Source organism: Mustela nivalis, assembly GCF_964662115.1.
Source record: "Mustela nivalis genome assembly, chromosome: 13".
NCBI classification, from domain to species: domain Eukaryota; kingdom Metazoa; phylum Chordata; class Mammalia; order Carnivora; family Mustelidae; genus Mustela; species Mustela nivalis.
This window is the reverse complement of record NC_139032.1, coordinates 51,188,093-51,322,211: the sequence shown is the minus strand read 5'-3', so window position 1 is coordinate 51,322,211 and position 134,119 is coordinate 51,188,093. Positions and strand designations below refer to the sequence as shown.

The window sequence follows — 134,119 nt, the reverse complement described above, 5'->3', positions numbered from 1 at the left end:
AAACTGTCCTCTCACAGCATCCCCGAGTAGATTTCTAGGTCCTTTTATCTGGGCAGTTCAGAGAAGATGCTAGCTTTGTATCTCAGTCACCACGGAACCTAGATGGTCACAACATGCTCTATTTTAAGAACATGGCGGCTGAGGCTTTGTGAGCTCTACTGGCCCCAGGCCATATGCGGCAACGATGGAAAGCCTTGGAAATAAACAAACTCCAGGGCACCTGCCTCCTCAGGCACAGCTTCCTCTGTTTGTGCTTGATGGCCACACAAGGAAGTCTTTGCTCACACACCCTCCTGTTGGCTTGTTCTTGTGGGCCAAAGATGCTACTACCTCGCTTCCTTTTCTCAGTTATTTCTCTGTTATTCAGAAAAGCACCTCAGTTTCATCTTTCCCCCGTTATCCAGAAAGATCTATACTTATTGTTAATTGTTAAGTCCTCTCTCCTTCCCTTATCCAAAATAGATGACTCAGTTTCATTTGTAATCCAGAAATTCTGCTCATTATGGAAAAGACAATGTTGCTCCATTATCCAAAAGAGCTATGTAGTTTGATCTCATCTTCCATGTAATCCTTTCCAATGCTATCTAAAGTATTGACCCCACTGAATAAAAACTGCTAGATTTCCTGAGCCTATGATTATTACATCACTAGTCAAAAGGCTGAGCAACTTTTCTCTGAGATGTCCGAATCTTTAGCATGTAAATTCCCAGTGTAAAGTGAAGATTATTGGAGACAAAAGTGGCTAAACATGCTCAGCTCTCATTTTCTGCCCTGTGGATATTAGAACATGAAGAACTGATCAAGGAACAATACTACAAGATTCACCAGGAGATGTGGGGCCAATAGGTTAGCAGAGCTGACTGGCAACATACGGGGAAGTTGCAAAACGGGATGGCATGCCAGAATTTCCAAGGGAAGGGAGAGGCCACTTCCACGTCTGGACAGGACTCTCCCCAGTACATAACGTATTAAGGAAATACCACACACTTGGACATGCCACAGCCCTTCTCTAGAAAGCTAGCTGTGGCCATCATCAGGGCCTCTCCATCCCTTGAAGAGCTTGTTGGGGGCCAGCTGGATGAGCTCTCCACCCTTAGCAGCTTGGTCCACCTGGAAAGGTTGAAATTATCTTCTCATCCTTGCCTGACTAACTCTTTGCTACCTTCTCAGGCTCCGGAATTTCTTCCCCGACTGCTCAATTCAGATTAGGTCTCCCCTGTTCTCTCACAACACCATGCCCTATTGTTCATGGTGCTAATCACAACTGGTAATCCTACATTTGTGTCCTTATCTTTTAAATGCCTCTTCCTCCCACCTCAAGTTGACTGTAATCTTCATAAGGCAGAAGATATAAATTATTTACTGAATTCTCAGACCTGAGCATAGTGTTTGGCACATAGTAGGCCTTAAATAAATACTTCATGAGCTAATAAATTACTCACCACTCAATAATAAATTGAGTAATAAATTATAATAATAATTATAATAGTTATAATATAAATATATACTATATATTATATATTATAATAATTATAATAAATTGAGCTAACAAATTACTCATTAGTCAATAATAAATAATACTCACATCTAAAAAGGGCTTTGGAATTAGGCAAACCTAGATTTGATGTTACAGCTATAACTAACTCACTGTATGACCTGGGCCATTCACATCTCTGAACCTCAGATTCCTCTTCTTTAAAATGAGGGCAGGGGTCACCTGGGTGGCTCAGTCAGTTAAGCATCTGACTCTAGATCTCAACTCAGGTTTTGATCTCAGCGTCATGAGCTCAAGCCCTGCACTGGGCTGTGCAGGGTATGGAGCCTGCTTAAGAAAAAAAGAAAAGAAAAAAATAAAATGAGTGGAAATAATGCTTATTTAGCAAGGTAATAAATAGATAGTAACTGGCACAAGTGATATTTAATAAAGGTTCTCTACAGATTCTTTCCCCATTTACAGCCACCACTATCCCCCGGGACTGTTATATAGAGCTACTTGCAATGCAGAAATGAGGTCCCACACAGTCTAAGTGATGTGTTCAGCTGTGGGTAGCAGAGGGACTATTAGAATCCTGGTCTTTTGGTTTCCAATTTTTGCAAGTTTAATATATGACTTTTTTTTTTTTTTTTTTTTTTGCTTAGTTCATCTTTAGACTACAATATGCTGAAAAGTAGATAAAGAGGAATATAGGAAATATCATAACCATCAACAGGGTATACCCAGACCTTAAGAAAGTATGTGAAATGAAACTTTGACAGATAATGGAAAAAGCTTGATAACACTGAGGAATGTAGTCACTTCTCATTATGCTTCCAAAATAGTAATTGCTAATACCAGGACCTGTGAGCACCCCACTGCCTTGCTTGTTCCAGGGAAATGAAAGGGAGCTTCCTTATGAGTCAAGCTTACTCAGTTTAGTTTTATTTTTCTAGACATACTTACAACAGAACAAAAAGAACCAAACCAGCAATGAGCAAATAAGGCACTTGGCTAATCTTTTCTTTTCTATTCTCTGGTTTTTGCACTTAATATAGGAAAAAATATCCATAAGAAACATTAAAAATCTTTGAGACATATTAACAAAAATATCAAGGGACAATAAAAAATGTGAAGAGGTGTAGAAAGTATACAATGTTACTGTGAATTGGTTTCACATGTCTAGAGGTCAGTATCACAAATATGTAGCAAAAGCCATAGATGTATATCCTTTAGCTGGGAAAATCCACTTTTATGATATATCCCAAGTAAAGGTCAAGGATGTGCTCCAAAATGTATGTACAAGGGCATCATAGAAGCATTGTTGACAATAATCAAAACATGGACGCAATGTGAACAGCCAATAAAAATGGATGATTTATATAAATCATGATATACAATAAAATAGACAAAGTGTCAAAATGTCAGCATACTGACAGTGAAGGATATAAAGATGTATATGGCATATTGTTGACTGGGAAAAAAGTTTGATCAGTGTGAAATTTACACACACACACACACATACACACACACTCCTATATATATGACAAATGTATACCAAAATGTTAAATGCTATTATTTCTAGTTTATTAGAAAACTGACAATATTTTCTTCTTTATAACTTTCTATAATTTCAACATTTTAAAAAATAATAAGCATATCTATACAAATGAAGAAGACTGGGAGAAATCCTTGAGAGAGTTGACCCAAGGCCATAGGATGTACCTTAAAACACCCAATGACAAATATGAAGGGGAACCAAGTGAAGCTCAGCATCGAGGGGTGAGCAGATTTCCAGTGTTGGTTTCCCACAGGGTAGTCTTGGCATCATCCTGCCTTTTGTAGGGCTGTGGTTACTGAACCTCCAGTGCCATCACGTCTGGCTTCTTTAAGACTTTCATGAACTTTTTCGTGAACCTTCTGTACTTAACAGTGGCTAGGAGAAAAGGAAGGGTCTTCAACAATTAAGTCCTGGGCCTCTGCCAGGACACCACAATTAAAGTGGCAACACCCACTCTGGTCTAGAGCAGAGCTGATGGCTATAGAAAATATGGAAAAAACCCTGACCCTCCATGAGCCTCATTTACTCTAAATCTTTTTTTTTTTTTTCTTTTAGCATCTAAATGACAAGGACTATGCCTGTTGCTGTAGGAAGAGATGCAGGTATAGAAGATGTAGTTTTAGCTTTTGAACCTCACAATGACACCATTCTGGCATGACAATGATGTATCAAAACAGGAAAAGTTAAATAACAAAATCAGGCATTATGTGGCTAAATACCAAAGGGTGGTACTGGCAATAAAATTTTTAGGAGTCTGTGCTGTTGCCCCCAAGATTGCAGGGACTCTGTAATTCATTCCAGATGATCCTGTGCTATTTTCTCAATGGCTTGGGGGAACGGGTAACCAGGATGCCCCATAACCACTATGAGACTAATATGCCACAGACAGAATAGACTGGAGGTATTTTTCATGAACTGCCCCCCACCCAAAAAACCCTTCAAAAAAAGACAAAAATAATAAGAAAAAAGAGAAAAAGAAACTTTTATTCATCCTTCAAAATACAATTCATCTGTTACTTCATCTGTGAAAACTTTCAGTTGGTGGTTAATGATCTCCAATAAACCACCCCATGACTTATTGGCTTAAAACAACAAATACCTTCATAGCTCGTGGTTTTGTGGGTTGACAAACAGTTCAGGCTCACCTGGACTCCCTCATTTTTTTTTTTTTTAAGATTTTATTTGTTTATTTGACAGACATCACAAGTAGGCAGAGAGGCAGGCAAAGAGAGAGGTAAGGGAAGCAGGCTCCTCACTGAGCAGAGAGCCCGATCCCCGGGATGCTGGGCCCGATCCCAGGACCCTGGAATCATGACCTAAGCTGAAGACAGAGGCTTTAACCCACTGAGCCACCGAGGTGCCCCTGGACTCCCTCATTTGTCTGTAGTCAGGGATGCAAGTTTTCTTGAAGACATTCAACTAATTTAATGAGCCCATTAGACTGAGGTGGCCCTAGGCCAAGGTAAGTAAACCAAAATCCAAGCCTGTAAATGCCTCACGATTATGAAATCAAAACTCTCCTTAAGGACAACCAATCACAGCCAAATAGGCTTTAAGCTACAGCTAACCAATTTTCTTAATTTCCTTCCTCCTTTTCTCTATAAAAGCCTCTTTCCGAGCTGCTTCCCCATAGTCCTGTAGGTAGAGTGTTCCTAACCACTTCTGATATGGTGTTGCCTGGTTCAAATAAATTTTTGCTCAGATAAATTCTTAACTTTTTTATATGGCTCAGTTTATCTTCTTTTTTTTTTTTTTAAAGATTTTATTTATTTATTAGACAGAGAGAGATCATAAGTAGGCAGAGAGGCAAGCAGAGAGAGAGAGGAGGAAGCAGGCTCCCCGCTGCGCAGAGCCCGACGCGGGGCTTGATCCCAGGACCCTGAGATCATGACCTGAGCCGAAGGCAGCGGCCCAACCGACTGAGCCACCCAGGCGCCCCGGCTCAGTTTATCTTCTAACAAGACCTAGGCACGTCATTATTCCTGCCACATTTTATTTGCCTAACCAAGTCACCCGGCTAAGACTAGATCCAAGAGGTGGAAGCGGACTTCATCTTTTGGTATGAAGAGTTATAAAGTTATAATGCAAAGGGCAAAAAATTTTCAAAATGAAGACTTTGGGTCATTTTTTTTTAAAGTTAAGTTTTTGGGGTTCTGTGCTGTGACCCCTCTCTCATGTGATAATCTAGAACCGCTCCTTCTTCTGTGGCCTCTGACCTGGGAGCAGAGAGAAAGCCATGAAAGGATGGACCACCGCAGCATCCACACCCGCTGGAGCACCTGCTGTGAAAAAAGAAAAAAAATTTATTTGAGAAAGAGAGAACAGCAAGGGGAGGGACAGAGTGAGAGGGAGAGAAACAAACAATCTCCCTGTTGAGCAAGTTGCCTGATACAGGGCTCATTCCCAAGACCCTGAGATCATGACCTGAGCTGGTCAGACCCTTAACTGACTGAGTCACCCAGGCGCCCCTATCTTTTTCTTTTATATACATTGCTTCTGTGTTGTATCTTCTTTTACAAATATTGCTTCTGGGGGCACCTGGGTGTCTCATTTGGTTAAGCGTCTGCCTTCGGCTCAGGTCATGATGCTTGGGTCCTGGGATCAAACCCCACATGGGGCTTCCTACTTGGTGGAGAGCCTGCTTTTCTCTCTCCCACTCTGCCTGCTTGTGTTCCCTCTCTCACTATGTCTCTCTCTGTCAAATAAATAAATAAAATCTTTTTTAAAAAGTATTACTTCTGTGCCAAACATAAGGTCACAAAGATTATTTTCTGTGTTGTCTTCTCAAAGTCTTATAATTTTTTATTTCATTCACTAATCCATTTGAATTTTTGTATGAGATGTCAGATAAAAGTTCAGGTACATTTTCTTGCATGTGAAAGCTCAACCATTCTAGCACCATTTGTTGAAAAGACCACCCTTTCTCCATTGAATATGCTTCTCATCTTTGCCAAAAATCAATTGGCCACAAATGTATTGTTATATTTCTAGACTCTTCACTCTATGCCATTAATCTCTGTGTCTATTCTTTTGTGAATGCTGTACTAATCTTGGTTATTAGAGCTTTAGAGTAAATCTTAATATCAGGGAGCCTAAGTCCTCCAACTTTGTACTTCTATTTCAAAATTGTTTTAGTTATTCTAGTTTCTTTGTATCCTTCAGCTTACTTTGGATTTAATTTGCTCTTTAAATTGTAGTTTTTTAAGGTAGACACTTATATCACTAAATCGATATTTTTTTTCTTTTGATACAATCATGTTATGCTGTAAGTTTCCCTCTAAGCACAGTGTTAGCTGCACCTCCAACTTTCATAAATTGAATTTTCATTTGCATTTAGTTCAAAATATTTTCTAGTTTCTCTTATAATCCATGAGCTGTTTACTCCCCAAATATTTAGGGACTTTTATAGGTATCTTTCTTTATATGATTTATAGTTTGTGTTGTGATCAGAGAACATGCTTTGTATGATCTCAGTTCTTTTAAATTCATTTAGGTTTGTTTTATGGCCCAGAATAAGGTGTATCCTGGTGAATGTTCCACATGTACTTGAAAAGAATATGCATTCTGTTGGTGGCCAAATGTTCCAAAAATTAGTTAGTTCCAGTTGGAGTTTAGTGTTAATTAGGTCTTCTATATCCTTATTTATTTCTTTTCTACCAGTTATATCAGTTTCTGAAAGCAGAGTGTTAAAGGCTCCAACTATAATTATGGATTTGTATTTATCCTTTCAATTCTATCAATTTTGCTTCATGTATTTTTTGAAGGTTATTTGTTAGGTTTATTCATATTTGGGATTGTTACATATCTTTGTAAATTGACTTGTCTTTAATACTAATCTTTATTTCTGATATTTCCTGTTCTGAAGTCTACTTTGATATTGTGGCAATTTTTGAAATTTGTCATAGCAGATTTATTCTCTCTTCTTCATGCTTACTTATTCATTCCTCCACCCTACAAAAGTCCATATGGCCCAGGGGACTCTCCAGTGGGATGCTGAAAGCAGAGGTGTTTACCAGGTGAACCATGATAAGAACAGGAGGGAGAGAGGATAGGCATTTCAACAAATGGACCAGTAGTCTGAACCAAAATACAGGGGTGTGAGGCAATGTACCATATTAGGGGAGATGTAAATGATTGATTGAGCAAGCAGAAATAAGGGTGAGAAAGGGTTTGGTAAGAGACAAGGTGCATTGATCAAACTGGATTCTGATTTGGTCTACAATACTGAGGTCTATAACAATGTTTGGAAGTAAAAGGTTTTATTTTATTTTCTTAAGATTTTATTTATTATTTGACAGAGAGAGAAATCACAAGTAGGCAGAGAGGCAGGGGTGGTGTAAGGAAGCAGACTCCCTGCTGAGCAGAAAGCCCAATGTGGGGCTAGATCCCAGGACCCTGAGACCATGACCCGATCCAAAGGCAGAGGCTCAACCCACTGAGCCACCCAGGCGCCCCGGAAATAAAAGGTCTTCAATCAAAGAATGTCATGACCAAAACTTTATTTTAGGAAGATCACTCTGGAAACAATGGACATGTTAAATTTTTAGAGATTATAGCTAGAAAAACTCATAATAGAGGAATATTGCAATGTGGCATTTAGAGATCATTAACGTCTGAGCTAAGGCTCTACTAGCATCAGAGGTGGAGAAAATGATAGGTGTTAACGTGATATAAATATTAATTTAATGAGTGTTAGGGGTTGACATGGAGGGAAGAGACTAGGGGTAAGTCCATGATTGCTGTTTTGTGTAACGATATTTACATGATAATACTCACTGTGAAAGGATCATCAAGCTCATTTTTCGGGAAATACTGAAAATTCAGCATAAAATTCTAGGATACATAGGTTTGGGTTGGATATTGGATAGCCAACTTTGGATAGACGCTTAGCTTGCAGCTCGAGAAGAGTCTGAGCATAGCTTTGGGGATGAAGGAGGTCACTCAGATGGCATGCAAAGTGAGGGACCCCAGAGAAGCTACTACCATAAGAAGTAGATAGAGGAGGAAGAGTAGAGGAGGGAGAGAGACAGGACTCGAGAAGCAGGAAGGGGGCTTTTTAAAATTACTCTAACAGTATTTGTGACTCTGCATTATAATTCCTTGCTTCTCTTCAGGCTTGAAGTTCTTCAGAGTCAAGCACAATGGTGTAGTCATCATTGCAGCTCCATTGGCATCATGCTTCACTCACAGATATTCAGTGAAGTTTTGATAAATGAATACAGAAGGGCCCACACTTGAGAACAATTTGATCATTCAAAACAAAACAAGTACAAATGTCCTTAGAGGGTTAGTGATAAAGTTGCTATCAAATTGCCTCTGATTCATTCCAGAAATATATCATAGTATTTAAGGAGTTGCTCTGTGGAAGGGCAAGAAGTACAGAACTCCAGAATCACTAATGGGGGGATCACAGTGACCCCACTCACTACCTAATTTACCCTTGGCTAATTTAGTTCTCTGAAGCCTAGTTTCTTCACACACTAAATGAAGGAAGGGGGAGGAGGACTTCTACATTGAAATAACATGTAATTTGTGTAAATCATCCAGCAGAATGCCTGATAGTTATCATCATCATCATCAAATATAACTCATACATTTCACAGATAAAAAGCATCAACATCCACCTATGACAACCAGAGAAAAATTTGAATCAGGTTTCCACTGGACAATCTATTATGCTTTATGTAAAAAAAAAAAAAAAAAGGTGTGCCTGTCTTTCTAACACGGTAGATAGTTTGTGGGCTCCCTGAAAGCAGGAATCTTGTTCAGCAGCTATTTCTATAAAGGTTCAGAGAATCGAAACATGAAATACAGAGCCCTTAAATACTATTTAGGAGACATTGCAGTTTGGATAGCATTAGTATTTTGGAAAAACAAATACAAGCAGTTTAACTAGTTCCTACACGAGTATGAGTTCATTCAGTTCAGTGCCATTAGCACTGATGGATTAAATGTCGAGGAAGAGCTCTCTGAATTGAGGCAGTTTGCACATTAAGTTTTTTTGTTTGTTTGTTTTGCATATAAGATTTATAGTTCCACAGGTATGTGTCCATAGATGAAATTGAAGCTATCTTGGCCTGGCCAGTCAGGAATATAGGCATCTCACTGTAAAATAAATCAACAGTAATTCTTTGACTTTTAAAACTGCCTGCAAAATATTTAGAAACTCAGACCCAAATTTCTCCCTTTTGATTTTTTTAGGCTAAAACAGTAGGGAGTCATGAGGTGCTCTCTTATACAAGGCTTTGACCACATGGAAGGCCCCCTGCCCTTTGTGACTCATTGCTACTCATCAGCTCTGTATTGTGAACTCTTGGTGTGGCCTGCAGTGCCTACAGGAGCGGAGCCATCCTGCCAACCTCTCCAGCTTTATCAGGAGCTGCCTTCCCCTTGCCCTCTGCACTTAGGCACAATGGTCTCCTCACTATTCCTGGAACATTCTAAACACATAGCCTCATAAACCATTCCCCTCCTTGGGGCCTTTGTGGTAAGTCATCCCATTATCTCGAAAACTCTTTCAGTTCATCATTTCAGTCAAGGGGGGAAGAGATGGAGAAAGAGAACAAATTAACTCAGAAAGAATGTTAGATTGTGTATCATCTCTTCAGCCACACCCAACCTCTGAGATAGTAATCACAGTCGTTCTTATGAGATACAAAACAAACAAAAAAACAATTGTAATGAGGAATTTGACAAAACAACTCAAAATAGAAACCAATTTTTTTTTTTTTTTAAGTAAGAAGGTTTTGTTTTGTTTTTATTTTCCTCCTGTATTTGGCAAAATACTCTTTAAGGCAGGAACATGGAGTCCCTTTGTGCTACAGATTTTTCTAAAAAAGATTTTATTTATTTTCGTGAGAAAGAGAACAAGAGAACACAAGTGCATGAGCTGGCTTGGGGAGGGCAAGGGGAGAAGCAGACTCCCTGCTGAGGAGGGAGCCCAATGTGGGCCTTGATTCCAGGACCTGGGAATCATGACCTACAGTGAAGGCATCCACTTAAGAGACTAAGCACCCAAGGGCCCACATGCTACAAATTGTTTTAAAACGGGAAAGCCCATATTTAATTGACTTCCAAAACCGGCATTCCAGAATCCCACATTGTTGTTAATTGATTATAATCATCTGTACTTTAATTTGGATTAAAGCTCAAAAAAATCCATCAGCAGGAAGAATTTAATCAATTATATATCTTCAATTTAAAATGTAGACAGATATTAGTAATACCTACAGACCCAAGCACAATGTTTAAACACATAGATATACAATTTATGCTATGGCAGATTTTTTTTTAAAAGATTTTATTTAGAGAGAGAGAGAGAGAGTACGTGCACAAGCAGGCAGAGTGGCAGTCAAAGGCAGGGAGAGAAGAAGGCTCCCCACTGAGCAAGGAACCGGATGTGGGACTTGATTCCAGGACCCTGAGATCATGACCTGAGCTGAAGGCAGTGGCTTAACCAACTGAGCCACCCAGCTGTCCCTGCTATGGCAGATTTAACCAACCTGGGCTGCCTCTAACTTGAATAAGCAAAGGTCTTCCCCAGTAAAATATAGCATATTGTTAAGAGAACAGGACTCAGAATCAGAAAAGCAAATATAAATGCCTAAGTCCACTATTTTCCTAGCATGTTACAGTAGATATGAAAACTGCAGCTTCCTTCTCTATACCAGCGGTTCGAAAGTTCTTGCCTCCCAGAAAAATTATGTGGGGTAATGTATGAAAAATGCTTAGCACAGTGCCTGGGATACACTATGTACAAAGTATTACTATTAGCATCATTAAAAGTTTAAAAAGGAAGTTGATAGCCATCATTTGTATGATGTTTTAAAGTTTAATGTATCTCAGTGATTAATTTAAAAGATGAGAAAAATTGGGGCACCTGGGTGGCTCAGGGGTTTAAAAGATGAGAAAAATTAATACAAGTTGTTTCTATTCATATAATTTATATATTTTTAAATGATCACAAAAGAGCCATGACAAAGAATTCAAGTATGTTTGTGTTTGCCTTTATTCCCAAAAGTAGTATTTTATTCTAAAATGGCTTATGCCTCTTTCAGAAAAGAGGCATAAGCCACCTTATGTCTCTTTTAGAAAAAAGAAAAGTTCAACTTTATTCTCTTTATTTTATAAACAAAAACTGCAACATACAAGTAGAATTGAAAATAAACTTCCAGTTTAGAGATGGTGAATTAATCATATGCATGGCTACTCTTCCCTTTAAAAATCATTAAAATAAAGCAAGTGAATTGTTTAAGGATAGAAAGCCAACCAAAGAAAATGGGAAAGACAGAAACCACAAAACTTTAGAAGCTGAAAAACTGATGGGTCAGAGTTACCTGATATAGCAGTCCCCAAAATGTTACTGCTAAGTGATTGGTAGAGAAAGCAACATACTCTATAGAACCCCTAAAAGATGATAAATTCGCAACCACTTATACTTCTGGAAGCGGAGACAAAGTGGAAATAAAATTAAGAGTAGCTGGAAGTATGTTTTAAAACCATTTAGAATGAGATACCACTTCATGTACACTAGAGTGGTGTAATAAAAAAGTCAGATAATGACAAGTGTTGTCTAGGATGTGGAGAATTGGAACACTCAGACATTGTTAGTGGTAATGTAAATGGTTGAGCCACTTTGGAAAACATACCAACAGTTCCTCAAAAAGTTAAAAAAGAGTTACCAGCAATTCCATTCCTAGGTATATACTCAGGAGAAGTAAAAACATGTCTGTTGAGAAACTTGTACACAATTGTTTATAGAAGTATTATTTATAAGAGCCAAAAAGTAGAAACAACTCCAAACCATTAACTGATAAGTGAATAAATAAAATATGGTATATCCACATGATGAGCTATTGTTTGGCAGAAATAAAAGTGAATCCATTTATATGAAATGTCCCAACTAGGCAAATCTATAGACACATAAAGTAGATTAGTATTGCTTAGGGCTAAGGTTGGGGGGCAGTGGAGGATGTGAGGTATAGTGGGCAGGACTTAGGGCCTTTTGGTGAGGTGGTGAGAATGTTCTAAAATCAATGTGCTGTGAGTTGCATAACTTTGTGAATATATTAAAAAATGTTGAGTTATGTACTTTAAAGAGTTAATTGTATGGTTTATGGATTGTATCTCAATAAAACTATTCCAATACAAATGCAACAGTTAGACCCTCCAGGCATTTTCTTGTACAGTAGAGCAACCATAGTTTTTCTACCACATAGAAGACTAGTACAGTGGATGGGAGTCCGTTTTGCTGAAGGAGGTATAAAAGAGAGGTTCTTTAGACCATACAGTTATAGGCAATAGGAATAGGCTAAAGTTCTGAACTGAATTTAAACCTTGGGCTTTCTCCCCACTTTTACTTGCAGAAAGTTGGCAAAAAGGATCAGCAGATCTCTAGGAAATCTGACCATTCCTATGACTATGTCTGAAGATGTTGATATTTCTCCAACAGATATGTCAGTAAGACACCTCCAACAAAACCAATCCATTAGTTTTGCTACAGGAAAATTCGTACTCAACATACTGACCTCATGCTCAGAGCTTCCAGTTAGCTTTTTGGTCCCCTGTTCTTAAACAAACAGCCAAGAGAGCCAGGTATCTGAGGAAAGCCTGGTTTTACCAGAGGCCTACAGAAACAGTCAGAAGAAAAGCAACTGGAGGAAATAGACAAGCAAGAATAGGATGCTATTTTTAATATATTCAGATATATGCATACAATGGAATACTATTTGGTGATAAAAACAGCTAAATGCATATTGCTAAATTTAAAAAGCCAGTATAAAAAAGCTAGATGTTGTATGATTCCTATAATGTTCTGGAAAAGGCAAAACTATGAAGTAAAAAAATCAATGGTTTCTAGGAATTGGAGGTAGTGTTGATTGGATGGAGTACAGTGAATTTTTAGAAGCAGTGAAAGTATTCTGTATCGTACTGTAATGGTAGATATATGGCATTGTGCATTTGTCACACTCATGGAACTTTACTGCACAAAGAGTGAAACTTAATGCACTCGAATTTTTTTAAAAATTATTTAAGAAGCCAAAGATGTAGTACAGAACATAACAAAAGAATCTATCTATATTACAAATGTTTGTAGCAACCCTTCAAGCATGAGGAAAAGAGAAGGAATCACCTTTCCCCAGTATTCTAAACGTATGGTCATGGAATTCTATTAATGTTAGCAAAGTTAAAAATTTTTTTAAGTGACAGACATCTCCAAGTAGAAATACTCTAATAAAAAAGATAGTGTTACAATGCTGCTTGTGACAAAAAAAGAAAACTGCTTTCTGGATAGGATATCATTTATTCTTGAGAATTAATTTTTTTTTTAAATTTTCAGAAAATACCTGTTTACAAAAGAAGAAGAAACAGACATTTATGCCATAACTCAGGCCAGGCCCTGTCATTAACATCGTTTTAAATCTTCCACAACCTTGAAAGATAGGAATTTTCATTTCCATTTTACAAAGAAACATAAAGTCCTAGAGCACAGAGTATGTGGTACATTTTTGATGAGCATTTAAAGAAAGTAAATAAGAGAATTAATAATTTAAGTACCTCATGCATGCAAAATGGTATATTACATATTGCTAAGGGTGGAAATGCAAAATGAGCCTAAGTCCTGTTTAATTAGAAAGTTCAGTTACTGTTCAGTTTTTACTGAAATTTTTAGAAGGGTGTTTCTGAAATGGATGCTTCAGTTAGAGAATGTGAGTTGAGTTGGGCTTTGAAGTGTGGCTAGGGTACATATAAATGGGCAGGAGGAGGGCATCTCAGGTGGAAGCAGCTAGAGGCAGTTACTCGGGCTGGCAAGAACATGGTTGTATAGAGTCAAGTGGATTGAAATAGTCTCCTGGGAGCCTCCAACTGTAATTTTTCGAACTGCAATATATATGAATTCTGCAGTCTATACCTAATTTCATGGCTCTCTTAAAGTTAATATTTTATTTAATTTTCTTTAGTATGATATGGAAATATGGAAACATCATCAGATAAATCATCAAGTCAAAGAATGTAAGAACAAGGAGACTTTGATGCAGATGAGTTGTTAAAATTTTCCAGGAGAGCATACATGTAAGTGGCAGAGTTGAGAGTATGAACAGACACATCTGGTTTTTGAGTCTATAATCTTTCTACGTAATTGGTTTGATTCCTCATTTACAAACAAGGAACCGAAGTTTAGAAAAGTTCTATTATGTAGTATTTAATAAAAAGTAAATTCAGTTGGGGTTTCCTTTTGTGATTTCTCTAAAAATGCATATAAAATAACAGAATAAAAAAATATAAATCAAACACAGCCCAGAGGCTCGATCATATAGACAAGAATCGACAGCAGAAAAAAGGCCAGGGAGAAAGATGACTCTTTCTGGTTTATGTCGAATTTGAGTTGCTGCTAGATAACTTTGGGATTTTCAGGGCACCCTTCTTAAAAAATTCTCCAAATTATGAGAAGAACCACTTGGAGTTTCAGCAGATCTTGTACAAGTGTATTTGTTTATTCTAATTCCAAAGGTTTCTTTTTTTCTTCCAGTTATGAGACTAAGTTGTGAATCACCCCTTTGACAGTTAGGTATTAGGTGTGTGCATTTCTTTGGCTTGATAGTTTAAATTGCCCTCTAATCATTACTCTCTTTGAAGATTTAGACTTAAAAGAAGAGATACAGTACTTTTTAGTCACTCCCACACTGGGAGATATGCCTGGTCTGTACCTTCACCCGCTTCTCTTCAGTTCATTGAAAGCCTGATAAAGACCAGGCCTAGAGCTTGTCCAAACCTACAGTTGATGAAGAAAAACAATTCCAATGTTACTGTAGAAAAACATTATATATCCTGCTCCTTTTCCTAGGAATTAAGGAAAATTCTCTTTTTTTGGAACATATTATCCACATAATTTGAATTAAAGTTGTATTTTTTAAAAATAATAGTTTTTTATCTTTTAAGAAGATGACAAATTTCTCAGTTAAAAAATATCCATATCCATATTCATACATATATACATACATGTATTTTCCAGAACGTTCTCATCTAAAGCACAATGTGATGCAAGAAGCATCCTTGTGATGCAAGAAGCAAGAAATGTTTCATTTTCAAACACTAAGGAAGTATTCCCATTACCTAAGTTTCTCAATATTTTCTTCTTTAATAAAACATATTTGCAGAAGGGCTTGATTTATTCTTGAAATAATGTAAAATCTTGTATCAACTTTGTTTTTTTTTAGGATATTATTTATTTATTTGATAGAGCATGACACAGCAAGAGAGAGAACACAAGCAGGGGGAGTGGGAGAGGGACAAGCAGGGTTTCCGCTGAGCCGGGAGCCCAAAGTGGGGCTCGATCCCAGAACCCTGGGATCATGACCTGAGCCAAAGGCAGACACCTAACTACTGAGCCACCAAGGGGTCCCTCAACTTTGTTTCAAATGTCATTTTCATGTTGTCTTTTTTAATTAATTCACTTGGCCATTAATTAATCAGGCTCTTCTCCTGTTGGTCTGTAGTAGAAAGATCTTTTTACGTTTTTGTTTGTTTACCATTTTGAACAGTTTCCTTTTAGCCAATTTTCATCTATCATATTTTTAAAATTAGTGTGAAAATTAAATATGCCAATCTTTCTTATTATACATCTACCATGTATAAAACTTGTATTTCTTAACAGAAATTACTAATGAAGAAACATTTAGAATGCATACTATCCTCTATTAGTATTCTTTCTATTAATAGTAATGGACTGATAACTTTGCTTTATGAAGTTTCTTTCATTCCAACTTGTAAAGCATACATTTTATGCTGCTCCCTACAAAGATGCACTATAAACTTAGTGAAATGGGCAATTAGCTCTGCTAAGACTTCACTTGCACTTGCTGAAGGACTTGATAATATATTTGTACTTTCTTTCCCAAGGCAGCCTTTGTTCTTATAACTCTCTCCCCTTTCTCCACTCCTTACTACAGAAAATCAATGAAAAATGTTTAAGTGGTAAAAATCAGTATGCTGAACACCACAGAACATGTAGCCAAAATAAGAAGCCAATGAACTTGCAAGAAAAAGTATGTAACAGCCACATGATTGTATATTACCAGGATGTTCAGACATCCTGTTTTAGAACAGCACACTTAATGGAGGGGAAAGTCACCTATTGATGAAAGTAAACTTGGAAAGATTTCTATTTTAGTATCCTTTCTTTTTTAAAGTCTCCTGCCTCCTGCCCCTATCTCCTACTCAACTCTACTTCCCAATTACAGTAATTAAAAAGGAGGACATATCCCAATGGAATGCATCTTTGTTTTAAACTTCCTTACCAGAAGTTTATTGTTCTTTTTTTTTTTTTTTTAAAGGTTTCACATTTATTGCTACATAACCGTTGTGTAGAAGTCGCATTTTTGGTAAAAGTGACATAAGCCGTTTTTACATTTCTTGCTTCTAGTGGATAAGATTTATCAATATCTATTAAAATTTAAAATGCACATTCCTTTCAACCTACAGATCCCACTCCTGGGACTCTTTCCCAAAGAAAAAAATACACGGGTAGATAAAGACATATAAGGATGTTTATTGTAGCATAATTTGTAGTGCCAAAAAATGAAAACAAAATGAATGCTCAATACTTGGGAGAAATACTAGATAGATATTGTTAATCTTTTTTTAAAAAGATTTTATTTATTTATTTGACAGACAGAAATCACAAGTGGGCAGAGAGGCAGGCGGGGTGGGGGGGGGCAGGATCCCCGCCAAGCCGAGAGCCCGATATGGGGCTCGATCCCATATCATGGGATCATGACCTGAGCTGAAGGCAGAGGCTTTCACCCACTGAGCCACACAGGAGCCCCTAGATATTGTTATTTCTAAATTATGGATTATTGTGCTATTAAAGTATGAGTTCATGTTATACTCAAATGAATTAACGGTATTTCCTCTGGGTATTACTGGGTGATACACTTGAGAATATGGTACCATTTTTTTAAAGTTAAAGATCAAAATAACCGTGTATTTTCTTAAGTAAAAAATATGAATAGGTCTGCATAGATTTATATAAATCAAGAGAAAAAATGGATGGATACATATTAGGCTGTTAACATGGGCTATCACAGAAATGGGGTATAAAAGACCTGAAGTGGGGGAAGAGAGATGATATTTTTAAAAAGTCACTACTAAAGATGTGTTCATATTTATGTATTATCTAAAATTTTATACATATATATTAATAAATGAACATTTTTATAAATAAAAGGCTTAGGCAGTAATATTTGAAATTTGCACAGATCTGTAATAATTCATCGATGGAGACCAGAAGTAAAGATAGGAATAAATCACCTGAGGCAACTGGTTCTCATAATGAAAAAATATTCCTTAGGACATTGTAACCTTAATGTAATTTTAAAATGCCATTAAAACTTAAAATCTCTCTATTTCCATTATAGAATATTTGGGAATATATAGTAACTTCCATTTGATGATATTAACTGCTACAATTTCTTGAACATTTTTGGTGGCAGGCATTGTGCAGTTACTTTACCTTATTAGTTCACCTCATCTATATGCTATGAGGGAGACATTATATTCTTTATTTTGTGGTTGCTAAAACTGAGAATTAGAAAAGGCAGGTAGGTAGTGAGGGTTACCCAGCTAGCAAGTGGCAGGCAGGATTAAAACTTGTATTTGCATGGCTCCAGAATTCATTCTCTTAACTTGTATTCTATATTAGTTCCCCATTGTTCTGAAACCAGATTTCCTCTGTATTGTAACCCTTTCTTCTCTTGAAAAGGGTTTCTTTGATATGTGGTATACCTAGAAAGAAAAGACCATAAAGAAAAATTCTATGATGAGTGTTGGATAGTTTGGATGGTTTTGTCAACTATCCAAAAAAAAATTTTGGACTATCCAACACTAAGCATAAGTTTCTCAATACAGGATTTTATGGCAAGGATAAAAATAATCACTAATTTATTTAAAAGTATCTGTTGAGTACCTACCAGGTACCTATGCACTAAGCATTATTCCAGGCTTTTTGAGAATGAATGGGTCCACATTCTATTATATACAGATGTATACTACCAATAGCACAGGATTTATAGTAGGGTCGTTTTATGTTTGTTAACAAAAACACAAGTGCCTACTAACATTTCTTAAGGCACTGCTGGAAACTATAGTAAAAAAGACAGACCAAGTCTCTTCTGTTATGGAGCTCAGTTTCTAGGCTGGAGGGTGGAGGCAACCTTAATCAAACACTTAAGAACATACCAGGAAGAGATAGAAATATAACTGCAAAAAAGAGAAAGTTAATAGAGGGGGATAGGGCAATCTAGCCAGAAGTTCCCCAAGATCATGATCTCCAAGATCACAAAGAATTGACTTGCAAAGTATTTAGCAGTGAGAAATCACTGGAGATTTTAAGCTGGGGAAGATTATGATCTAATTTGCATTTTAAAAATATCACTTTGATTAAAGTGAAAGATAAGGTATATATAAAATATAAATTATTAGGATCCAAATCAGTAATAGGCAACAGATATAAACAGGTAATGCACAAAAGAAAAATTAATGTCCAATAGTTAGAACAAAAGATAATTGAGCTCACTAGTAATCACAGAAATACCATTAAGACAACAATTTAAAAAAAATTCAAGTTTAAGGGACACCTGGGTGGCTCAGTGGGTTAAAGCCTCTGCCTTCGGTTCAGGTCATGATCTCGGGCTCCTGGGATCGAACCCCCGCATTGGGCTCTGTGTTCATCAGGGAGCCTGCTTCCTCCTCTCTCTCTGCCTGCCTCTCTGCCAACTTGTGATCTCTGTCAAATAAATAAAATCTTAAAAAAAAAAAATCAATAGAGATAGCTTTCAACAAAGCAATGTTTAATGGGAAAAAGAAGGTCCACAATAATATTTTCATGTAAAATTTTTAAGAATACAGAATACTATTCTTTTGTTTATAACTATTTACATGGAATAAAAATGTAAAAACAGCCTGAAAGGATAAACACCAAATTTAAGGGGATGATTAGTTCTGGGCTATGGAAATGACAAAAGGAATGAAAAAGACATCACCTTTCTTATAATATCTATTTCTATTATATTTCAAATGCCATTCATATCTGTAATGACAACATATTAACTTGTTAATTCTGGTGAGTATACTGACAACTATTGTAAAATTCTTTGTATTTACTCAACTTCTTATATTTTTCAATAAAATAAAAAGTATTACCATGGCTGCTCTTAAAGAATGGATTGTAGAGAGGCAAGAGATCAGTTAAGGTCCAAGAAAAAAATGCAATGGTGGCTTCAACTAGGATTATAATAAAATGGGAAAAAGTAGATTAATCAGGTGATGTTTTAGAAGCTGCTGTTGAGTCAAATATAAGGTGTAAGAGAAAGAATGAAGGCTGTCTCTTAAATCTGTTTTTGCATGTAAACTTACTACCTGCTCAGAGTTTTATCTTATAGGGCAAAAACACAGATAGTATGAAACTTCCTGTGCAGTTCCATTAAATGTCACTTACAGTCAGCTGGAACAATTACTGGTTAATGATGTCAGGCATAAAGGTAAGAATACTGTATTTCTACATCTTGTTAGGAGGTGCTCTACTCCCAGGTAACACAAAGGCAGAACATTAACAGAGCTTAGTTGGTGTCCACCATATTTCTAGTTAACCAAGCTTCTTGATTTTGATTTCCTTGACTTCAGTCTTTTCTTGTTTTGATTCAGACTTCCCTAGTTGCCCATGGCCATGACTGGATTTCTTTAACTTTCTACTTACCAGTCTTACAGCGCAGTAGCAATACCTGGCTTAGGGGACGCTTTTGAATTTCACCCCCTACCCTACATTACTATTCTGCAAATAAAAGGTGTGCTTTCTATCCAACAGAGGTTTAAGACGAGTTTCCTAATCAAACTTTCAGTGAAATTACCATCCCTAAAACAGTCTTATATAAAGATTCTGGAGCCAACTTGAGACTCAGCAGTCCTGGGTTATTCTGTGATGTTGGCCAGAACATGGCATTAAGGCTAGAGGTGGATTATCAGGACAGAGGCTATTATATTCATTTATGTCTTCTTTAGAAAGTGATTATCCCATAAAATGTGAGAACATTGGTATGGAACAGATGGGATGCCAGGTCTTGAGGAACTCCTGGAGGCTTTACTTGAATGCCTCAAGAAAAACATCTTTTTTTTTTTTTTTTTAAGATTTTTTATTTATTCATTTGACAGAGATCACAAGTACGCAGAGAGGCAGGCAGAGAGAGGAGGAAGCAGGAGCCCGATGCAGGGCTCGATCCCAGGATCCTGGGATCATGACCTGAGCTGAAAGCAGAGGCTTTAACCCACTGAGCCACCCAGGCACCCCCTCAAGAAAAACGTCTTAAGTAGTAAAGAATTCATGAACTCAGCAGCTGGGTTTACAAAGAGACACTTTGTTTACTTTTTCAAAATCAGCCAGTATTTTCATTTACAAAGAAAATTTATCATCATATGAAACAGCACTGTTTGGTTATTGTCTGTCTCCTGCATTAGAATGCAGGCTCCATCTGGGCAGGAATTTTACGGGTCTTGGTCACTTTTTTATTCAATATATATTAGCTGAATGAATTTGATAAATGGAAATAGGCAGCCTTACTTGCTGGTATGGTTGCCTTTATATGTATGGGTAGAATTTGCTTTCACCATGATGGACTTCATACATTAGTAGTTCCTGTTATTGTCAGTGAAATTATGATAAATAAATGCAAGGACAGAAACTATAGTTGATAAAAATTCATTGCAGATGGTTGAGGCTTATGTTGTATATATTGCTACTGTAATAAATTACCACAAACTTGGTGGCCTAAAGAAACACAAATTTATTATCCTTACAGTTTTGTAAATCACAAGTCTGAGATCTGTAGCTAAAATGTTTCTAAAGACTCTAGGGGAGATTGTTTCCTTTCTTTTCCCAGCTTTTAGAAGCTGCTACATTTCATGGCTTATAGCCCTTCTTCCATCTTCAAATTATATCATTCTAAATTTTGATTCTATTCCTCAAAATTTTATCTCCGCGGCTTTGACCCTCTTGCTTTTTAAAGGGATGTTTGTGATTACGTCGGGCACAGCCAGCTAATCCAAAATAATCTTCCCATCTCAAGATCCTTAATTTAATCACATTTAATCGCCATTTAAGGCACAGATTCACAGATTGTGGGATTTAGGATGTGAACATCTTTGGGAGGCAATATTCTGTGCACCACAGTTATTCAGAAATCTTACTTGCGTTGAAATTTTCACTCTTTGCTCATTCATTATTTGTTGCTTCAATGTAAAAAAACCTGAAAAATTTAGAGGCACACGACAGTTTTACCTCAGTCAATAAACCTGGAAACTAACTTCTCTTTCAAGCAAGAAGTCCTGGTTATTTTTTCTAACAGATGGGAACGGGGGCAAATACTACTTTTCTTGTCTTTCTTTGAAAAGATTGTAGACTAACAACAAGACTAACCTCACCTCATTCCCATTCCTCACCTTTCAAACACTAAAATCTGCTTTTCAGTTACATTAAAAAACGTGACGAGCTTCATAGTAGCAAACTTGGTAGGGCAGGCTCTTAGCCCAAGGATGTTATCTTTATTCTAAACATTTTTATAGCTTCTTTTTTGGAATTGTCTTTAGAGACAGTATACCAGACACACAGGAAAACACAGCTCGTTATTTTAAGGTCACAAGGTACTTTGCCTACTCTGTCTTCTTCCCTTCCCCATTGTTTTAATCCACTTGCCTTCATCCCCACTCCTTCCTCTGCAGATACTAGTGCCAGAGATCTGTGAGGTTGAGAGGAAGGCCTGGGGAGAGGGAGTGTGGCTCAAAATGAGGCAGAGAGAGTTTCATGCAGAGCTCAAGAGTAGCAGAATGTAATTTAAGTTTATTTGTGTGACCCAGCCTACTTTAAACATTTAAACATTGTTACATAACAATATTTGATAATTCACTAAGCGTCAAAATTCAGGTTAAAGTAAATCCCTATTGAGAACTGTTTGTAGCTACATCTAAACTTCTATTAGTTCCCAATATAAGTTTTATTTTATTATATTTTTAAGTAAGCCCCAAACCCAGCATGGGGCCCAATGTGGGGTTTGTACTCAGGATCCGAGATCAAGACCAGAATTGAGATCAAGAGGTCGATGCTCAACCAACAGAACGACCCAGGCACCCCGCAATGTAGTATTATTTTAAATAAAAGGGTATACTTATTAGTCAAATAGACTTATCAATATGTTATCTTTGACAATGGACATGGGGGCATAGGAGGAGAGACTAGAAAAACAATCCTGCATTGATTTTTTTCCAAAGGAGGTCTCAGTTTAGAGGCTTTCTTAGAGCAGCACTGTAATTCAAAGCTTTCCAAATCATGCAATTAAAGTTTACTATTTAATACAGAAATAAATGAAGAAAATATTACTGATAATGGCATCATATAAATGGATATAAAATACTATAGCTATATATAACTAGCATATGTTATATATAAATAATATACTATTATATATAACTAATTCATATATTATATAGCTATACAATGTTTCTTAGTATTGGAGTTATTAAATGTAAGCACAATTCACAAATCCTCTGATATTTTCAGTTCCTGAAATTAAGAAGATCTGGCCAGTCTGATTCTTTCAGAGGTCCATTCAGAAGAAAGTATCTAAAATATCCCTAACTACCACATATATTTTTTTTCTTTATTGGGCCAATTAAAATTACTTTTCAAAGAAAATAGGTTTGTAAAAGTAACAAGACTAATCAAAAAGAATACAGAAAGTCCTACTTTAGATTATAATCTCACATAGGAAAATTTTTTTTTCTCTCCTTATGAAACAATTTTACTTTATTTAACAAAACTGCCATTTGGCTTCCTCCTAAGGCTCATCCCCTTGCTATAATCAGAATAAAAATTTCTAAATTCTAAATCTATGCTGTCCAATTGGTAGTCACTATTGATATTTTGCTATTGAGAACTTGAAATGTGGCCAGTCCAAACTGAGCAATTAAGTGTAAAATATACTATAAAAATGCAAAGATTTAGAACAGAAAAAGAAGCATAAAATATCTCAATAACTTGTTTTAATTACACATTAATATGGTATTTTGAATATATTGAGTTAAATAAAATATATTAAAATGAATTTCAACTGTTTCTTTTTCCATTTTTTAATGTGGGTACTAGAAAATTAAAATTCTGGGTCACATTTGTACTTCATACTGTATTTCTATTGGACATCCTGTTCTAAATCTGCAGGACAGTATTTCCTCCTACAAAATTAGAAAGCTTCATACCTGAATAGACATGTGTGAATGATTTATAGTGTGTGTGTCTATATATATATATATGTGTCTATATATATATGTATCTATATATATGTATATGTATATGTAGTTTCCTATATGTATGTTATATGTAGCTTCCTAACTCTTCTTAGTGTTACTATTTATTTGAGAGAGAGAGTACACAAGCAAGCATGAGTGAGGGGAGGGACAGAGGTAGGTAGAGAGAGAGAGAGAGAGGGAGACAAGCAGACTCCTCGATGAGCAGGGAGCCCGACACAGGGTTTTGACCCCAAGACCCCAAGATGATGACCTGACCTATATTTGTATAGTCAAATACATGTCTATATATATAGAAATATAGACACATACACTATAAGTCACTCAGACATGTATATATATACATATGTGTCTATATATATAGACATGTATATATGTATACATATATACACACATAGATATATATGTGTTTATATACTGTACAAATATACAAAATATTGTACAAAATATAAAAATAAAATCTAAATATATTTTATATATACACATATATACATATATGTGTGTATATATGTATATATATATATAGACACAGACTATAAGTCACACATGTCTATTCAAGGATGAAGCTTTCTAATTTCTAATATACATACATATATATATTTATACATATATATATCTTTAATTCAAAATATTTTTAAAGCATTATCTATTTTTAAAGCATTATCTATATCTTTCTCAAGAAGTAGACAGCTATGTCCCCCATTTTCCAAATGTAGCTCCACAGACATAAAACGACTGACATGATGTTAAAATGTACAAGTTGTACAGTGGCTCTAAGTCTGCACCCAGACAGTTCCAGTGCCTTCATACTTACTTTTCTTTGTATACATTCTTAGAGAAGAAACAGTCTGCCCATTGGAAAAAAAAATCCTGCCTAGAAATAACAAATCATTGACCCTCAAAAAACAGCTAGGAAGCAAAGGCAAGCTTAAATGATGAATTTCAACAGATGCTGCCTCAGCCACAGTAAGAGAAAAAAGGAAAACTGAATCAATTGCTGCAAATGTCAGAAGTATTATGATAGAAAAGTTACCAAAATTCTCACCCATCCCAATACTCCACAAAAAAAGAACTCTTTTCTCAATTTACAGAAGGGCAAGTTTTGTACTTTTATTTTTCTCCAACAAGTGTAATCAGCTCTCTTTGTTTCTATCTATCTATCTAAACATCCCCAGAGGAACAGAAATCTGGCCTATCTTTGAATAAGCTTTAGAAAGCTCCATTTGGATTATAGTAGTGATGCTAGGGGAAAAAAAATAGTTGTTTTTTTAAAAAATATTTTATTTATTTATTTGACAGAGATCACAAGTAGGCAGAGAGGCAGGCAGAGAGAGAGAGAGAGAGAGAGGAGGAAGCAGGCTCCCCACTGAGCAGAGACTGATGCGGGGCTCTATCCCAGGACCCTGAGATCGTGACCTGAGCCGAAGGCAGAGGCTTTAACCCACTGAGGCACCCAGGCGCCCCGAAAAATAGGGTTTTAAACATTTCTGTTTCTGAGCAGAATCCAAGAGAATGTTCAAAGAGCTCTTGAGTAACTGTATACAACTCACATATTTTCATTTTTTAAAACAATGAGTAATACTGGGGCACCTGGGTGGCTGTCAGTTAAGCATCTGCCTGCCTTCAGCTCAGATCATGAACCCAGGATCCTGGGATTGTGCCCTACATCAGGTTCCCTGCTCAGTGGGGAGTCCTGCTTCTCCCTCTCCTTCTGTCTGCCACTCCCCTTGCTTGTGCGCTCTCTCTCAAATAAAAATTTTTTTTTAAATATTTATTTATTTGACAGACAGAGATCACAAGGAGGCAGAGAGGCAGGCAGAGAGAGAGGAGGAAGCAGGCTCCCCGCTGAGCAGAGAGCCCAATGCGGGGCTCTATCCCAGGACTATGGGATCATGACCTGAACCGAAGGCAGAGGCTCTAACCCACTGAGCCACCCAGGCGCCCCTCAAATAAAAATTTTTTTAAAAAATGAGTAATTTCATGTAAAGTCTCTTCCACATTAACCAAAGTCTAGATTTATGATTTATATGTAGTTTCCTAACTCTTCTTAGCGTTATTTATTATTTATTTGAGAGAGAGAAAGTGCACAAGCAAGCATGAGGGGAGGGGCAGAGGTAGGTAGGGAGAGAAGGGGAGACAGATTCCTCGATGAGCAGGGAGCCCGACACAGGGCTTGGTCCGATGACCCCAAGATGATGACCCGACCTAAAGTCAAATGCTTAACCAACTGAGCCACCCAGGTGCCCCTTAGTGTTCTTTTTTAAAGTGAGATGTAATTCATATATCATAAAATCCATTTAAAGTGTATGATTAAATTTTTAAAAAATGTTCAGAGTTGTACATACATCACTTCAGTCAGTTTTAGAATATTTTCATCACCCCCAAATAAATATTGCACCTTTATTATTACTGCCTCAACTCTTCTCATCAATAGGCAACCACTAATATACCTTCTGTCTCTATTAATTTATCTATTCTGGATATTTCATATAAATAAAATCGTACAAAATTCTATACCCTTTATGACTGGCTTCTTTCACTCAGCATGTTTTCAAGGCTCATCATGTTTTAGCATATGTTGGTACTTCACTCCTTTTTATGGCTGAATAATGTTTGTGTGTGTGTGTGTGTGTGTGTGTGTGTGTGTACACATACCATATTTTATTTAGCCATTCACCAGCTGATGGACATTTGGACCATTTCTACTTTTATTATTTTTTTATTAAAGATTTTTATTTATTTATTTGACAGACAGAGATCACAAGTAGGCAGACAGGCAGACAGAGAGAGGAAGGGAAGCAGGCTCCCTGCTGTGCAGAGAGCCAGATGCGGGGCTCAATTCCAGGACCCTGGGATCATGACCTGAGCCAAAGGCAGAGGCTTTAACCCACTGAGCCACCCAGGCGCCCCTGGACTATTTCTACTTTTAGAATATTATGAATAATGCTGCTATGGATATCCATGTTTAAGTTTTGGTGTGAATAGGTTTCACCTCCCTGGTATACAATTACAAGCGGAATTTTTAAGTCATATGGTGATCTATGCTTTTTAAGGAAGTTCCAAACCGCTTTCCAAAGCATCTTCCATGCCATTTTAATTTGGTTTAGTCTATCATATCCAAACAAATTCAACTCAGTAAGCTCTCACTGTGAATTTACATGTCAAGTAGTCTGCTTGGCAGAGAAGACACAGATGACTAAGACATCATCCCTGACCTCAGGAAGCCCAAAATGTGATGAAAAATGTCATAGTTCAGTAGAAATAAGAAATTATTTTTACTAACCTGCCTTAAAAAGGGAAGGAGAAAATACTTGTGGTCTAGCAATATCAGATGAAGACAAGATGCTCAAGTGACCCTGGTACTTGATAATTACACAACTAGTATTCAGGAAATGTTTAATAATGGAGGTTTTTTGGGCTTATATTTCTGCTACTGTAGCTTTTCATACCTTTACATGAGGCTTAAACTAATTTCATGTTAGTGGTTACTAAAAATTACCCATATCTAGTGACACTTTTGAAGTCTATGGAAAATAAGCAGTCATGGTCCAGTTTTCATTATATAGTAATCCCAATCATGAACTCACTATCATAGTATCAAATTAGCCTATCACATAGGGATCTTTGAAACAATTCCAATAGCCAAGGGGAAAACTTCTATTTCATTTGGCAAGCTAATATTCTCTAAGCCTCTTGTAGAACCAAAAAGAGGAAATGCCTAGGAAAGACTGAAGAGTGGACAAAAAGGTAGAGGAATTAAGTGAAAGAGAGGTAATAAAATGCAAATGAAGAAAGAAGGAGTGGTTAATAATTTTAAAACCTACACAAAAATTTTACTAGAATACAACACAAAGGAGTCCATTAGTTTTGGTAATTAAGGTATCAGTTGTGTTAATGAAGCAGTTTTAGTGCAATAGAGAACAGTGTTTGGTGGGAAGAGACCAGGGTGTGAAGTAGATCAGTCTTTTACAGACAATGAATGTGAAAGTAATGGGAAGAAGATGAATATATTTCTGTACTGAGATGATCAAATCAATGGAGAAATGACTAAAACCACAGGAGAAATGGGATGATAGAAGATTAAGAAAGATTCATAAGTAATCTGCAGTGGACAGGGTAAGCACCAGGGGAGGAGTTAGCCTTGGACAGAGAGGGACCTTCTTTTAGGACTTAGAAACTATGCTCCTAAGACATTTGCTTCTTAGATGGAACATGTGTGCTTCTGAGAGGGAAAAATGGGTACTGATGAAGATGTATGTATGTATGCAGGCAGTGGGGATGAGAACAAGTTTAAGAAATATAGAAACTACTACTTTCCTTACATGGCATTCTCCATGTTAAAGCAATTTCACACACCTTAATTGCATAGGAATCTTATAATAACCCTGCGAATAGGTTCAGGGAGACTGGAACAAGTTGCCAAAAGGCTGTCAGCTATTGGAGCTGCATATGAAGAACTTCCAAACTCAAAGGTCCCATGCCCTTTCAGTTGTTTCTGTAATTATGTACAAGCAGAGGAGTGAGGTGGTAAAGCAAAGAGCCATGGCAACTATGTGACTAGCTTGAGTATTATGAACGGATGGATCTTTTCCAGTAAGTAAGAGAAATCTTTGCAGTAATTAGATTTACAAAAGTCTTTCAATGAAGAAGGCTTAAAGAGGGGCGCCTGGGTGGCTCAGTTGATTAAAGCCTCTGCCTTTGGCTCAGGTCATGGTTCCGGGGTCCTGGGATTGAGCCCCGTTATCAGCTCTCTGCTCGCTGGGGAGCCTGCTTCGCCATCTCTCTCTCTGCCTGCCTCTCTGCCTACTTGTGATCTCTGTCAAATAAATAAATAAAAAGAAAAAAAAAAGCTAAAGAACTATTATTTGTGTCATGGATGCTTTCATCATAATGAACGAAAAAGAAAGAAACTCAGATTATTACAAGAGATGGCAAAGGGTCTAACCCATGTGGTAGCTGAAATCCCAGGGACTTTTCCTTAACTGGGGTGTTAGTGTTAAGTTTCCTCTCATCATTTGGAAATATCCTTTTTGTTTACATTAAAATTTATGAGGCTGTGATCACACAATATCAAAGCATTAACTTGGTATGAATTTCAGACAATTAAGCCAAAAAATTCTTTTAAAGATTCTTTTTAGGGGTTCCTGGGTAGCTCAGTCGGTTGAAAATCTGCCTTTGGCTCTGGTCATGACCCTAGGGTCCTGGGATGGAGTCCCACATGGCACAGGACTCTCTGCCCAGTGGGGTGCCTGCTTCTCCCTCTCCCCTTGCTCCTCCCCCAACCCCACGCATGCACATTCTCTCTCAAATAAAATCTTTATTAAATAGATAAAGATTCTTTTCATCAGATCATACTCTAATTCTTACTGAGAAGATAATTAAGCAAATATGGCATCAATACCTGCCATGCTTGTTGATGGCAGTACACAGGACGGTCATGAAATATTTTAAGAATCAAACATCTGACAAATCAGAGTATTTTTAAAAAGATTTTATTTATGGGACGCCTGGGTGGCTCAGTTGGTTAAGCAGCTGCCTTCGGCTCAGGTCATGATCCCAGCATCCTGGGATCGAGTCCCACATCGGGCTCCTTGCTCAGCGGGGAGCCTGCTTCTCCCTCTGCCTCTGCCTGCCATTCTGTCTGCCTGTGCTCGCTCTCTCCCTCTCTCTCTCTGATAAATAAATAAAATCTTTAAAAAAAAAAAAGATTTTATTTATTTAACAGAGAGAGAGAGGTCACAAGTAGGCAGAGAGGCAGGCAGAGAGAGAGGGGGAAGCAGGCTCCCTGCTGAGCGGAGAGCCCGATACGGGGTGGATCCCAGAACCCTGAGATCATGACCTGAGCCAAAGGTAGAAGCTCAACCCACTGAGCCACCCAGGTGCCCCAATCAAAGTATCTGGTAAGTAATTCCAATCTATGCTTAATGAAAAGAATCTTTATTTTGTGGAGGACTTTCTTTTTTGGCTGAAGTGGTGGCACCTTGGAGATAATATAAGTTTGCGTGGTTTTGCAAGAAGAGTTTTATCTCTTATTACCTGACACTTGTTCTAATTAGCTGTCTCTTAAGGTCTCTTGTGAATATCTCTTATGGTCTAACCTGATACCTCAAGTGTGCCCTTGGAAAAGGAAACAAGGCAACCAGACTTTGACAGCTTTACCAAACCCCCTTTACTGACTTTGATATTTCTGGCAAGAAAAGGAACTGAGCCAAGGAACATCTTCAAAGGTAGAAGCCCCAGGAGGGTTGGGCCAATTAGTAGTAAACGTCCATTTGGACTTCTGATAACTACAAGCCAAGGGACATTATAAAAGCAAGAGCTCCAGTACCCTGCAGGGATGCAGGCTTCATCCATCCATCTACTGTTTAGCACTTTTGTTATTTCCTCCCAAGGGATGCTTCTTTTCTCTGTAGGCTACATGGGAAGTTAGAGAAGCTGGAAAAGCAATTTTCTTTTCCTCTCCTTCTTAACCATTTCCCCTAATCCTGAGACACAGGGACTTGCTTTGTCCTTGGCAGGGGGGATGGGGTGGGGCAATCTCTAAGGCAGCCCTTCCCACCCCCAGTAAACTAAGGGAAAGTTCACTTTAGCAAGAAGCAAATTAAACATAGAGGCTTTTAAAAAATGAACTAGTGTCCTTTGATAAAAAATTCAGATTGAACTTATGGACTATTTCAAATATTCTCACTTTCATGTCAGTCTAGGCTTCCTCTAATAGGGTAAGTTTATCTACTGAAAATGAAAACACAGAAAATGAGATAATATTTCAATTTGGTTAGTAGTAGTTCTTTCTTGGCCTTGTGCCAAATATAATTTTAACCGATTAAGTCTGCTTTTCATCCATGGTATCACCATGTTGTTATCATGGTAAGAATACTGTTTTACAGAAAGATTTGGAAATAAAACAAAAGTTAATTTTGAAAATCTAATTTTAGTTTTTATATTTCTCTTGTGAGAGACTTACCTAATGTGTCTAAGCCTCTTTTAGGTAGCAGACCATTGAATTCTTAAGGACTCATGCTTTCTCCAAACTCTCTTGTAACCCTGAACTCTTTAATGGATATTATGGTCTCTCCTCTAACATAGCTTATCCTTATGTGTACTTGCTCTGGAGAAGGACAGAGAAAATTATCAAAGAGAACACCTCTGGTTATTATCAGGTAGATTTCTACACAGATTCTTCCTATTCCACTTAAGGTTATACAGTCAGCTTTTCAGAGCAGTAACACATTATGATATATTAATGAGAGAAGATATTGAAGCAGCAAAGTATAGTATACTATCTTTCAAAAATAAGCATCAAGCATTAACCTTTTGCTATTACAAAGTTATAATGAATATTTTTAAATTCTATTTTTATTAATAGATTAATTTTTTAGCATGAAACATACCCTGCATATTAATTAAAACCCAATAAAGTTTCTAATTATAGTAATGAGGCAATTAGGTTTATTTAAAAAAACTAAAACAAATGAGGAGCTGCATTGTCAACCTGGATAACACTTGTGTTGAAGAGTGCAGGGAAACAGCACTCTTACACACTGCTAATTATCATGCTACCTTTCTGAAAGCCATTTGTGTCAATAGCCTTGAATTCCGCACACTCTTTGGCCCAACCTTATGATTAAGCACTATTATTTTATTTTATAGATGAAAAAAATAAATTCAGAGACTGAGAACTTCACAAGGTCATATAACAAGTTAGTAGAGGAGTCATGATTGTTCAATTCATTTACCTAATCCAAAACTTATACTTAATTCTATACTATAAAATGAAAGATCTGTTAATATTAAAATAGATGACAATAATGCTCTAGTAGTCCATCTTGATTTCTCCTTCTTTAAGTCTAAATGTTCTAATTTCCTGGCAGGCAGATAGCAAGAACCCTGGGAGCTGCTATTAACTGGTCTTTTATCTCTAGTGTGAATGGCATTATTCCATCAGAATGTGGTCCAAATCAAGGACTCCCCAGTTAGTGAAAATGAGATTCAAGAACTCATGTTTATTTATTGATGAAGGATAAGGATGGGAAAAACAAAGACTTGCTAACTTTCCCATGTTGATTTTCATTAGTAAAATTACTCAGCATGTTTGTTCAGTCTGCAGCTTCTTTCCATATGACTTACAAGGTGTTGTTTTAACAGGAATGGAACTCACTGAGCAATGTGACTGACTGAGGAAGAGCCGGTTCATGCAGATAGTAGCCACCAGTTCTATCCTAGCAAAGAAATATTCTTGTTGGATTTGTTGAAAAGCTCTGAGAGGAAGGAAGAGACATTAGTGAGAATTTCCCTCAGATAACACATTTTAGTTTAAAGAAATCCTGCTCAATTATGTTCCGCAAATATCATATATGAGTAATTTAAAACAGAGGTTGCAAACCTTACTTTTTTGAAAAGAAATACTCTTTTTTTTTTTTTTTTCCGCCAAGCTTCTCATTCTTATAATGCAAACACATATGTTTATTAGATTCTTCCTCCTACCTTCTTTCTGGGTGAAGACTGAGTCAGATCTAGTTCAATAACTGCAGAGTTGTCTTACTATTATACTCCTTTTCCACAGGTTAGAACTACTAACTGTATATAGAACTTTATCTGAATTTTTGTTGCACTTCTTTATTTTTTTTTAAGACTGCCCTTCTAAATATTTTATATACACAATAGATGATTTTGAACCAAAATTTTTAGGCCAGAAAGTCCAAGGAAGATTAAAACAACCACAATTCCACCACTCAGGGGAAAAGAAAATTCCTTAAATACTATATACTCTTCTTGATCTTATTATACATTAGCACATTAAGGCCTCTTAGCAGTCAAGAATAAAAATAATTTACCTTTGTTACAAACCATTTTTTCCAAACTTCTTTGACCATGAATCCTTTGGTGGCATAACACCTATTAACAACCTGAAGAACTTAATATCAGAGGAACATATTTTCAGAATGCCACCTTAATGAATGTTATCACTGTCCAGGATCTTTAGCCATATTAGTAATCCAGAGTTAACCAAAATCGACAATGCTCAGCCATCTACATAATCTCACACACACTAAAGTTGAAGAGTTTATGGTGATATTTACTTCAAGAAAGCAACATGGATGGGTAATTTATAATATGTAAATTATAGCTCAATAAAGCCCTCCCCCCCAACTTTTGTTTCAGGAATACTGAGAAGTGGAGTTACTTGATGAACATAAAATCAGAGCAAAAGGAGGACAGTTTCAAGAACTATCTTATGCTGGTAAAGATGACTTACTCCTGCCTACAAGAGAAGATACATCTATAGTAACTAAAATATCTCCTAGATTTATACTATACAATTCTACCTCTTCTAGTTTTTCTTTTCAAATGTTCTGGCAATACAAAATTCATCTACTTACAGTCCAAAAGAGTGAATGTATATTCCAGAGTGGCAATAAACAGCAACAGGCATCATCTAAAACAGACTACCATATGTGCAGCATTTCTTTTAAACTTCATGTTTTTCCTAGCATATACACGAGAAAATATTTTTAAAATGCAAAGGTTAAAAGTTTTCAATTCTGAATCTTTAAGGATAACTGATATACAAAGAATATGTATTAATACATTTACCTGGAACTTTATATTCCCTAAAATACATGAAATATACCCTATTTAAGATAAAGCTCAAAGCTAAACAACTCCCTTCCATTCTTACTTTTTCTAAAAGCAAAATTGACAAGGATGATATAAGTAGTAAGTCAGAATCTCACTCCATGTATTCCTCCTAAAGTTGACACATTAAAAAATGATCTCATTTACTGCCATAGATGGATTATACCAACTAAGTGAATCTCAGTGGCCACTTTTAGTTCATCTCTTAGTTGGCTGACACGTTTTTATCACCCACACAAATAAATACAAATATAAAAAGATGCTTTTCTGTATGCAAACTTTTTATTGAACTATTATACTATTTAAAATAGTATAACCTCTTCAAAGAGGTCGCAAAAATTATAGCACTCAAAAATTTTAAACTCTTCAAGGGTAAGCTATTCTTTTTCAGTCAGCTTATACAAAGTTTAGCAACAAGAGTGTACTACTATAGAGACTTGCAGATGGTTCAGACTCAGTTTCTGCTCATGTTATGTAGAGCTTCCACAATGTTTTTATTGTACTCTGCAATCTGCTTGGTCACATTCTTCATGATTGACTGGTAATCACTCTCTTGACTCTTGGTTGCTATAACTAATTACATGAGTTAAGGGGAAACAGTGATCAACAAAAATAGTAATCTACTTGGGTTAGGAAGGAATCAAATCCTTTTTTTTTTTTTAATTTCTCTCACTGAAAATTGAAAATGGCCAGAAAAAGCACAAATAGAATATATTTAAAAATAAACATATTAACAGATTAAGATCAATTGAAACCTACAAGGCTAAGCAAAACTTGTTTCAAAAAATTTCACCTACAGTAGAACAGTTAAAAAAAAAAAAGGTTTTATTTATTTACTTGAAAGAGAGAGAAAGCATGAGGAAGAGCAGAGGGAGAGGGACATGCAGACTTTGCACTGAGTGCAGGGCTCCAACGGGGCTCAATCTTACGACCCTGAGATCAAGACCTGAGCCAAAATCAAGTTAGATGCTTGACTGAGCCACCCAGGCATTCCTATGAGCTTTTTTATACTTAACATTATGCATCTCAATCTAATTCTGGTCTGAGAACTGAATATTCAGAACAACCATGTTCTCTAGAGTACACTGAATTTCAGAAGTCTCTATAATTCACTCTATTTCAAAATCCCCTACTTTGTGTTGCATAAACTAGACTGATAGACTAAAGCATATTCAGTTAGAGTCTTTTGCTTTTAAACTGAGTAGTATGACTGCCCCTGATGCATTTGGTGGGGAAGTAAGCTGGGATCCATGCTGCCCGGAACTGAAGTTTGGCAGTTTCCTAGAGGAGAATCTAAACTTCCAATGAGCCAGGAGCTACTTCTCCAAGCAGAGATGTCCTTAAAGGGTCAAAGAAAGGAATAGAAAATAACTTCTGGGTTAATGTTTCTTAAAATTGCACAACACATGTCCTCAGTAGCTATTTCCTCCATATATAAGTACACAGAAAAATTAGCAAGAAGATGGGATTTAAGTACTACATTGATAGAAATATGAAGTTGAATTGGCTAAACACAGAATGAGCTTGAAAGTCAAATTTCTCAGGATACTACTTAGGCTTATCTTCCTCTGCTGCCCAGATATCCAAGGTACAGCATTATTAGCAACAGCAAACAATTACGAATATACATATATGCATGGTTTTATATAATTCTTTCAATAACTCTATGAGAAGGAAATATTAACTTTGTTTGAGATGACAGAAGTGAGGCTTAAACAAATTAAATTGCCCAAAGTCCTTAACCTACAAGCAGTACAGTCAACACTGAAATTTAGATCTCCTTACTCCAAATCCTGTGCACTTAGTCACTTTGCCACACTATGACTTTGTATAGTCTGCTTTCTATTGTTACTTTTGTACACACCCTAATTATTATAGACTGGAAACTAAGTCTTACTCATTTATTCCCCACATAGTTAAGCTTGGTGTTTTATACATATTACATATTTGTTAAGTTTGTGTTAAATTTCATTTCATTTCATTTATTTAAAGAAATTCTTAGAAAAAAATTACTCTGGGGCACCTGGATGGCTCACTCAGCTAAGCATCTGATTCTTGATTTGGGCTCAGGTTATGATCTCAGGGTGTGAGATCGACCCCTGCATCGGGCTCCCTGCTCAGTGGGGAGTCAGCTTGGGATCCTCGCTCTCCTTCTACCTCCCCTCCATCCTACTCTCTCTCTCTCGAATAAGTGAATAAATCTTAAAAAAAAAAAAATCACTCAGTCAAGTTCATTTGCTTCTTCTTAAAGGATACATTCTTTCATCACAAAATTATTTTGTTCATGGTGTTGCCATTTCCTCTCCAAATTTGTAAGCTAAAAAACACAAAATAAAAAGGTTAAACAGTACCCATATTCAAAACAATTATACACCCTTTTAAGAGGATAAGAAAAAAAAACATTTAATGTTAAATCGTATCAACTGCTTGCATTTTGGTGAGATAAAGACCTATGGCAGACAAAAAGGAAAATTAGAAAAGATTAAACAATAGTAAAGTACATTAATAAATATAATGTTGAATTTGACAACGGGTTTTACTCTATATACGTAATTGGAAAATATTTACAATTTTATTATGCCAATGAACATGCTAACTGAAGACAATTTATGACTCTTCCCTTTCCAAAAAGAACTTGAAAGAAAAGAATGGGACATGGTGGGACTCTCTCCTTGAAATCTAGAAGTCTAATGCTACAAATGTGATATATATTCTAACACTGTCAAAGGTTCAACTATATAGGAGTAACTTCCTTATTTCCAGGGCTAAATTTCCTGTCTAATTCCACAAGCTGTGATAAGAGCAGAGCTGCAGTGTGAAGATTATAAGAGGGTTGGTTAAAAACTGGCACTGTTACAATAATTTCTGCATCAACAGGAAGCTAATGTGGATATTATATTGATGGTTGCTTCCTCAGAAGACAATTTTACTGTTATAGAATTAAATTGTTTTTCTGATTTAATTAACCTTTTAACTCTGGGTTATGGTCTTTCTTTTTTAAGATGCACATAGTATTTTTCCTAGGCAAAGGACTATCTGAAAAATGAAACATTAAAATAACGTTCTGTGTGGACATTTCTAAGAGGTAATGATCAGTTTTAAGAATCTGAAAACTGAAGCAGCATTAATATCTCTTTCTACTCTCATGTTAAAATTATTTTCAGGGCATAAGTTCAGTGTTAATGTACCATCTATTCCACTGTTTCCTCTAAAGAGATAAATCTAGATATTAGGATAAGTCCTAACTAATTAATTATATAAACTGTATATGCTGTGAGTTAACACTATTAAAAATTCGATCTGGCGGGGGCCAGGGGGTTTGGGAGAGCGGAGTGGAGTTATGGACATTGGGGAGGGTATGTGCTATGGTAAGTGCTGTGAAGTGTGTAAACCTGGTGATTCACAGACCTGTACCCCTGGGGATAAAAAAAGTTTATAAAAAATAAAAATAAAAATAAACAAATAAATAAATAATTCTATCTGGCTTCCCAGATAGGAACTCAAAGTTAAGATGGACTTAAGGAAACAGTCAGCACATTTTGGCAATAAATCTCTAATAACCTTTTGCAAAGTCAAGTACCAAACTTTTCCCCTTTGTTTCAGACAAAGAGGTGGCCTTCTTAGAATGCAGACCTCTTAAGTGCTAAAGGAATAATGCTACAAAAGCAACACTCTGTCAGATGGTCAACTTCCTTATATATTATACATCTGTATTAGTGACTTGCCTTTAAACCTCCGAGAATATCTTGAATCATGAATCTGTTTTTCTCTTACAACTGATTTAAACACTCTGTTGTACATTCTTTATATATTCTGGATATTAACCCCTTATCAGATATTATGATCTGAAAATATTTTCTCCCATTTCATAGGTTGTTTTCATTTTGTTGAAAACAAAACGTGTTTTGTTTTCTTTTGCTGTGCAGAAGCCTTCTAGTTTGATGTAGGCATACCTATTTTTGCCTTTGCTGTTCATGCTTTTGATATCATAACCAATAAATGGTTGCCAAGACTAATGTCAAGGAGCTTTATCCTTATATTTTCTTCTAGGAGTTTTATAGTTTGTTCCAATATAAATATGTTTAAATAATAGCAAATAAATAATAGCCTTTCATCAAAAAGTCTGTTATGAAATTTATAGACTCCAAAAAATGGTTTTTAGTGAAAATGAGCTTTTAGAACTTCATCAAGATAAAAAGCTTCTGCACAGCAAAGGAAACAGTCAACAAAACAATGAAGCAGGAATGGGAGAAGATATTCATAAATGACACCATAGACAAAGGGCTGATATCCAACAATATAAAGAACTCTTCAAATTCGACACCCCAAAAACAGATAATCATGTCAAAAAACGGGCAGAAGACATGAACAGACACACTTCTCCAAAGAAGACATACAAATGGCTAACACACACATGAAAAAATGTTCAAGATCATTAGCCATCAGGGAAATTCAAATCAAAACCACACCGAGATACCACCTTATACCAGTTAGAATGGCAAAGATTAACAAGACAGGATACAAATGTTGGAGAGGTTGTGGAGAAAGGGGAACCCTCTTACACTGTTAGTGGGAATGCAAGTTGATACAGCCACTTTGGAAAAGTGTGGAGATTCCTCAAAAAATTAAAAATAGAGCTACCCTATGGCAATTGCACTACTGGCTATTTTCCCTAAGATACAAATGTAGTGAAAAGAAGGGCCATATGTACCCCAATGTTCACAGCAGCGATATCCACAATTGCCAAACTGTGGCAAGAGCCAAAATGCCCTTCAATAGGTGAATGGATAAAGATAATGTGGTCCATATATACAATGGGGTATTATGCCTCCATCAGAAAGGATGAATACCCAACTTTTGTATCAACATGGATGGGACTGGAGGAGATCATGCTGAGTGAAATAAGTCAAGTAGAGAAAGTCAATTATCATATGGTTTCACTTAAGGAATAACATGAAGGACATTGGGAGATGGAGAGGAGAAAGGAGTTGGGGGAAATCAGAGGGGGAGATGAACCATGAGAGACTATGGACTCTGAGAAACAGAGGGTTTTAGAGGGGAGGCGGTTGGGAGGATGGGTGAGGTTAGTGGTGGGTATTAAGGAGGACATGTATTGCATGGAGACCTGGGTGTGGTGCATAAACAATGAATTTTGGAACACTGAAATGGTAAAATTAAAAAAAAATTTTAAATGGTTTTCAAGAAAAGAGCTGCAAAAGATAAGATCAGATTTTATTTGATCAATGGGGATTCCCCAAAAGCAACAAAGAGTTATATTATGAATTCCTGTTATCAGTATAAGGGGTTAAGTATGTGATTAGCACTCGATGTGCCAGTAAACAAGTAGCCATTGACTGGCTCTAAGAAATTGTGTTTGTCAAATGTTTTCCTCCTTAAATAATCTATTCAGTGAAAAGGAGAGCTAATATTTCATAAGCAGTATCAGTACTTTTTCCTAAGAATCATTTAAGACAATGGCCTCATAAACTTTTTCTTATATTTCTTCTCCAGTATCCATCCCCACTCTAAACTAGGATAATTTTGCCACTTACAAATCTATATCCAGACCTGTATATTATGACGTAGAGACAAAAATAACTGATAAATCCAAATATGTAAAATAGTGACTTCTAATCTTTTTAAAGTAGTTGTGGCAAACTCTGATGAGATTTCACCCCTTTCAAAAAGAATATAAGGGGGGCGCCTGTGTGGCTCAGTGGGTTAAGCCTTTGCCTTCGGCTCAGGTCATGATCCCAGAGTCCTGGGATCGAGTCCCGCGTCGGGCTCTCTACTCAGCAGGGAGCCTGCTTCCTCCTCCTCTCTCTCTCTCTGCCTACTTGTGATCTCTCTCTGTCATATAAATAAGTAAAATCTTTAAAAAAAAAAAAGAATATAAGGTGTGTCTTTGTTTTTAAAATGGTAAATCCATATAATGAAATAGTCATTAAAAAATCCAAAAAGGAGCCTGAAAATATAAGTGAGAAAATGAATGTTTAACGACTATATATATAGTATTCCACCTTTTGTAAAAATATAATCAATATGGGTATACAACTGCAAAGGAAAAACATTTACAAGAATATTATACCAATGTTAACAAATTATTATCTATCATGATCATATTGCCATTTAAAGAAAAGGAAGAATGCATTTAGCATTAATAAATCATAGTTGTAAATTGCTAATATATACTCACTAGATGAGAATGATCAATCTTTACTGATTTTGTACATGTCACACATGCTTCATTTAATCCTCTGACAAATACTTATTAAACACCCATTAAGTGTCAACCACTGGCACAGTGTGGGGAGAAAGTGAATGAAACAGGTATCTTCTCTATCCTCTCAGACAGGGCACTCAATTTAGAAGACATCTGATATTGCTTAGCTAATTCTATCAGTAGAATAAATGATATAAAAAGGGGGCTTGTCTGTGCATCCTGTATAGATAATCGGAAGTGTAAATCAAGAAGTTCAAGGGCAGGACTGCTTTTCTACAGCACTAAACAGTTTTTAAACTAAAAATAACCTAAATGTCTAATAATATGAAACTGTTTCAGTAAACTATACTATATCCATTAAGTCAAATATTATATAGAATCATATTTTTAAAAGATATGACAAGGCAAACTACTTATTAGGTATAGTTAATAATGAAAAACAAGTTTCCAAATAATATGTACAATATGATACCATTTCTATAAATACCTAGAAATGTATACATATATATAAAATGTATGTACATATATAGACTAGAAGAACCCACACAAAAATGACAAGAATTTTTAAAAAATGACAAGAATTATTTCTTCTGTGGGATATTAGTCATTAAAGTTTAATTCTATTTGTGATTCTTTTGAGTTAGCAAAGTTTCTCCATTAAAATATCTCCATTAAAAAGTTTCTCCATCAGGGCGCCTGGGTGGCTCAGTGGGTTAAAGCCTCTGCCTTTGGCTTAGGTCATGATCCCAGGGTCGTGGGATCGAGCCCCACATTGGGCTCTCTGCTTGGCAGTGAGCCTGCTTCCCTTCCTCTCTCTCTGCCTGCCTCTCTGCCTACTTGTGATCTCTGTCTGTCAAATAAATAATAAAATCTTTAAAAAAAAAAAAAGGTTTCTCTATCACTGGGTGTGGTGCAAAAACAATGAATAGTTATGCTGAAAAGAAATGAAAAAAAAAGTTTCTCCATTAAAAATGCTTTACATTCAAAAAATATTTTTTTTGAAATTTTTAAAAGCTATTATCACATCAGCTATGCCCAGAACAGGACCTAGCACAGAGAAGTCCCTCAATATAGGTTTATAGAAGGAGAGCAAAAGTAAATTCATTCTAACTGAAGCCCGTACACAAGCTTCTTCAAAGCCTGTGGCTATCTTCAAAGCCAGAAAGTCTGGAAGGATAAATAAAGCAAATTTTTTAAAAACTGGGGGAAATTGGAGGGGGAGACAAACCATGAGAGACTGTGGACTCTGAGAGACAAACTAAGGGTTTCGAAGGGGGGTAGGGGGAGTTGGGTGAGCCTGGTGGTGGGTATTATGAAGGGCATGTATTGCATGGAGCACTGGGCGTGGTGCATAAACGATGAATTTAGGAACACTGAAAAGAAATAAAATAAAATGGGGGAAAAAAGAGAAGATATCCTAAAATAAACCAGAAATCTATAAACTGCCCCCCCTCCCCCCAAAAAACTGTTTTGGAGTAGAAATAGAGATTAAAAACATGGGACAGATAGTTTAAAAACGAAATAAATTTCAGTGTCTTTTTTTTCCTTTTTACCTGAGAATGTGTCTCATTTTCTTGCAATTGTGTCTTTAGTGTCTCATAGTCTACGTTTAGCTTCTCCGTTATTTTCTTAAAAGCATTTCTGCGGGTTGTTAATACTGTTCTCTCCTGATGTAACTTCTAGATAGATCCAAATAGAAGTAAATAACAGACTTTAGCAAGTATCGAGTAAGCCAACATAAATCATTTTTAACTTAAATAATTTCAATGATATTCTGGTAAAATTCTACCAAGATTATAATTACTGAATGAATAAGCCACTGATGAGTAAGTCTTAAGGAGGGAAATTTCATAATTGAACCTGCATTTAATAAAGTTCATATTTGTTGAAATGCTCTTGCTTTTCCTTTTGTTTAAAACCTACATCTCTCTAAATTCCTCCTATATACATAAACATCTTAGCTTATATATCAAATAATCAACTGCAAATAATAAATTCTATGAACTAAATTTGATCAAGAAAAAACAATTTGAATTATAACAATCTGAATTATAATACCATTTACCTTTTTCTTTTCTTCCCCTGATGATTTTAAAGCTGGCAAATCATTATATGTCTCCAGGTCAGTTGTCATTTGCTTAATTTTGCTTTTCAGAGAATGTTGTTCCTCAGTCATCTTACTTTCCAGAAGTTCCATTTTCTGTAGATCCAACTGTAGACGTTGACTATCTGAATCACAAGAAAATTCAAGATGATAATTAGTCAAAACTTTATTCCTTTCACAAAGAGAAATGCGATGCAACCATTAAAAATCATGTTTTATAAGAATATCTACAAAAGAAACATGTTTCACTGCAACCAGTGAGACAATACAAAGAAAAATTAAGAAAAATAATATTCATCCTCCAGGTAACCAACATAACCTGATGTATATCAGCCATATTTGTCTCCATGCTTACAAAAATATTTAAGAATGCACATAGGTGTTTTTTTCCTTACTTAATAACATAACATATATTATGAGATAAAGGCCCATTATCTTTAATAGGGACATGAAGGCAAATTATGAAATATTACAAATAGTTGAACAAAATTTTGTAACTACATATACAGTCAATTCTCCTTACTTATGGGAGTTATATTCTATAAAGTCACTGTAATATTGAATTAGCAAATACTGAACTATTTCTCCTAGAGGGGATATACGGTTAAGTTCCTAAGAGCTTCTGGTCATAGTATTTTCATCAACCAATTAACTAACACATCACCTTGTTTTATGTGTATTTCTATTTATACACACATATATATTTTTCATTCATTAACACTGAACCCTAGGCCAACCTTATGCCTGAATGAAGATAATCTAATACACGTTTTCTCTATAAGGCACAATGCAGTTTCTTGGGTTTAGGAACACAAGCCAACACTTCAGCTTATGCTTGGGAGCCATTTTATATAGCAAAATTGAGAACAAAAAGTACAAAAATTTGAGGAAAAGTGGCACTAAATTTGTGACATAAATGATAATTATTAATAGTGTGAGGACTAAAACAAAAAGAGTATTGCTGGGTATTTAACCTAAAGATACAATGTAGTGATCTGAAGCAACACGTGCACCCGAATGTTTATAGCAGCAATGTCCACAATAGCGATACTATGGAAATAACCTAGATGTCCATCAACAGATGAATGGATAAAGGAGACGTGGTATATATACAATGGAATACTATGTAGCCCTCAAAAGAAACAAAATCTTGCCATTTGCAACAACAAGGATGGAACTAGAAGGTATTATGCTGAGCGAAATAAGTCAATCAGAGAAAGACAATTATCATATGATCTCTCTGATATGAGGAATTTGAGAGGCAGGGTGGGGGGTTTTGGGGGTAGAGAAGGAAAAAATGAAACAAGATGGGATTGGGAGAGAGACAAACCATAAGTGACTCTTAATCTCATGAAACAAATTGAGGTTTGCTGGGGTTGGGGGAGTAGGGATAGGGTGGCTGGGTTATGGACATTGGGGAGGGTATGTGCTATGGTGAGTGCTGTGAAATGTATAAGCCTAATGATTCACAGGCCTGTACTCCTGGGGCAAATAATACATTATATGTTAATGGAAAAAATATTAGAAGACAGTGTTGCCTTATTTGACCTCCATGGGAACGTTATGTCAGGCAATTCACATTTTTGACTCTGCACATATCCACAAATGACTGTAAAAGTGCTAAAAGTACTGATTTCGGGGTTACAAATTAATTATGCTAGAGTAGGCAAATTCACAATCATGAATAATGTGGACTGTATAGATGTGTATGTGAAAGAGTAAGTGTATCTGTGTCTCATACTTTGTTTTAAAGTGTGGAGCATCTACTATGTGCTAGATGCTAAGAAAACAGAGAAATTGTTTTTGTTCAAGGAGTTATATTCTAGAGGTAGAACTAGGAAATTAAATGAGCATTTACAATAAACTAGATAACTACTATGAAAATAGTAATAAAGAGAGCCATGAGAACATGTGGTACTTGCCAAGAGAGCTCTTTAAAGACATGCCTTTTAACTTAAGGCCTTAAGGATTAGCAATCAACCAAAGCAAGGAAAAAGTAAATGTGTTCCAGAGAACACAATCAAAATGTGCAAAGTCTAGAGGTAAAAAAGCATGGTACATATGTGCCAATAACAGAAGTTCAATATGACTAGAACCCAAAATTCAAAGTGGGATGGATTTCAGTTCATGAAGTGCTTTTTAAAATAAAATAGGGAGTTGGAACTTTATCCTGAGGGCTATGAAAAGTAATTGATGGATTTTAAATCAGAGTATGGCATAATTAAATTTTAGAAAGTTCACTCTGGTTTCAATGTGGGCAATTAATTGGAAAAGCATTAACTGGTCCAGGAAGACCAGTTAAATGTTGATTCAGTGATCTACATAATAAATCTTAGACTAGTATAGTTACTTTGGGGATTATTTTTTCATTAGGCAATACTGATTAAGTGCTTTCTATGTGCCAGGCAAACTTCTAGGAATAGGGGATATAGCAAGGAACAAAACATATGAGAATCCCTATCTTGATAGAACTTATATTCCAATGGAAGACAACTATTTATGTGAAATCTCAAGTTACTTCACATGGACATAAATGAGGAAAAAAATGGAGAGATGTAGACAGACTCAAGAAATATTAGGGAACTGACTGAAAACAATGGTTGAGAAGAGGAGTCATTACAGAGTCCCATTTCCAACTTGAGTAAAGGTGTAGATATTAGGAAAGCCAGAGGGAGGTATCAACTTTTGTTTGTAGGAGGGAAAGAGATGAAGGATTCAAGTGAACTTAGGATATGCTGTTCGAGTTACCTCAGAAGCACCCAAATAGTAAACATGCCCATGTATAGATATATATGGGTCTGAAGCCCTGAGAGAAATTTGAAGATAGAGATTTTGAAGTCATTAACATAGAGAAAGCACCTGAAGCTGTGGGAATGGCTAAAATCATCAAGAGAAAAGGATTCATGACATAACCTCTAAGAATAAAAAAAAATATATTTTTTTAAAGATTTTATTTACTTATTTATTTCACAGATCACAAGTAGGCAGAGAGGCAGGCAGAGAGAGAGAGAGGAGGAAGCAGGCTTCGGGCTGAGCAGACAGCCTGATGTGGGGCTGGATCCCAGGATCCTGAGATCATGACCTGAGCCGAAGGCAGAGGCTTTAACCCACTGAGCCACCTAGGCGCCCCAAGAATAAAAAATTTTTAAAGAATAAATTTACATGAAAGATCCCATAAGGGAGAATAAGAAATGACCAAAGAAATAAAAGCAAAATCACAAATGATAATGAAAAGACATTTCAAGAATAAAGGAATGATTTGTAATGAAGACTACTACTTAGAGATTTCAAACAAAAAGACTGCAAAATACAAGTTGCATTTACCGTCCAGGAAAACCTTGACATATTTCCTGAGAAAAGATTTCATTGAAAAAAATGGGACCGAGAGGGAAAGGAAGGCTTTTAAAAATCTGGATGTGAAACCTCTGAAAGGAAGGATGATAGTTGGGCAGAGAATACTCTAGAGAGGCATTTTCTTTTTTTTTTTCCAAGATGGGGAAAAAAGCAAAAAAAAAAAAAAAGACTAGAGAAGATATTGGCAAATAACATATCTGCTAAAGGATTAGTATTCAAAATAAATAAAGAACTGACACAACTCAACACCAAAACCACTCAAATAATCTAATTAAAAATGGGCAGAAGACATGAACAGACATTTCTCCAAAGAAGACATACAGGCGATCAACAGACACATGAAAAGATATTCAACACACTCATCATCAGAGAAATGCAAAAACTACAATGAGATATCACCTCACACCTGTTAGAATGGTTAAAATAAAAAAATGTAAGAAACAAGTGTTGGTGAGGATGTGGAGAAAAAGGAACCCTTGTGCACTATGGGTGGAAAAGCAAACTGGAGCATCCACTGTAGCATACAGCATGGAGGGTCCTCAGAAAGTTAAGAAAAGAACTACCCTATAATCCAGTAATCACACTACTAGGTATTCACCCCACCAAATACAAAAACATTAATTCAAAGAGATACATGCATCCCTATGTTTACTGCAGCATTTACAATAGCCAAAAATGGAATCAGCCCAAGTGTCCATAGGTAGATGAATGGATAAAGATGTGGTATATATATATATATATGGAATATTATCCAGCTATAAAAAAGAATGAAATCTCATCATTTGCAACATGTATGCAGCTACAGAGCATACAGCTAAGTGAAATCAGTCAGTCAGAGAATGACAAATACAATATGATTTCACTCATATGTGAAATTTAAGAAAGGAAACAAATGAGCCAAGTGAAAAAAAGAAGAAAGAAAGAGACAAAGCAAGAAATAGACTCTTAACTATAGAGAACAAACTGATGGTTACCAGAGGGGACGTGGGTTGGGGGATGGGTTGAATACATGATGGGAGATTAAAGAGTACACTTACTGTGATGAGCACTGAATAATCTATAGAACTGATGAATCACTATATTCCACACCTGAAACTAATATAATACTGTATGTTAACTCTACTGGAATTAAAAAGCTTAATAAAAAGGAAAAAAGGACTGTAAATACCAAAATTAATAATCACAAACTCTTGATAGACTGTATTTTAAATTTTCTTATTCATCTTTTCCTGTATCTACTAAATCCTCTACAATGAGTACAAATAACAAGAAAACAATATTTTAAAAAATATTCTGTTCTGATAGAATTACACAATATCTACCTTCTATATTTCAGAGACTTCTTAATATTGTGGTACTAACTTTATTTTTTAATTTATTTTTTAATTTTTCAAAAAGATCTTATTTACTTGAGGGAGAGCAAAAGAATGAGAGCACAGAGGGAGAAGGAGAAGTAGACTCCCTGCTGAGCAGAGAGCCCAACACAGGGCTTGATTCCAGAACCCTGGGATCACGACCCAAGCCTAAGGCGAATGTTTAACAGGCAGAGCCGCCCAGGTGCCCCAAAAAGTTCTTTTTTAAGGTGAAAGAAAAGTAATGGAGGGAACTAATATTATTGAATAGCTGAAATATGATGGGTCTTATGTTATCTCTTCTACTTTTCTTAATAGCCTTAGGAGGTAAATGTTATATGATGAAACTGAAGCTTAGAAAGGTATTTTTTTTTAAGATTATTTATTTATTTATTTGACAGAGAGAGAGAGATCACAAGTAGGCAGAGAGGCAGGCAGAGAGAGAGAGAGAGGAGGAAGCAGGCTCCCTGCTGAGCAGAGAGCCCGATGCGGGACTCGATCCCAGGACCCTGAGATCATGACCTGAGCCGAAGGCAGCGGCTTAACCCACTGAGCCACCCAGGCGCCCAGAAAGGTATTTTTTAAAAAGATTTTATTCATTTATTTGATAGAGAAAAGAGAGAGTCAGGCAGAGGAAGAGGGAGAAGCAGGCTCCTCACTGAGCAGAGAGCCTGATGTGAGGTTTGATCCCAGGACCCTGGCATCATGACCTGAGCTGAAGGCAGATGCTTAATTGACTGAGCCACCCAGGCACCCCATTAGAAAGGTAATTTGCCCAAGGTCACACAGCCAGTCAGGCTTTGGTGCTGAGTGATATTATCATGTTTATGAAAGATTTACTTTTAAAACAGCAAATGTTAATGATCCAGAAAGATGCTTCAAAGAGTAACAATGAGCTATGAGAAGAGGTACAGTAGTAACACTTGCTCAATTTTGCTATTCATGCTTCCCCAGGCATCATTCTGTTTTGCTTTTCTTACAGCTATCAAAGTAAAATGTAATTTTAGCAAACTAAAATGGAACTGAAATATATATATCATGCACATCCAGATGAAGATATCTGAATTCAAACCTGCCTAAATTGGTTTCCTCTCTATGTTCCCTGGACTAGGTACGACAGTAATAATAACACCCCAAAGAGTTATTTGTTTGTATATAGGCATGTAGGGAAACATTTTCATCTCTGAGCACTTTGCTTTCATTTTACCTCTATTTTAAAGTAGAGATATAAATAGCCTCAGAAAAGTATGGTGGTATTTCAGAGTATTAAGACAAATGTGAACATCTTCCTTTTATTACTTAGAGATTTAGGGGTGAAATATTTTAAAAATAAAATAACATAAAATTTAATCTTATAGTGGGATGTATTATTCCCTGTATATATGTATTATTTTTTTCTGGCATTTTTCATTGTTTTTTCTTTATGTTGCATTTTTGCACTTTAACTACGATGGGCTTACGTAAAGGATTTTTATACCAATCATGTTTGGGGTTCAATGAGCTTCTTAGATCTGTAAAACTTGGTTTTTCATCACATTTGGGAAATTTTCAGCCATTATTATTTCAACTATCTTTTCTCCCCCATTCTCTGTCCCTCCACTCCTTCTGAGACTCCAATTATATACGTGTCAGATGGCCTGAAACCGTCCCACAGATTACTTAGGTTCTGGTCATTCTTATTTCTTCTCCAGATTATATTATTCTATTGATCCTCAAGTTCACTGACTCTTTTTCTGCTGTCTTCAACCTTCATATAAGGTCATTCAGTTAATTTTTCATCTTAGGTATATTTCCAATGCTAAAATTTCCATTGGTTCTTTTTATAATTTTTCTCTTTCTGTGGGATTCTCCATTGGTTCACTTGTTATGATTTTATTTTCCTTTAAACCCTTAAAAATGTTCCTAAACGTTTAAAGTCTTCTGTTCATTCAACACCTGGATTATCTTGGGTTCAATGTTTATTAACTGTTTTCCCCCTTGACTCACATTTTCTTATAAATTTTTATAGTATAATTGAAACTTTAAATGATATGTAGTAGAGATTCTGGATTAAACGGTGCTCCTCTGAGAAGTGTTGATTTATACTAAACAAGTAATAAACTTTGCTGAACTTAAACCCTAAACTCTTCTCCTTTGTAGCAGTCAGTATATAAAATCTCTGTACTCAACTCTTTCAACTTCTAACTGCTGCTTTTTCCTAGGTCCCCTGAAGTTTACCCAAATGCTTACACAGTTCACTGGTCAGATTAGGATCTGAATAGAGTTTGCGTATGGATTTTGGCACTTTGTTGCACTTTTACCATGATGTCTCCCTCTATGTGGGAGGCATTAAGTTGGCTTCTTCTCATAAAATTTAGCAAATTCTACTTGAAACTGAGGTTTATTATCTATATAGACTCCCTAATGAGAAAATCAAATACAAAGCTGCTATTAAACTTTCTTCTTCAACCTCTGAAACCTTATGAATCAAAATATAGGTGGAAGGTAATATAGTAAAAATATGTTCAAAACTGAATGATTCTCCAGGTATAACAATGATCATAGAGCATAAAATATCAAATTGTTTAAGGCTTCAAAAGACAGTGGTTTAAGAAAGGAAGTTTTTCCCAACAAAATTGAAATTGGTATAATTAAACTTGAGCGTTTCCTTTTGACCCCTTAAGAGTCTTAAAATTCATACAGATATATGGACTTAAATGTTGAGTGGGTTTTGTTTTGTTGGATTTGTATCTCAACTAGTGTTGAAAACAGTTAAAATGAAAATCAAAGTGCTAAATCAAAGTCACTGAAGCTTATGGTGTTTCAATGCTCTAAAAAGAAAATGCATATAGCTTATATATTTGACTGTTAGGTGGAAATATTATTGAACTCTAACTAAAAGTTTAATTTGAAGATATATTAGGGACATACATTTAGGAGTTATACAAACTGCTTTTCCAGAGAAAAAGAGAAAATGGTTGGTTAGTATAGGGTAAAGTTTATCTTCCTTTAACAGCAGGTTCCCTTGAAAAGTTAAAAACTTCTCCAAGGGAAGAGACAGGAAGAGGATGCAGACTAGTTCCTTCTGATATGCTATGAAGTTGCAAAGTTTACTAAGCAGTGTGTACATAGTAGCAAAATCTCAGAAGGAACCACTTTGACATGGGGAAATGTTTCTGAAATATTCTGCCATCAGTGCATTTGTTTATTCCCTGGAGTTTCCTTTCCAAAAATATAAATAAAAACTATTGCTGACAGATTCCTTGCCTCTTTACTCATGCAATACACTAGTGTTTCACAATCTCTTTTTACCCCATCACTGTCCCCCCAAAGGAGTCTTTTGTAGACTATTTTTTCCTAATCACCACCTTCCCATGAAACTTTATTATTACAGATATATTACAGATATATATCTGTTTATGTACAGTGACCCTTTTGAGGGTTCACAAACCATTATAACTAAGATATTTTTTACTCTCCCCCCAAGAATTAATTTTGTCCCTTTGGGAATAATATTGCCCTATTAAGAAACAGTACACTAAGAAAATCAGGTGATTTCTAATTATAAATGCAAGAGCCAAAAGGGAGGCAATTCACAAGTAGGGAATGTAAAATTCATCTTCTCTGAAAGGTGAACAAGAATAGTATAGACTTCTTATGGTGAGTTCTAGATACAAGAAAATCTGGGCAGATAAAATATACTTAAATGTGTAAAATAACTATTGTCCACCTATATCATCAATCTAAATTCAACTGTATATTAATAATATTCAGCATATATTTGTAGGTCTATAATCTTTATATAAAACTCCCAGGTTATTGCATTTTAGAATGCAGAATTTTTCAGATTTTAGAAAAATAATATAGCACATATATTGTAACTCCCACAGCAGGGTTTAAGGCACCACCCTGTCATCAAGTATTTATTTCTGCAGTAAAAATGATGAACAGTCACATTAGGTAGGATAATTAAGACTATAAGTAGCCTCATGTCAGTTCAGGTCAGGACAGGTTTTGCTGCCAGGAGCATTTTAGATTTTGGGATTCCAAATAAATAAACACTGTGGATTCATTATTCCAATTCAAGAATCTCAACATTTTTAAGTTAGCAAATATTAATTCCTTGTTCCTTATAATTTCACTAACTGCCAGTGTAATTCCAAGTAGGGAAAAAAAAATGACTAATTCAAAATCACCACATACCAGCATAAAAAAACACTCATAGTTAGAAACCATCAGTTCAAGAAACAAAGATTCTATATAAATTCTGACTTTATCCTAAACTTTTTTTCTTTTGAGTGTAGCTGACACACTATCTTGAACTCTTTAAGCTCAATTTTGTGTATTTGTTTTTAATCTCTATCTGCAAGGACGAAATGAGAGCCACTAGCCACATACAGTTTTTGAACACTTGACTATGTCAAGTGAGATGGACTGTAATTTTTTTTAAACTTATTTATTTATTTATTTGACAGACAGAGAGAGAGAGAGAGAGAGAAAGAGAGAGAGAGAGGGAGAATTCACAAGCAGAGGAAGAGGGGGAAGAACAGAGGCAGAGGGAGAAGCAGGCTTCTCACTGAGCAGGGAGCCTGATGTGAGGTTCAATCCCAGGACTCTGGGATCATGACCTGAGCTGAAGGCAGATGCTTAACCAACTGAGCCATCCAGATGACCCGTAGCTGCAAAATCTCATTTTTGTACTGATTACAAGCTTAAACAGTAATCTCTTGGATAAACTGATTGAATAAAATATTAAAATCCACCTGTTTACTTTTATAACCTACTTACTAGGAAATTTAAATTATATATGTAGCTGGCATTCTAGTATCATGTCAGTTATAATGGCTGAAACTAATTATAATTAAAATATTACTTCCTCGTGCTCACTTCAGCAGCACATATACTAAAATATTACTTTCTCGAGGATTCCTCTCCTAACTACCCAAGACTGGGGTGGATAGGAACACAGTATAATTCTGTTGCTCCTTATCCTTCTATCATGTACTGTTTCATTATATTTTAGTTATTTGTTTGTCATTATTCCACCAAGCTCAAAGTTCCTTGAGAAAAGAGACCGCATTTTTTTTTAAATCTCTGTGTACCTACATTATACCAAAGGCATAGAGCAAGCATTCAATAAATGTTAAAAATGGATCAGAATATCCCAATGAAATACTATTAAGTTGATGTGAAAAGTCACACAAAATTCTGAGGCTATAAATAAGCAATCATAAATTACTTTATCAGCCTTTCTAAAATATCAAATAAAATAACATTAAAGTTTTAAAGTTTCAATTTGTTACAGAAAAAAAAAAGATATTAAAATCTATGTTTTCTCACCTGAAGTCAAATTCCTAGCTGTACTTTGTGATTTCTGCATTTCAGTAGATTTAAAATTGAGATCATCCTGCATCATTTTCAGCTCTTGATTGGTGATAGAAGAGATCTGTTTCATACGATTTAGATTCTATATTTGTAGAGAAATAAAAATGGGAAAAAATTCCACTGATTTGCTTCCCCAAGAAAACTCTTGGAAAACACTGCTAACCAACTAGATGTTCTGAGTCAGTATCCTTTTTTGAAATACATCATTTATCATATATGTTTTATGTCTGCTTAGAAGAATATAGTGAGATTCAAAGTCAGGTTTTTGCAATAAGGAGAGACTAAATTAAAGCTAATGTAAAAGAAATAATTCTGAATTTGATCTCACTGTAGAAGAAATTCAAATACACTATTTTAAGAACTGCTTGGAGTCTTCAGACACAGAATACTTAAGAGATTGTGCATTTTTCCTTCTGTTCTAGCACTCATTAGTAACCGTTCAATAAACATTTTTTATGAATCAAGATACTCCTTGATAAACTATACTCTTATAGATTCTTACAAGAATCACTTCTATTCATAATACAAATGACTATGTAAAAATGTATCATTTTTCATTATAACATCCAGATTTTGAAGTTTCTGTGCAAACATTACTTATCCAAGTTCAGATACATTAACAATAGAAGAAAATCATAATAATTACTTTGAATTGGTCCCTTGCTTACTAAAAATTGACATTATACATATATCATCCTTTCCCCTATCATCCTTAGCTGAATTTTGCTAGAAATAAACAAATTAATAGCTTAAAAAAATAAGCAAGGGAGTGTAAAGGAAACAGATTAAATTAACAGATGTAATAGTACACCACTGCATTTTTGAGCTATATTTGGAAAGGTAATCACAGCAAAATAATGAGGACACTAAGACAGGCACATGGTACTCACTCTACTACAGTGCTCCAAAAGTGCAACAATGTTGGCTTCTATCTGTGCCTTCCTTTCCAGCTCCTGATTCTTAGTTTCATCAAACGTCTCAATAAAAGCTGCAGATTCAAAATATGATAAGCTACTGTTAATATAGTTAACACTATATAAATTCTGATCTATAGGTCTTAACAGTACTTTTTAGAAATTCAAAGCAAATTTTACATTATGACTATATTTAATCTTTTATTAACCACAGGTAAATTACTCAGTAAGAATATTTCTACATATTCTCAAGCTTCTAAAGCTTAACAGTTATGATCTTAATACAAATAAACTAAAAGGTATAAATTCAGGCTCAGAGGTAACAGCTGATATATAGAAGAACACAAAAAAATCCATTTTTACATAGGCTCTCCTTGATATAATTATTCATACTTATAACTAGCCACAAATTTTAATAAGGAAAATAGTTGCTAATTACTTATTTCATCTGAAAATGAGTATTTTCCTTAAAATGCTGTATTAATCTCGACTAAATAATTTATTCACATTACAAATATTTTAAGAAATCTTCCTTTCCCTTGTCTAATATAGAATCATTATGTAATTTAACTTTTTATATTCTTAAGGTATTTCTATGGCTCTTTCAAAAAATAAAACTTACAGTTACAATAACTTTACTATTAGCACAAAACAACTAATTACTTTGAGATAATTTTTGGTACTTGCTGAGATTTAAAGAAATCTTAGAATATTGTTAAATCAGAGTTGGCAATTTCTACGTTATGGCATGCTTCTATGAAGGTAACAATTGACATCGGACCAATAAAACTTCAGATTCTACCAAAATGATTATTAGCAAAGGAAACCAGGTAACAGATAATATAATAATAAATTTTTAAAAATTTATCTATATTATAAATACAATGCAATTAAGTGAAGATCTACTTAGAAAGTTAAGATTTTTAAAAAGTAAATGAGCAGCTGCAAGGCTTCTAAAGTTACAGTTAGGAACAGAACCAAGTAGCAAGATCTGAGGTGAAGGCTGATAAATAATGAGAGGGAAGTATTATGAAAAGCTAAAAATAAAAGGGCAAAAGATACTAAGGATGAATACAGTGAAGCAGTTAAGAGAACATTCAACACTCAATTAGTAAGTGGTCTCTGTACAAACAATAAATATAAGTACTAGCTTTAGAACCCAACTGTAGAACAAAAATACTCATATACACACAAATGTACAAAACCTTTTAAAAATTTTCTACCCATCCCTAAACTATGATAGATATTTATTAATTCTTCAAGGCAAATACTTTGAATGTCCACACTTCTGCACTTACTATCAGCCATTGTATCTTCCCAAAATGAAATCTCTGATTTTGTATACATGAACAGATATCAGAATATTTTCCTATCAGTAAGGTTACTTACTGTCCATATTTTCCTCTCGTTTTTTTAGTTCCTTGTACTTCTGATTCATTTCGCCTACAAGAGATACAAAATATAACATCAATTTCAAAAACTCCAGACACAGTGCTCTAAATGTAATTAGGTTTTCTATATACCAGTAGTTATTGAATATTCAAAATTTTTAATTCGGTGAAAATTTTTTAATTAACATAGAATCTTTTAAAACAACTATATATGTATATTTGATAATTTAGAAAAAACAATCTCCTGACTGGAAAGAACTTAAAAGACTTCCCAATGGTTCTCTATTTTGGTCCTAACTTGGACATACTCAACCTGCACATGAACACTTCTGGTAATGGGAAACATAAGCACCCCTAAATGTTCATTCCATCTTTGAATAACTCACAAGGGTAGGCAAAATAGCTAAGTAACCTCCCGCACAGACCTTATAGTCTATAAAGACTGAATAAGCAATTAGAATGGCCTAAGTGCTACCATGTGAAAAAAGGTGCTATAAAAGCAGAGCAAAGACAATTTATCTAGTTAAGGAATTTCCAGAAATTTTCTCTAATGAAGTAATACTTAAGCTTCATTATAAAGAATAAATGACTATATAGGAGTTACCTGGTTGAAACAGAGAAGAAGAGGTTCAAAGTCAAAGCAATTCAAGTAGAGAAACCCAAAAGTGAGGATAAATATAGTTGCACAAAGAAGTCAAAGAGTGCTATGGCTGAGTCAGAGAATGTGAAGTGAACAAGTGGCATAAAGAGGAAACAAATGATAAGAGACTTTATAAGACACATAAAAGTTTGTACTTCCATCTAAGGAAAATGGTAAAACTACCAAAGAACTTAAATCAGGGGAATAAAATGATCAATTTGCATTTCTGAAAAATATTTCTGGTTGAGTGAATAAAAGGCAAGTAATATTGGAGGCAATATGATCTGTTAGGAGGCTGTCACAGTAATGCAGGTAAAAGATGAAGGTTTCCTGGAGCAGAGCAATGGCAAACAGGATGGAAATTATATTTTCAATCCAGTCATTTAAGAACCAGAGTAAATAGATTTTGTGTAACTCACAGGTTTCTGTCTTGGGCAACGGAAGACATGGTGGTATTATTAAGTGAAAAGAGAAGCAAGTTTAGGAACAAATTGCTTACAACAGGTTTGGACATGTTGCCTTTAATATATGTGAAAGACATGTTTAAAAGGGCAAAAACCCAAGATCCTGACAAATGAACGAAACTGGACACTTTAGCAGCATAAAGGAGCCATTAACAGAGGTGGATCATGATAATTTTACAACAAAAGGATTTTCAGTGTAACAAAAACTGAGTTTTGGAAGGACACTACTACTTCCCTAGACTAGTGAGACAGCTGCAGCCCTGTGTTCTCAGGGTCAGGTAGAGAAAGCAGAATAAGTTTGTGCTTGCACCAATCTGTAATTTATCCAAATCAGTCAATTTTTAGCATTCTGGGAAAAATTAAGGAAACTTATTAAGATGATGCCCAGTAAGGATGGAAAGAACAATAGAGTTCAGATTCCTAAGGCAGTTCCTGATAAGAAAATGGCATTTAGAAGAGCTTTAAGGGGGTGCCTGGGTGGCTCAGTGGATTAAGCCGCTGCCTTCGGCTCAGGTCATGATCTCAGGGTCCTGGGATCAAGTCCCGCATCGGGCTCTCTGCTCAGCAGGGAGCCTGCTTCCCTCTCTCTCTCTGCCTGCCTCTCTGCCTACTTGTGATCTCTGTCTGTCAAATAAATAAATAAATAAAATCTTAAAAAAAAAAAAAAAAAAGAAGAAGAGCTTTAAGGGTTAAAAACAAAAACAAAAACAGGAGAACCAAAAGTTACAGGGCAGAGGTTAAAAAGCAATGGTCAGCCCATGTTCTGTATAAACTCCTATGCAATTTTTTCAAACACTGGCGAGAGTAAAGTTAGGAAGATTAAGGGGAGATAATTAGGGTAGAGCCTCAAATAACATGGAGACATGGACTTTATTACTAATAACAAATTTGTATATGATTAAGTTTTTAAAAAAATAGATTATAGACAAATTAAACTATGTCACTGTTTGCTCACTTTATGGCAATGGTTTTTGAGAAGGAAACAAAGAATTAGAGCTGGATTACCCTCCATAGGAGGGTAATATGCATGGAAATGTTATACAACATATGTGAAGTAGCAGAAAAGCTAGTTTCTACTGAACCTGCCATATCCTAGCTTTCTTTCTTCTTCTTTTTTAATATGCTGGGTTTCTAAAAAAGTCATGGTTGTCTGAGAAGTCCCACTCTTCAGAGATTGGTTAGGCATTAAGGGATTAGGAGCAAGGCCTACACCATAGGCTTTAGAAAAATTTACCTATCATCTTATCTTTTTTCTTATAAACTTAAAAAATCTTCTATACATGCTTTTAAAAGTTCCTCATCTTGCTATCAGACATCAAGACACTGAGGTGAGGTTCTCATTCTGCAATCCCAAAGCAATTTCTCTCGATAAGATTATATGACTCCTTACTTACCAAATCCAAGGAGACAATTCCCAGTTCTTACTTCAGTCTGCAATATCTGACACTATTGATACATTCTTCTTTCTTTTCAGTTTTTTTCTTTATGTTTTTCTGTCTTTGGGGCGAGAACTTCTTTGGTTTTTCTTACCCTCAGATCATTCTTTAGGTCTTCTCTTCGTGGCTTTCCCTTTCTTTAACATTTAAATTCTGGCTTCTGCTTTTACTTGACTTCTAATACTACCTTACATCCAAAAAAATTCCACTTATTCTTTTGGTTTAAAAACTCTCAAACTGACCTTTTCCCTAATTTTCTATTTTATCCAACTGCTTACTAGACACATTCATGTGGTAACTTTCAGGATATCCTAACAGTATATTCATAATTAAACTCATCAGTCTTCCCTCTCAAAGTCTGCACCCCTCTGCATTCCCTATTATGTTTGGAAGTCTTTGGCCACACACTTATCATCCAAGTCAGAAACCTTCTTTTCTTCTCAAATCCATGTTCTTAACTGTCATCAGACTGAGCTAGAGGACATATCTGGTCAATGTCTCCAGTTATATAGCTGGCCAGCTGGATTAGACAGGACAGAGATCCCATATATCTTTGTAGATTCCCAAGCTTCATAAAACTTCTTCCCAAATCACTGCTGCTAAGAAGAAAGGAGATCAGGCAACTAGTGAACTCCTCTATTTTGTGATTTCTCAGTTGGAGGATTCCTAACTGAGCTGCCCATGAGAAGCAACGTACAGATACAGACAGTCCTAAGACAGGGTAAAATAAAGGAGTTATTACTAAGTCTAAGACTAATAACATCCTACTATCATAGGAGAGGAGAAGATCATATAATGGGGATCAATATGTCACACTGGAGGTACAAAAGCAGGCAAGCAAAATAGAGTCCAAAGTAGTAAGAGTAAAGAGACCAAAGGAGAAGGAAAAGGGCACTTTGGCAAATAAGGGTTATTTTAGGGCTGTCCTCAAATTCTTAACATTTGATGTAATTATAGTTCTACCTTTATTTATTTATTTATTCCAAATTTACTGAATGCCTACTACATGCCAGATAGTATAGCAGGTGCTGGGGACATAAAAATGAGCAAGATAGTTACAACTCAGGGCGCCTGGATGGCTCAGTGGGTTAAAGCCTCTGCCTTTGGCTCAGGTCATGATCCCAGGGTCCTGGGATTGTGCCCCGCATCGGGCTCTCTGCTCAGCGGGGAGCCTGCTTCCTCCTCCATCTCTGCCTGCCTTTCTACCTACTTGTGACCTCTGTCAAATAAATAAATAAAATCTTTAAAAAAAAATAGTTAACTCTATCCTAGAAGGGCTTACAGATTATTACATGTACAAAACCAAAAGCTACAATGGAATGTTAAGTGTTCTAAATGATGTATGTATGAAGACCTATAATAAGCAAATAGTTGAAAGACTTCAGAAGGTTCTTATGTAGGAAATACTGTATCAGCAAGGCACTCTAATAGGTAACGAAGGGATTACGGAGATGAAGAAGACCTTGGCCTTCAAGACATTTATACTACAAACACCCCAAATTAAGAAATGGGTACGGACTATTACAAAAGACTTGGAATACTGTACAGAGGATTATCATTGTTTTCTGATGCTCTCTGCCATAGAAAGCTAGTGGAGTAAGGGAGATAACGTTCTTCTTGCACTCCCATGGGGCTGAGTAGCACACCACAGCCTCTGTCCTCACAGCCAGCTCATCTGACTCTTACTTCTCCCCCATCCAATGTTTCCTTGATTCTAGCCTTACAGAGCTATCTTGAATTTTATATTGAGAAGTTATGCCACTTGAGAAGGTCTGAGTACCATTTTTCTCCCACCTTCTATCTTGATTAATATATAACAAGCTATAAGCTAATGACTCTTTTGCCCTCAAGCCCCCCAAATTGACCAGTCTACTGATTTTGGAGGTGAAAGAGCAGCAAAAAGAAAATAAAATCAGAGAAGTGGGCCAAGAATAAAACCCCATAGGACTTCTGCATGTCCAAATTCCTTCCTCTCTAGCACTTGGGGTCCTTCTGAGGCAAGCTAAGTTCCCCCAGGGCCTTTAAGTGTTCAGTACCTTTGAATGTTCTTTATATGGCATGGTTTTTTTAGTCTCTGCCATTCTGCTCAATCTGCTCTTATTGAGTTCCAGTTCTTCTTTATCCCTTTTGAAGTATAATGCCAAGGGTTGTCTGGGTGGCTCAGTCAGTTAAGCATCCAACTCTTGATTTCAGCTCAGGTCATGATCTCTGGGTCATGAGACTAGGCTCTGGGCTGGCCATGGAGTCTTTTAAGATTCTCTCCCTCCCTCTGCCCTCTCTCCCTACTGGAAAAAGAGAAAGAGAAGGAAAGAAAGAAAGAAAGGGCGTGAGGGAAGGGGAGGGAGGGAGCGATGGAGGAAGAGAGATAAGGGAAAGAAAGAAAGAAAGAAAGAAAGAAAGAAAGAAAGAAAGAAAGAAAGAGGAAAGGAAAAGGAAAAGGGAAAGGAAAAGGGAAAGGGAAAGAAAGAATGCCAAGAAATTAAGGATTCAAAACTATCACTTTCCACAGTCTATATGTTCATTTTCTGTTAATGCAATCTAGAATTTCAGCTGTTTTGGAGGCTATATCACATTAATTAATACTGAGTTGTTGTTTAAATCTCTGCTAACATTTTCACATATTTCAGTAAGCCAGGGTACTTTCTCCTTCCCTTTCTTACTTCGATTTTAATTACTTTAGGGTTCCTATTATATTCCATCTTTTTATATTCAGTTTCTCTCTCCCACCTACTCTCCACATGTCATTAGAGCAGTAAGTAATAAACTAGCATGTCAAATACCACCAAACTGCTATGTTTAAATGAGTCCATATAAGTTTAATGTTTTATCTTTTTTAAGATTGTTTATTTATTTGTCCGAGAGAGAGAATGCACACACATACAGGGGGAGCAGCAGGCAGAGCGGAAGCAAGTTCCCTGCTAAGCAAGGAGCCAGATGCAGGACTCAATCTCAGGACCCTGGCATCATGATCTGAGCTGAAGGCAGACGCTTAACTGTCTGAGCCACCCAGGTGTCTCTAAGTTTAATGTTTTAAACTAACTTTTGGCTTCAGACTTCTTCCAACTTATCAACCATACATTCTCTGCAAAATGTTTTAAATTTTGGCAGGCGAGTTTCTTTACAGCTATGCAGACCAAGTCTGATAATTCTATTTCTACACACTAGAGGCACTTTAAAAATATATAATAAAAATTCTCCAAATATGCAAAAGTTAAATTATTGCTAAAAGCCTCACCATATAAACAAAAGAAAAAGGACCATGAAGACATTTGATTTGGGGCAACTGGATGGCTTAGTTGGTTAAGGAACTGCTTTTGGTTCAGGTCATGCTCTCAGGGTCCTGGGATCGAGTCCCCACGGGGCTCCTTGCTTAGTAGGGAGCCTGCTTTTCCCACTCCCTCTACCTGCTACTTCACCTGTTTGTCTCTGTCAAATAAATAAATAGGGGCGCCTGGGTGGCTCAGTGGGTTAAAGCCTCTGCCTTCGGCTCAGGTCATGATCCCAGGTCCTGGGACTGAGCCCAGCATTGGGCTCTCTGCTCAGCAGGGAGCCTGCTTCCCTTCCTCTCTCTCTCTCTCTCTCTCTCTCTCTCTGCCTGCCTCTCTGCCTACTTGTGATCTCTGTCTGCCAAATAAATAAATAATGTCTTCAATAAATAAATAAATAAAAATCATATATAATAAAAATCATATATATTAAAAAAAAATTTGTTTTAACAGAGTAATGTCAATAAAACCGGATGGTAAAATAAATAGTCCTTGGAATGTACTAAATACAACATAACTTCTTGATTATTTCCTAAAGCAGTGGTTATAAACTTTGCATGTATCAGAATCATCAGGAGGGGTTGCTGAAACACAAATTGCTAAACCCTATCCCTAGCATTTCACACTCAGTAGGTCTGAAGTGGAGCCCCAGAATTTGTTACAGATGGTGCTTATGCACTTGATCTGGAAATACCATCATTCTAATGAAAAATACAAAATGTAGCTTAACAAATCTTCAAATTGAACAATAAGCAATGATTCCTTCTTCTTCATTGAATGTATATTGAATCCCTATAGAATGGCAATGTGTAAATGCCATTTGGCATCTCAGATACCAGAATATAAATCACTTGGAAACTGAATCGATTAACTTAAATATCCTGGGGAAAATACTTTTCAAAATATGTTTTGGGGAAATCCCCAGGAAAGTTATTCAAGTTTCAGTTTATAAATTAAAACCATTAATAATAACAGCTAATAACTAATACTATACGCACTATTATAATGGTATGCTATTCTCAGTCTCTCACACACACACACAAAACCCCTTTCATCTAATCTGCACAGTGACTCTAAGTAGAAAGAAGGTACTGTTATCATCTCCATTTCAAAAATGAAAAAACTAGTGGTACCGCAGTGGCTCAGTCAGTTGAGCAGCTGGCTCTTATTCTGGCTCAGATCATGATCTCAGGGTCATGAGTTTGAGCCCCAAGTCCGGCTCTGCACTAAGCATGGAGCCTGCTTGAGATTCTTTCTCTTCCTCTGCCCCTCCCCTACTCACACATGTGTATTCTCGCTCTCTAATAAATAAATAAATCTTTAAAAAATAAAAATAAATAAAAATGAATTAACTAAAAAATAGAAAATAAAAATGAAGAAACTAAGGTATATAAAAAAGTCAAATAGTATTCCAAAATCAGCCAGTAAAATAGCACAGCTCAGATTTGAATCCAGACATTCTGGTTGCAGACCTGTACTCTTTAATAAAACTATCCTGTCTTTATAAATTCCAAATTACCTGACATATGCAGAGAATGAAAGCTTCTAAACTAGGCCATAGAACCCTGACTACGAAAAAAGTCTATAGACAAACCAAAGAAAAAATTTTATATTTTTATTACCCTTCAAAGAAGCATATAAATTATAGAGTAAATTGCAAAGACTTTATACAGAGTTTAGGACAGTAATACAATTATTCTATAGCACTTCATATATATTTCTATCATGATACATATTTATCACATTGTAGTAGTTAGATTTTTAAATGTCTGATATGCTATACCAATAACAACATATTTGGTTTTACAATCTTATCCATCTTTGGAAACATACTGTACTCTAAAAATGAAGGAATAATTTTTAGTGAGCTATAATGCCCCCAAATCTTCTTGAGAGACAAGTGCTTAAAAATAAAAGATTTTGGGGTACCTGGTTGGCTCACTGGGCTAAAGTCTGCCTTCAGCTCAGGTCATGATCTCAGGGTCCTGGGATCAAGCCCCACATTGGGCTCTCTGCTCTGAGGGGAGCCTGCTTCCCTTCCTCTCTCTCTGCCTGCTTCTCTGACTACTTGTGATCTGTCTGTCAAATAAATAAATAAAATCTTTAAAAATAAATAAATAAAAGATTTTTTTTTTTTTAAATAATGTGACTACTTTCTCAACTGTATTGGTTAAGCCTGATCTGTGTAAGTAGACATTCAGAAAATCAGTCCCACCTTGTGGATCATAGTAGTACTACAAATGCAGGCCTTAAGGAACAGTGAACAGTCGAAGTGTATATTCTCTGATCCCTACCTCTGAAACCAATAACATTATATGTTAATTGAATTTAAATTTTAAAAAGTGTGTATTCTCTTGACTGACAAAAACTAATAAATTTATAAATAACTGGTGAGGAAGAACTTTCACATACTGCTGTTGGATGTATAAAATGGCACAACTTTTTCTGAAAGAAATTTGCAAAAATAATAAAAATTATAAACATAAGTAACATTCTATTTATAATTTCATTTCTAGAAATTTACCTATAGAAATATTCAAGTTAAAAAACATGTGTGCGGGGCGCCTGGGTGGCTCAGTGGGTTAAGCCGCTGCCTTCGGCTCAGGTCATGATCTCAGGGTCCTGGGATCGAGTCCCGCATCGGGCTCTCTGCTCAGCAGGGAGCCTGCTTCCCTCTCTCTCTCTCTGCCTGCCTCTCCGACTACTTGTGATTTCTGTCAAATAAATAAATAAAATCTTAAAAAAAAAATAAAAAAAGATAAAAAACATGTGTGCAACAAGGTTATTTACTGCATCAGTATTCTTGGTAGTGAAAATTTAGAAACCACTTAAATGTCAATGTGGATACAGTGAATATACTATTTAACCATAACACTAACAAAGATGATGATGGTAGCTAACAGTTGTTGGGAGTAATAAATACGTGCCAGGCACCATTCTTGGCCTGGCTTTAAAACCCTGATACTGACCACTATGCTATACTTCCTAGAATGAAGTATACATCCTCATATGGAAGAAGGTACATTAAATATGGTGTTAAATGAAAGATTCAACCTCAGAGGAATTATAGATTACTCCATCTTAAAATACATATGCTTATGTATGTACAGAACAAATCTAAAAGTCTATAAAGACATCGAATTGTAAATAATTTGAAAGGCTGGGATGACTCAACACTGGGATGACCATGAGGAGAAAGGAGATGACTTTTTACTTTATACACTTTTCTTCACTTGAAATTTTCAAATTAAGTACATACCAGATTTTTTTTATATCAAAAGCACAAATTTTAAAAAATAAATTAACTAGTCTTTAAAATAACTAGTTCAAGGAAAAAGATTTTCTTTTAAGATTTTATTTATTTATTTGACACAGAGAGAGCACAAGTAGGCAGAGAGGCAGGCAGAGAGAGGAGGAAGCCAGGCTCCCCACTGAGCAGAGAGCCCAATGCGGGACTCAATCCCAGGACCCTGAGATCACGACCCGAGCCGAAGGCAGATGCCTAACTGAATGAGCCACCCAGGCATCCCCAAGGAAAAAGATTTTTAAAAAACAGGAAGGGATAACCTCCTACCTGGTAAGGTTAATTGCACAGTTAATGAAAGCATGAGAATGGTCAAAGTCACACACACACACACACACACACACACACACACACACATACCCCACCTATAAAATAAAGCACATTCAGGTGATTAAAACTCTAGAAATTCTGAGTAAGTTAGGTATATGAAATTGATAATTTCTTAAAAGATGGCAAATTGAATATGCACAATTAGTTCTAATCCTCACCAAACTCAATTAAAACTATAGTAAAAAAAAAAATTTAAAGGTAAAATTCCCAGGAAAAATGAAAATCAAAAAAGAAAATAACAGAAATAAAATTTCAAAAGCTGTAAGTAGATGGACAAGTAGCAACTAACTGAGCGGACTAGAGAAAGCCTAAACCTAAGCCAGCACTGGGTAAAGCTGAGAACCAAGTCAGTTTCAAAAGGTTTTAGAATTTTGCATAGAAGACCGATCACTTATTTTGTGTTCCTACTCCATGAAAGGTTTTGTCATGTTTTAAAACAGTAACATTCTTCTATTTAATGTAATATAGTGAAGAATAAATAAAGGATCTGATATAAGTAGACCAAGAAACAATACCTACTTTGAGGAAGCTTCAATATGAGACTATATAAAGTCTCAAGTATTAATATGTAGGTGAGAATAAAAAAATTCTAAGTCAACAATCACAAAAACAAATTACTTAGCTATATGTCACAAATAAACCTTGAGGTAAAAGGACCCTTATTTAAAGGATATCCTGTGTTATAATACAGACTACTATTTTTTTTCTTTACCCACAACAATAGTGTTTTTTTCCATTACTTACTCTTTCTCATTCAGAGCAATATTTTTTCAAGTTTTTATTTAAATTCCAGTTAGCATACATTGTAATATTAGTTTCAGGTATACAATTTGGTGATTCATCATTTATATACAACACCTAGTGCTCATCTGAACAAGTCAACTCCTTAATACCCATCACCCATTTAACACATTTTTGGGCTCTTTCCATAATTTGGCTACTGTTGATAATGCTGCTCTAAACATTGGGATTCATGTGCCCATTCGAATCAATGTTTTGGTATCCTCTGGGTAAATACCTAATAGTGCAATTGCTGGATCATAGAGTAGTTCTATTTTTAACTTTCTGAGGAACCTCGATACTATTTTCCAGAGTAGCTGTACCACTCTGCATTCCTATCAATGGTGCAAAAGAGTTCCCCTTTCTCTACATCTTTGCCAATCTGTTGTTTCCTGTGTTGCTAATTTTAGCCATTCTGACAAGTGTGAGGTGGTATCTCATGTTAGTTTTGATATGTATTTCCCCGATGATGAGTGATGTTGAGAATCTTTTCATGTGTTTGTTAGCCAGCTTTATATCTTCTTTGGAAAAATGTCTATTCATTTCTTCTGTCCGTACTTAACTGGATTACTTATTTTTAGGGTTGTTGAGTTGATTAAGCTCTTTACAAACTTTGGATACTAACCTTTTATCAGATATGTCATTTGGAAATATCTTCTCCCATTCTGAAAGTTGCCTTTTAGTTTTGTTGATTCTTTCCTTCACTGTGCAGAACCTTTTTATCTTGTGAAATCCCAATAGTTCATTTTTGCTTTTGTTTCCCTTGTCTCAGGAGACATATCTAGTAAGAAGTTACTACAGCCAGTGTCCAAGAGGTTACTGCCTGCGTTCCCCTCTAGGATTTTGATGGTTTCCTATCTCACATTTAAGTCTTTTCATCTATTTTGAATTTATTTTTGGGTAGCGTGTATGAAAGCAATCCAGTTTCATTCTTCTGCATATTCCTGTCCAGTTTTCCCAACACCATTCGAAGAGAATGTCTTTTTTCCCATTGGATAATCTTACGTGCTTTGTGGAAGATTAGTTGAACCATATAGTTATGGGTCTACTTCTGGGTTCTCTGTTTTGTTCCACTGATGTATCTGTCTTTCTGCCAGTACCATACTGTCTTGATCACTACAGCTTTGTAGTATCACTTGAAGTCCAGAACTGTGATGCCTCCAGCTTTGCTTTTCTTTTTCAAGACTGCTTTGGCTATTCAGGGCCTTTTCTGGTTCCATACAAGTTTTAGGATTGTTTATTCTAACTCTGTGAAAAACGCAGGTAGTATTTTGAGAGGGATTGCATTATAAGTGTAGATTGCTTTGGGTAGTATAGACCTTTTAACAATATTTCTTCTTCCAATCCACGAGCATGGAATGTTCCTTCATTCTTTGTGTCATCTTCAATTTCTTTCCTATGTGTGTTATAGTTTTCAGAGTACAGATTTCCTAACTCTTTGGTTAGGTTTATTCCTAGGTATCATGGTTTTTGGTGCAATTATAAATGGGAGCAATGCCTTGGTTTATCCTTTCTGCTGCTTCATTACTGGTGCACAGAAAGGCAATAGATTTCTGTACGGTGATTTCACATCTTGTTACTTTACTGAATTCATGTTATCAGGTATAGCAATTTTTTTAGTGAAGTCTTTTGGGATTTTCTTGGTTGTTTTTTTAAGATCTTATTTTTTTAAGTAAACAGGGGCTCAAACTCACAACCCCCAAATCAAAAGACCTATGTTCTTCTGACTGAGCCAGACAGGCCCTCCTTTTGGGTTTCCTGTATAGAGTATCATGTCACCTTCCTTGTCAATTTGGATGCTTTTATTTTCTGATTGTTGAGGTTAGGACTTCTACCACTATGTTAAATAACAATGGTGAGAGTGGACATACCTGTCTTGTTCCTGACTGTAGAGGAAAAGCTCTCAGTTTTCCCCCATTAAGTGCGAAATTAACTGTTTGTCTTTCATATATGGCTTTTAGGATGTTAAATTATGTTCTCTCTATCTCTACTTTGTTGAGTTTTTATTAAGAATGGATGCTATACTTTGTCAAATGCTTTTCCTCCATCTATTGAGAGGATCATATGGTTCTTTTCTTTTATTAATGTGGTGTATCATGTTGATTGATTTGCAAATATTGAATCACCCTGGCAACCGAGGAATAAATCCCACTTGATCATGGGGAATGATTTTTTTAATGTACTGTTGGATTTGATTTGCTAGTATTTTGTTGAGAATTTTTGCATCCACATTCATCAGAGATATTGGCCTATAGTTCTTTTTTAATGGAGTCTTTGTCTTGTTTTGAAATCAGGGTAATTCTGGCCTCACAGAATGAGTCTGAAAGTTTTCATTCCATTTCTGTTTTTTGGAACAGTTTGAGAAGAATAGGTAGAACTCCCCTGGGAATCCATCTGATCCTGGACTTTTGTTGGGAGATTTTTGATTACTGCTTCAATTTCTTTGCTGGTTATGGGTCTCCTCAAGTTTTCTATTTCTTCCTGTTTCAGATTTGGTAATTTATATGTTTCTAGGAATTTACCCATTTCTTCCAGATTACCCAAATTGTTAGCATATAATTTTTCATAATTTTCTCTTACAATTGTTTGCCTTTCTGTGGTGATGGTTATTTCTCCTCTCTCATTTGTGATTTTATTTGGGCTCTTTCTCTCTTCTTTTTGGTAAGAGTGACTAGGGGGTTTTCAATTTGATTAATTCCTTCAAAGAACCAGCTCCTGGTTTCATTGATCTGTTCTACTGTTTTTTTTTTGTTTCTACTTTTTAAAAAATTTTTATTTATTTATTTGAGAGAGAGAGAGCACAGAGGGAGAATGGGAGGGAGAAGAAGACTCCCCACTAGGCAGTGAGCCCAATGTAGGGCTTGATCCCAGGACCCTGGGATCATGACCTGAGCTGAAGGCAGATGCTTAATTGACTGAGCCACCCAGGTGCCTCCTGGTTTTTTTGTTTCTGTATTATTTATTTCTGCTCTAATCTTTATACTTTCCCCCTTCTGCTGGCTTTAAGAAGAAGCATATTTTAAAAGGCAACTGGGGCACCTGGGTGGCTCAGTGGATTAAGCCTCTGCTTTCGGCTCAGGTCATGGTCCCGCGGTCCTGGGATAGAGCCCCACATCGGGCTCTCTGCTTCAGCGGGGAGCCTGCTTCCTCCTCTCTCTCTCTGCCTGCATCTCTCTCCTGCTTGTGATCTCTGTCTGTCAAATAAATAAATAAAATCTTAAAATAAATAAATAAAAGGCAACAATTAAGAAAATATTTAATGGCTGGCATTTAGCTGAGAAAAGAGAACTCTGGATGCGTTCTGCCTTTTCTGAAAAATAGTACAGCATCAGCCAATAATGCTCTGCTTTAGCAATGATATAGTTTATACTCATATTCTGGCCATTTTAGTATACATTTAGTATACTCATATTCTGGCCATTTCAATAGAACTACTTCTCATTGCTTCTAGTTCGCATAAATAATAATTATTTACAGAACAGTATATGTATTTCAATCTTAATCTTTTTAGAACTCATATAAAAAATTACTTCATCCATCAAGAAGGCAAAACCACTATCTGGGTGAAGCCTAGCAAATATTTAAGATGATAAAATTAAATCCTTCAGCAGTTTGAAAGGAGTAATGCTATTTTATTATATTGAAATTTTTGCAAGGAAATTATTACTCTTTTCAGTCACTTAAAGACAAAGTAAAGATTTTAGATCTAAGAAGCCTATCTAGAATTGGTCAAAAGTCCAGGTGTATTATGAGGATTACTTAGCATCTGCACAATGAAGATTTTCATGGAACAGTCAAATAACTCTTCATTGAATTTACTTAGTTTAACTTTAAGAAATAGTTACTCAATGAAACTTTTGGCAAATTATAACTTTAGAGACTTGCCAAAATGAATACATATAATACACTTAAGGAAGATACTGGACTACACAGCCACCATTAATACCTAGCAGAGAATAAAACTGTATGTAGCCCCAGAGTATGCCTCTGAATTTAAAATGAATTACACAATACTGAAAGATGAAGCAACTACTAACAAAGTGAGACATATATAAATCATTCATAGTTTATAAGTTATCTTAACCAGAACCACTACAAGGCAAAAGGTAGTCTTAGGTGGATCATACAAAGGTACATTAATTGCAGAAGCTAAGATAGCCATCTACAAAATTAGTAAAATAGGCCAGAAGGGATAAAGCCTGAGGCAGGAAGAAGTATGAATTGGAAACTCAAAATAACTTGATTATCCTCCATATCTTAAGGATTGGGTGATCTATAGTCTTGTGTTGAGGAAATGCTGAGAACGCAGATGTAGGTGAGAACCCACCACTTCACCGGAAATTATTAATCCAAGGTAAAACCTCCAGAAAATAACAAAACCTTTGCTAACCAATACAGCTATCTCTGGAGAAGAGTGCATATGTACATCCTAAGAACTAGAGGGCAGAAAGAAGTGATAGAGTCCAACTTTCATCTTTTGTTCATTCTACAAATCTTTCCCTGCTGAAATATAGCACTGTTTCATTCATTCCACAAACATTTATTGAGTGTTTATTTTCTTAGACTCTGTGTTGATGAAAGAGGTTATCAGAATGAATAAGACACAGTCCAGATCCTTTGAGGATGTATAGCCTCAGAGGTAGACAAACATCCAAGTAGGTGCTGATAATATCATGTAGTCAATATAGTGATATACGCAGTGTGCTCTGATAATGGAGTAATTCACTCACTTAGCTCAGCCCAGAATAGGTCAGGGAGGGAAGTTAGGGTTATTAATGGTGGATTAAAGGATACCTGAAGTAGATTTTATTTTTTTTTTAAAGATTTTATTTAATTTGACAGAGAGAGATCACAAGTAGGCAGAGAGGCAGGCAGAGACAGAGGGGGAAGCAGGCTCCCTGCTGAGCAGAGAGCCCAATGCGGGGCTCGATCCCAGGACACTGAGATCATGACCTGAGCCGAAGGCAGTGGCTTAATCCACTGAGCCACCTAGGCGCCCCTGAAGTAGATTTTAAAAGGTGAGAAGTTACAAAGTAAATAACAGGGGATAGAACATTCAAGACAAAGGAATAAATAGTAGGAGCAAAGGACTGAGCATGACACAGTTTGATTTACCAAAAAGGGGGTGAGGTGTGGAGTACCACAAGACGATTATTATTAGACTGTAAGGATAAAGATGATGAGGAGTAGGAGAGGAGATGGACAACATACAGGTCAGACTGCAGAGGGACTATAATGCCATGCAAAGATTCTTAAACTTTATCTCATAGGTCATTGGGAGCCACTGTTAAGCAGGAGAATGACACAGAATCAATTTTACATTAAGTTACTCTAGCAACAGAGTGGTAGATGAATCTGAGAGGGGACAGATTGGAGGTGGGACAACCAGTTGGAAATCTACTGTACTGTAATAAGTCAGTAATAGTAATAGGTAAGAAATAATGAAGTCCTGAACTAATACATAACCTTTTAACAAAACCCCCTGTACTTTTATATCCATAATTCAGGATGTTCACATCATAGCAGAAGAATAAAAAAAGGCATGTGTTGAGATCTATCTATCTATCTATATATATTTAATATGTACTATTATATTCTAGATTTTTTTCCACATTAATCAAAAAGGACAAAGAAGGTTAGAAATCAAAAAAGAAAACAGAAGCTAAAATTCAAAACATTCTACTTATCTTAGAACTTGCAATTAATAATAAATCATTGTGCTTAAACCAAGTTACTTTACTGGAAACACAAATTGAATGTTGTTTAAAAATTTAAATTGAGGAAGAGGAAAATTGTTTAGAAAGTTTCCCATAAAGTATCTAAAATCAAGACAATCCTACCAGTTGTGGGAATTTGAGTAACTTTTATGAGCTTCAACAAATATGAAAGGGCTTATAAGACTTCAAAAAGTTCTTGCAAAGATCACATAGTACCCAGTAGAGGTACGTAATTAATCAATAGTAGCTAATGCTATTATTCATACATCAAGAAAAATGTAAATAAAACTAATACACTACATTTAAAACTGAAGTTAAAAATTTATTTAGGAATTGAACACCCCTTTTCCCTGCTATGAGTGTTTCTTTAGCCATAATAGATATATACAAAAATGTATACTATTTACAATTATCATATGTAACTCATAAGAATATATAGTCAATTCTTGCTAATCCACGAGCACATAAATACCAGTTTGCAGTTAATCTGGGATTAGAGTGTCACGAGGAACCCACCTTTCTCATCCTTATTACAAAGAAGCTGGTAAGAAAACTACAACACCCAATCTCTTCCCCCCGCAACCACACATACACACTGTAACTCCCAAACAGCCACCAAAAGCATTTCCACTTAGTTCAGACCCCAGGCTCCCACAAGTGTTCTAGTCCCTTTGGCTCTTCAATCCCACAGCTGGGGAAAGTTGGAAAAGGAACAGAATTATCAGTGCTTGCTACCTCATTACTAAGACCCCCTTAAGAATTAATTCTTTCTATTTATGACATGATTCTCTCTCCCATCTCAATTCTTATCCCAACTGATTGATAGTTGACATATTTAGGAGGTATAAATTAGAAATCTGTAATAACTTTCAAATGTTTTAGTTCATTTTTTAACAAAATGATTTGCAAAAACAAAATAAATTCTTGTCACCATATAACCATTTTGTTATTTTAAGTTTTTAGTCTGCTTAAATAATTTAACAGCAATTATAATATTTACTATTATAGTATAGTTAATCATTTTAGTAGTTATGTTAGGGAACTCATTAAGAATTAAATAATAAATCCCAGGGAAATAGTCCCTGAGACCTGAGTTAATACTAAGTCAATATTGCTATATATCAGTTATTATACATTATAAAAATTCCAGAAAAATTACCTTGGTGTTCCTCTAAATCCATGTCCAGTTGTCTAATTTCTTCATTGAACTGATTTATTTTTTCTTTTATTTCTGTTAACCTGTTGAAAATATTATTTAATAAATTTATGACAGATAATTTAGAAATTCAACAGAAACATTTAATGATGATATTAGGAAATCTTTTCTAAGTTGCAAAAATAGTATCTGTATATAATATGCCCTATTCTGAAGACAATATGTAAATTTAGAGAGAAAGATCTTTTCTAGATCTTTCTTTAGGATTCATATTTAGAGTGTAAGTATGTTCTGAGCATGTTAGGTTGCCTGATTTCAAAAGCAAACCTTTCCCCAACATTCTTTTGAGCTTACTTTGTGGTATTAAAGTGAAAAATCTTTAACAACCTTCTTTTTTGTTGGTTTGTACAAACTGAACTAAAATGGTAAATTAGTCTCAAAAATTAGAAATAAGAGAAAATTTACCATTGACTGAAGATTATATAGGTTAAAATTTTAACAAACAGCATTTGTTACAGTAATTAACATAGTGCTGTACTGAAATAAAGGAAAATATATACAGCAACAAAATAAGAAATGAGACCCTGTATCTATATACAACTGATTTTTGACAAAGGTGTCAAAATAATTAAGCAGGGAAAGAATATTAAATAGTATTTGTTGAAAGAATATTTCAACAAATGTTGCTGAGACAACTGGATAAACAAAAAGAAAAGAATAAAACTGAACTCCTACCTCACACCAGATACAAAAGTTTACTTAAAATGGATCATAGCTCTAAACATTAGGGCAAAACTACAAAATTCTAAGAATAAATCACAGGCATATATCTTCCTGATTTTGGATTAGATAGGTCATCAAAACCATAAGCAACAAAAGAAAAAATACACTAGACATTATCAAAATTTTAAAACTTCTGTGCTTCAAAAGACATGACTTAAGAAAATAAGAAGAACCCAGAGAATGGAAAAGAAAGTTTGCAAATCATTTATCTGATAAGAGACTTGTCTCTTAAATTCTTAAGCTCAGGAAAGAAACTGAAGGCTGCTGGAGCGGCAGAGGAAAGACAGGCTGACTGGGTTATGGACACTGGGAAGGGTATGTGCTATTGTGAGTGCTGTGAGTTATATAATACTGATGATTCACAGACCTGTACCCCTAAAACAAATACATTATATGAGACTTGTCTCTGGAACATATAAGGATTTCTCACAATAATAAAAAGATAAACAACCTAATTAAAAATTGGGCAAAGGAGGGACACCTGGATGGGTCAGTCAGTTAACGTCACCAGATTGAGCCCCACATTGACTCCCTGCTCAGCACAGAGACTGCTTGAAATTCTTTCTCTCCCTCTCCATCTTCCCCCACTCATGCATGCACTTGCCTTCTCTCTCTCTCTCTCCCTCTCTCCCTAAAATAAAAAATAAATCAGGGAGGAGTAGGGGACTCTAAGTTCATCTGGTCCCCAGAATTCAGCTAGACGGTTATCAATCAGTCTGAACACCTATGAAATCAACTGAAGATCTGAGAAAAGAAATGCTGCAATTCTACCAACAGAAAAGTGACCACTTTGGGGGAGGTAGGAGATATGGAGACATGAATCCTGGGTGATATATTGGATAGAGCAAGGGGAGGGAGCTTTTCTTAAGGAGGGAGTTTTCTTAAGGAGGCTACTACAAAGTATTAGAGCAAAGGAGTGCAAAATTGGAACTTCTAGAAGTCTGCTGTGGTGGGGGAAGTCCCTAGCTTAAAGGTGCTTAGTGATGAAGCAGGGCAGAACTCCAGGTAGGAAAGCAAAGTCTCAGGAACCCTGGGTTCACAAAAAGAATAGGGGTGCCTGAGTGCAGCAGAGTTCCTAGGCATCAGAGTGGGGAAGCTGACTGAAAACAGTGAATCTAAGTGCCAGCTTTCTGCTCGGTGTTGCCATAAACTGAGAATCACTACGGAATCACACAATTGCTCTCTGGATAGGGACCCAGCAAAAGCCAGAAGTGCAGGAAGATCCCCCCTCCCCATCCCAGGACAAACAGTATGAATCTATACCACAGGAATCCAAAAAGTCCAGAGACTCAAAACTGGGTTGCATGCCTGAGATAAAAACTCAGTCACAGTGGCGCCTGGGTGGCTCAGTGGGTTAAAGCCTCTGCCTTCAGCTCAGGTTATGATCCCAGGGTTCTGGGATTAAGCCCCATATTGGGCTCTCTGCTCAGCGGGGAGCCTGCTTCCTCCTCTCTCCTCTCTCACTGCCTGCCTCTCTGCCTACTTGTGATCTCTGTCTGTCAAAAAAATAAATAAAATCTTAAAAAAAAAAACCCACCTCAGTCACAGACTGGGTGAACACACTATTCAAATGGAGAAAAAGACAAGAGTGACTGACTGCTTTCCTTTGGGGGCTCACTGAAGAGTCAGGGGCACAAACGTCAGCCCCAGGGCTAGAAAATGGGGCCCCACCATTTTTATCCCCCTCCTTTGATGCTGAAAGACTTCAGGGAGCAAAACAGCACCACACAGGCAATCTGAAGCTGCTTACACTGAGCCCTACCCCCTGGCAATGGGGGTGCAATTCCAACAGGGCAAGGACACCTGAGAATCAGCTCACAGGCCCCTACCCCAGAAGAATAACTGGCTAGCACAAAGTTTACTAATCACAGATAAGTTGCAAAACTTCAGCTCTTGGGGAAAATAGTATATAGCATTTGTGGTTCCTTTTTTTATTATTATTCTTTAGTTTTTCAGTTTTATTTTTTCCAGCGATTTTCTTATTTTCTCATTTCTTTTTTTAATTCTTTTTTTAAAATTTAATTTCTTGTTGTTGTTTCCTTTCATTGTATTTTATTTTTCTATATGCATAATTTTTTTTTCTTTCCTATTTTGGGATCTAGTTTCTTTTAACAAACAGAACAAATACACCCAGGATCTAGTTTGTTGTTTTGTTCTGTTTTACTTCTTGTTTTATTTTTTTTTCTTATTTTGTTTTGTTTCTGCTTTCTTATGGTTAGTTTTGTTTGTTCTTTTTCTGTTGTTGTTATTTTTGTCTTCTCTCACATTCTTTTCTATTCTTTTCTGGACATAATGAGACAGAGAAACTCACCCCGAAAGAAAGAACAGATATTGAAACTAGAATTCAAAATAATGATTATAAAGATGTTAGCTGGGCTTGAAAAAAAAAAAAAGCACAGAAAACACTGGAGAATCCCTTACTGTAGAAACAGAAGAAATAAAATCTAATCAGACCAAAAACAAAAATGCTATTAATGAGCTGCAGTAACAAATGGAGGCTCTAACAGCTAGGATAAATGAGCCAGAAGAGAGAGTCAGTCATATAGAAGACAAAATGATGGAAAATAAGGACGGTGAGAAAAAGAGAAAAACTACTGGATCACCAAAGGAGATTTCAAGAAATCTGTGATACTATAAAGCAAACTAGTGTCTGAATAATAAGAGTCCCAGAAGACGAAGAGACAGAGAGAGGGGCAAGAAAGCTTATTGGACAAATTATAGGTGAGTACTTCCGTAATCTGGGGAAGGAAACAAGCCTTTAAATCCAGGATGCACAGAGAACCCCCTCAAAATCAATAAAAACAGGTGAACACCCTGACATATAATAGTGAAACCTGCAAATTTCAAAGATAAAGAGAAGGGGCACCTGGGTGGCCCAGTGGGTTAAAGCCTCTGCCTTCGGCTCAGGTCATGATCCCAGAGTCCTGGGATTGAGCCCCGCAACAGGCTCTCTGCTCAGGGGGCAACCTGCTTCCCTCCCACTCTCTGCCTGCCTCTCTGCCTACTTGTGATCTCTGTCAAATAAATAAATAAAATCTTAAAAAAAAAAAAAAAGAAAGAAAGAGAAAATCCTGAAAGCAGCTCAGGACAAGAGGTCCTTAACCTAAAATGGTAGAAAGATAAGAATGAAAGCATATCTGTTTACAGAGACCTGGCATACCAGAAAGGACTGGCATGATATACTCAATGTGCTAAATGGGAAAAATATGCAGCCAAGAATACTTTATCCAGCAAGGCTGTCATTCAGAATAGAAAAAAAGATAAAGAGTTTCCAGGGCAAACAAAAACTAAAGGAATTTGTGGACACTAAACCAGCTCTGCAAGAAATATTAAAGGGGATCCTCTGAGCGAAGAGAGAGCCAAAAAGGAATAAGGACCAGAAAGGAACAAAAACAATACAGAAACAGTGACTCTACAGTTAATACAATGGCATTAATTCATATCTTACAATAATTACTCTGAAAGTAAATGGACTAAACTCCAATAAAATGACAAAGGGTATCGCATTGGATTTAAAAAAAAATAAGACTCATGGATATGTGGTCTCAAGAGACTCATTTTAGACCCCAAAAACCCTCCAAATGTAAAGTGAGGGGTGGAAAACTATGTATCATGCTACTGGGACAATAGCTAAGAAAGCTAAGGTGGCAATTCTTATAACAGACAAACTAGATTTTAAATCAAAGACTGTAATAAGAGATGAGGAAGGATGTTATATCATAATAAAAGGGTCTATCCAACAACAAGATCTAACAATTATAAATATCTATGCCCCTAAGTTGGGAACAGACAATTATATACACCAATAAATAACAAAATTAAAGAAAAACATTGATAATACCGCTATAATAGTAAGGGACACCCCACTCACTGCAATGGACAGATCATCTAAGCAGAAGATCAACAAGGAAAACAAGGAAACAAGGGCTTTGAATGACACAATGGAACAGATGGACTTCATAAATATATTCAGAACATTTCATCCTAAAGCAACAGAATACACATTCTTCTTGAGAGCTCATGGGACATTCTCCAGAACAGATCACATACTGGGTCACAAATCAGGCCTCAACTGGTACCAAAGACTGAGATTATACCATGCATGTTTTCAGACTACAATGCTTTAAAACGTGAACTCAATCACAAGAGAAAATTTGGAAAGAAAACAAACACATGGAGGTTAAAGAGCATCCTAGTAACTGGGAAATTAAAGAATTTTTAAAATACATGGAAATAGAGGTGCCTTGGTGGCTACGTTGGTTAAGCATCAGCCTTTGGCTTAGGTCATGATCTCAGGGTCCTTGGATTGAGCCCTGTGACGGGCTCCCTGCTTAGCGGGGAGCCTGCTTCTTCTTTCTCTGCCTCTCTCCCTGCTTGTGCCCATTCTCTCTTCCTCCATGGAAATAAACAAAATCTTTCTTTTTTTAAGATCTTTATTTATTTATTTGACAGAGGGAGAGAGAGATCACATTTAGGCAGAGGGGCAGGCTGAGAGTAGGGGGGAAGCAGGTTCCCCGCTGAGCAGAGAGCCCAATGCGGGGCTCGATCCCAGGACCCTGAGATCATGACCTGAGCCAAAGGCAGAGGCTTAACCCACTGAGCCACCCAGGTGCCCAATAAATAAAATCTTTAACAAAGAAATACATGGAAACAAATGAAGAGAGAGAACTATATAGCAATACAGGCCTTTAAGAAGCAAGAAAATTCTTCAAATACACAACCTAACCTTACACCAAAAGGAGCTTAAAAATAAAAGCAAATAAAGTCTAAATAAAAGAATAGCAAATAAAGCATCATATGGTTATCCTTTCTTTTATTAATGTCTTTCTTTTATTAATCTTCTATTGATTTGAGGATGTTGAACCACCCTTGCATTCCAGGAATAAATCCTACTTGGTCGTAGTGAATAATCCCTTTAATGTACTCTTGGATCCTATTAGCATCCTGATGCGAGTTTTTGCATCCATGTTCATCAAGGATATTGGTCTGTAATTCTCCTTTCTGGTGGGGTCTTTGACTGGTTTGGGGATCAAGGTAAGTCTGGCCTCATAGAATGAATTTGGAAGTTTTCCTTCCATTTCTATTTTTTGAAAAAGCTTCAGAAAAATAGGTATTAATTCTTCTTAAAATGTTTGGTAGAATTCCTCTGGGAGGTCATCCAGCCCTGGACTCTTATTGGTTGGGAGAATTTTTTTAACTGCTCGTTTGTTAAATGATGGGTCTGTTCAGGTTTTCTGTTTTTTCCCGTTTCAGTTTTCATAGTTTATATGTTTCTAGGAATGCATCCGTTTCTTCCAGATTGCATAATTTGTTGGTATATAATTGTTCCTCATGTGCTCTTATAATTGCTTGTATTTCTTTGGTGTTCATTGTGATCTCTCCTCTCTCATTTATGATTTTATTTATTTGGTCCTTTCTCTTTTCATTTTGATAAGTCTGGCTAGTAGGGGTTTATAGATCTTACAGATTCTTTCAAAGAACCCATGCCCAGTTTTGTTGACCTGTTCTACTATTCTGGTTTTTTTTTTTAAGATTTTATTTATTTATTTGACAGAGAGAGATCACAAGTAGGCAGAGAGGCAGGCAGAGAGAGAGAAAGAGAGGGAAGCAGGCTCCTTGCTGAGCAGAGAGCCCGATGCGGGGCTCGATCCCAGGACCCTGAGATCATGACCTGAGCCAAAGGCAGAGGCTTACCCCACTGAGCCACCCAGGTGCTCCTCTACTGTTTTTCTTTTATTTCTATATCATTAATTTCTGCTGTAGTCTTTATTGTTTCTTTTCTCCTGCTGGCTTTAGGCTTTATTTGCTATTCTTTTTTCAGCTCCTGTAGGTGTAAGGTTTGGTTGTCTATTTGAGACTTTTCTTGCTTCTTAAGAAAGGCCTGTATTGTTTGTTATACACTTCTCTCTCTTGATTTGTTTCCATGTATTTCTTTTTTAAAGATTTTATTTATTGGGTGCCTGGGTGGCTCAGTGGGTAATGGCTGCACATTTCTGAATACATTAAAAACCTCTGAATTGTATACTTTAAATACATGAATTGTATGGTATGTATATCTTAATAAAGCTATTTTTTAAGACTAGGGGCACCTGGTTAGCTCAGTTGGTTAAGCTTCTAGCTCTTGATTTAAGTTCAGGTCATGATTTCAGGGTCGTGAGATCAAACTCCACATCGGGCTCAGCACTGGATGTGCAGTCTGCTTAAGATTCTCTCTTTCCCTCTGCCCTTCCCCATACTCACCTTATGCTCTCTCTCTCAAAAATAATAATAATAATTACACTACACTGTGGCTCTTAACTAAACATTAAAATAGACATTTAAAGCTGTAAATAAGATTTAAAGCTGCATCAACAGTACCAGTATGAACTATAGGAAAAAATAACTGTAACAATATGTACCTACTGCAGGTTTAGAATGTAATTTAAAAGATGTGAAATAGATGAAAAATGTCCTATTATAAATGTACTTACTGTCGCTCCATGCTGGCTATTTCCTGATTATCTTCTTTAACCTAAAAAGGCATAAAAAGAAAATAGTACTTAAAGAACTACTCATTGTTAGAATACCTTAAACATAATTTCCTTTGAAGGTATGCTGTACTAAAATGCCAAATGTAGTCTTTTTCTTGAAACCTATTTTTTAAAATTCAACCTTTCAAGTTAAAAAACACATCATTAAGGAACTATTCATAGATTCTTCCTTCATCCTCAAAGGAAGGGTGATGACTGATACAGCTATACCCTCCACATGGCACCATGAGGTTAACATGTCTTCAGGCCAGGAACAGTTTACATAAATATCCAGGATTTTCAGGATTTCTAAGACTGTCTCCCCTCATCCTCTCAATCCCCACACACAAAGCAGAGGTTGCCAGATTTAGCAATACCCATTACAACTGAATTTCAGGTAAACAAGAAATAACTTTTAGGGCATGTATATATCAACATCCTAATATACCATGCATACACACACACAAACACACACACACACACTCTTATTCAAAACATTATTCACTGCTTTCTGAAATTAAAATGTAAATAGCTATTCTGCATTTCATTTGATAATCCTATCCCAAGATCACATTCTCTGTCCCCTGCCTCCAATGATCTCTTTCCAAGGAACTTCAGAGATTTTAGATTTTAATACCTTCCTGGAATGATTCTAATACTTAAATAGCTCCCAAGTTGATCCTAAGGTTCTTCCAAACCATTTGGGTTCAACCTAAGACCACAAAGGAGTCTCATTTGTACATTTCCGATAGGTGCTGTTCCCAAATATATTTGCATTTCTCCTAAGGGCCCTATAGTTAAGGTGTCTCATTCTAAAAAACAGGGTAATTATAACTTGGTGCTAAATTAAAACTAGGCTTGGGTGGTAATAAAGCTACTGAAAACATGTAACACAACTTGGTGACATACTGTGATTTAATAGGACATTTTAATTTCAATCGCTTCATCAAGACGCTGATAATAATAACCACAAAAATTCATTAGCCTTGGAGCACTTCATTTTCTAAATATGAAGCCCCAAACAAATAACGGAACAGAACTTCAGTAAGATCATGTAATTGTTTACTAACCAAAAAAAGGGCTTTCAATTTCCTTAGTGGATCCAAAAGATGAAAAAATGGCCAAAATGTGCATAATGACCATATAAAATTAGGACTTAAATCAAGAAACAGTTTATATGAGAAATGACTTTCACCCAGCTTTTCTTGGTCAAATAGTTTATCTTAATTTAGATAAAACTCACTTTTTACTCTTTTTTTAAGACAATTAACTTACTGGCATTCTGTTCAATTCATATGCCTTAAATGAAAGAAATCAATACATTTACCACACCTTGATATAGTAAAATAAGTATTTTTGTTTTTTCTACCTGCTTAAGTAATCTCTCTCTTTCTTCCATTGGAGATCCCATGCTTTTGTCTTCAGCAATCATTTGGTCTCGATGGGACTCCAATTCATAAAGTTTTTCATGCAGCAAGACAGCCTCCTGTTTTACCTGAGAGTGTGCTATTTCCTGAAGGGCACAAAAAGAAGAAGAATTTAATTAATATTTTATCAGAAACTATTCTCATATAGGTTTCAGTTTATAAGAAAAAGGAGAATTTAAACCATCAGCATTTTAAAATAGAGATATCAAATATCTATAGTACTCAATGATGCTACAAAGTACACTTGTAAATTGGAATTAAAATACACCCCTTTTCCTTCATAAGTTATTTTCAGTCTAAGATTCAAAAGAACATGGTAATTTATTTTTTCTTCCAAATATAAAACCTGAACAAAGATAAGATATCTCTACCAATGGAAAGATAATAAAGAAAATGTCACAATGTATGTACAACTTTTTTTTTAAGATTTTATTTATTTGACAGACAGAGATCACAAGTAGGCAGAGACACAGGCAGAGAGGAGGCAGAGAGGAGGAAGCAGGCCCCCTGCCGAGCAGAGAGCCCGATGCAGGGCTCGATCCCAGGACCCTGAGATCATGACCTGAGCCGAAGGCAGAGGATTAACCCACTGAGCCACCCAGGCGCCCCAATGTATGTACAACTTTAACCACAATATTAAAGTTTAAAGAACTGATCTCTAGAGGGAATATATTTTCATATATTTCAAATAATATATGTTATATTCATATATATTTCATTTAATATATTATATATATATATATTTCATACACACACCCACACATATAGTCATATACATACTCTAATACAATGTTATATAGGTTGAACTGTATCACTCAAAAAGATATAATGAAGTCTTGGTAATCTCTGATACCTATGAATATGACCTAACTTGGAATTGGGGTCTTTGCCAATTTAGTCAAGATAAGACAACGTAATTAGGGTGGACCCTAATGCCCTAATCTGGAACAACCGTTGTCCTTGTAAGAGAAGACATACAGACAGAGACACAGGAGAATGCCATGCAATGACACATGCAGAAACTGGTGTGATGCAGCTAAAATAATGAATGCATGCCTAGGATCAATAGGCACCACCAGAAGCTAGGAAGAGGTCAGGGAAGATTCTAACAGAGTCTCTGAGGAAACGGCTCTGTTGACACCTTGATTTTAGACTTCTAGCCTCTAGATCTGTTAGGAAATTTCTTGTTCTTTATTACAGCAGCACGAGGAAATTAATACACAAGAGTAGAATAGTTGTTGTATATTCAACACTATTCTACTGTTCACAAAGAGAAAATAAGGGCTGTGGTAACTTTATTAGACAACCAAAAGAGCTAGTGTTGTTGATAGTGATGAGGAAAAGGGAGAAAATGGCATTTGAAGCTGTTATTTTTTAATAACTTATTCTGTGCCAAGCACTATATTCCATGTTCTTTATATACTGTATCTAATCCTCAAAACAACTCTATCAGATAATATCATCATCTGTTTTACACATAAAGAAACTGAGGATCTCAGATCTAAATAATTTTCTATATTAACCAACAAAAAAGTGAATGATGATATCTGAAACTAGGTCCACAGCATGAATAAGACCAAATTTTTAAGAGGCAAGACTTCTTTTTTTTTTTTTTTTAAAGATTTTATTTATTTGTCAGAGACGGAGAGAGAGCGAGGGAGCACAGGCAGACAGAGAGGCAGGCAGAGGCAGAGGGAGAAGCAGGCTCTCTGCCGAGCAAGGAGCCTGATGTGGGACTCGATTCCAGGACCCTGGGATCATGACCTGAGCCGAAGGCAGCTGCTTAACCAACTGAGCCACCCAGGCGTCCCACTAGGCAAGACTTCTTTTTTGAAAGCCAAAGAGAAGGAATCTTTTCATTTTTAATTTTTTATTAACATATAATGTATTATTAGCCCCAGGGGTACAGGCCTGTGAATCGCCAAGTTTACACACTTCATAGCACTCACCACAGCACATACCCTCCCCAATGTCCATAAGCCAACCACCCTCTCCCTGTCCCCCTCCCCTAGCAACCCTCAGTTTGTTCTGTGAGATGAAGAGTCTCTTATGATTTGTCTCCCTCCCGATCCCATCTTGTTTCATTTGTTCCTTCCCTACCTCCCAAACCCCCCACGTTGTCTCTCAAATTCTTCACATCAGGAAGTTCATATGATAATTGTCTTTCAAAGAGAAGGAATCTTAAAAGGAAAAAGTAAATTAGTGGAAATCTTTGAAAGTCTATTAAAAAGCATAATATAGTGGCATATATATCTGGCTCAGTTGGTGGAGAATGGGACTCTTGATCTCAGGAATTGTGGATTTGGGCTCCATGTTGGGTGTAGAGATTACTTAAAAATAAAATCTTAAAAAAACCCTCATCATATACATAGCTCAAAGTAACGGATTAGGTTCAGGTGAAAAGGCGTGATAATGAAATACAGATATTTTGGGGTATCCCCTTTTTTTAAAGATTTTATTTACTTGTAAGATTACTTACTTGTAAGTAAGATTTTATTTACTTTATTTAGTTACTCTGCCTACTCACAAGCAGGCAGAGAGGCAGGTAGAGGGAGGGGGAAGCAGGCTCCCCACTGAGCAGAGCCCAATGTGGGGCTCAATCCCAGGATTCTGAGAACATGACCTGAGCAGAGGCTTAACCCACTGAGCCACCCAGGCTCCCCATAGGGTATCTCTTTTCATAGTTATCTCCTCCTTCCATTTGCTTAATCATCCTAAGACTTGTTTGAATTTCATCTCAATAAAACTATTCCTCAATAAAACTCGTGCTGATCTTTCACCTGCTTTTTCCACTCCATGATGAACTGACTAATACTTAGCACAGTAATGAGCTAGCACACAGTAGATATTCAATAAATACTAGATGAGTGATATTTAACATAATGTTTTCTTGAAGAAGAGGTTAAAAAAAATACAAGGAATCCGGCAAAAGTTAAACAGAACTAGTAACTTCTATATATATATTTTTTAATATTTTGTTTATTTGAGAGAGAAAGAGAATAGGGAGAGGAGAAGAGGGAGAGGGACAAGCAGACTATGAGCTGAGCGCAGAGCCCAACACAAGGGCTTGATCTGAAATCAAGATCTGAGCCGAAATCAAGTCAGAGCTTAAGTGACTGAGCCACCCTGTCGCCCCACTACTTATATATTCTTGATTTGAGATAAATTTTTATAAAATTTCACGTTACTGTGCTGATGCCAAAAAGTGGCATCAATACAGTGGCATCAATACAAACACTAAATCCAAGGACATAGCTTACACCTCTTCCTGCAGAAACTAAATATGCCAAGAGAAATAAGACCTGACATTCCCCACACACCCTAAAACAGATAGTAAGGAATTCTGCAGCACAGCTGTGTTAATACTAAATGTGGTCCTTATTCTTTGAAGCATATTTCTATTACCAGAGATATAAAAAAAATAAAAATTATATATATTCACACATAGACTATCTGTATAGAAAGCCATCTTAATAATGTTTTTTAAGGATTTTATTTATTTACTTGACAGAGAGAGAGAATGAACGAGGGGGAAGAGCAAGGGGAAAGGGAGAAGAAGGATCCTTGCTCAGCAGGGAGCCCAATGTGGGCCTTGATCCCAAAACCTCGGGATCATGACCGGAGCAGAAGGCAGAGGCTTAAGTGACTGAGCCGCCCAGGTACCCCTTAGCATTTTTAAGCAAACTACTTTTTCAACAGCAAATTTACAAAAGAATTACAAAATACTCACACTTATTTCTTGTGCAAGAAAGGGTAACAGCACTCCTGTCAATCTACAATTGTTACTAATCCTAGAATCATGATACCTACCTGAATCCAGAGGAAATCAAGAAAGATAGGCAAGGTTTGAGGTATAGACAGTACACTGAAGTGTTAAGGACTTGAAAAAGGTAGTTCACAGAAAAAGATATACATTGGCCAAAAATATATATAAAGAAATAATTTCATGTATTAAACTAGTAAAAATGGAAAAAGTGAATAATGCTTGCTATTGAATGCATGGGAAAACAGGCACTCTCATACACTGAGTCTAGAAGTAGTAAACGGAACCACCTCTTTGGAAGGGAATTTGCAGCCTTACATTTTAGAAGTGTGTATTTATCTTTTGATCCATTGCAACAAATTTATCTGATGACACAGCCATTTAACTCTGTATAAAATGCATTGTTTCACTGCAGCATTGTTTATAATCCCCCCAAACTAAAAAACATGTAAAGAACCTATTCATCTACAAGGCTGTGTTCTAGTCATGCAATGTAACACAATACAGTAATTTAAAATAATGAAGGAGGTCTCTGAGAGCTGATGTATATAGACATTCAAGAGAGAATGTTAGGTGAAAACAAACAAACCAAACTGCAGACAGCATATTAAATGTGAATCTCACTTGAGGTTTTCCACAACAATAAAACCAAGATAGGATAATAAAATTGTTGTAAAGACTAAATGACAAAAAAAAAAAAAAAAAAAAGACTAAATGACAATGCTGGTGATCTATGTAAAGAGCTCAAAAAAAGCACAGAATAAGTGTTCAAAAAATACAAAGTAGTTCTGTCTGGAAAGAGGGAAAAGAAAATTTTCACTTTCATCTTATTTAATTTTTTTTTAACCATAAACATGTTTTTTTTTTAATTAAAACTTTTAAATGAACAAATAGCAAATAGCAAGCATTTATATCTTTAAAGTGATGAACTGATTTCTCTCCCTCTTCACTTCTTTTTAATCTCTTGTTCATGTCTTTAAATTACCGTTAGATTTTGCATGCCTCATCAGGGCAGAATGATTTTGTACGCAGTAGGAACTCAATAACTGAATCTAATTTCTCTCTCCCTCTTCAATTCTTTTTAATCTCTTGTTCATGTCTTTAAATTACCATTAGATTTCGCATGCCTCAGCAAGGTAGAATGATCCTGCACACAGTAGGTACTCAATAACTGAATCTAATTTCTTACCAAAGTAGGATATTTGTGGTGCTGAATGGGAAAAAAGTTATACTCCTCTTAGTAAACTACTAAATAAATACATACTTGAATGAGTTCCTTTAATATATTCAGCAGAATTATCTTTTGTAGGCGAGTAATATAAAAACCCTTATTTGATTTTATACTTACAGCTTCCAAGCTCTCTTTTTTCATGTTCAATGAGTCTAGTTGTTGCTGAAGTGTGTCTAACTCCTAAGAAAAAGGAAAAAAGTAAATATACATACAAGTAACATTTAGAATATGTTTGTTTCTTAGCTTTTCGTATATGGATGTGCCAAAGTAAATTTTATAAACACATCCAACACTTGCTATTGACTAGAATTTATTAACATTATTTCTATCTCTGCCAGTTTCTTTCATTAGTCCCCAAAACTTGTCATGATCTACCTTTAAAAAATACTTTATGAGCTTGTCAAAGGTAGCCAAACCTTTTCACAATGAATCATCACTGCCGTTTTGAAAATATCAGGAGCCCTCAAATTAATGATGTTATTGTTTAAAGTTATGATTTTTAACTTTGATTTTTTAAAACCATGTTTCCATATCTTTTGCCTAATTTCTTTTAGAGCCAAGACATATAGTAATTTATATGGCTCATTCCTACAGACAAGACTTTCAAGCTATTTACTTATTCAAAAACAACTGTGCAAGATTAACTGTATTTTGATGGTACTTCAGCATTTCTGTAATACCCTTTCTTCAGTGTTTCATTGTATCTTATGAATCCTGACTAAAATAGAAAGTTATATTAAATTGTCAATTAAGTAATATCTGAGAAACCAGAACTACATTCACTTTTGGCATTTATGGGGACTAATTCTCTGTTAACTGTTTAGTTAAGGGCTATCTTGGTATATAAGGGCACTAACTTGCAAATCTGAGTCACCACCATCACTGAATGTTGGGAGAATTCTCAATAACCCCTCAGCAGGCTCCCAAATTGCTTATTTAAATACCACGATTAGGAGGCAAGAGCTATTCAAATTAAGAACAGAGAAGTAAAAGATGCATTGCTTATTAGGCAGGGAAGAAAGGAAGTAATTATCTCTATGGCACTGGTATCTGAGGTTTTTTATTATTTCTATTAGTAGTTCATTTAAAAAGCAAGTGTTTTCATGTATCTGTATGACACGCAAAAGTGAAAGATGCATAGAAATGAACAAATACTAGAGTAATATTTGGTCATCATGCAGCATGAGAAAATGAATTTTCTATATTGTACTTCTCAAATTTAAATGTCCATCTATACAAATTATCTGGGGACCTTGTTAAATTAAGATGCTGATCAGTAGGTCTAGTCAAGTTCTCAGGGATGCCAATGCTGTTCATCTTCAGACTATATAGTAGCAAGACTGCTGTATCCTGTTGAGGAACAGGATAGCAATTAGTATTACCTGCAACAATTTCTCATTTGTGGTTTTCATTTCTATGTACTTGACTTGTTTTTCAGGAGACATGTTTCTGATAATGCCATCTGCTGCTTGTTTTTCCTGTTCAACTTCTTCTTCTACACTTCTAATTTGTTTTTCCTTCCTGAAATCAAAAGTATTCAACATTCCTCTTAATACATTGAGGGGAATAACATCAATTAATTTTACTCAGGTCACAGTCTCAACTAAATAGGGTAAAGTTATTTAACAGAGCTTGTAAATTCTTATAGATGTATAAAAAATTCTATTTGGAGAACAAAGTGGTAGATGCTAGAGGGAAGAGCATGGGGCATGGGCAAAAATGGGTGAAGGGGAGTAGAGTAGGAGGTATAGGCTTCTAATCATGGAATGAAGAAGTCACAGGGATGAAAAGTACAGCATAGGTAATATAGTTAACGGTATTATAATAGTGCTGTATGATGATGGTAACTTGTGGTGAGCACTGCATAACATATAGAACTGTTGAATCACTTACGTTGTACACCTGAAATTTAAATTAACATTATGTGTCAACTATACCTCAAATAAAAATTAATAAGAAAATCCCTTATACTTCCAAAAAAAGAACTGTCCACATCAACAGAGACTTATTTTACATCTTTCTCTTCTCAGTTCCCAAATCCTTCTATTTCCCTACTATTCATTTTACTTTCTTGTAAGAAAACTCAAAAGATTATCACAGAAAATCTTTAAAGCCTTGTACACATGAGGTGGTAGAGGAGGTATTTACACTTTGTCATACCCACAAGACAAAACAATTTTAGAACAGTGGTTTTCAAACATCTTGTAGCTATGGAATTCTTTAACCAAATGAAATCTTGTATTGTAGTTCACCATGTAAATGATATAAAGTAACACAGCTCTGACTGATCTAAGAGTAGTGCAATTTGATTTAAAAAAACATAACTTCAGATTAATAATATATCTTGCTTACCTACTTTAATTAAAATTGGTATTCCAAAAGTTATCAACTATATTTTAGTGGTGCAAAATAATAAGTCAGTGTCTCTGAAAGTGTAACAGGAATATCACAAGTGAAATCATATAAGAGTAATAGTCACTAAATTAATTACAAATAATAACCATCTTTATCATATAATCACAAGAAATACCAGTGATAAGCCACTTATTACCTAAGTACAGTCAATTATCAATAGGATAGAATTTTTCTCTAGAATTCTGAAAAAATTCTCTAGAATTTTGAAAAAAAGGAAAAGATGCTAGTTATCACATAAATACTTCAAGATTTACATATAAAAAGACTTGAAGATAAATGTTTATTCTCAATATCAAAATTTTGAGTTTCAAAATAGGAATATTCTACTTAATCTTCCACATGTAGTTATCAACTACTACAGTTTTCACAATCACTCTCTAAGCCCTACCGGTTCATATATTCTCCACATACTTTTTACACTGCCAGAATAAAGTAATCTACATTCAGAAATTTTTCTACAAACAACATCTCATAATAACTCAATAAAAGATGTACAAAAACAAACAAACAACATGAAATTTCTATTTATTTTTGTCTATTGGACAAGGAGTAATATCTTCACTTTGAACTTAAATTATTATCATTTAACAAATGTGTTTGCTGCTGGATTTATATGGGTTTATGGGCTTAGAACTTTCAAGTAGGAAAGGTCATCAATTTCAATCTCTATGTTTCATAAATTAAGGATATTGAGGTTCAAGGGAGTTAATCTTTTGGAACTAACTCGTTCTGAATTCCATGATTATTTACTATCAACAATGAATCTTAACCATGTTTTTGCCTGATACACCTGTTTACTGTAGTTACACAGGAGCTAGTGTTGTACCGTATTCCATTTTACAGAAGGGAAGCTGCAGCACAAGGAAGGTAACTCATTTTTTGAAGGCCACAATATGGCCAGCATTAGGTCTTTTGATCCTTTGAGCACTTTGCTCCTATTACAACTCGGCAATAAAACCACCAATGACAGGTCATAAAAATGAATAAACAAAGTTGAAATGGGAATACAAAACTCGGTATCTTTTCAACTTGAATCTTTTTAAACACGAAATACCTTTAGGACTAACCTTAAATCACGTTAACCATGTATTTTTCCAAGTACGCATTTTCAATATTATATACTTTAACTTGCAAAGTAAATTTGCTAATATTTACATTTTTCAAGAGTAATTAAGAAACACAAAGGTTAAGCAAAGCACTTTACTTGTTATGCCAAAAAAGTCAAAGATGACTAAGAAATTACTCTTCTAGTCAATCTTTTGCTAAGGAAGTCTAGCTTTTTTTTTACATCACGTGTTCACTGGGTACAAAGGTTAAAGCATAGTGAAATGCAACCATATGACATACTTTTTTTTAATGGTGCAGAAGAAACAGAATAGATTCCTTAGCACACAAGTCTCAGAGAAAAGAAACAGGTAAAGGTAAGATTCCATATATTTACAGGTTTGATGGTTGCTGGTGAGTTTTAAAAAAACAAACCATATTTAGGCTTATTAATCTACAAAAATCTTTAATATGGGGCGTAAGAGCAAAAAATATAATTATATCTTCATATGATCTACCTTAGAAATATAAACATGGGATGTGGCCAAAAAATCTTTTCCAAATAAATTTATAATGTAATATAATTAATTTTCTTTTGGGGAAAAAAAGGTTTCATCTAATCAAATTTATAAGATCTTTTTATTCTGAAATGTGCTAATCACAGAGCATTCTGAAAGTGACATTAACGTAAAAGCAAATTTACAAGGTGAAAAAAGACGAAAATTATAAGTAACTATGTATGGAGAATGAAGAGATAGAAAGCATACACTTGATGATTGAAGATGACAGTAGGGAATGTTTGAAAAAGAGCTGATGGCTTTCATCTTCACAGTTTTAAGTCAACAGATTATATCAATAGACAATATCTAAAAATGAAAAACCATAAAATAGCAATTTAAGCATATACTTAAACATGTACATATGCATAAATATATAGTCCTAACTTTCTTTCACGCACATATATTAAAATTTTAAAATATATAACCACTTCACTTGTTTCAAAGTTCATTTCAATTGATCCAGGAACTAATGAGACATTCAAAAAACACTTTCATTTGCCAGGAACTTTCCAGTTTAAGATTAGAGTGGGGGGAGGGTGATAGAATATGTACTTGTTTCACATTTCATATGTTTTAAGAAAAAATGGATTTAAAAGAAGAAAAAAGGAAATTAAAATATTCTCAATATAAAGTTCTTCTCTATTGAGACGAAAATACTCTGTTTTCTAACAGGCCTGTGATATGAAAACTACATGCATCACAACCTTGTTTTGGCCCCTCTCTATGCTATTATTATCAGACGAAAGCCAGTCTTCTAAAATAGTAAGTTTTTACAATCAAGGTGGTGAAAATATTTTCAAAGGTATACTGGGGCGCCTGGGTGGTTCAGCAGGTTAAGACCTCTGCCTTCGGCTCAGGTCATGATCCCAGGGTCCTGGGATCAAGTCCCCCATCGGGCTCTCTGCTCAGCCTTCTTCCTCCCTCTCTCTCTCTCTGCCTGCCTCTCTGCCTACTTGTGATCTCTGTTTGTCAAAAAAAAAAAAAAAAACAGTATATAAAGTATACTTTATGTACATTTAGTAAAATATGCCAAGGCAATTAAAGCAAAAAAAAAAAATACCTGAACTATCATAACTAATTGGTTAGCTATATATATTCAAAATCTGTGGTATGTGAGCTAGATTCTAATTTGACAAATGCAGTCTTCATTTTATTTAAACTAAATTCTTTAACGGTTAAATAAGTCTGTAAGTTTTCACTATAAAATCTGAGACTAGTTTCAGGATATAAATACCAGTCTTTTATGTTTTATTTATTTTTATAAGTAATCTCTGTGCCCAAAAAGGGGCTCAAACTTAGTACCCCGAGGCCAAGAGTCATACATTCTACCAACCAAGCCAGGCAGGCACCCCTAAACACTTTTTAAAATGTAGGGAGTTGGGGCACCTGGGTGGCTCAGTGGGTTAAGCTTCTGCCTTTGGCTCGGGTCATGGTCTCAGGGTCCTGGAATCAAGCTTCTGAGATCAAGCTCCCCATCAGGCTCCCTGCTAGCAGGAAGCCTGCTTCCCCTCTCTCTCTGCCTGACTTGGCCTGCTTGTGATTTCTGTCATATAAATAAATAAAATGTTTAAAAAAAATAAAATGTAGGAAGTGTTTTTTAAAAATTACATATTTATGAAGAAAATTATTATTGTTACATTACTATTATTATGGGAAAATTATTGTTGTTGCATTACTATTATTACTATTATTATTATTATAGCATTACTATTTTCAGTAGTATTCAGGAGACCATACATCCTAATAAGAATATAGTATTGCATTACTATTATTATTATAAACAAAATAAATATTTTTTTGGATTTGCAGCCACATAAGAAAAGTACTCATGTTAGCTGGCACTTAAATTCATATGGTTCAATTTCCATTATAAAATAAATATTTCCTGAGGGGCACCTGGCTGGCTCAGCAAGTAGAGCATCTGATTCTTGATCTTGGGGTCATGAATTCAAGCCCCACATTGGCTATATGGATTACTTTAAAAAAATTAATATTTCTTTTTAAATACCAAACTTTGAGCTCTTAACCCTATATACAGTTATATATTGAGTATTACTTCTTATTTACTGTTGGTAGCTCTGATTTCTAAAAACAAATTTTAAAATAATTTCCTCATTATAAATCATATGCAAATGAAATACTATATAAGAGAATTATTTGTCATGTATTTCCACATATGTAATGAAATTATACCCACATTTTTTCAGTAATGAGTATGTAGTAAGAAAAGATTATCTATAAGATCAACTAGAATCTCTTTGCTCAGGTACAGGCATCAGAAATTCCTTAATCTTCAGTATTTCATCCCAATGAAGAAATAAAAGCATTTGCTTTACTTTTTTTTTTACACTATAACATCAAAATATTAGAGAGGAAATGTTTTTCTAAAACTATTTTCTTCCAGGGGTGTCTGGTGGCTTAGTCAGTTAAGGATCCGACTATTGATTTTAGCTCAAGTCATGAACACAGAATTGTGAGATCTTCCTCTCCCTTTACCCCTCCCCGCCTAAAAAGAAAACAAAACTATCTCCTTCTAATATCTAATTGCCTGCATACAAAAATTTGGAAAATTCTGTTAATATTTTTCCTAACTAATGTATTTGTATTTTTTCTTTTTTAGGAAGTCAAATGTAATTTCACCGAAAATAATTATTCTTTGATTCCAACAGATATCAATAAAAATGTTACTATACTTGATCTCAGTTATAACCAAATTACTTTGAATATTATAGACACTAGGGTTCTACAAACATATTTTTTACTCACTGAACTCTATTTGACTGAGAACAATGTTACTATGTTATATAATAATGGCTTTGGTAACCTCTCCAATCTAGAAATTTTAAATATCTGTAGAAACTCCATCCATGTAATTGAACAGGGTGCATTCACGGGCTTAAATAAACTAAAACAATTATACCTCTGCGAAAACAAAATATTTCAACTGAATCCTGATGTATTTGTACCTCTAAAAAACCTGATACTTCTGAATCTGCAAGGCAATTTCATTAGCTATTTTGATGTACCACAACTGTTTCATCTGGAATTAATAATTTTATATGGAAATCCATGGAACTGTTCTTGCAGTCTACTGAATTTGCAGAACTGGTTGAACACATCAAATGTGACACTAGGTAAGCTATCATTATTTAATCAAAACAAAACTGTGATTGATTTTTTTATTGTCCCACCCCAGGAAAGTCTGTCACTTTGTGTTTTAAAGAAAAAGAAACTATTCCTGTTTAAGGGAAGCAGGAAGAAACACTGAAAAGTAATTGTTGAATAGATATTCTTCCTCTGCCTTTTAGGAAAAAAAAAGAAGAAAAGAAATTTAAATGATCTATATATGCAAAAATGAGACTGTAACTTCATGTATTAAGTTTATAGTTGGAATATGAATACATAAAAGTAATTTTTTTTCAGTATTTCCTTTGGTTAAGATATCTTGCCAGACAGTAGGTAAAAACAGGTGCCCTATTTCATTAACTGCAAACCTTGCTCTGCCTGAGATCAATTTTTGTCACAATCTTAATCATAACATCTTCACTAACACACACTAAACATAAACAGATACTGCATTTAAACCATATATATCATAAAATAACTTAATAAATAAGAAGGTGAATCTTTCCCTTCTTGTATTGCTAGGCAAATACAAAAGTTTCTTATAATCTGTAATAATGACAGGTAGGTATACCAAAAAATTCTAGGTAAAAATAATTATAAAATGCAAGCCATAATAATTTATTAACAATAATAATCCTATTTCCATAATAAATGTTATTCTGATTTACCAGAAAATGAGAACATCACCACATGCACCTACCCAGATATCCTGAAGTTCTACAGTATCAAAACAGTACCTTATAATGCTGAGTGCTACTCAAAATTTCCTCCACCTATAAATGAAGATCTTTATAACCACCTTCAGTCCATTAGCAACTCAACATTTAATAGCTCTTTGAACAACTTAAAAAATTCAGGTAATGTACTGGTTTTGAATATTAATATTGCTGAAGGCAGTATACTAAATAAACTGAAGTAGTTCTCATTTTTCTAAATTTTAAATTTCTAGAAACAATGTAAAAGAACAGTTTCTCATCTCAACAAAAGATTTACAAAATACTAAGTTTCCAAACTAGGCTCTGCTAGTTACCATTCAAATGCCATTATGCAATTTATTTAACTTTTGAGTCTTACTTTTGACCAATTAAGTAAGTCATGGCTCTTAACAAGTATAAATCAATAATATTCTTTCGTGAATTGATAAACAATACCTGCAAAGACAAGTAGTTATTTTGGAAAAAAGGTATTTTTTTCAGCACACTTTGAAATAAGAATCTTGTGTTTTAGTAAACTGCTTAAAGAAAATTATGCTTATTTCTAATACCAATATTATGTAGTTATTAGGATATACGATTAATGATTATTTTATTTTTGTCAATTTAACAAAATCTCTTTCTGTCTTTCTCTCTCTCTCATTATTCCAATTAAGAACATAAACTTGGAAAAAGCTGGGCTTTTCTAGTTGGTGTGGTGATCACTGTACTGATGACTTCATTCCTCATTTTTGCTGCTATCAAATGCCCAGTATGGTATAATTTTCTGCTTAGTTACAATCATCATCGCCTGGAAGAGCATGAAGCAGAAACCTATGAAGATGGTTTTACTGGAAATTCAAGTTCTCTTTCACAGGTCCCAGATACAAACTCTGAAGAAACTATAGTAATATTTGAAAAACTACATTCATTTGTGGTAGATGACGATGGGTTTATTGAAGACAAATATATAGATACTCATGAATTACATGAAGAAAATTAATTCCCTTAAATGCTTGATTTTTTTAATAAATGTTATCAGTGTACTCACAATTTAGACATAAATGGAGATTAGGCATGTGATATACCAAACTGTGGCTAGTAGACTTTCATATTAATTGCAACACACAGGAAGATCATAAAATCATGTTTTTCTCATTGGTACTGAGCAAGTAGGTCCAAACATAGTAAATGGTATCCTCTGGTAAGCTTACAGGGACAATATTAAAATTACTATTTTCAGTAGTATTCAGGAGACCATACAACCTAATAAGGAAAAGACTTATTAAATTATTTATTAAAATGAACTGATTCTAATATTGGCCCACATATTTGATATAATATATATTAAGTTATAATAAACTTTTATTGAATAGAATCAGTAAAAAATAAAGTTTTTTTAAAGTCTGCCTCTCTCAAATAAATAAATAAAATCTTTAGAAAAAATTTTTTAAAAATTAAAGGTTTTGGATTTGTCAAAGTGAAATGCTTACAACCCACCAAGATTCATTTTATACTCATAGAATGAATTCATGGAATTGGAAAGTACTTTTTTAAATGCTTTCTGAATTAGCCCAATAAATTTCCTAAAAATTTAATACCAACTTAAATCACAGGTACAATGTCCAAGCACAATTCCTAATAAGTTACTACAGACTTGAAAAAAAAGGTACTACTGCTTTCAGTTATAAAGACCATCACCATAATGCATGATTGTCATAACTGAATAGTATGATAAATTCCAAAGTGAGTATCAGAAGTCTCCACAAATCTTGTTTTTCAAAACCTGTATTTCTGCCTCTCTTTGGAAGAGTTCTAGTCATATGAGTCTGTGCTGGGGCAGAGGAATCTTCAGTTGGTCCATGGACAAATGTTTGGGATCCTGTAGATAGAGCAATGTTTCCCAAATTGTTTTCTAAAATATTAATTTCCAGGGAAATGCTCAGAAATATTTATAGGGGAGGGGAGCCTGGGTGGCTCAGTAGTTAAAGCCTCTGCCTTCAGCTCAGGTCATGGTCTCAGGATCCTGGGATCGAGTCCGCATTGGGCTCTCTGCTCAGCAGGGAGCCTGCCTCCTCCTCCTCTCTCTCTCTGCCTGCCTCTCTGCCTACTTGTGATCTGTCTGTCAAATAAAAAAAAAAAAAAGAAATATTTATAGGGGAAAAAAAACAGTACATGGTCAAAGTACTATGCAATTACTATAGGAAATACTGAGTTTAAACAAAGTGAAACAAGAGTCTTTACTATAGGACTTAATTCAAGACTCTAAAAAGCTGAAATGTTTTCTGCTCTTTAAGAACCAAGTATTAAGAATTTTCCAAACTTACTGGACAACAAAACCCTTTCTTTCAGGTACGTCTATAATGAGTTCATAATACAATAATGGTCCAAAAAACATAGTTTGGACAACAATGACCTTGAGACTGTTAAAGAGTCTAAAGCCAATTATTTACTAATTTCCTTATAACCAATTGGCTGTAATCATAATTTTAACAATGCAAATAGAGGTGGTTAAGAATTGTAATAAAAATCCACCATTTTTACCTTCCATAGGGGTGAAAAATTAAGTGCATGTATAACTGTTAGAGAAAAGAATATCTCTAAAACACTATAATAAAATATTACTATTTTATTATATATATTAATATCATATATAATAATATTATATAATATTATAAGCCTATTATTATATTATAAAAGCCTAAAACAGTCTTAAATTTATACTGTGAGTTATCTTTCTGAATGAAATATATATAAAACATATACATATAGTATTTATAAATCTGACCCGAGCATCATATAACTGCAGATAAGTGATGAAATAAATGAGGACCTTAACGTTCTAAACTCTGTTAGGTGTTCAACGGACTACAGTTCCTTATTTACTTTTTAGGTAACTAAAGGAGTTATTTTATTGTATTGTAAATGATAAATATTTCCTAAATTAAAACCAGAAACCAGAACAGTAAAAAAGAAGTTTCCAAGTAAGAGCTTGGTCACCATGCATATGTAATTTTCTTCGTAAGTGGGAAGAGACTTCTGGTATTTACAATTTTTCAGGCAGCAGTTTATAGCAGTATTAAATGAAAGATAAGGGAAAAAGAGGTTCCTTTGTTTTTAATCAACAAAAAAATTATATTAATCTTTCAAATGTTTTACCATTACATGTTAACATCTTATTCTTCATCAAATATTTATGTTATATGCATAAGTAACAGGACAGTGTATTTGGTGTTACAGAATTTAAGTAATTTTGATTAATTATTACCCTTGTTCTCAAAGAGATTAAGACTGATAAAATTCTGAAACTAAATATGTATGGGGTGGGAGTATATAAAATTCTATTTGCATAGAATCAGATAGTATTTAGTTATGGCCAAAAATCAATGAAGAATAATTATGTTAACTACTGTAATTATCTGAATATTTATGTCCCTCCAAAATGTGTGTTGCAATCCCAGCCCCCAAAGGTAATGGCATTATAAGGTACAATCTTTGGGAAGTGATTAGGTAATTAGAGTGGAGCCCTCACAAACAGGATTGGTGCCCTTATAAAAGAGATCCCATAGGCTTGCCTGGGTGGCCCAATCATAAGTGTCTGCCTCCGCCTCACATCATGATCCCAGGGTCCTGGGATCCAGCTCTGTATCAGGCTCCCTGCTTGACAGGAAGCCTGCTTCTCCCTCTCCCACTTCCCCTGCTTGTGTTCCTTCTCACTCTCTTTCTGTCAAATAAATTTTAAAAAAAGAAAAAGAAAAAAAAGATGTCACAGACCCCCTTCTACCATAGCAATATATAGCAAGATATCTGGTATGAACAGGAAGAGGGATCTCACCAGAACAGGACCAAATTGCTGCCTTGAGCCCAGACTGCCCAGCCTCTAGAACTGTAAACAATAAATTCCTGTTGTTTATAAGTTACCTAGTTTAGGGTATATTGTTATAGCAGCCCAAATGGACTAAAACAAGTTATCACATCTACCTATTACCTTTGCAGGCTTTTGTCACTGCCACACTTCCACTTATTACCAAAGTCAAAATTATTTGCTATTGGATCTTTAATGATGTTATATAAAAAGATGCATACACATATATGCATTAATATAACTTAATTAGAAGTTAAAAACTGAATAATGAAATAATGTAAATAGCTCACTATTGTTTTATTAGACTGGACCTTGAATCTCATAATTCAAACAAGTTAAAAAGCCCAGGATAAAGCTGTAAATGGTAGAGATGAAGATGTTCTTATCCATCTTAGGTTCTGAACCTACTTGAAATAGGAATTTTATTTATCTAGTCTATGTATTAATTTTATTTACCCAGATTTAGGTACTTAATGATGAATGATAGTAATTTTATTTATCCAGGATTTGGGTGCTTAATGGTAAATGAAAACAACAGATGTGTAAACAATAAAATTTGTACTGCAAATATTCAACTTTTTAAAATAAAATGCAAGGGAAGGGGCACCTCAGTGACTTGGTTGAGCTCTTGCTCTCAGCTCAAGGTTTGATCTCACAGTTAGGAGTTTGGGCCTGCACTGGGCTCCACACTGGGTGTGGAGCTTACTTAAGAAAAGAAAAATGAAAGAAAAAAAAATCAAGAGAATTTATAAGGAAATAAATGACTTCAACACTAAACTGTCTAATTTAGCTCCTTAGAAGTGTTTGATTTCTAAATGGATTGTACTTACGCTTGTCTTTCAGTAAATATGATATCCATACTTTGTGTTTCTCGATCATTTTGAGCTTTAAGCTGAATGAAGAGTTAATGGAGAAGTTAGTGATAAAAAATTACTATTAAACTGAACTACTTCTTTAAAAGTTATTCTGGTCATGAACTAATTGAGAGATTATTATAATAATCCTAATGCCATATGCAAAGTTAAAAAAAAACAAAACAGTACTTATTTAATTAACAAACTATAACCCCCCCCAAAAAAAGTCTTTTTCACAGGCACTGTAATCTCATACCAAAAATATTAAGAATATCACTACTCTTTAGTGACCTATCAAATAATCCAATGTAAACTTCATTTATGTAAATAGAATTTCTGAAATTTTTGGATGTTCAATAGTTGATTAGTAGTATGTTGATTTTAAGCCAAACAAACACAAGTATCATCCTTAAACAGAATTTTACCTGAGTACTACTAATTGACTCTACCTGTGCATACTCAACTTAGAATTTGGTTCTATCAGAAACAGCTGACAGAACACATAAAGAAGTTTCCACATTTTACATGTGGCATTAAAAATATATTTTTTAATTGGGAATTCTGCTGAGTTCCTAAGACTAATTTCACCAAATTATGTTTTTAGAATCCCAATTTAGAAAGAAAAGTCATTGTATAAATTCTATACTTTCACAGAATAGTCTGACTGTAGGTTTTAACCTAAATCATAAGCTATATAAAAATTGTATAAATTATAAATTATATAAACTACAGGCTCTATTTGTTATTTTCTTCCAAACGTTTGAATCAAAACAAGTTAGCTACTAATATTTTGTTTTCTACCAAAGAATCTAAGAACACTGAACACAAGTTCTCATTTATCAATCAAAAAGTATTATATCTGGCATCATATGGTAACTATTTACTTTTCTTTCTTACTTATACAACTTTGTAAAGATGACATTGCATTTTCAGTGAGTACTCAGCTCCATTTGTACAAATATTAAACCAAAAGTATACCAAACTAATTTATATACAAGGAAATATAGATGAGACTCCCTAACTAATACTGTATGTGAGACCAGTTCAACCCAGCCTTGTACAAAGAAACTAAAGCATATATTAGGGAGATCTGATCAAGAGGAAGAGATTTAAAAAGCAACTGAAGGGATGCCTTGCTGGCTCAGTATAGCATGCAACTCTTAATCTTGGGTTTGTGAGTTCAAGCCCCATGTTGGGTATAGAGGTTACTTAAAAATAAATCTTTAATTAAAAAAAAGAAAGCAACTGAGGAACCTCAACTGTAATAATGGAATTTAGGATCAGAATAATACCTAACTGTAAGGTGTGTAATTTCTAGATATATGCTTTGTATTGGAAGATTTGATCTATGTAAGTCTATTGCTTATACTTATAAATCTTCTTACCATGTTGTAATCATTCATTACTTCTTCCATTTCAGTATTGGTATTAAGTTTATCTACCAACTAAAAACAAAGATACAAAAAAAAACCACTTTAGTCTTTATAAATTTTCTCTATAATTCATAAATTGGTATTCAATCTTACAAACAATGTATAGTCATTTTAAGTGTTAATATTTCCAAGTATTGTATCTTCTAAGATAAAAACAAATATTGAGCTATCTAAGTATACACTAAGCATTTGGCCAATAAATAAGTTACATTTTTAGGGTGGCAAAGTGAGCAGTAATAAACTACTCTCCCAAAGACCATACATTGAAGAGCTTTGCCTGCTTTGAAAAGATGTCTGACCTTAAAAGAAGTGTCTGAAGAAGACAAAAGTTTGGGAAACCTATGTCTGTCTGTCTCTTTTCCCCAGAAGAGAGGGTATTAACAGATTTATAAATTTGTATCAGTGAAAATGCAAAATTTCTTGGTCTTCTAAAAAATAAAAAATAAATAAAACCCAACACAGTAAGTAAGGCACCATCAGAACACCAGTAAGCTTATTTCGAAAAATCTGGCAATGACAGAAATAGCTAACATATTTAACCTTGTGCCAAACATTATTCTGGGCCTGTTGAATGTATTACACATTTCACTTACTTTTAACAATTACTCCACAAAGAAGACACTACCCACGTTTTGCAGATAAAGAAATTCATCAAGTTGTGGAGCCAGAAACTGAACAGGAAGGCTACTAAAAGCTAACTATTTGGATATAACTGTTTCTAAAAGACTAAACTTTACTAACATACTATGTGTTAGTATATGCAATATTTCACTTCTGATATGAATAAGTGCTACTAAGACCTAACATTTGAGATCTTACTATACGTTAGGTATTGGCTAAATGTTTTCCCTCCATTAGGTATTAGTTCATTATCCTACAAACAACATGTTTTACACATTATTAATATTATTATATTAAGTAATTTACCTGATACATACTACAACTAAAAATGGCTTTTATCTAATGTATTTCATATTTTATAAAAAACTTCCTCATATTTAGAACAGAACATTTACTTAAAAAAAATGCACTAAATACTAGGCTCTACAAAAAGTTCGTTATGGATTTTATATAGTCCAACATATCTGAGAATTACAATATTCCATAAACAGCAAAATGTATGAGTACAATATAACAATATCAAGTAGATATAGCATAATTTACCTAGCCATTATGTTAGAATGTTTATTTTATATAACACTATTTTTTAATAGAAGTGAGATAAAAGTTACCCTATTTAAGTCCAAATGCCATTGCTGTCTAGAGGACCTACAGAGTTAGAAGGATATTCTGACCCTAGATATTTTCATGGGGCTAAGATCACCCCAAAGACTGGGGCAATTATGAAGAAGGCCAAAGAGACTACTTCTTCAGGAAGTCCACACTGGGAAAAATACTTGGTGGAATCATATTTATATTACATACTCTATTTTGGCAGAAGGTAACCCCTGTATTTTGAATGGAACATAAGGATGGAGGTAATCTGTGTACTAAGTAGTTGAGTTTTTTAAAATTCATGATAACCACTCTCCATAGAAAAGCAAAGTGTTTTTTCAAAGAAATAAACTTCAGTACACAAAAAATTTTAGCTACTTTTAAAATTAATATTTTAATATTGTTAGGGAAAAAATACAGGTGTGTTGCAGTACTTTTAAGAAAATAATTTTTTTAAGACTGGAAGAATAGGGGTTAAGATGGTGAAGCAGTAGAAGGTCCTTATGCTTGCCTCATCCCTTGAACACACCTAGATAAATATGAAATCATTCTGAACACCCAAGAAATCGATCTGAGGACTGAGAGAAAAAAAACTGCTATGAGGGAAAACAACTAGGGGAGAGAAGAAACCACACTCTGGAGGCAGGGCTCGTGGAGACATGATTTGTAGAGGAAGAGATTCATGGGTACTGTGGAGAGGAGGGAGCCCAGATCGTGGAAACAGGGGCATGGGGAAAAGGGAGAGACTGAGAGACAAAGAGAGAGAAAGGAGAGAGAGGGAGCAGCAAACAGAGGATCACATAACAAAAAGACTTCCCAAAACCACTGACCAGGAAAATGAGAGGGGCTGATTATCATGAGTTTTTATAATCAGCAGAGTTCAAAGACTGGAGTTTTAGAAGTCTGCACATGGTTGGTATGGAGCCTGGTAGGTGCTGTGGTACTCCTGTGGAGAAGGAGGGGAGAGGCCTGGGAGCAGACAGTGCAATCCAAGGATCCCGAGACGCACTAGGAGAGACATTTCCCCCTCCTTGATTGCACTTGGGAGAGATGGCATTGCCTCTCTGGGACAAAAGAGCTAGTGAGCACCAACTCCTTTCCCTGCACCTCAGCAGAGGCAGAGACACTTGATGAGGGTGGCTAACTTAGACACCTGCTCTTCACAGTGTTTAACTACAAACTCCACACCCTGTGTTTTAGTGCAACTGCCCTTTTGGGACAAACCAGCAACAGTACAGCACGGGCAAAAAGACCAGAACAGGTGCACTCACACCAGGTCCCTACAGTTGAAAGTTTTTAAAATTGGGCAGCCTGCCTGGGATAGAACATAAAGGAGTACTGCACTGCGAGGAGGCGGCAGCTTGGACAGACAGGGTGATAGCACGGATCTGAGGGATGCATGGGACACACAAGGGGAGAATGTTCTTCTGTGAGGGCTTCCTGGACAGCAACAGGGGTGAACTCCCCTCTCCATGAATGAGGGAGAGGGCTGGTGCCATTTTTCTCCCCTACCCATCAGCACGGATTGACTTCAGTGAGCAGCACAGGGCCAACAGTGGAGGTCTAAGAGCCTTACATCAAGCCCCGCCCCCTGTGCTCTGCAGGTTCTTCTTTACTAGGGCAAGTGTACCTGAGAGCCAGGGCATCAGCCCCCTCCCGCAAAAGACCAGCAGAACACCCCTCCCCCCCAGCACACACCTAGTCTGATGACCAAAGAGAGCCACTCTAGTGGTAACAGTATCAGGCCCATTTTAACAAGCAGACCAGAGCACACCTAGTTAAAACCTGCTGCTCTGGCCAAGGTCCAAACACTCCCCACTGCAGGGAAGAAGAAACTGCAGAGGACTGACCTGAAGGAAAGAGCAGCCAAAACATAACAGCAGAGTGCATGCAGCATACACCAGAAACACTTGCTTAACCACTAAGCTCTGGACAGTACATGACCCCTTCTTAATAAAGCATTACTCTCAGAAGCAGGAAACATAACAGGCTCTTCTAACACACAAAAGAAGACAAAGACCTAGAAAAAATACTGAAATGGGAGAATTCATCCCAAAACAAAAAACAAGAAAAGGACATGGCCAGGGATCTAATCGAAACAGATATAAGTAATAAACCTGAGCCAGAATTTAAAGCAACAATCATAAGAATACTAGCTAGGTTTAAGGAAAACATTGAAGACACCAGGGAGTGCCTTACATTGATAAAAAAGACCTAAAAAATTAGTCATGCTAAAATAAAAAATGCTAAAACTGAGATGTAAAACCGAACAGATATGATGACCACAAGGATGGAAGAAGCAGAGGAATGAAAAAGTGATAAAGAAGATAAAATTAGGGGTGCCTGGGTGGCTCAGTTGAGCATCTGCCTTCAGTTGAGCATCTGCCTTCAGCTCACGTCATGATCCCAGGGTTCTGGGATCAAGACCAACATCCAGCTCCCTGCTCAGTGGGGAGCCTGCTTCTCTCTCTCCCTCTCCTGCCACTCCTCCTGCTTGTGCTCTGTCTCTCTCTTTGTCAAATAAACAAATAAATAAAATTTAAAAAAAAAAAGAACTTATGGAAAATCAAGCTGAAAAGAAGAGGGAAAGAAAAATATTTAATCACGAATACAGACTTAGGGAACTCAACTATTCCTTAAAGCGTATAACATTCTTTTTTTTTTTTAAGATTTTATTTATTAAAGAGTGACAGAGAGGGAGAGAAAGCATGTGCACACAAGCACAAGCAAGGGGAGCAACAGGCTGAGGGAGAAGCAGGCTCCCCACTGAGGAAGGAGCCTGATTCAGGACTCCATCCCAGGACCCTGGAATCATGACCTGAGCCGAAGGCAGATGCTTAGCTGACTGAGACATGTAGGCATCCCAAGATTTTATTTATTTGTCAGAGACAGAAAAAGAATAAGCAGGGGGAGAGGCAGGCAGAGGGGGAAGCAGGCTCCCTGCTGAGCAAGAAGACTAATATGGGACTCAATCCCAGGACCCTAGGATCAGGACCTGAACTGAAGGTGGACACTTAAGCCATGGAGCCACCTAAGAGTCCCAATAACATTCTATCATAGGAGTCCCAGAAGAAGAAAAGAGGGAGAATGGGGATGAAGGTTTATTTGAGCAAATTATAGCTGAAAACTTCCCTAATCTGGGGAACAAAATAGACATCCAATACAAGAGGCACAGAGAACTCCCACCAAAATCAACAAAAGTAGGCCAACACAAGATAATCATAGTAAAATACACCAAATACAGAGATAATGGAAAAATCCTAAAAGCAGCAAGGGAAAAGAAATCCCTAACTCATAAGGGAAGACAAATAAAGTTATCAGCAGACCTATCCAGAAAAACTTGGGAGACCAGAAGCAGGAATGGGAAAAATATGCAGCCAAGAATATTTTATGCAGCAAGGTTGTCATTCAGAGTAGAAGAAAAAATAAAGGGTTTCCAGGACAAACAAAAACTAAAGGAGCTCATGACCACTACACCAGGTACAAAAGAAATATTAAAGGGGACTCTTTGAGTGGGGGAAAAAAGACCAAAAGTGACAAAGACTAGAAAAGAAAATCTTCAGAAACAACATTTAACAGGTAATAAAATGGCACTCAATTCATATATATCAATAACTGCTCTGAATGTAAATGGACTAAATGCTCCAATCAGAAGACATAGGGCATCAGAATGGAAAAACACAAGATCCATCTATATGCTGCCTAAAGACCCCTGCAAATTGAAAGTGAAGGGACAGAGAACAATTTATCATACAAACAGACATCAAAAAAGAGCCAGAGTAGCCACACTTATACCAGACAACTAGATTTTAAATCAAAGACTATGACAAGAGATGAAGAAGGGCACTGTATCATAATTAAGGGGTTTATCCAACAAGATCATCTAACTATTGTTAATATTTATGCTTCTAACTTGGGAACACCCAAATGTATAAAACAATTAACAACAAACATAAAAAAAACCCCAAAAACCTCATTGATAATAACACAATAGTAGGGACTTTAACACCCCACTTATAGCAATGGACAGATCATCTAAGCAGAAAACAAGGAAACAACGGCTTAAAAGACACACTGGACCAGATGGATTCAAGAGATATATTCAGAACATTCCATCCTATAGCAGCAGAATATACATTCTTTTTAGGGGCGCATGAGATATTCTCCAAAACAGATCACATACTGGGTCACAAATCAGGGCTCAACAAGTACAAAGCAACTGTTATACCATGTATATTATCTTACCACAGTGCTATAGAACTGGAAGAAGTCAATCATAAGACCATAAGAAAAAATTGTTAAATACCATAATACATGGAAGTTAAAGAACATCCTACTAAAGAATGAATGTGTTAACCAGGAAATTAAAGAAGAAATAAAAGAGAAAATACATGGAAACATGAAAATACAATGGTCTAAAACCTTAGAGATGCAACAAAAATGGTCATAAAAGGATCGGGGGTGTCTGAGTGTCGCAGAGCTTGCGGGTATTGGAACGGGAAAGCCGGCTGCAGAGACAGAGCCGACAGTAAGCTCACAGCTCGGTGTTACCTTGAATCGGTCGCAGGCTCGGTGATCTCGGAGCACGGCCGGAGGTCAGGCAGACGGGAGTAACTGGGCGCTGTTCTCTGAGGGCGCACTGAGGAGTGGGGCCCTGGGCTCTCAGCTCCTCCAGGCCGGAGACCAGGAGGCCGCCATTTGTATTCCCGTCCTCCGGAACTCTACGGAAAGCGCTCAGGGAACAAAAGCTCCTGAAAGCAAACCCGAGCGGATTACTCACCCCGGCCCCAGGTAAGGGTGGTGTAATTCCGCCTGGGGCAAAGACACTTGAGAATCACTACAACAGGCCCCTCCCCCAGAAGATCAACAAGAAATCCAGCCGAGACCAAGTTCACATACCAAGGAGTGCGGTTTCAATACCAAGGAGAGCAGCAGAATTCCAGAGGAGGAGAAAGCCAAGCACGGAACTCATGGCTTTTTTCCTGTGATTTTTTTTAGTCTTGCAGTTAATTTAATTTTTTCTTTTTCTTTTTTTTTTTTTTCTTCTCGCCTTCGGGTAAAATTTTTTTTTTTTAACTGTTACCTTTTTCTTTTTTAACGATTTTTTACTAGTTTATCTAATATATATATTTTTTCTTTTTTACATTTTTCTCAGGTGTTTTCTTTTTTAAAAAAATTTTTTTTCTTTTCTTTTTTTTTCTTTTCTTTTTTCTTTTTTTTTCTTTCTTTCTTTTTGAACCTCTTTTTATCCCCTTTCTCCCCACTCACGATTTTGGATCTCTTCTAATTTGGTTAAAGCATATTTTCCTGGGGTTGTTGCCACCCTTTTAGTATTTTACTTGCCCCTTCATTTACTCTTATCTGGCCAAAATGACAAGACGGAAAATTTCAACACAAAAAAAAGAACAAGAGGCAGTACCGAAGGCTAGGGACCTAATCAATACAGACATCGGTAATATGTCAGACCTAGAGTTCAGAATGACAATTCTGAAGGTTCTATCCGGGCTCGAAAAAGGCATGGAAGATATTAGAGAAACCCTCTCGAGAGATATAAAAGCCCTTTCTGGAGAAATAAAAGAACTAAAATCTAACCAAGTTGAAATCAAAAAAGCTATTAATGAGGTGCAATCAAAAATGGAGGCTCTCACTGCTAGGATAAATGAGGCAGAAGAAAGAATTAGTGATATAGAAGACCAAATGACAGAGAATAAAGAAGCTGAGCAAAAGAGGGACAAACAGCTACTGGACCACGAGGGGAGAATTCGAGAGATAAGTGACACCATAAGACGAAACAACATTAGAATAATTGGGATTCCAGAAGAAGAAGAAAGAGAGAGGGGAGCAGAAGGTATACTGGAGAGAATTATTGGGGAGAATTTCCCCAATATGGCAAAGGGAACGAGCATCAAAATTCAGGAGGTTCAGAGAACGCCCCTCAAAATCAATAAGAATAGGCCCACACCCCGTAACCTAATAGTAAAATTTACAAGTCTCAGTGACAAAGAGAAAACCCTGAAAGCAGCCCGGGAAAAGAAGTCTGTAACATACAATGGTAAAAATATTAGATTGGCAGCTGACTTATCCACAGAGACCTGGCAGGCCAGAAAGAGCTGGCATGATATTTTTAGAGCACTAAACGAGAAAAACATGCAGCCCAGAATACTATATCCAGCTAGGCTATCATTGAAAATAGAAGGAGATATTAAAAGCTTCCAGGACAAACAAAAACTGAAAGAATTTGCAAATACCAAACCAGCTCTACAGGAAATATTGAAAGGGGTCCTCTAAGCAAAGAGAGAGCCTACAAGTGGTAGATCAGAAAGGAACAGAGACCATATACAATAACAGTCACCTTACAGCCAATACAATGGCACTAAATTCATATCTCTCAATAGTTACCCTGAATGTGAATGGGCTAAATGCCCCTGTCAAAAGACACAGGGTATCAGAATGGATAAAAAAACAAAACCCATCTATATGTTGCCTCCAAGAAACTCATTTTAAGCCCGAAGACACCTCCAGATTTAAAGTGAGGGGGTGGAAAAGAATTTACCATGCTAATGGACATCAGAAGAAAGCAGGAGTGGCAATCCTTATATCAGATCAATTAGATTTTAAGCCAAAGACTATAATAAGAGATGAGGAAGGACACTATATCATACTCAAAGGGTCTGTCCAACAAGAAGATTTAACAATTTTAAATATCTATGCCCCCAACGTGGGAGCAGCCAACTATATAAACCAATTAATAACAAAATCAAAGAAACACATCAACAACAATACAATAATAGTAGGGGACTTTAACACTCCCCTCACTGAAATGGACAGATCATCCAAGCAAAAGATCAGCAAGGAAATAAAGGCCTTAAACGACACACTGGACCAGATGGACATCACAGATATATTCAGAACATTTCATCCCAAAGCAACAGAATACACATTCTTCTCTAGTGCACATGGAACATTCTCCAGAATAGATCACATCCTCGGTCCTAAATCAGGACTCAACCGGTATCAAAAGATTGGGATCATTCCCTGCATATTTTCAGACCACAATGCTCTAAAGCTAGAACTCAACCACAAAAGGAAGTTTGGAAAGAACCCAAATACATGGAGACTAAACAGTATCCTTCTAAAGAATGAATGGGTCAACCGGGAAATTAAAGAAGAACTGAAAAAAATCATGGAAACAAATGATAATGAAAATACAACGGTTCAAAATCTGTGGGACACAACAAAGGCAGTCCTGAGAGGAAAATATATAGCGGTACAAGCCTTTCTGAAGAAACAAGAAAGGTCTCAGGTACACAACCTAACCCTACACCTAAAGGAGCTGGAGAAAGAACAAGAAAGAAACCCTAAGCCCAGCAGGAGAAGAGAAATCATAAAGATCAGAGCAGAAATCAATGAAATAGAAACCAAAAAAACAATAGAACAAATCAACGAAACTAGGAGCTGGTTCTTTGAAAGAATTAATAAAATTGATAAACCCCTGGCCCGACTTATCAAAAAGAAAAGAGAAAGGACCCAAATAAATAAAATCATGAATGAAAGAGGAGAGATCACAACTAACACCAAAGAAATACAAACTATTATAAGAACATACTATGAGCAACTCTACGGCAATAAATTTGACAATCTGGAAGAAATGGATGCATTCCTAGAAACATATAAACTACCACAACTGAACCAGGAAGAAATAGAAAGCCTGAACAGACCCATAACCAGTAAGGAGATTGAAACAGTCATTAAAAATCTCCAAACAAACAAAAGCCCAGGGCCAGATGGCTTCCCGGGGGGAATTCTACCAAACATTTAAAGAAGAACTAATTCCTATTCTCCTGAAACTGTTCCAAAAAATAGAAATGGAAGGAAAACTTCCAAACTCATTTTATGAGGCCAGCATCACCTTGATCCCAAAACCAGACAAGGATCCCACCAAAAAAGAGAGCTATAGACCGATATCCTTGATGAACACAGATGCGAAAATACTCAACAAAATACTAGCCAATAGGATTCAACAGTACATTAAAAAGATTATTCACCACGACCAAGTGGGATTTATTCCAGGGCTGCAAGGTTGGTTCAACATCCGCAAATCAGTCAATGTGATACAACACATCAATAAAAGAAAGAACAAGAACCATATGATACTTTCAATAGATGCTGAAAAAGCATTTGACAAAGTACAGCATCCCTTCCTGATCAAAACTCTTCAAAGTGTAGGGATAGAGGGCACATACCTCAATATCATCAAAGCCATCTATGAAAAACCCATCGCAAATATCATTCTCAATGGAGAAAAACTGAAAGCTTTTCCACTAAGGTCAGGAACACGGCAGGGATGTCCATTATCACCACTGCTATTCAACATAGTACTAGAGGTCCTAGCCTCAGCAATCAGACAACAAAAGGAAATTAAAGGCATCCAAATCGGCAAAGAAGAAGTCAAATTATCACTCTTCGCAGATGATATGATACTATATGTGGAAAACCCAAAAGACTCCACTCCAAAACTGCTAGAACTTATACAGGAATTCAGTAAAGTGTCAGGATATAAAATCAATGCACAGAAATCAGTTGCATTTCTCTACACCAACAGCAAGACAGAAGAAAGAGATATTAAGGAGTCAATCCCATTTACAATTGCATCCAAAACCATAAGATACCTAGGAATAAACCTAACCAAAGAGACACAGAATCTATACTCAGAAAACTATAAAGTACTCATGAAAGAAATTGAGGAAGACACAAAGAAATGGAAAAATGTTCCATGCTCCTGGATTGGAAGAATAAATATTGTGAAAATGTCTATGCTACCTAAAGCAATCTACACATTTAATGCAATTCCTATCAAAGTACCATCCATCTTTTTCAAAGAAATGGAACAAATAATCCTAAAATTTATATGGAACCAGAAAAGACCTCGAATAGCCAAAGGGATATTGAAAAAGAAAGCCAACGTTGGTGGCATCACAATTCCGGACTTCAAGCTCTATTACAAAGCTGTCATCATCAAGACAGCATGGTACTGGCACAAAAACAGACACATAGATCAATGGAACAGAATAGAGAGCCCAGAAATAGACCCTCAACTCTATGGTCAACTCATCTTCGACAAAGCAGGAAAGAATGTCCAATGGAAAAAAGACAGCCTCTTCAATAAATGGTGCTGGGAAAATTGGACAGCCACATGCAGAAAAATGAAATTGGACCATTTCCTTACACCACACACAAAAATAGACTCAAAATGGATGAAGGACCTCAATGTGCGAAAGGAATCCATCAAAATCCTTGAGGAGAACACGGGCAGCAACCTCTTCGACCTCTGCCGCAGCAACATCTTCCTAGGAACAACGCAAAAGGCAAGGGAAGCAAGGGAAAAAATGAACTATTGGGATTTCATCAAGATCAAAAGCTTTTGCACAGCAAAGGAAACAGTTAACAAAATCAAAAGACAACTGACAGAATGGGAGAAGATATTTGCAAACAACATATCAGATAAAGGACTAGTGTCCAGAATCTATAAAGAACTTAGCAAACTCAACACCCAAAGAACAAATAATCCAATCAAGAAATGGGCAGAGGACATGAACAGACATTTCTGCAAAGAGGACATCCAGATGGCCAACAGACACATGAAAAAGTGCTCCATATCACTCGGCATCAGGGAAATACAAATCAAAACCACAATGAGATATCACCTCACACCAGTCAGAATGGCTAAAATCAACAAGTCAGGAAATGACAGATGCTGGCGAGGATGTGGAGAAAGGGGAACCCTCCTACACTGTTGGTGGGAATGCAAGCTGGTGCAGCCACTCTGGAAAACAGCATGGAGGTTCCTCAGAATGTTGAAAATAGAACTGCCCTATGACCCAGCAATTGCACTATTGGGTATTTACCCTAAATATACAAATGTAGTGATCCAAAGGGGCACATGCACCTGAATGTTTATAGCAGCAATGTCCACAATAGCCAAACTATGGAAAGAACCTAGATGTCCATCAACAGATGAATGGATCAAGAAGATGTGGTATATATACACAATGGAATACTATGCAGCCATCAAAAGAAATGAAATCTTGCCATTTGCGACAACATGGATGGAACTAGAGCGTATCATGCTTAGCGAAATAAGTCAAGCAGAGAAAGACAACTATCATATGATCTCCCTGATATGAGGAAGTGGTGATGCAACATGGAGGCTTAAGTGGGTAGGAGAAGAATAAATGAAACAAGATGGGATTGGGAGGGAGACAAACCATAAGTGACTCTTAATCTCACAAAACAAACTGAGGGTTGCTGGGGGGAGGGGGTTTGGGAGAAGGGGGTGGGATTATGGACATTGGGGAGGGTATGTGCTTTGGTGAGTGCTGTGAAGTGTGTAAACCTGGTGATTCACAGACCTGTACCCCTGGGGATAAAAATATATGTTTATAAAAAATAAAAAATTAAAAAAAAATGGTCATAAAAGGTAAGTATATAGCAGTATAGGCTTACCTCAAAAAACAAGAAAAATTTCAAATATACAACCTAAATTCACACATAAAGTAGTTAGAAAAAGAACATCCAGTGAAGCCTAAAGCCAGCAGAAGAATGAAAAGAATAAATATTAGAGCAGAAATAAATGATATAGGGATGTCTGGGTGGCTCAGTCGGTTAAGCATCTGACTTTTGATTTCAGCTCAAGTCTTGATCTCAGGGTCTTGAGACTAAGCCCTGAGTCGGGCTCCATACTGGGTGTGGAATCTGCTTAGGATTCTCTCTGTGCCTCTCCCTCGGGCCCTCCCTCCACTCAAGCTGTCTCTCTCTCTAAAAAAGGAAGGAAGGAAGGAAGGAAGGAAGGAAGGAAGGAAGGAAGGAAGGAAGGAAATAGAAACAAAAGGAACAGTAGAACAGATCAATGAAGCAGGTTCTTTGAAGGAATTAATAAAATTGATAACTCCCTAGCCAGACTTACCAAAAAGAAAAGGAAAAGGACCCAAATAAACAAAATCACAAATGAGACTAGATCACAACCAACACCACAGAAATACAATTATAATAATATTATGAAAAATTCTATGCCAACAAATTGGGCAATCTGGAAGAAATGCATAAATTCCTTAAAACATATCAACTACCAAATCTGAAACAGGAAGAAACAGAAAATTACAACAGTTTGAAGCAGCGAAGAAAATGAAGCAGTAATCAAAACTCTCCCAACAAACAAAAGCCCAGGGCCAGATAGCTTCCCCCGGGGAATTCTACCAAAACTTTCTTTTTATTATAATTACTGGATGTTATTATATCCACTTAGTTCTTTTCTTTTTTTAAGATTGTATTAATTTATTTGCCAGAGAGACAGAGATAGCGAGCACAAGCAGGGGGAGCTGCAGGTAGAGACAGAGAAGCAGACTACCCACTCAGAAGGGAACCTGAATCCCAGGACCCTAGGACCCCAGGACCCCAGGACCATGACCTGAGCTGAAGGCAGATGCTTGAGCCACCCAGATGCTCCTCTACCAAACATTTAAAGAAGAGTTAATACCTATTCTTCTCAAACTATTCCCCCCAAATAGAAATGGAACGAATACTTACAAACTATGAGGCCAGAATTACCCTGATTTCAAAACCAGACAATGATTCCACTAAAAAAGAGAACTACAGGCCAATATCCCTAATGAATGTGGATGCAAAAATTCTCAACAAAATACTAGCAAATCAAATCCAACAGAACACTGAAAGAATCATTCACCATGTGAATCCTACCATTTTTTTCCATTGGATAATGGAAAATCCCACCAAGCGGCATTTATTCCTGGGTTACCAGGGTGGTTCAATATTTGCAAATCAATCAACATGATACAGAAGGCTAGTATCCCAAAATCTATAAATAAATGAATTCAGAAAAAAATAAAAAATCAAAAAATAAATGAATTCAGGGCGCCTGGGTGGCTCAGTCAGTTAAGCATCTGCTTTCACCTTAGGTTTTGATCCCAGGGTCCTGGGATCGAGTCCATCATCAGGCTCCCTGCTCATTGGGAAGCCTGTTTCTCTCTCACCCTCTGCCTCTGCCTGCCACTCCTCCTGCTTGTGCAATCACACTTTCTCTCTCTCTCTGTCAAATAAAGAAATAAAATCTTAAAAAAAAAAAAAAAAAAAAAAGAACTTATGAATTCAACCCCCAAAAAACAAATAATTCAGTTAAGAAAAAGGCAGGAGATATGAACAGACATTTTTCTAAAGAAGAGAGATGGCTAACAGACACATGAAAACATGCTTAACATTACCTATCATCAGGGAAATACATATCAAAACTACAAAGAGATACCATCTCACACCTGTCAGAATGGCTAAAAATAACAACATAGGAAACAATAGAGGCTGGTGAGGATATGGAGAAAATGGAAGGCTCTTGCACTGTTGGTGGGAAAGCAAACTGATGTAGCCACTCTGGAAAACAGCATGGAGGTTCCGCAGAGTTAAAAATAGAACTACTCTAGGGGCGCCTGGGTGGCTCAGTGGGTTAAGCCGCTGCCTTCGGCTCAGGTCATGATCTCAGGGTCCTGGGATCGAGTCCCGCATCGGGCTCTCTGCTCAGCAGGGAGCCTGCTTCCTTCTCTCTCTCTCTCTCTGCCTGCCTCTCAGTGTACTTGTGATTTCTCTCTGTCAAATAAATAAATAAAATTAAAAAAAAAAAATAGAACTACTCTATGATCCAGCAATTGCACTACTAGATACTTGCCCAAAGGATACAAAAGCACTGATTTGAACGGACATATGACCCTGATTTTACGGCAGCACTATCAACAATAGCGAAATTATGGAAAGAGCACAAATGTCCAACGACTGAGGAATGGATATTGACTGATGGATAAAGATGTGATACACACACACGTGCACGTGTGCGCATGCTGAAATATTACCCAACCATAACAAAGAATGAAATCTTGCCATTTGGGCTGACGTGTATGGAGTTAGAGTGCATATGCTATGTGAAGTAAGTCGGTTAATAAAGACAAATACCATATTGTTTCACTCATATGTGGAATTAAACAAACAGGGGAAAGAAAAAAAGAGATAAGATTTTATTTATTTGACAGAGAGAGATCAGAAGTAGGCAGAGAGGCAGGCAGAGAGGGGGGAGCAGGCTCCCCGCTGAGCAGAGAGCCCCGTGAGGGCTTGATCCCAGGACCCCAGGATCATGACCTGAGCCGAAGACAGAGGCTTTAACCCACTGAGCCACCCAGGCACCCCCATAAAAGAGACTCTTAATGACAGAGAGAAAACTGTGGGTTGACGGAGGGAGGTGAGTGGGAATGGGCTAGATGGGTGATGGATATCAAGGAGGGCAGTTGTGATGAGCACTGGGTGTTATACATGAGTGATGAATCACTAAATTCTATTCCTGAAACTAACATTACCCTGTATGTTAACTAACTAGAATTTAAATAAAAATATGAAACATTAAAAATAAGAGACTGGCAGAATATATATCAATCTGTTAAACCAAATTATTTCTGGGTAGGGAAATAAGGAAAAAAGAAAAGTGATACTTTAATCGTACACTTTCCCTGCTTTCAATCTTTTACCAGAAGCATGTATTCATATAGTATTTGGTATTTAAAATAATATATTTTTAAAGTAGCAAAAAGCAATAAAAATCTTAAAAAAAATCTCAGAAAAGAGAAAATACCATGTTGTAGTCTGCAAGTTGTCCTTGAAACTCTTTGATTTCAACAGCTAAAGTTTCAGCTCTGCAAGCATAAAACAAATATTCATAAACACATAAATAAGAGCACTACAAACATTATGTATAACTATAAATTCATTATTAAACTTCTGAAATTACATTAAATGTTGCCTATTAATAAAAAATTTCTTGTATAATTTTAACTCCAAAATTACTTACCTCTTTTCATATGACAAATATACTGAATTCTCTTGATTGTACATTTCTATCTCTTTCTGAAGTTTATTAATTTCTGTTGTAAGTTCACTTATTTTACTTCTAAATGAAAAGAAATCAGAAAGTGAACAATATTTCTAAAACAGAAAAGAGCCTTTCTAGTCAAACAAAACAAACTTCTCATAAATGTGTAACAATATAAATGGTTTTGTGAAATTTCACTAAAGAAAGAAAAACAATTTATGTGGCTTATTTAACTAAGAATGAGGCATATCCCAACTTTGACAAGAAAATGAAAGAGAGGGCGCCTGGGTGGCTCAGTTGGTTAAGCAAATGCCTTCAGCGTGGGTCATAATCCTGGAGTCCTAGGATCAAGCCCCGCATCCGGCTCCCAGCTCCATTGGGGAGTTTGCTTCTCCCTCTGACCTTCTCCCCTTTCATGCTCTCTCCCACTCTCTCTCTTAAATAAATATATAAAACTTTGGAAAAAAAAAGAAAGAAAGAAAGAAAGAAACTTAAAGATATTCTCTAATCATTAAGATGAATTAGGACCAGAATGTAAGCCTGGTCAAACTAATAATCTTTAGACAGAAGTAGATACTTAATTGTCACCCTTACAGCTCCTGCTACCCTCTAGGACAGGGCTTCTGAAAAGCAGCACTACTCTATTTTAGGTCATTAAAGAATAGTCTCGCAGTCTGGCAGTTGTGAAAGAGCTATCCTGTCTACTGTAGGATATTTAACAGTATTCCTGGTTGAGGTATTGGTAGCACAACCCCTCAACCCCAGTTGTGACAACCAAATATATATCTAAAAATTGCCAAATATTCTCTAGGGGGCAAAATCACTGCCAGCTGAGAACCACTGCTATAGCATCAAACAGTTACATGAGGGGCGCCTGGGTGGCTCAGTGGTTTGGGCTGCTGCCTTTGGCTCGGGTCATGATCTCAGGGTCCTGGGATCGAGCCCCGCATCGGGCTCTCTGCTCCGCAGGAAGCCTGCTTCCCTCTCTCTCTCTCTCTCTCTCTCTCTCTGCCTGCCTCTCTGCCTACTTGTGATCTCTGTCTGTCAAATAAATAAATAAAATCTTTAAAAAAAAAAAAACAGTTACATGAATAGCTAGAACTATTCTTTTATGCAGAAGCACAAATCCTGGAGAAACAAGGAAATGCAACGATCAAAAATAGTTCTATATCTTTTTCTTCTTTTAATTAAAAAGTGGCTGGATATTAAGATATGCTATACAACTGATGGTCTCACTACTTTTTTTTTTTCTGATGTTAGTTTAGCTTAATGCTAACTAATGGACTGATGGGGAAAACCCTACACTTCTCTTTATTGACTTCTAGAAGTTTGAGAATCATAAACGATCCTGATAATGAAGAAATGAAAGAATCCAGAAGAACTAAGAAAGAAAACAGAACTTTTAGGACATGATAGAAGTATGGATCAAATGAAATGGAAATAAGAGAAAAAGAAGATCTAGATGAGAAGAAAGCAAAGTAAAATGGGAAAATAGAGTAGGTCATCTGAACAAGAAAAAGGTAGACTGAGAAAAAGAAAAAAGTTCTTAATTTAGAGCTTCATACTTAAGAGCCACAGAATAAACCTTCTGAATTAATTAAAATTAGGTCACACTTGTAGCAATTGACCAACTATACATTTATGTAAAAACCTACACTAGTTAATATATCATAAATAAGTATACACATTTTCCCTTTCTTATTAGATGCAACTGGTGACATGTCAGTGGTATGAATAATATATTCTAGGGAATTAGTGAAAAGAAGCATGAAAGATTATTCTTATCATTATATCAACAATAGTGAACTTGACATAAATAGTTCATCTACATGCAAATACATTAACAATTTAAAATCTCAGCCTAACTGTATTATCATTTGTAACACAGCCAAATTAACCAGAAATTATATCAGAACACAAAATAATTCTTAGAAATCAAAAGATACCTAATTATCTTAATAAATTCCAGAGTTAAAACTTCATACCATACATAGGGAAATACATACCGAAGAAGCCCAAGATAGTAAGATTTGTCTAAAATTTGTCTCTGGGGACCTAAAAAAAAAAGTTTTTAATTATTACTGTTCAGTTTGGAAATGCCACCAAAATAGCAAACCAAAGCACAACCATAGTTATAGCCCACCATTCTGATAGTCTTTATTTATGCCCCAATAAAGTTGATAATCAAGACGAATCATTAAAATGATAAAGAACACTGGGGCACCTGGCTGGGCCAGTCAGTAGAGCATGTGACTCTTGATCTCAGGGTAAAATGAAAAAAGAATATCTCAGAATCATGTCATAATGGAAACTTGAATTAAGACCACAAAAATGGGACTAGAGGTAGGGCTGTTGAGGCAGCAGACTCTATAGGTCAGGTTAACCAAATGCAAACTGAGAAAGTCTAGAATAGGTTTATCCAAGAGAACTTTCTGCAACAATGGAAATATTCTATATCAGCACTGTCCAGCAAAGTAGCTACTTGGGATTATTGAGCACTTGAAATGTGGCTGATGCTACTGGACAGCTGATTATTTATTTTACTTAATTTTAATTAATTATAGCTCATGTAGCTATTGATTATCATAATGGACAGTGCAGATTTAGACTGAATTTCTCAATGCAAGAGATTATGACTTTTCATAATTTATCTCTGAGACAAACTCACTATAAAGCACTTCACCATGCTTTGATTTATATATACCACAAACCAATTTTTTAATCATAAAATGGAGTGTACTATTATGGCTTTTTAAATACAGAGACATAAGGAAACATGCAGTAAAAATTTATACATTAGCCTTAGTCCCTTAAGGACTTACATATTATAATGAAGCATTAATTATCAGAAAAAGTAACACTTCTTTTTTTTTTTTTAAGATTTATTTGAGAGAGCAAGCACAAGCAGGGAGAGTAGCAGAGGGAAAGGGAGAAACAGACTCCCTGCTGACCCCTGCTAGATCATCACTTGAGCCAAAGGTAGATGCTCAACTTACTGAGCCACCAAAGTGCCCCTGTAATACTTATTAATTAAAATATACTCATCGGGGGGCACCTGGGTGGCTCGGTGGGTTAGATCGCTGCCTTCGGCTCAGGTCATGATCCTGGGGTCCTGGGATGGAGCCCTGTGTCGGGCTCTCTGCTCAGCGGGGAGCCTGCTTCTCCCTCTCTCTCTGCCTGCTTCTCTGCCTGCTTGTGATCTCTGTCTGTCAAATAAATAAATAAAATCTTAAAAAAAAATAAAATAAAATATACTCATCTTCTTAAAATAGATACCTTTCATTCCAGTTTTCATTCCACTCAAACCTTGTTGTGTTACAGGACGGTCAGCAACTTTGATTTGAGAAGAAAGAACTCCTCCTGTCGCTATGGGACCACCGCGAGAGGCTGGTCTTGCTGTTCCAGGTGGCATCTACATGAAAAATGTGATTGCAGTTTTAGTAAACTAGAAAAATACTATACCTCCTACTACTGTTAAGAGTGAAAAGATAATATATTTTAAAAATTAAAATTCTATTTAATTTGTAAAGCATTCCTTTTTTTGAATTTCTGAAATATGAAATATTAAGTGAAATTCTTTAACATTTAAAATGCTGTGAATATTAAATAGCACATTTCTTTAAAATTTAAAATTCTAAAAAAATTTAAATTCTATGTCAACTATATTTCAAGAAAAATAAGCTAAATGGACACATGAATAAAATTCTATGTGTAGACATTATTTATAATACCCCTAAATTGGAAAGGAACTAAATATATACCTATTTGTCCTTATTTAACCATAGGAAATGGTTGAATAAGTTGTAATATATTTTAAAAAGTTTATAAAACAGTATTCATAATTCTATTTTATAAAACAAAAAGTATGGAGAATTACATAATAAGCAGTAACAATGGTTATCCTCATTATGTTACCCTTTTCACAATTTGATGTTTTCAGCATTATTACAGTAACTGTATATGACCTTCAAATCACAAAAGAAGAAAAAATTTTCATTTTTAAATTGAAGCTATGTATAATTCTATCACAAGATAGCCAAGTAAGTGTTAAAGGATTACATCATTCAACAAGCATTCATGTTATTACTACACATGATTCTTTATGTCAGGTCTACAAAATCCAATATAACATTATACACTCTGAGGAAAGAACAAAAGATTCCCTTCTTTGGGCATCTAGGTGGCTCAGTGAGTTAAACATCTGCCTTTGGGTCCTGGGATTGAGCCCCATGTCATCCAGCTCCCTCTCTGCCTCACCCCCTTGTGCTTTCTCTCTCTCAAATAAATAAATAAAATCATCCGGAGAAAAAAAGATTCCCTTCTTGTCGGTTCTTACAACATGGACAGGTTGGGAAAGTATGAGACTACCCGATCCTGTTCCAAATTATCCTTCTTTTGTTTATCTTCCATCCTTTCTCTCTTTTTTTCCCACTCTCTTGTCAAAGAATGAAGTAGTAGATTAAATACATAGTAGACATTTTAGGCAGGGATTATATATAACCATTATCATTCATTTTGACTGTCTTTAATACAGCTACTCTCTAATCCTATCAGCTAACATAATTTTTTAAAGGTTTTATTTATTTATTTGACAGATCACAAATAGGCAGAGAGGCAGGCAGAGAGAGGGGGAAGCAGGCTCCCTACTGAGCAGAGAGGCCAATGAGGAGCTCGATCCCAGGACCCTGGGATCATGACCTGAGCCGAAGGCAGAGGCTTTAACCCACTGAGCCATCCAGGTGCCCCAGCTAACATAATTCTTAAGTGGTTCTGAGAATTACTTGGTAATTTACTGGGGGGCAGGGGGCAGCAACAGTAAAACATTCCGAAGAATATGCTGGACACAGAAACACTGTTTACCACAAATTCAAACTAAACTAGTTCAGGGTTATCCTGAGTGATCTGTGGAAGAGAATGCTAAATCTCTTCCCAGGTAAACTTTACCAAATGAAAATACAGAGAAGTATAAACGAACATTACACACATTTAAAAGAATGAATAGACATATGTATTCATATGAAAATATACTTACAATATATTATTGAAAGTAATGGGTAAGATACATAATAATGTATGTAGTATTATGGTCATTTTAGAAAATACTGAAATCATATAATCTCATATGCATGTGTGTTAGTGTTTGTAAATGAACAGAAAAAAGTCTGGAAAGATACACAGCACACTGCTGACAATAGTTATACCTAGTTTAGGAAGGAACTCTGACACTTCTCCTTTGTATGTTTTACAGCAAGCATCAATATTTTAAAAAACTACAAACATTAAATGGGTAAAGCACATGGCACTGAGTAGGTGGCCAGTAAGTATCCGCATTCTTTTATGAATACTTAATTAGCAAGCATAAATTCTTACTAAAATAAAAATTCTTAGAAGCTCAGTACCATGTATGTGAAGACTTTAGAAAAATCATTTCACTATAAGCTGATGATGTTGATAGTATTACCTGAAACTCCAGAAAAATCCAAAAAGTTTAAGAAAACCTGACTTAACCAAAAATTTTCCCTCCAAAAATTACTATTCTTCTTGTGAATTAAACACAGGACCCAGCATTATCTCTAGTTTGCAGTTAGTCTACTGTGTAAGCTTGACATACAAGGAGTTGAAATCATCTGTTGCAAGCATCAGAAAAATTAATATGAATATTCTGGCATATTAATTTCTTTCTATGTATGTATAAATGTATATTTTTATTCAATTGGCACCACACTGCTTTTTACACTTAATACTGTATTATAAAGACATATAAATTCCTCAAATACTCTTCGAAAATAATTTTTAAAGACTACTTCATAGCCTATTATAGGGATAGATATATCAATTTATTTAAGATTTACCTGTTGTGAGGTAATTGCTTTCATATTTTCACTATTATAATTCTAATGAAACTGTAATAATCATCTTTACAGGATATTATTCTATTTAGAATTATCAGTTTATAATGTTTATCTAATTTTTTCTAATGTGGTGTACATTTCCCTTACTAATTTATGACACTCCCCATTTCACATTAAGCTATTAACACTTTCTAGTTTGTTTCTAGACTGCTGTGGCAACCAAAATATGTCTTATTACTTATAATGTATTTTTATATTAGAGTACGGTACATTTCCTTATTTTTGCTTTTTTATTGTTTTAGATGAATTTTAGAATAGTTTTATATGATATCTCATGTAATTTTGATGGAACATAGGTTTCATAGCCTTACTATATATAGAAAGAGCTCTTACAAGTTAGTAAAGTTTGCTTTCTCATTCTAAGATTCTAAACTCTATGACATATATATTGCAAATATTTTTTACCAATTTGTCATTTTTAACTTTTTATGGTGTTTTCAATTTTTAAAAATTCAAATATGTAAATATAAAATACTTTCCCTATCAGTGTTTGGTGTTCCTGTTTTACAAAGGCCTAGTCCACATCAAGTTTACATGAAGTACTTGCCTATATTCTCCTCTAGTATGTTGATGGTTTCATTTTTCAAATATGAAGTTTCTAAAACATCTAGAATTCTGTGTGAGGGAGGGGTCAATTTTTAAAAATAAATGGTTTACCCATTATTTGAATGCAGTACTGAATGCTTCATGTTTTTCCAACTATTTTGAAATGTCACCTTAATCATTACATTCTAATATATGTCTAATTTTATTTGTCTATTCCATTTCATTTGATCCAGGCACCAATAAACTATACCATTTAAATTATTGTACCTTTAAAATAAATTTGAGTATCAGTATTAGCAGACATCTCTCAATAATGTCTTTCAGACATCCTCCCACATTTATACTTCTAGGTATTTTCCCCCCAAAAATCATGTATAATAGTATGCTGACAGAATAAAGAAAGAACAAAGAAGAATTATTATAAACAGGCTTTCCAACTTCTACCAGGACATATGCTCAAGAATTGTTGAAACTTACTCCAGTTGCCACTCTAATATTTCCTGATGGGGGTCGTATTCCAGAAGGAGGTCTTCCAGGCAACCCAATTCCACCACGAGAAACAGGGCGAGCTGCTGAAGGTTTGTGATTACTGGCCATTTGTTCACTTTGACCACTATTTGGAAACAAGAAACAGTTCAATTCTCCCTTGTATTTTCTATAGCAAGACAATGGAAATCCACATAGCTTTCCTTTGAACATTTAATCCACAGTAACTTTTCTTGCAAATTGCCATTCCAAGTACTACTTCAAGGCTAAACCTGCTTCGTTTCGTTCAAATTTGACATTGTTACATTTAAAACAGAACCATGAAATCATTTACTATAATATGCCTTCCTCAGTTCCCTATTTTCTTACCAAAATGCATGCCCCTGTCTTGAGCTCTTCCCATCTTCTAGTAAAATTCTCTTTTCTGACATATCCAGCTTTGTTCTCCCCTATTTCTTCTCTGCACTCTTGGTCTATGATTCACTCCCTTGTATTCTCAATTCTATTGTCAAATACTTCATTTTACTCTTTGCTTTACCAGAATCCCAACTTGTCCCAAAAACACTTTCAGTAGTAAAGGCTGTTTTTGCTTCTCAATCCACAAATCCAAAGCAAAGGGAGTGCACAACACTTCCATTGCTCCCCAGTGTCACTTTCAAAATATTACTCTTACAAATGTTAAAAAAAAAAAAAAAAAAAAAAAAAGAACAAGACTCTCTTCCTTTGATGACCATGGAATGCAACCTTATTGCCTTGGATCTTTTCTGGTTGCTTTGCTTAGGGACCACCTCACCTCCCCCCGCCCCCATCTTCACTAAAGTCTTTTGTACCTAGCTCAGTCTCTCTTTTTCAGTCCAACCTATGTCCTGGATGAATTCCACGGGGATACTGGGTTCAAGGTAACATACCTAACATTCAAGGTCACAGTTTCCAGACTTAAATTTCAGTAACCATTTCACTCCATTTCGGTCACCTATAGTTGTGGGTAGACCTGGAGCTTTGTCATCACCTGGAATTGCTTCACTTCAGTATCAACTGAAATACTTCATTCTCTGATCTTAGTCTCCTCCTTATACCAGTCTCATCTTTATTCTCACTACATCTCCCTTTAAATCAGTTCTTCAATTCATTCATTCTCTCCCAGTTTATCAGCCCCCTCCTTTGCTCATCAGAATATAATATTTAAAGTTTGGCTGATAATTTAGAATAGCATTTTTCACATTATGGGTCATGACCTATTAGTGGGCTGTGAAAATAATTAGGGTTAGGGTTAGGGTCCATTCAAACATGGAATAAAAAATACGAGTTCAATGCATAAAGGAAGAGTATTGTTTCATTAAATTTTGTTTCAGTTATCTTTACATAAATTTACACCTTAGTGAAAAAATATTGCAAAAAATGCTATCCATCATTTAAGCAAGTCCTAATCGCTATTCACAGACGACTATAACAAATTTAACAGTTTGAAGTATTACTTCAATTACAGAATTACTAAAATGTGACAGAAAAGTAGTGAGCAAATGCTGTTGGGAAAGTGGTGCTAGCAGCCTTGCCTGAGGCAGGTTTGCCACAAACCTTCAATTTGTAAAAACAAAAACAAACAAAAACAACACAATATCTGGGAAGCTCAAGAAAAATGAGGAATGACCGCTGTCAATGTAAAATTTAAGTCTATTACTCTAGCTTTCCTGATAACTTCAAGAAAATGTACAATATATATAAAACTTCCACCTGATTGCCACTGCCTTGTTGTCTTGGAAAAAGCTTAGCATTAGATGAGACCCAGAAGGTAAAATGAAAAGGGTCACTTTTAACAAACATGCCATTAACTCCTGGGCCATTCACGCAAACATTCACACCATCTCCACCGTTATTCACACAGAGACGCAGCCTGGCCTTTGGTTCCAGAAAAACGAGTGACATAAACTTTAGTTCTGACTGTCACCAGCTATATAATCCCCGCTGGATGTTTTTCCTCCTCTGTAGGACCCAGTGTGGCAGTGAGCCTGTACCTTGCAGAGCTGTTGTGGAGAGTACAGATACTAGATCTAAAATATCTGCCTCCTAATTACTGCTACATTATTGTCCCTAAACCAGCCATTTAAAAATATATGAAGAAGTGGAAAGTTGCCAATACGAGACAGAAATCTGTTACTTTAAGTAAAATCCTTAAAGTGAATTTCCTTTTTGAGGTTCTGGATTTCTTCTCTCTGGTCTCGCCTTGTCAGGTTTCCTCAGGGGACTGTCAGAGGAGGTCTCTCTACAAGTTTTGCGGGACTGGGGTCGGACTTCCCTAGCCTGGCGACAGGCTGAGGAGAACAGCGAAGAGTGGGAAAGTTCGGGTAGGTCTTCTTTGGAGCGGACCAGGTTCTCCAACGTGAGAAAACAGGCTCCCGAGGGACTGGGGGAGGGATAGATGAAACCCGGAATTTCTCACCTTCTCCGTCGCCTCAGGAAGGAGATCACAGCGGTCAGGGGAGTTCCAACTACTTTCCGAAGCCGCCGCCCCGGCGGATCCCACTACTCTACCTCAGTAACCGTTACCTCATTCGCGACTCCTCAGCTCGCCCTCGCGCAGCTTTCCCGGACTCTGCGACCTAAACATTGCCAGCCCCGCGCGACTGCGTATCCCGGCAACGGGGGCGGGGCGGGGAGAGAGCCCTCGTCCTGATTGGCCAATCTTTAGCCTCTGCTGGTAATCACAGGCGAGGCGAGTAAACTGCTCTCGCGAGAGTAGAGGGCTAATTTTTGCGGCGGAATACCACGGTGCTTTTCTGGAAGCCGCAGAAAACCACGATTTAGCTGGGAAAGAACATTTTATTGGAAGACTTTAGTGTTCTTTTATAGTTACAACAACCTCTCTGATAGTGTGCCCTACTTGAATTCACTCTAGCGAGTTTTATTATATCACTATGTTACCTCACATGCGCTATTATTTTTAGTAAAAACTAAAGTGTTTTTGTGGTAGGCAGCCTTGTACGATCTTTTTATTAGAGGCAGTTTTCCTTCCTGTTCGAACTGCACAACGCATACAACATTATAGATGTGCTTCTCGTACCACCTATTTCTTCAATGGTTGGAAGTTTTCTATCTTTAAGCTTCCTTTCAGAGTTCTTTTGATCAAAGTTTGTGAGAAAGGATGAATTAAAAGGACAGTGCTCTTGAAATATTTTAGTGTATTTCTTTTAAAAAACCCACACAGTCTAAGAACTACTTCATCTCAAATCCCACCTCTCTAGTGAAGTAACTAGCAGTTTGCTTTCTTCCAATCTTCCTATCGAGTTGATGTGATGGCTGCTATACTCACAACCTACATATATATTGGACTTTTAACATTGTTTACATTATTTCCAAGTTGCATACATTATTTATATCCAGATTTATTTTCTAATATGCCTGCCTTCAAGTAATTTAAGATGAATCCAACAGAAAATGAAATAATGTCATGTGGCTAACTTCTCACTTCAAGTTTGTTAGATATTTTTTATGTAATTCTCCCATTTGAGCCCAGCATATTTCTAGTGGTCATTTATTATCCTTTTGGTCACTGTAGTGAATGGTAGTAGCATTTGCCACTCCAAAATATGCCACTTTCGTATAAGGATTATTTTGAGCTAAATGCAATTGGAAAGAAGATACAAGAAAACCGACCATTCCCCTATTTGCCTAAAAGCAGGACATAAATTTTCAACGGTGTCCCTTCTTGCGTCTCTGTACCAGGAAGGATAAAAGTCATGGAAGACAATTTCAAACCTTTTGTCAGCCTAGAGGCTACATGGAGAAATCTACGTAACAAACTACTAACTTTAGCTCCCCATATATTTGCCTCTCCATAATTTGCTGCCTCTAAAGACTTAAGGTCTAGAGACTTAAGGTCCTTTTCTTCTGTAAATACTGTTCCTTCGTTAAGATATTATATAAGCCCAGACTCTAGCCACCTCTTTGAGTACTCACCTCTGAGTTTCTCTTGTACGAATGTGATATACATATTTATGTTTGTTTTTCTCTTGTTAATCTTTTGTTACAGCGCCCCCACGGAAAGCCTACAAGGGTAGAAAGAAAAAAGTTTTCCTTCCCTACAACCTCTGTCCACGTGCTCCATAAACAGAATTGTCCGGGAGAAGCTACTGACCTGGAGGTTTCTCCTTGAGTGCCTTCAGACACAGGGGAGAGACCCAGCATTTGTCATTTGTATGAAGATGTCACAGTTGGGAAAAACGTCTTAAATCTTAGAATGGCTTAACGCATGAAATATTTTCATTTTTTAGTGTACCAAGAACGCAGCTTAGTGTGCACAGGATTTAAGGCAAACGATTGATTACAACTTGTCCCTAGCTCTCTCGTTTTAACTAAAAACAACGTTTAGCTTGTGAAAATCTCCTGAGACTTTAGAGTAGGTTTGGGGAGTTCAGGGCTAAGCTGCCCCGACACAAGGACCGAAGCAGTTTTTCTCAACCACAAGGGAGCGCGCAGCCCCTCGGTTCAAGATTTAAAATATCCGGATTCGGCGCCCCTGCAGCTCACGTCCCGCTGGCGCGTGGCATTGTGGGATTTGTAGTCCCAGCCCACACCTTTTACCGCAATAAACAGTACAGCCAGGACTCGGAGACGACTCGGACTCGGACAGGATCTGGATTAGGGCCACCGGGCGAAACAGCCGGACGTTGGCTCTAACTTGGCTGGCGGTCCGAGGAGTGGAAGGGAAGCGAACTTCAGCTCGGCGTCGCCTGCGCAGCTGGGACGCACACGCTTTGCGTCATGGCGGGCTGAGACAGATGATGAATTCCGGTGTGCATGTCAGGGTTGCTGTGTCACTCGGCCCGTTCGGCGCTCCCCTTTCCCGTCGCCCTTCCGCGCCGGCTCTCGGGCTCTTCCGGTCCTCAGCGGCCCTTCACCTGCAGGCCCCTCGCACGCCGCGCTCGGGCGCACCCCCGGCCACCCCTGCGAACTGATCTCGCGCGGTGCCTGGGTCCCGGGCCTCGGACCAACGAGGGCCATGGCCAGCGGCGCCGCCAGGTACCGGCTGAGCTGCTCGCTCCCAGGCCACGAGCTGGATGTGCGGGGCCTGGTATGCAGTCTGTATCCGCCGGGGGCCTTTGTGTCCGTGTCCCGAGACCGCACTACCCGCCTCTGGGTCCCCGACAGGTGAGCGCTGCGAGCCCGGAGATTCCCACCACCCATCCCCGCCTATGTTGCAAGCTTCCTACTGCTAATGGGAAGGGAGGGACGCTTCCTTGCTGTTGTTCCGCGCTCTTCCCGGCCTTGACTCCAGTCTGCCCGCCCTCCCAGTTCTGAGAGCACTAGTACTGTGGGCTCACACTGTAAGAAACCTGTAAGATTTAGGGAGAAAGAACACGGCTTTTGGTTAAGAGACGTGCATTCTTGTCCTAGCGGGAAACAGAGACGTACATTCTTGTCCTAACTTAATCACTAACGGATGGGTGACCTTGGACGAACCTCTTATCCTTTGGGCGATGATTCTCCATGTTTCTTTTAGATCTGAAAATGTACTGATGCTAGGTGCATTCTCCCTAAATGTGATATTGTGAAACCTCTTTGAGAACCTCGGTTCTCAAAAATTGCGTGCAGAAGGTTGCATTGGCTCCTCTAGTCATAGTCGAAATCAGAGTTTCTTAGTCTGTAGTCTGGGGTGGGCCTGGATGGAGGGGATGAAGATTTTCACATGTTATATGGATGTTTGGGGATGTGCTATTTTCTTGAGAGAAAGCCAGTTGCCTTCAAAAGATTGTCGGAGAGATTAACCAAAAAGAGAAATTAAGGAACAAAAGGTTAAGCTTAGGTCCAAATCCTGTTAAGGTGTCGTTTTCTTTTTTGTCTGGTTCTTACAAGAAATTTACGACCTGGGAGACATAGTTCAGTTCAGAAAGAGAAAACTTCTGGTTATTTACTTTGATTTGTGGTAAGTCCCCATTGGTATAGGTTTCACTCATTTTGGGTAACCATGCATAAATTCAGGTCATAACTGTTGGTTGAGTGCCTCCTGTTTGTTTACAATCCTGAGGAAGAGTAAGACAAGAGACAAGTTCCCTGTTTTTATGGAGCTTTCTTATAGTCTGGAAGGAAAGGTGGATCAGAAAAAAAGGTAATTGTTCATTGGCATGTGTACTATGAAAAAAGCAAGTATAGTTAGAGAATTGAGTGGAGGGATGTTGAAGGAAGGAAGGATGTTAAAGAGGAGGGTTTCAGTTTTGTTTTGTTTTTTAAAGCTGACACTAAGATGGACCTGGTCATGGGAGCAAGGAATGAGGAGGGATAAATTCAGAGAGCTCTATGGACAGTGGGAGGATCAAGCACAGAGACCCTGGACTAAGAAAGAGGCAAGTCCCTTTGTGCGGGAGGGAATGAGTTTGGAGGGAACCAGATACTGTGGTATGAGCGCTGCTAGAAAGTAAGCAGAAGCCTTCACATACAGGGAGCAGCATGATTTGATTGACTTGTTGAGAAGTTCTGCTAGCTGCTGGTGGAGATTGGATTGCAAAGGGATAAACCTGGAAATAGATCTGTTTGGAGGCTTTTGCTGTAGTGCAGCCAATACATGATGATCAAGAGACTAGAAATACTGCAGAGCAACCGCCTGTATTGAATTGAATGAGATGATCTCTACAGGTCTCTTTTACCTCTAAGATTCTGTGATATTCCAAATCACTTAGTAACACTAATACATTACTTTTGTGTATTTGAGTGTGACCCCTGATTAAGCTTATATCTTTAAAGTTGAGTTCAGTTAGATGCATATACCAGTAGGATATAAACATTGCAGCAAGGAGTAACTAAAGGATGTCTGCTGTCATAGTTGAGTCCTGTCATTAAACTTCACACATTTGGTAGGCCTCTGCTAGGTAATAAGAGCTTAAGTCACTGGAGCATTTGGATTTTTTATGAACTTCAGGAATTTGAGGCTGAGATCATTTATCTGGAAAGTAGTCGAGCAAAAAAAAATTTTTTTAAACTCCTGTTTTTTTGTTTTTGGTTTAAAAATCATTCATGAATGTATTCAGCTAACACTGATTGAGAGTATGCATTGTGCCACACACAGTAGATAGTGGGTGATTAGTGGGAAAAGATTGTTTTATCTCTCATTTCCAACTGCTCAGAGCAGGGCATCTCATAGCCACTGGGTGATGGGTCTTTTCTACATCCATAGAAAAAGTGTCCTCAAGGCTGACATCCTGACAATTTCTATTTCATGGTATGTTAATAAAGTAAATGAACTGCTAAAATTTTTGCGGCCAAATAGTAAATAAAAATTGTTTTCCCAAGTGCACTGTTAATTGAGTTCTCTAACAGGGTAGTTAGTATACAGAGGAGTGGGGATGATGGGAGAATTTAATTTAGTTTTAGGGAAGCAAAATAGTTATATGCACTAAACCAGGTTTACTGTGTCTTTTGCAAAAGCCCCTTGAAAAAACTCTCTGGGCCTTCTGAAGTCTCTTCAGAATGAAGACATTATTTTTTGATTGTATATTGAACTGAACCAGTCAACATGCCATTATTCCAGATTGCTTCAGGCCTCTTTATAAGCCCACTTCAAATTAAACTGGATTTCTCAAATCCGTTACCAACTGTTGCATTGCCTTTTGAAAACTATCTATATTTGAAAGAAGCAACTTCAGATTTAAGGTTGTGTTTTAAATCTTCATTGACCATGCTGAGGTTGAAATAACTTGTCCCTTGTTTAAACACTCAGCACTTTGGGACCCAAGTGCAGTAGTTCCCTGGGGTTTATTGAGAAATCAGAGCCATTCTCTCCCTAGCCCCCGGTTTCCCTTTCTTGGAGGCAAAATTTTTATCTTTTTTAACTGCTTATTTATTTTTTTTGTTTTACTTCTGTGTCTATGTATAAAGTGCTTAATGCTGTTTCTTTTTATTTTTTAAATGTTTTAGGCATTTTTCTATTCCTACAGCGGAGTACCCAGCCAACCCCCATCACATATGCACCCAGCCAACCCCCATCACATATGCATCTTTTCTATGCTCTGACTCTAATAGTTAACCTTAATTTAGACGAAATCAGTATCTTATGACTGTATAGAGTCTATTTACACTGGAGCTGTGGAATAAACTATAACTTTTCCTCAGCCATTTTATGATCTCCCTGTAGCTAATAAGTGCCCTGTTTTAGGTTTTCATTTGCTTCATTTTCTATGTATTTATCATCAATTCAACTTCATATTCTTCGCTAGTTGTCCAAGTCTCTTAAGACCTTTTGACACTCTGGATATTTCAGTTTTATCTTCCTGGCAATGAAAAATTTCTGACCCTAATCTTTCTATCCCTGGTACACAACAAATCCTGAAATCTCCCTTCATTGTGCTCTCCACAGTTCCTTCTTTTGGGCCTCCTGTATTGGATTTCTGTTATCTCTATTCTTTTACTTTCTTGTTTTCTTTCCTGATGCCTTTTTGGAGCATATTTTTCAGGAGCTTCCTGAAATACAGTGCCCTGGTGATAAATGTATTAAGACCTTGCAAGTCTGAAAATTATTTTATTCTGCTTGCTACTTGAATAATAATTTAAATGTTTGTACCATTCTAATTCCCAGATAATTTTCCTTCCGAATTAAGGCGCATTGCTCCATTGCATTTTAGCCTCTGATGTTACAATTGAGAAGTCTGAAACCAATCTGATTCTTGAGTTATAATTTTTTTCTCTCTGGAAGGCAGGGTATATTTATGCATTGTTTAGGGCCATTAGTGGGCCCTTAAATGTGAAAACTTGTGTCTGTAAGTTCTGGAACATTTTCTTAACTCAGTTCTTAGGTTTCTTCCTTGTCATTTTCTCTGTCCTATTTTCTGGAACTTTTTTTAAAAGATTTTATTTACTTACTTGACAGAGATCGCAAGTAGGCAGAGAGAGAGGAGGAAGCAGGCTCCCTGCTGAGCAGAGACCCCCCCCCCCTTGTGGGGCTTGATCCTAGGACTCTGGGATCATGACCTGAGCCAAAGGCAGAGGCTTTAACCCACTGAGCCACCCAGGCACCCCTTTTCTGGAACTTTTAATTCAGATATTGAACTTGTTTCTGAATTTATTCTCTCTCTCTCTGTCTGCTCTATTCTCTCAGAAATTGCCTTAACTTTTTGTGAAATTATGTTCTTTTTTCATAGTTGCAGTATCTTCTATCTCTAAGAATAATAGTGATGGGGGAGCACCTGGGTGGCTCCGTGGGTTAAAGCTTCTGCCATGGACTCAGGTCATGATCCCAGGGTCCTGGGATCGAGCCCCGCATTGGGCTCTCTGCACAGCAGGGAGCCTGCTTCCTCCTCCCTCTCTCTCTGCCTGCCTCTCTGCCTACTTGTGATCTCTGTCAAATAAGTAAATAAAATCTTTAAAAAAAATAAGGATAATAGTGATGATATTTTAATTTTAAGTTATTTTTTTCTTAGTGATCTGTTTCCTTCAAATTGGTCCCCCCCCCCATTTATTTTGATCGCTATATTTCATTGTAAAAATGGCTTTCCCTAGATGTCTTTTATCCTTATTTTGTACTCATTGTTAAGAGTGGAAAACTAAAAAGAAGCTCCTGGGTTTGCTCACGGTTCAGACTTGCTGGCTGTCAGCTTCATTTTAAGATTATCTGGCTGGACCATTTCATTGGACTGATCTCCTGCCTTGAGAATGACTGCCCTTGTGAATGTACATGTTCCTTATACCCCAAAGTTCAAATATGCCTTGTGTCCTTCCACTCAAAGATTTTAAGCTTTTCTAAAGAATAAAAGTTCAGGGGCGCCTGGGTGGCTCAGTGCGTTAAGCTGCTGCCATCGGCTCAGGTCATGATCTCAGGGTCCTGGGATGGAGCCCCGCATCGGTCTCTCTGCTCAGCAGGGAGCCTGCTTCCCCCTCTCTCTCTGCCTCCTTGCGATCTCCATCTGTCAAATAAATAAATATTAAAAAAAAAAAAAGAATAAAAGTTCAGGCTTTTGCTGGGTGCAAGAAGGGCAGTGTCTGGCTGTTTTTGTTGTTGTTGTTGTTTTTCCCTTAACACTGGTATTAAAGTTTTTTTTTTTTTTCATCAGTTCAAGAAATAGTTAATGTTTACCACATATAACATTGTGTGAGGAGCTTGGGGAGATAAAAAGAAGAACTGGATCTGGATTTTGCCTTTCAGAACTTCATAGATCACTAAAGAAGATGCACATGAACATCTATACTGGGAAGTGCTGAGAGTCCCAAAGTATATTTAGTGGTTTATATAATACATATTTTTAAACATGTCCTGTCTTTTGGATTTCATTAGGCATATTGATAATGCTTTCTAAGGGCACTTTTTTTTTTCCCAAAATACTCTGGATAAGTTAAAAATAGCTACTACCAGATACCATCCTTTGAAGATTTTTTCGTATGATTCAGCTTCCAACTGATTCTGAAGATTTGCAGTAGTCTTCCTTATTCTAGTTCCTACCCTTTTTTGTCCCTATTGCTAGATAGTGCTGCTAACATTGTTGAGGTTTTGGGGGATTCATTGGTAGACTGGCCCTCTACTTTGCCTAATACCTACTTAGAACTCAATTCTCTCAGGTCTCCTATACCCTTTACTGTTTTTCAGCCAGCTTTTAGTATTCAAAATAGTATTCCTGTTTCTTTTCTTCTTATTCTTCCTGACCTTGTGGGTTTATGCTTTTCTTTAAAATGTGTGTGTATTTATGTTTATGTGGGAGTCTTTGATATGCAGTTGTCCTATCTCCTTCCACTACACTGCAGACTTTTTGATTTAGCTTGAGTCAGGGATATAATTTTTTTATATTGCTCTCAGCCTCTAAGTTACTGTTGTTTGACATAGTAGGTAAGGCAGTGATGCTGAGTGACTGAAGAGTAAAACAAATTGATGACCAACCTTCCTTCTTTCCTTCCTTCCTTCTAGTAGGCTCCATGCCCAGTGTGGAGCACCACACAGGGCTTGAACTCATGACCCTGAGATCAAGACCTGAGGTGAGAGCCAGAGTAGGACACTTAACTGACTGAGCTACCCAGACACCCCTGAAGTTGATAATCGTTCTAATCCCAAGATAGTTATTAATATGCTGTGTCCCTAGAGCAGTTGTTTTTATATCCCTTTATTCCCTTAGATTGGTAGTTTAGCTATTTAGATATACATACTATACTAATGGGTACTAAGTTAATGTTTCATAGTATGAAAATACACTCATTGTGTTTAAGGCTTATCGATAGTAGATTCCATTATCCTAATTGCATGAATGTTTCACTTCACTAGGGATTTCTAAGGGTAACAGTCACAAATGAATAGAAATAAAGATGGAATATGAGAAAAAGCCATTGACGATGTTTGTTTCCCTCCCTTTCCTTCCTCATTTTTTCTGTTAATTAACATGCTGTTCTCAGTGAAATACAAATTAAACTTTGAATTTGATGTGAATCTCAATAGTTGCTAATAAAATTAGTTATTTCATATTTAACTTAAATCATATCTTAAAGTAATATGTACTATAAAGTTCAACCTAATAAACACTAAAAGGAAGCAAGTACTTTGGCAATTCATCTCATGTCCTGTGCCAATTAAGGGGACGGTGTATGTCTTGTTAATTACCACATCTTTCTAGTCCTAACAGGGGCTTTACAGAAATGCACTGTATGAGTGGTCACTCCAATTTTGTATCTTGTGTATGCATCATACCTTCAAGTGACATGTACCCTCATGGACTAATCGCCACTGGAGGAAATGACCACAATATTTGCATTTTCTCACTGGAAAGTCCAGCACCGCTTTATATACTGAAAGGTCACAAGAATACTGGTGAGTATAATGCTTCGGTTTTTTTCTATTTGAAGAAGTTTCATCCTTTTGAAAGTAAAATTCACATATCTGCATTCCATACTATTATTATGTTTGTTTTACGTAGGCTGTGGCTTGCTAATGAAAACCTTTTTAGATCATCCTCATTCTGTAAATTCTCTGTTACAGATTTTTTTGTTGTCATCAGTGAAGGTTGACATGCTTAAAAATACATACATAAAAATAAAGTATTCCATTTTAAAAGGAAGAAGCTGTAAAATTTTAATACACTTTGTGGTTTTGGTTTTTCAACTACTTCGTGCAAGGAATTAATATGCTTGGGAAGACCAAAAGTATTTCTTCATCTTTTGGTTGTTACATCTGTATTTATAAAGCAAATCGAAGACTGAGAACAAATGTGTTTGGGCCTTGTATCATAACTGCAGAATAGTTAATACTTTTGAATATTGTTTTCTATGATTTGTATAAATTTCTGATTGATCTTCCTAGATTTCTGTGTGGCTTCATAGCTCTTTGTTATAAAACGATAGCTTATTAATCAGTGCAGTATATGTACTTATTTTGTATCCATATCTGTAAGCAAATAGGATGGCCCATCAACACATTAAACTTAATTCCTTTAAAAAATTTGGTTTGTTTTGTGTGTATGTATGTGAAATCTTGAATGATACAGACTTTTTTAAACTTTATTAAGTCTTGAAATGTATGTAAGAGTAGAAACACATTATTTTATGAGTTATATATAAAAGGATAATGCTCTTTTCCACCCATGTATTTACTTAGCTTTATATGTATTGTCAACACATGGCCTATCTTGTTTCATCTACCCCCTCTTCCACAACATTATTTTGAAGGAAATTTCACTTTTACAGCTTTTCAACTCTGCCATTGTGTACAGAAGCAGCCATTGACAATAAATAAATGAATGAGCATGTCTGTATTTCAGTAAACCTCTATTTGTAGACACTGAAATTTGAATGTCATAATTTTCACATATTAAGAAATAGCTTTTGATTTTTTTCCCTCAATCACTTAAAAATGTAAAAACCATTCCTAGTTTGTACACTGTACAAAAACAGGTGGCCCACAGGCCATAGTTCCTTGAGCCCTTTAAAAGATACAAATTATCTTTTTTTCTTAAATAATCATTATGCCTAAAACAAAACGTAATTTTTTATTATCAAGTATCAAGGCTCAAATTATACTCAGTTGTCTCATGCAAGTTTTTTTTTTACAGTTTGAACTGTGACCCAGCTAATGTCCACATGTCTTTTACTCTATGGGTTTCTTTCCCTTTTTTACCTCTCTGTATTTGAAATCATCTTATTTATCCTGTAGGATTTCCCACAATCTGAACTTTGCTGATTAAAGCCTTATTGTTTCCTTTTACATGTTCCTCAATCCCTTGTATGTCTTATAAGCTATTAGATCTAGAAGCTTAATCAGATTCATATTCAAGTTCTTGGCAAATACACATTATAGGTAATATTGTGTACTTTTTGTTGTAGCACATTAAGAGGCACTTAAAATCTCTGTGATATTAAGATTAATTAGTAGGTTCAAGTGTTGTATCATTCATTCATCTTAAATTCTGATCAGTCTTTTATGTAATGGTTTTTAGCATGTATTGATGATCACACACATATCTCGTGTTGCAAAATCATTGAGGTGCCTGGGTGGCTCAGTGGGTTAAAGCCTCTGCCTTCGGCTCAGGTCATAGTCCCAGGGTCCTGGGATCGAGCCCCATATCAGGCTCTC

At 36.2% G+C, this 134,119-nt stretch overlaps 3 protein-coding genes across 6 annotated transcripts; 2 read left to right on the top strand and 1 right to left on the bottom strand.

Annotated features, from left to right (window-relative positions):
- Positions 1 to 33,280: 33,280 nt before the first annotated feature.
- Positions 33,281 to 124,629, bottom strand: IFT74 (intraflagellar transport 74). Of its 3 annotated transcripts, none has more exons than XM_082694507.1 (20): positions 124,546 to 124,629; positions 120,583 to 120,718; positions 116,924 to 117,059; positions 115,654 to 115,702; positions 113,627 to 113,725; positions 113,411 to 113,471; positions 98,467 to 98,526; positions 97,058 to 97,119; positions 85,908 to 86,046; positions 84,643 to 84,705; positions 79,474 to 79,617; positions 78,066 to 78,106; positions 70,816 to 70,895; positions 53,718 to 53,771; positions 52,305 to 52,402; positions 51,370 to 51,496; positions 41,306 to 41,469; positions 40,794 to 40,919; positions 35,274 to 35,334; positions 33,281 to 33,590 (listed from the first exon to the last, which is right to left on the bottom strand). In XM_082694507.1, exons 2-20 carry the CDS (start codon positions 120,700 to 120,702, stop codon positions 33,472 to 33,474), a joined length of 1,803 nt encoding a protein of 600 aa, XP_082550633.1. In that variant the 5' UTR covers positions 120,703 to 120,718; positions 124,546 to 124,629; the 3' UTR covers positions 33,281 to 33,471. The 3 variants fall into 3 exon arrangements, with proteins under 3 accessions (XP_082550633.1, XP_082550632.1, XP_082550631.1); XM_082694506.1 differs by lacking the exon at positions 124,546 to 124,629 and adding an exon at positions 123,029 to 123,248; XM_082694505.1 differs by lacking the exon at positions 124,546 to 124,629 and adding an exon at positions 123,136 to 123,242.
- Positions 88,265 to 96,087, top strand: LRRC19 (leucine rich repeat containing 19). Of its 2 annotated transcripts, none has more exons than XM_082694509.1 (5): positions 88,265 to 88,355; positions 89,217 to 89,306; positions 91,165 to 91,678; positions 92,342 to 92,527; positions 93,040 to 96,087. In XM_082694509.1, the coding sequence occupies exons 2-5, from the start codon at positions 89,226 to 89,228 to the stop codon at positions 93,363 to 93,365; spliced, it is 1,107 nt and encodes a 368-aa protein (XP_082550635.1). In that variant the 5' UTR covers positions 88,265 to 88,355; positions 89,217 to 89,225; the 3' UTR covers positions 93,366 to 96,087. The 2 variants fall into 2 exon arrangements, with proteins under 2 accessions (XP_082550635.1, XP_082550634.1); XM_082694508.1 differs by having other exon boundaries at positions 88,268 to 88,361.
- Positions 124,148 to 132,982, top strand: PLAA (phospholipase A2 activating protein; the record flags this gene model as incomplete). The annotated part of the gene is made up of 3 exons (XM_082695190.1): positions 124,148 to 124,186; positions 125,231 to 125,736; positions 132,168 to 132,982. 3 exons carry the CDS (start codon positions 124,148 to 124,150, stop codon positions 132,556 to 132,558), a joined length of 936 nt encoding a protein of 311 aa, XP_082551316.1. The 3' UTR covers positions 132,559 to 132,982.
- Between the last annotated feature and the right edge of the window lie 1,137 nt (positions 132,983 to 134,119).

Coding starts and splice junctions, on each gene's coding strand:
- LRRC19 (XM_082694509.1), top strand. CDS start 89,226: ATGAAAACTACATGCATCACAACCTTGTTTTGGCCCCTCTCTATGCTA. Junction 91,679..92,341: donor CACATCAAATGTGACACTAG/GTAAGCTATCAT, acceptor CTGATTTACCAG/AAAATGAGAACATCACCACA. Junction 92,528..93,039: donor GAACAACTTAAAAAATTCAG/GTAATGTACTGG, acceptor ATTCCAATTAAG/AACATAAACTTGGAAAAAGC.
- IFT74 (XM_082694505.1), bottom strand. Junction 113,472..113,626: donor TATTTGTCATATGAAAAGAG/GTAAGTAATTTT, acceptor TTATGCTTGCAG/AGCTGAAACTTTAGCTGTTG. Junction 78,107..79,473: donor GAGAGAGATTACTTAAGCAG/GTAGAAAAAACA, acceptor ATGCCTTTTTAG/GTTAAAGAAGATAATCAGGA.